Here is a 125,642-nt window from a genome sequence, read left to right on the forward strand (position 1 = left end):
GCTGGGATGATTAAGGTTTCATAAATTTGTACCAATTTTGACTAGGGTGTTCAGTTCAATTATCTAGTGTTTGATTTTGAGCAATTAATATACTTATACAAGCTGTGTGAAGTGATGGAACTATGTCCATATTCATCCATCATTGTTATCTCCAACACTTCCATTCCAGTAATATTATATGATTAAATTTCATTTGGTTTTTTTGGTGTGAAAGAAATAATTAGTAGGATGGAGCTCTCATCACATAAGTTCTGATTGTTCTTCTTTTCTGGATTTTATTGATATATTAGTCTTTAGAATGCAATTTTTTTTGGGGTCAAATACTAAATACCCCTGGGGTTTCATTCTTTTATTTTTTCTCTCCTAGGGTTTGATTTTTATCACAGGAGGTCCATGTGATTTTGATAATAAACCAAGTTAGTCTTCCGACCATTAATTGACTTAACGGAATTTCACGTGGACCAATCAAATGTTGACACGTGGCACCTACTTAATTTTATTTTATTTTTAAAAAATTAAAAATATATATATTTAAAAAAAAAAAAAAAAAAAAAATTGGGAGTGACTCTTGGCCATTTGGGGGTGGCTCTTGGTGCCCAAGGGGTGGCCGGAGCCTAGGGGGTGGCTGAAACCGAAACCACCCCTTAGGCTTCATGGGGGTGGCTTGAGTACCCACTGGGGGTGGGTTTCAGCCACCCCCTTGGAGCTGAGGGGGTGGCCGAAATCACTCCCAACCACCATTGGGGGTGGTTTCAGCCACCCCTAGTACCCATTAGGGGTGGGTTTCGACCACCCCCTTGGAGCTGAGCCACCCCCAATTTTTTTTTTTTTTAATACATTTTTTTTAATTTAAAAATTTTTTAAGTAAATGCCACATGTCAACATTTGATTGGTCCACTTAGAATTTCATTAAGTCAACTAACGGAGGACTAACTTGGTCTATTATCAAAATCGCATGGACCTCCTGTGATAAAAATCAAACCCTAAGAAAAAAAAAAAAAAGTAATGAAACCCCATAGGTGTTTAGTATTTAACCCTTATTTATTATTATTATTATTATTATTTATGAATAATAATTTATTGAAGAAGAAGAAAGATGCATGTACACAAAAAGTATACAAGAGAAGCAATTACCCTAATGGGGTTGAAAATCTAAAAAGTTAACAACATCTACAATACTATAGGAGGACATTTTCTTTTTAAGAGTACCCTGTATACTTGAGATACTCCTAAGGGCAAGTTTCATATGTCGTCTAACTCAAGTAGTGATGGATTTTTTTGCACCTTTAGCGCATTTGCTAGCATTCTTACTTTTGTCTCATTATTTAATTTTTTTTTTCTTACGAAATGTTAATGTAGGCTGCACAAAAGACTAATTAATCTCGTCTTGAATTATGAAACAAAATACTTTATGGAGCCATTAATATTTTGAAAAAAATACATGTTACCCTTTAAAGTTTGGAGTGATTTTCAATTCAACCTTCAATATTTTAATTTTTGCAATGCACTCCCAAATTTCTTGCAATTGGACCATTCCATCAGTCAAAGCCGTTTTGACTGACAGAATAGTGATCACGTGATCACTGATAATTTTTTTTTTTCCCAAAATACCCCCAACCCAACCTCTGATCTCTCTCTGTTGGATTCAAGCGGCTAGTGACGAGTCAGAGGATGCGCATGATTGTTTTTAGCGCTGCTTGACTTGTTCGAAACTTTTCTGTTTCTCCTCTCCATCTCATCATCGAACGTAACCCCGTGAAGAGGCTTTTCTGGGTTTTCGCACGGAGCAGCGGATCATGGAGGCGGATAGACCCTTTCTACCGAAACAAAATTTTAGATTCCCGACTGACCGTTGTTTTTGCTGGTGGCTCAATTTATTTTAATTATGATGCTGGCGGATCCAAGTGATCAGTTTGGGGATCCGTTTGAGAAATATATATTGGCTTTTGATATGGTGGAGGATCAATTTAGAAAGATCCTTTCTTCCTTGCAAAACTAATTGAATGTGGTGAGTTTTTGGGTTTGATAGCAAAAGGAACTGGGTTCCGATGACTTGCAGTACGACAAGTTGCAGATTTGGATATTGGAGGACTGCAATAATCAAAAGTGGGTTCATAAAAAAATTCTTTTTCCTTTTTATTGTATGAGGTTTAAGGACGTTCTTGCCTTCAACTTTAACACCGGCGCATCCTCTGCTTCTGTTGCTTCTGTTGTATGGTTCCCTAACTTCCCTTCACGGCATTATTTTTCTTCACTGAATTATCACCGATAATTTCCCAAATAAAAGCATATGAAATTCTTTAGTTTCTGTGTCTGATCCATTATCCGCCGATTATATCGCCGCTTGAATCCAACACAGAGAGAGGGACAGAGATCGGAGGTTGGGATGGGGGGATTTTGGGGAAGAAAAAAAAAAAAAAAAAAAAAAAACCAACAGCTGACTCTGTCACTCAAAACGGTTTTGACTAACTAAAAGGCCGAATTGTAAAAATTTGGCAGTTTAGAAGGTGTATTGTAAAAATTGAAACATTTGAGGTCAAATTAAAAATCACCCCAAACTTTGGGAGATCAAATGTAATTTTTCCTAATATTTTTCATATATTCTATGTAATGCTTATTTTTAGTTATTTATATTTCAAGTTATCCTTATAGTTCAATTACTAGTTTTGTTCTAGTGCTCCATTATATGATCATTATTTTGAATGATAATTGAATCAAAAACTGCTCTTACTTTTTTAAAATATAATGCAAGTTAATGAAAGTACGAAAATATAAGTTTTTCCGAGTTATTTTTCATTAGGCCAAATTTTCTAGAGTTGTTTTAGCACAGTAGAGAGTTGGCAAAGTTTCCTGTACTGGCAACCTGTCTGCAGTGACAACCCTCTAGTTTGTTTTTTCTTTATGGTGTTAATTTCTAGTAATTTAGTACCGAATAAATAGCGAGTTATTACTTGGGACAAAAGCTTCGGATTAGTTGTGTTGATATCAAGTGACAGGTTGATATCAAAGCTGAAAAGACTTATCCAACTTGAAATTTGGTCATAGGTGGTAGCAAAATTATTCATAATGGATATTATTTCATAATAAGTATATGAAGTTTTGTCTACAAAATTAAATATATTTATGCTACCTAGAATATTTTTGATGATCCCTTCCTCTTTTTCTGCGGATGTTTCTAATACAATTCAAATTTACATGTAGATTATTTACAAACAAAAATCTTCCGGCACTTAGTTTTTTCCCATGTTATAGCATGTACAAATGTGAAATACGTTAAGGATGTTCATGTAGCGTCATCTCCTACTCATATGTTCTAGCATGCGTCATTTCTTACTAATCCTTTTCTATCTTGTATCCTAAAATGTGAAGTCTTTGTACTAGTGGTTTGGGACACCCTGTCTTTGGGTCAAACCTTCTAACACAAATAAACCCTGCAAAGAAAAAACAAAAAAACAAAATTATTCAATACTTAATTATAATATAGAAAAATTCTTAATTTCATATGGTATCATCCGACAAATACTAGCCATTGTTAATACCTCTCCAAGTATGCAAAATCATGGTACTTATTTTCACTAGTTAAATTACTTTTACTCCACAGGCAATTACTTTTGTGTGTATGAGCATTTCACAAATTCTATAATTTCTTTGTTATTTTTGAAGCTATAAAGACTACTAAAAAAAAAAAATCGAAGACATTAATTTGACCCGTATATTATAGAGCTCTCTTTTTTGTAATCCTTGTTTACCTCTCAATGGTGCTGATGCAGAAATTGTTAGAAGAGGATGGTAATCTGGAAGTGCATAACTGCAAGAAAGAGAAGTTAAATTATCATTCAATGGATAGGGTTTCATCAAAACAAGTGTAATAAATAATTCTTGTAAAAAGTAAATAGAAAAAATTTATCGAACTTTTTTTTCTTATCAAATTCTTGGCCAAGATTTGGGAGAAAATCTGTATCAGCCATATTGTAGAATATAAATATATTGTACCGTTGTTTCCCCAACATTTTTTTCAATACCGGTTGTTTGATTGTAAGATTTAATTTTAATGGATGTTATCATAACATTTAAGGCGCATAATCATTATATTAAATGAGAAAATATCAACTTACAATTGGTGTTCTGTCCTTAAGACTAACACTCTTGAGTTTGGGCATGGGATGAAAGCAGATTCTGCAGTTAAAGCAACTAAAGTTCTTGATATAATGCCAACTTACAATTGGTGTTCTGTCCTTAAGACTAACACTCGAGTTAATTAGGCATGGGGATGGAAGCAGATTCTGCAATTAAAGCAACTAAAGTTCTTGACATATACAAATATTTGATTTCCTCCGATACCTTAAGTTTGTAAGTAAAAATTTTGCCTTGTAAAACTCTGTAAATAAAATTTTGCATTGTAACATTTTCACTATACATATTTATAAAAACTACAAGATATTTATACATAGTGAACCAAATATTATTTTCAAGAATTTACGTTGCAATCATTTTGTTGTGATCAAGTGGAACGCATTTCTTGTGTTTTTAAGCAAATGCATTTATTGTTTTTGTTAGATCATATCATACACGTTTTGAATGACGGCCAAAACTTTTGAATTGTACATAAATTACAAGAAGCTTATAACCATATGAATTAGGAAAACAAAAACCCATATAAATTATACTCTTTGTTTTATTTATGGGCAGTGGTTCCTAAAAGAAAACTTGACATAAAGAAAATTAAAGTAGAAAAGCGACACAAAATTTACATAGTTTAGTCCACACGTTCACAAGATAAAGCCTAAAGGGTACATTTTGCTCCTTTTTTTTTTTTTTTTTTTTTTGAATATACATTTTGCTCTTTTTGCTTGATGTTGTTACAATACAAAGACTCCAATTTATAAGAGGATTAGAGGTAAATAAGTATATTAATCAAATTTATTACTCCAATAAAAAAAAAATCAAATTTAATTACCCTCAAATCTGTTTACAATCGATGAAGCAAATCAATAAAATATCTAAAATCAAATTCCTTGATATATTCTAATTAGGGCTGGGCAACAGAGAGACACCCCGGATAAAAATCATTGTACGCAAATGCATTGTTTTGTTTTCTTCTTTGATGCAATTTGAAAATCAGAAACAGAACAATAGGAGAAGAAAATAAACTTAATACAACATAAAAATTCCTATGATTATAGGAGATTACAATAAATTACAATAAAATCTCTGAGATCAAATTCCCTAATTTATTCCAACAATTCCTCTCTTTTCTCTTGAACCTTGAACAAAATATTTGTGTACCTGATTATGCCTATTTTTGTATGATGATGAGGCTAGTGTCTAGACTATGGATACTTGCAAAACACATAAATTGGTGAGAGCTAGCAAGGGAGCCTGGGATGATTAAGGTTTCACAAATTTGTACCAATTGTGACTTAGGGTGTTCAGTTCAACTTCCTATTGTTTGATTTTGAGCAATTAGTCAAATTATACAAGTGTGAAGGGATGGAACTATGTCCATATATGTAAATAATTAACGTATTCAATATATATATATATATATATAGAGAGAGAGAGAGAGAGAGAGAGAGAGAGAGAGAGAGTATGTAGGAAATATATCATTAAGAAATAATCTACACTTTATTTGTTTCAAAATATATATATATATATTTTCTTCTAGTGTCGTAGTCCAAGCACAAACTTTATCATTATCTAATGCTCTGTTTGTTTCGCCGTAAAATGATAGTTAAAGGAAAATATTTCCCCGAAAATTCTTCTTTAATTTTCGAAAAATAGTTTACATTTTTGAAAACTGTAAACTATTTTTCGAATTTGAGCATCTCATTCTCAAATCGAGTACCCTGCCAAGACTCGCCCAAGACCCGGCCGGGGCTGGACCAGGACCCGTCGGGACTTAATCGGGACCCGACCGGACCTAACCGGAACCTCAGCAGGACTCACTCAGGACCCCACCAGGACTTGACCAGAACCTAACCGGACCTGCCCGAGACCCGACTGGACTTGCCTGGGACTCGCCTGGGACCTACCTAGGACCCCACCAGGACTTGACTAGGATTCGCCCGAGATCCAACCGAACTTGCCCTGGACCCCACCCGGACTCGCCCGTGACTTGTCTAGGACCTTGCTAAGACCCACCCAGGACCCTACTGAGACTTGATCAAGACCTAGCAGAAAACATTTTTCTGGAAAATGATTTTTTAGAAAACATTTTTCTATATTTGGCATGTACAGAAAATCAAGTTGGGTCTTGGTCGAGTCTTAGACATGGAAAATGTTTACAGCATAAAATATTTTCCAATATTTGAGGTGTACGGAAAATCATATTAAACTCTAAATTATGAAAATGTCCATGTCAGGTCTTGGGCGGGTCCCGGTGGGGTCTAGGCGGGGTGTGGGTGGGTCGTAGTGGGGTTCCTACGTGACTCGGTTAGGACACCTCTAAGACTTAGTCGAGACATTTTTGTAATTTATAGTTTAATATGATTTAAGAAATATATATATAAAAAAAAAAAAAAAAAATTGTGATTTTTCGTTTGTACCAAACGCCGTAAAATGTTTTCCGAGTAATCATTTTTTAGGAAAATATTTCTTTACGTCGAAAAAAACGAAGCCTTTGTTTCTTGGAAACCATCCATAACTTTTGAGGGAGGATAAAAGGGTGAAAGAGGCAAGAAAATATATCATTGTTCAACGTTGGTAAAATGCAAGAAAATTCTTCTAAAACAAAAACTCATTTTGATACAACTCCAAAGTTTAAAAACTCTTGTATTGAACTTTTAATTTCTTTCAATTATTTTATTTCGTTATGATTTTTTGTTAATTTTTTTCAAAATGTCCAAAATACCCCTTTTTATATAAAAAATAATTATAAATTATAAACATGTTACAAAAATATTGCAATTTTTTTTTAATAAAAAAATAAACGTCTGGATCCCTACAAATTTTTATTTTATTTGTTTATAATAATGAAATATGGGTTTTAGAAATTTTGACAAGACTTAAGAAAAAAAATTAACAAAATTAGATAATTAAAAAAAATTAAAGTTTAATAAACTTAATAGAAACAATTTTAAGAATACTTTTTAAAATGCGTGAAAATTTTGGAGGTTTACTTTGTATTTCACTTTAAGGGGTCTAATTCATTATGTTCAATTTGTTAATTTTACGGCTAACAGATATAGAATTTCTTTTCAGGTAAAGATAGGGAATGCCTAAGTACTAAAGATTGAATGCTTTCTTTAATTTAGGGATAAATGCAAAATTAGTCATTGTGATTGGCCTAAATTACAAATCACTTCATGTGCTATAACAAATCATTTATAGGTCTTTGTAGTTGGTTTAAATTACAAATTACTACATGTGATATAAAAAATAATTTATAGGTACTAAGAGTAGGCCAAAATAACAGTTTACTCCCTAAAATCAATTTCCGTTAAGTAACTTAACATAATCCATTACTTTGTCACATCATACTGCGACAGTAAATTAACCTAATCGCTTTTATCTCCAAAATTTTACTTTGTTCGTAACCCTCCTTCATTGTTATGTACGGGGTAAAATTTTAGAAAAATAAGAGATTTTTGTTAATTTACTGTAGCAGTATAACATGAAATGAGGGCTGATGTTTAATCTTAGCTAGCAAAGTGAAATATTTTGTTAAGTTCATTAATGAAAATTGATTTCAATGAGTAAACTGTTATTTTCACATACCTTGAGAACCTATAAATTATTTTTTATACAATATGAAATGATTTATAATTTAGGCCAATTACAGCAACCTATAAATTATTTTTTATAACACATGGAATAATTTGTAATTTAGGTGGACTAATTTTACATTTATGCCTTATTTAAAATAAAATAAAATAAAATAAAAATGGTTGTACATCTCTCTTCAGCTCTAGAGTCTAGACAATTGCCTTACCTGATACAATTGCTACATTGGTTATTTAGTACTTCTGTTTTTCATTTTTCGTGTATCATATCTCAGTTTGACACCATTTTGGTCAGTTGGACGTATTCTATCTTCGTATTATATGAACACCAGAAAATGAATTAAAACTGAACAAACAAAAAATACGAACTTTTTTATTTTTTTTATTTTTACTGTGTAACTCTGCCAACCAAGATTATCCATCATTGTTATCTCCTGAACACTTCCATTCCTGTAAATATTAAATGATTAAATTTCATGTGGTTTTTTTGGTGTGAAAGAAATAATTGAATCAGAAACTGCTCTAAATTTTTTTAAAATATAATGCAAGTTGATGAAAGTAGGAAAATATGAGTTTTTCGGATTTATTTTTCGCCAAATTTTTCAGAGTTGTTTTAGCACATAGAGAGCTGGCAAAGTTTCCTGTACAGGCAACCTGTCTGCAGTGACAACCCTTCATGTATGTGTTGACTATTTATTTTTTTTTTTTTTTTTTTTTTTTTTTTTTAATTCTCGGTGCAAATGTGAGTGGCAAAATTTTCTTAACACCCTTTATGCTAATTTCTAGATAGACAAAAGCTTAGTTCCTATTAGTTGGGTTGATAACAAGTGACAGGTTGATATCAAAGGTGAAAAGACTTATCCAACTTGAAATTTCGTCATAGCTAGTAGCAAAATTATTCATAGATATTATTTCATAATAAATATATGAAAGTTTTGTATACAAAATTAAATATATTTATACTCCCTAGATGATCCCTTGCTCTTTCACTGTGAATGTTTCTAATACAATTCAAATTTACATGTAGATCATGTACAAACAAGAATCTCCTGGCACTTAGTTTTTGACATGTTATAACATGTACAAATGTGACTGTTCATGTAGCGTTAACTCCTACTCATCTGTTCTTGCATGCATCATTTCCTACTAATCCTTTCCCATCTTGTATCCTAAAAGGTGAAGTCTTTGTACTAGTGGTTTGGGACACCCTGTCTTTCGGTCAAACCCTCTAACACAAATAAAACCTGCAAAAAAAAAAAAAATCAATGACTAATTATAATATAGAAAAATTCTTAATTTCATATCGTATCATCTTACAAATACTAGCCATTGTTAAATACTTCTCCAAGTATGCAAAACCATTGTACTTATTTCCACTAGTTAACTCCACAGGCAACTGTATAACCTCCACCTTAAGCACATTATTCTCAATGCCCTGCTCTCTTAACTACATCAGGTTTGGAAGGAAATATCTATTGGGGCAGGGATGAAGTACCATTAACTTATTTCTTTCAATAGTGCTTTCATAGCCAATAATTGATGTTTCAATCATGATTATAAATGCTGAGGGAAATAGTTTTTTCTTTTGTGTGTATGAGCATTTCACAAATTCCATAATTTCTTTGTTATTTTTGAAGCTATAAGGACAGATTTTGATAATTGAGTCATATAATACCTTCCCTAAAGCCGGTTCGAATTGCATCAGTTGATAATCCTGCTTTCACCCAAAAAGGAAAAAATTAATCTCTAAGACATTAATTTGACCCATATACTATAGAGCTCTCTTTTTTGTAATGCTTGTTTACCTCTAAATAGTGCTGATGTTGAAGATGCAAAGTATGCCGTTCGCCTTTCTAGATGCCATAGCCACTCCCTAGGAACATGGATAGGGTTTTGGCTAGACTCATCATCAGCAAATACCTGCAAGGGGTTTTACTATTTGTTATAGTGTAGGGACTTGAACTGAAATGCTCGTAGTTTTATAACATGTAAAACACTAAACATTCAAAGAAACAAAGAGGTTTTGAATAAATTCACCTCATTAACTTGAAAGTATGTTCCATTGAGAGGAAAACTCCCCTTGGTTGCTGTTCTACAGGGTATCTGCAAATGGATTGTTTTATGGGTCATTTCTTTTATATAATAGTCTACCTTTTGTAGAAATAGCAGTTAGGATGTGTTCATCGATTTCTTGTTTATACTCACCAAAATTGTTCCACGAATTATGTTAGAATTTTGTTCTCGAGTACTATTGCAGGAAAAACATTTTTCCTCATTACAAAGTTCTCCAAACTCGGAATTACATCGTTTCGTGGGCGGCTCAAATGAATTTGCAGTTTCACCTGTCATGGAACATTGCCCCAACTAATTTGATTAGCATACTAATGGAATCATAAAATATTATCTCTTGAGATTTTCATTAGTGTTTCAATGTAGAGAAATGGGAACATGTTATTTCAACTAATTTGATTAGCATGCCATATTGTGCTTTCTTTAGTTATGTTTTACCTGCATTCCATATGGCAAGAAGGTATGGGCATGGATCATCATCTTCTCGTTTGTCTAGCTGTAAATTCATATACAATGAAGATTAACTACATAGATGCTAATAGTAGTCCTTGCATAGAAGAAGGTGAGCTAACTTACCCCTGTTACTGTGAGAAGAGGATGGTAATCCGGAAGTGCATAGCTGCAAGAAAGAGAAGTTAAATCAGCATTCATTGGGTAGGGTGTCCCAATCCGGTTGTTTTCCCAACATTTTTTTCAAGACCGGTTGTTTGATTGTACCATTTAATTTGAATGGCTGTTATCGTAACATTTAAGGTGCATAAATATTGATATTGAATGGGAAAATGCCAACTTACACTAGGTGTTCAGTCCTTAAGCGACTAACACTCTTGAGTTTGGGCATCGGGATGGAAGCAGCTTCTGCAGTTAAAGCAACCAAAGCTCTTGACATATTATTGTCATGAATAACAACGTGATTCTCATCCAGATTCTGTAAATAGGCTTTGAACTTGTCAACGCCAAGTTTGATTGTAGGGATTTCATCAGGATCACGAAAAAAATCTTCAATTTCTGGCAGTTCTGTACATTCTGGCTCTGGTGATGGTGGCTCCTCAACGATAGGTTCAAAGTTCTTGGCTTGGCTTCCTGATCCTGGAAATGGGTTGGCCTCAAGAATAGATAGCGGTGTTCTGTTGGAAACCAGATTAAGTGTTTCACCTGTCATACTGTGAACCACTATACTTTTCTCTTCAGGTGCTGGTAGGGCAAGCGTTGCACTGCAACCAAAGCATAATTTTCTTTTAACATTTAATATTTCTATCTAGATATGCATCAGAGTTTTTTTTTTTTTTTTTCAAAAAATGTTGAGAGGCAATTATGTTCGAACCTTGCAAATGCACTTCCATAGTGTCTGCAATCTCCCTTCATTGGACAAGCATTGCAATTTGGATTTTTCTTTGTGCAGAAGACCTGAATGAATTTTGGAGCATGTGGTTAATTACCAATAAGCATATATTTCTTGTCAAAAATCTAAAGCAGGGAAGTCATTTTGATGCTTTAGTTACATATTTGCAAAAAAGTGTATAGTGTATATTATATATACCTTTCCAAAGGTTATCATTTGATAATGCAGTTCATACCTGTCGTAAATAATATAACATGTTAGTAAGAGTCAAAAAAACACACAGATATTGAAGATAAATAATTTGAAGGAGAACTTGGGGATTACAATGTTCCTTGGTCAAGTGTACATAGTCGGGGCCATAGATATTTCTGAACAGTATCCATCACTGGGTACCTGTGCAAAAACATCATAAGTTTAATCTTTGAATGAAAATATGTAAATGGTGTGGCTTGTTTCTATGTAATTCTTACTGTTCTAGAAGATGTATTTGGAGGTTTCCAGGCAATGGTTGGAGGGGGACCCATCCTAGACGCACTGATATCCGCCCAACATTTGTATCCACCTTATTAATTAAACAAAAAAAACATATCACATTTTGTGTGCATGAAAATGTAGCTGATAAATGATCAGTATGTTCAATGGAGTACTTACAGGGAAGGCAATATTCTGAAGGCATAAAAGCCGTACGCATTCCACACTCTTCAACCCCAGTCCATTTACTTCCAGAAGGTATTTCCTGCAGTATTGATTATTCAATTATCACTAAATTTGCAATTTCAGTGCAATTACTTAATGTCTGATATAATTTTTATGGGCTTACTTTGCTAAATCAGCTGGAACATTTCTTAACCATTCAAGGTCAATGCTTTTGTGTAGCTTAACCACTTTATTAAGGAAGTCCTGCAAAAGGCAGCACTTGAGTTTAACTATTATACCTTGAGAGCTATTCCTAGAATTTAGAATTCTTAATACAAATTATTTGTGTACCTGGATTCTTCCTGCAATGATGTTGTGCTGGCCACGTTCTTTGATCGCATCGGCAACATCTTTATGTTCTGCACACCTAACAGCCTCCCAATCCACAGAATCCATTTGATTGCTACCTCTTGGTTTGGCTGAGGAATAAGTTCTCCTTAGTTCATCCCAGTCAATTTCTTCCTCCACCTTTTTAATCTTCTTTTTTCCCCGAGTAGCAGCTGCCTTTGTCTCATCAAATGCCATGTCAGAAGAAAGTTTTTCTTCTTTTAGGTTTGTCTTTCTCCCTTTCCTCCCTTTCTTTTTCATGGTATTGGCATCATTGGCTGGTTGCATCTTTCTCTTCTGACTTTGTGCCTTTTCATCAACCGAGCTTTCATTTTCATGGCAGGCATGTGGGTTGGTTTCTATCCCACTTTCTTCTTGTGAATTGAACTCTGGATTTGTGGGGAAAAGTGGAAGTTCAAATGCATAAGCACCTTGGTGGTTAAGTTTGAGGTCATTTATAATGTCAGAGCATAGTAAACTAGTTTCTAAGCTCGGTCCTTCTGACATCTCTGTTAGGATCTCTGTTCCATTTTCCAATTCATAACTCATATCAGGTTGAGGTTCAGGTTCAGGTTCAGGTTCAGAAACAATGAACTCATTCCCTTTTGAATCATATGTTGTCCCGTTGCTTCCCACAGATTCTTGGCTTCCTCGGTGGTTACTTGAGGGGAACTTAGCGGCAAGTGACAAGAAGGCATTGCTGTAGAAAACAACACTTTTTAATTTGTATCAATGTGTATATAAACAACAACAAAAAAAAGCAAGTAATTTTGTTTAATTACCTTGAAAGGTGGTCGGCCACATTTTGAGTTAAAAAAACTCCAACCACAGAGTCGACAACTGAACCTTTCCATGGTGTGAAATGTCTATCCCCTGTAATTAGTATGTCACAAATGTTTTAGCTACTGTTTTTTAGCATGTAATAAATTATACGTTAATTATAGTTATCCTTGCAAATGGATTGTTTGGGACATTGTCAAGTATCTGGAAAATACCAAAAAAAAAAAAAAAAAAAAAAAAAAAAAATTTGAATATGTTAAATTACGAATTATCCCAAAAGCTTAAGCTTATAGGATTACTTTAACAGAATATACCTTGGATGTCATTCATGATGGCAATAAATGCGTTTACCCGTCCACCGAAAACATTTCTTTCTTCAGCCCACCATTTCTCCTTTTCCTCATTTGCTTTTGTTTCACCTTCACTAGATTTGTAATCCATTAACTGCTTCCAAACCATAATTGTCTCTGGATCAAGGTTGACTTTGGCCAGTACTCGTTGTTTCTTGATAGGGTTGAATGGTCCCTCATATGGAACTAAAGTGTGACTGCTGTTAAGATCATGTGCATTCTGATCTTGCTCCTCATAGTAGGGAACTAGTGTGCCACTGCTGGTAGGATCTTGTCCATTTTGGTCTTGTTCTTGATAGGGAACTACTATGCCATGCCCACTGTTATTAGGACCATTTGCAATCTGTTCTTGTTCCTCCAAGGAAACTACTGTGCCATGCCCACTGTTAGGACCATATGAATTTTGATCTTGCTCCAGGAGATGATTTTGTCCATCATCCGCAAGTTTCTCAACAAGGAAATTGATGCTTTCTTCCTGTTTACCTGAATCAAATACATGATGATTAGGAATCAATACTATCCAATAAGTAGTTTCTGGCAAATGGAATGTACCTCTGAGCTGAAAATCTGAATCCTTGGCTAGGCTTCCTTCACTTTTTCCAGCATAAAATTCTGAATTGACAAAAGCATCCTTCCAAGTTTCAGGTCCATGGGAAATCTCAAGCTTTTGTTCTTGCCTTCCACTTTGTAGTTGATTGCAGACTGGAAGTGCAGTTAAGTTGCTCCTTCTACGAGTGCACCCTTTGGATCTATTCTTCTTTTTTGTTTCAAGAATAGGCCATGGTGCAATTATCAAGTCAGCTGTGTTGTGCGGAGTGTGCATGTTGTGCCTAAGAGTGTACATGTTAGACTTCTTCTTTGTTCTCTTAGCTTCTGGTTGGCACAAAGACAAAATAATGGTGGCCATATTTTTCCTGCATCTTCTCCCGACCCTTCTTTTCTTCCATAACTGTGGAAAATTGGGTCCTATTCTTCTGCCAGTAGTGCAACATTGATCTACTTGGAATGATTGGTTAGGGTGTTCTTGCTTCTCTGTTATAATGTTAACTATTTCTCTATGATTGCTGCATTGAGAAGAATCAGGTTTTTCCATGTCATCTTGGGTGTCAAAAATTAAAGTCCGCTTAATGGAATTGTTTTTCTTTTTCTTAGCAGAAGCAGAAGCACGCTTTAGATTTGCAGGTTTAGGCGTTTTAGGTTTTGGAGTCTTTTTTGCTTTGCCTTCACTGACCACCTTAGGACAATATTTCTTCTTTTTTTGTCGTGACCTTTTGTTACCGTTCTCTGGTACAAGCATAGAAGTTGAACATGGCTGAGAGCCCTCTGCATTAATATCAAATGTCAAATTTCTGAATTATAATTCAGCAAGAAGTGAAAGGAATATTGAAAATCATTTTATTTTTTATTTTTAATTGAATAAGAAAATGGTTACAAGAGAGAATTCTTCACACTCCTGATCCGAACAGAAGATGAAGAAGGCGATGGTTCCCATGAGCGGTCGGCTCATTGGATAGACTAATTAGACGATTTATGATATTGATGCTTTAGAGGGAAAAAAAGAAAGAAAAAAAAATGAAAAGTTACATATTGACTAGAAACCTACTATTTAGCATACCCATGTCCTTAGGGAAGAATGACAAGACAATAAAAAATGACAATTCTCTATTGACTAAGTTAGTAGAGAAATAAAAAGTTATATTAATGGAAGTAATTTTGTATCAACCTAAAACTAACATATGGACTAAAATGATTTACGTTTGTGGACTTGACCAGGACCTGCTCGGGACCCGTCTGGGACTTGACCCCGCCTAGGACCTGACCCCGCCTAGGACCTGACCAGGATCTGTCCGGGACTTGACAGTGACTCGCCTAGGACTTGACCAGGATTCATCTAGTACCCGCATGGGACTTGACCGGGACCCTGCCGGGACTTGATTGGGACTCGCCCGGGATTTGCCCGAGAACCGCCCAAGACTTGACCGGGACCCTCCCTGGACCTGCCTAGGACTTGACCGAGACCCACTCAAGACCTGCCCGGGACCCGCCTATGACTCGCCTGAGACCCGCCTGGGACTTGCCCGAGATCCCGCTAGGACCCAACCGGACCTGCCCGAGACCTCGCCGGGACCTGCCCGGGACTTGACTAAGATCTGCCTAGGACCCACCTGAGACTTGACTTAGGAGTTTACTCAGACCCGACCGGACCCACACAGGACCCCGCCAAGACTTGCCCGGTACTCATCGAAAAATATTCTCGGTGGAAAACATTTTCTAGTATTTGGCATGTACGAAAAATCAAGCGGGTCCAGGTCGGGTCCCTGACATCTTCCTGGAAAACATTTTCAGTAGAAAACATTTTCCTAGAAATTATTTTTAGCAGAAAACATTTTCCGGTATTTGGTATATACTCAAAATCATATTAGACACTAAATTACAAAAATGTCCCTGTCAGGTCTTGGGTGGGTCCTGCCAAGGTTTCGAGCTGATTCCAACGGGTCCCAATAGGGTCTAGGCGGGGTTTGGGCAGGTCTCGAGTGAGTTGTAGTGGGTAAATTTCAGTTGTGAATAAAAATTACATTTTATAGGTTACTATGATTAAATAAAAATATAAAAAATATTTGTGATTTTCCATGCGCACGCCAAAAGCCAGAAAATGTTTTTATTATAAAACATTTTCCTGTAAAATGACTTCCCTGAAAATATTTTACAACAGAAAATATTTTACGCCGAAACAAATGTAGCCTAAGTTAGTGAATCAAAATAATATTTAGAATAAAGTACTTGTTTTTGCGCAAATTAAATTCTACGAAAAAGAAATTATAGCTAGCTCAACACAAAATATGTCATTCGTCAACGCCTTGCAACATAGATGAATTCTAAGAGTAGTGATTTTTAGCACACTGGTGTGCTTGAACAGTAAGCACGCTGGTGTTAAAATATTATTTTTTATTATTATTTTTACTGTTTAAATATTATTTTAATAATATTTTATAATATTTTAACACCGGCATGCTTCCTATTCAAGCACGCCGGTGTGCTAAAAATCACTATTCGAATTCTACATGTTTAAAAAAATAAAATAAAATAAAAGTTAAAGAGCAAGTAGCAATAAAAACGAGGGACCTAAATAAGAATATATATAAACTAAAAATTAAAATTATTAAAAATATATATTTTGTTTATATTTTGTTTAGGGAATCAGAGAATATAAAATCATAGAATCAGTTGTGGGAGATTCGGCGAGGAATTTAAGCTGGATTTTTTTAACAGAAGATGGCATTGATCCGAGATTTTGGAACAAGGCTTTTCAAGCCGAAGATGGTAAAGGTTAAGAAGTAGAGGCCTTATATATATATATATATATATATATAAACTAAAAAATTATTTAATTAATATTTTTAAAAAATCCAACTTAAATTCCTCGTCAAATCTCCCACAACTGATTCCATGATTTAATATTCTCTGATTCCCTAAACAAAATATAAACTAAAAATTAAAATTAAAATTATTTAATTAATGAAAATGTGATGCATGTGCTATATACATACAAATACACAGGCCAAGGTGGAGTTATTAAAGTCTCCAAAGGTATTTTGGTTGTCATGAAACGTATTCGGATTGGAAACTTGTATTTTAAATATATAAAATAAATAAATACCTTGGTGCAAAAAGTCTAAGCCTTGATCCGTTGATGCACATGTATTCTCCGTTACTTGTTCAGGAAGACAAGAATTCAAGTCTATGAATCCCACAATACCCTCACAATTCTGTTCCTTTTCCTTTGAAGAAGAAAACATGGACGACATCGCACTGGAAGCAACCTTGGGAGACAATTGTCTTTCAACGCAAACTCTCTCTGGCCTCGCCTCATTCGTCTTTGGGGGTGTTTCTGGAACCAACGACGACGACGACTCAACGTATTCTCCCATTGCAGCAACTTCTTCCCCTGAAACTGGTGCAATATTCTAGAATTAAAGAAAAACCAAAGTTGCAGCCAAAAATCTCTTGCTCTCTCTTGCTGTGTATTTGTAGTCGGTAGATCAATCAACGTATATATACTGAAAAGGAAGCTATATATATATAATTAAGTAAAAGTAGTTCAATCAGAGTTAAACTGCAGCTTTGGTACAGAGTAACCCTCCCCTTATAAATCTCTAATTACAATGAAGTACCCTTCCCCTTAAACCCCGTATAAACCTCTACCCTCATTGAATAGTGAATACCAAACTAATAGTATTCAATTTGGTTAATTTACCTACGTAACCAAATCTCCAATTTTACCCTTTTGCCCCCCAAAGGTTAGCTATGCACCGTGGTAAAATCCGGTTGAAATCCGGAGTTGCTGAGTGGACCAGGCCATGTCAGCCTATTTATTATATTAAAAAAAAAATTTATTTTGATAACATCACTTTATACTTCTGAATTATTACGTAATTTAGTAAGTTTTTCAAATTTTAAAATCTCTCAATTTGAATTTATGAACTTTTAATTGCAGTCAATTTAAACTCTCCTGTCAAATTTAGCCATTAACTTCTAACGGCAATACCTAAAAAGACCAAAATATTCCTGATTTTCTTATTTTTTTTATTTTTTATTTTTTTAATTTAGAATTAGGGGTAAATTTGAAATTTTATAAAAAAAAAAGTCAAGGGTATAAATGTTAAAAGTGAGACAATGACATTGTCTCACTTTTAACGTTTAAAATCTGACGGAAGAGTTCAAATTGACTGCATTTAAAAGTTTAGGGGTTCAAATTGAGAGGTTTTAAAATTTGAGAGCTTGTTAAATCGTGTGATAATTCAGAACCAAAGTTTTTTTTTTTTTTTTTTTTTTTTCATGGGCGTCAATTTTTCATTCCTATTTCCTTCCCCCAATTTTTTCTTTTCCCTCCCCACTTCACGTTCAGCCTCTGCCCATTACCACTGGCGCCGACCCCCTCCCTTCCCCCCATGCGACGCTTTTCCTCTCTCGGATTTTTCTCTCTTTCTTGTGCTTTTGGTATGTTGTTCAATTTTGTGGTAGTTTGCCCAATATAAAGCATCTGGTTTGTATAATTTGTTTAGCATTAATTTTTGGAAATACCTTAGAAATTACAAGTCTTAGGGTGCATTTGAAATTGCGATTTCGCAACAATAATCTATATTTTTAAAATATATCACAAAACGTTGTGAGTTGTGAGCGGTCAATTAGGTCTATACCATCACCTTCCATTGGATTTGGGCCTAAACTTAGGTCAGCTAGAGATAATTTGAGCGTTGTAAAAGCATTTTTCCGTTTCTTCTGTGTGTTTTTGGAAATTGCAGCTGCTTTTAAAACTAATCAACCTTAGATTGCTTCAAAAAGTCTGAACCACAATACTTCATATGGTTGCCATATGTAGAGAACACAATACTTCTTATTGCTTTATTTGCATTTATGCTGTTTTTTTTTTCTGCACTTGTGCATTTGTACACAAGTCATCTACAATTATATGATAAATGGATAAACTAATTTGAATTTTTCTCCTAAACAGATTGAAGTGTTCCAAAAGAATTGAAGGCAAAATTGTGTCCCAAGTTGCTGTTTTATTTGCTATTTTATCTTCACATCACTTATGATTATGCTAATAGCCAATGTTGACATTGGCGTACATGTTGTAATGCTAGCTTTTCCTCCATGATTTGGAGTTTCATTAACACTTGAAAGCATCACTATATTGGGTACATGTCAAATTTCTAATATCAAGATCATTATCAAATCTTTTTTTCTGTAGTATTTGGTGAAATACTCTCTGTCTCTCAGAACATATTTTGCTATTTCTGAGGTAGAAGATTACATTGTGACCACTTAGATGAGGAAAAAAAAATTGAAGAACCAAAGGAAATACGTTTCTTTTGATAAAATAATTAGAACCATACTGTCATTTGGATAGTTAAAGTGCATGCTTGCCTAACTGTAGGGCCATCAAAGACCCTTGTCCTAAATATAAGGTTGATACAAAAAGATGCTCCATTGCTGGGTATCTGTAATTGGTAGATCAATCAACGTATATATACCGAAGAGGAAGCTATAGTGAAGTAAAAGAAGTTAATCAGAGTTAAACTGCAGCTTTGCTACGAGTAACCATCCCCTTATAAATCTCTAATAACAACGAAGTACCTTTCCCCTTCCAGTATCTCCAGTAAAGGTTTTCATTTTAATTATTAAAAAATATAACTTTTTTTCATTTAGTTACTAGTTTTTCACTATAACATCTATTTTAATTATTTACTCTAATTAAATATTATTTTTTATCATTTCTTTTTATTCTCCCCATAAAAAGAGAGAGAAGGAGAGAGAAAAAATTAAAAAAATAGAAAGAAAAAGAAAATATAATAAAATATTACTTACAAGTTACCGTAGCAATTGTAGGTAAAACTTTTATTTTACAAGGATTGCTAAAGCAAGAAATAAGGCATAATAGCTAAATTTAGCTAAATAACTAGTTTACACTTTCTGCTAGAAATGTTTTTTTTTTTCTTCTAATAATCTGCTAGAAATGTTCTAAACCTCTACCCTCATTGATATAGAAATTGTTAGTCACGAGAAGATAATGGACGAAACCTATTATAGATTTCTCCCATGAGTCTGCTTAAGTAACCCCCTTCAACATCAAATAACGTTGAAGGTAGATTTACATCATCCTTTTCCAAAGATTTTTAGGTTAAACCGCCATCCGCTAATTCATAATATTCAAAAATATTGGAATATTAAGTGTATATATATTTTTTAAAATTGAAACTTGAAAAAGGATAAATATTTCAAAAGAAAGAGCACATTTTCTTGGACAATAGCTTATTTTGTTATTTGTTATATGCTTCATAATCCATGTGTCCTGTATCCTTGTGCTCGATTTTTTTTTTTTTTTCTTTCTTGTTTAGCACCTAATTGGATTTAGCTTAGATGTTTAAAAAAACAAAACAAAACTATATAGTATATGTATGTAATTTTTTTAATGGTTTAGATTTGATTATAGCAGTATCATTAGTAGTGGGAGCAAGATTTATTGCACTCACTATATACAATTTAGAAATCCTCAGCAACTACATTGTATTCACATACTCTTGTAGAAAGATACAACAAGAAAATTGACACAAATTTCTTACAAATCAATACTTAAAAATAACATCCTTAACATATTAAAAAAAAAAAAAAAAATCCAAATTTAAGTTGAATTTTGTAGCCAAGGCCCAATCAAGCCCATGTAGACCTCAAACCCATAAAACCCTCTATCTTCACACAGTGGGAGCTTGCAGCTGCCATTTGCTCTGAAACTATCGCTAAACGCTAGCTTGAACTGCCTCACCTTCCCACCTTATCTTCTTCTTCTTTTTCTTCTTCTTATACTTCTAACGCTCACAGACAGACCACAATGGCAGACGAAGACTCAGCCAGACCTACTGAATCAGAACAACAACAAGAAGAACTGGATGACCAACAAAATGAGCAAGACCCAGATGCAGAAAAGCTCTCCTCAGACGACTCCGACTCCGACTCCGAGTACGACTCTGATGAGTCCTACTTCACCGACTACTCCGACGAGGAGCCCCTCACTTACGCCCGTCTAGTGGGTGAGCCGCCCGCGTCGGAGAACACCCCGGAGATCAACTTCCGACGGTTCAGCCGGATCCTGGACAGCAGGTACTTGAAGAAGAAGGAGGAAGAGGAGGAACGGGGCGTTAAGGTACACGAGGACCTCTTCGACTTTCCCAAGGACCCAGAGAACTGGAAAGAGGAGGACCTGAAGGAGCTCTGGGCCGACGCTCCTCTCCCAATGACCAAGCCCGGCTGGGACCCCGTCTGGGCCGACGAGGACGACTGGGAGGTCGTCCAGGAGGAGGTAGATGCCGGCCGGGACCCCAACATTGCGCCATTCTATGTGCCGTATCGGAAGCCTTACCCGGCGATACCGGACAACCACCATGATATAGATAATCCCAAGGCAGTGATTGAGGAGTTGGATAGGATCGAGGAGTTTCTCAAATGGGTCAGCTACATTTTCGCCGATGGGAGCTCGTATGTGTTTGATTTTATGCGTTCCTCTTCTTCGTTCTTTGGAATTTGGTTTGTACACTGTATGTATAATGACGTTCGATGGGTGTGGTTAGTTTGTTTTTATGGTCTGCGTGACATTTCACGAACTGGGTTGTGTTGCATTTCTTCATATTCTTATTTTGTGAGTTTTTCTTTTTTCTGAATTTGGCGGTATTTGGTTTGTGTTGTATGGGAATTTGTTGGCTGTTTAGTTGTACACAGTAATAGCTCTAAAATTGCATAAGCTTTGGCCAATTTTGATTGACAAGGCATTGCTTTTGATTGGATAACGTTTTGTCTTAATGATTTTTGTGTCACATTTTTCAAGTGGCTGAGCTACGATTCTGATGGGAGAGCGAACTACTTATGCCATGATTCCGGTTGAATTATTTGACCTTTTATACATGGAAGATGGAAGATCTTTTGCGGCATTTCCTCGTTTCTTTGCAGTTGATCAAAATGAAATTTCTATCCTTCTCGTCTATCTTTATTCTATCTTTGCTATTGATTTTATTTTTCTCCCTAGTGCTTATTTTGCTAAAACTTCAATCCTTGTAATCTATCTGGTTTTATGGGCGTGTAAATTCTTAAACTTCGTTGCTATTTATCAACAGTTCAGTCAAAATATTATAATTTGGATGATTTCCTCACTTTTGGCATTATTGAGTTTATGATGACTATTGTATAGATAGAGTGGTTCTTTTGGATTTTGTTGTTCCGTGATGTTTTATTTGAGTTTGAGCTACGTACTATAGAATGGAACCGATTGCTTAGTTCATTTGAATGTCTACGAACCACTGGTGCTTTTTTGCTTTCCTTCCACCTCTTTCTTTAGTTCATGTAATATCTTATTATTTGGGTGATTTACAAGGTCTGTACAATATGGTTGCTTCTCATATAACTGAGTTGTTGAGATTAATTCTTCTCAATGGTATATAACGTGAGAGTTGTGCAGTTATTTGACACTTTCCCAGCTTCATCTTTATATATTTCTTATTACTTTAGATTACGCTCTTCTTTTCAAGGTATGAAGGCACAGTTTGGGATGACTTGGCTCATGGAAAAGGTGTATACGTTGCTGAACAGGGGCTGGTCAGGTATGTTTTTTTTTTTTTTTTTTGTTGATGAAGCTGGTCAGGTATGTTAGTTCTTCATAACCATGCTCTTATCAGGCATCTATATTTGTACTTTCTCCAGTAGGACTTGGGCTAAACAAAGCATTGCAACAATGTACAAAAAAAATCTCAAAGTTTGTTATGAAGTTTGAGAAAAATAAGAAATAAATGTTGATTAATCAACTGTGTGCTACTCAATTTTATTAATCAACATTTTTTTTTTACTTATCAAAAAAAAATGTTGACTAATAAAATTGAGTAGCACACAGTTGATGCATATGATACTCATAATGCCATTAAAGAGGTTATTATGTCAGTGTTTCATAGATTGAATATTGTTTTTTAATTTAGCAATTCGAATGAGAAAAGGAAAAGTTTTGTTGTGAATGAGGTGAAAATGCTTCTCTAACTTCAAGAACTTCAAGTGGTGAAGGCCTTGGTCTTGAGGGTTTGCTCCCTTCAAGGTCCAAGGTTCAACACCTCATGGGTGCAAACAATTCCTTGGGGCCACACCCCCTGGTGAAAAGCCAGTGATTTAACCAGTTCCGTGTAGGGAAACTTCCGAGGGTGCGGTGCACGGGACCGGGGTTTACTTTACAGGGGTGGGTTCGAAGGGCCCTGCCTTGGAGAGGTTCCCCGACATCAAAAAAAAAAAAAAAAAAAAGAACTACAAAAGAAAACTTTCAAATTTGAGGCTTTGCATAGAATATATCCAGATTTTTCCTTCTTGTTTTTTTTTAGTGGGGGGGGGGGGGGGGGGGGGGATGTTCTGAAGTATTTGGACTGTATGGTGGTGAAAACAATGATTCAAGCAAGACATATAGTTCGTTCTGTCATCCCTATTCTTTTTCCTTTTTTTGTCCAAAAAAAAATTCTTTCTTTCAGCCAAAACTATTAAAAGTGTCAACAACAGTCAGGAATTTTCATAATTATGCTGAAACTATGCCACTTTCAAGGTCCTTTTTATGTAAGTCTTGACTGGCAATACTTAATTGGTTTGCACTATCTAATTTACTTGCTACTTTAAACTAGGGTTCTGATACTGTATGAACTATAACCCTTTCCTCCACTTTTGGATTTATCAGCTAGTTAGAATATTGTTTTGTCAGCTTACAATATACTTTGGCTCTGATTTATGTTTTTTGAATTTCTTACGAGGCATTTCCTTATCATAGGTATGAAGGTGAATGGCTTCAAAACAACATGGAGGGTCATGGCGTTGTTGAAGTTGACATACCCGATATAGAGCCTGTCCCAGGTTCCAAGTATGTTTATGACTCTTAGCTATGTACCAATAAGGTCATATTGTATCTCAGCACTTAGAACCCAAATAACTGTTTCAAAAAATAAATAATTATGACTCAATTTCTAGGCTTGAAGCAAAGATGCGTGCTGAAGGGAAAATAATATCAAGGGATTATATGACCCCAGAGGACAAAGAATGGCTGGAGATGGATATTGAAGATAGTGTTCGTCTTGCAGACGGGGAGTATGAAATACCATTTTATGAAAGCGATGAGTGGATCAAACAATTTGGGAGGAAACCGTAAGTTTTACTGTTGAGCTCTCTGTTTCTTTCTCAACACCAATCATAGTGATTCTATCCTCCTCATATTTTATTTTTTGTCCAGCACGTTGTCCATTGTTTGAATGTTCTCACTCATTAATCATTTGTATCCCGATTCCCTTATGTTTCAATGTCAAAGAATTTATTAGGTAATTAGGATATAGTAATTTGATATAAGATTAATAGTCCCTAAGGATAGCTCAATCGGCTAAGGACTATGCCTCATAAATTGGAGGTTACTAATTCTAATCTTCCCTTCCCCCTCCCCTTAGGGACAAAAAGTTAGATGGTCTTAGTTCTATAGAACATGATACTGATGAAAGGAAGCCAAAGATGAAAATGAAATGGGAAGTTCCAAAGGAGTTGCCATTTCAAGGCTCCTAATTAGTATCTGAAAGACATGCTAAAAATTCAATTATTTTAACAGTAGGAAGTTTGTTTCTATGTTCATATGTTAGCTTGATACACTCATGATAAGGTAAAAGAAATTTGTGGTTGTGACTTTTGGAGACATCTTTGATGTGCATCTCGGCTCTGTTTGTGCCCATTCATGTACTTAAATTCATTTATGGCTCAAGGTCAGTGAATTATCACATTTTTATCTGAAACTCTGGTGCCAGAAAGAGACTAGTTCAAGGAAATCAATGATTCATGGTGTAGGTGCCAATTTGATTGGACTTTAGGTCCATCCATTGATTAGTATGATTTTCTTTGTTTTATCCTCCAACATTTAGCTCTTCATTGATGTTGAATTCATGCAAGGATAACTTTTTAGCTGAAGGCATCTTATGGGTTTATTGATGATTGTCTTCCTACCACAGGGAGAAGGGTCGATACCGCTACGCTGGTCAGTGGAAGCATGGAAGAATGCATGGATGTGGTGTTTATGACGTCAACGAGCGTACCATATACGTAGGTGGATGAAATATAAGCCATTATTTTTAGGGCTCAACTTAGTTGAATTCATTTCTTTTGTCTATGAAATTTATGATCATGGAGGGCTCAACTTCCACTGAGGATGCAAAATGAATCTCTGATGTGCATATTGTGAGATAGTATGAGGTCAAAAGATGCAACACTTCTTATCAACAGGAAGGCTGATGGGTCAATATATGCCTAGTCCTTAAATTATGTAAAACACCCGCATATGTTATATGTTACAATTCTCTTAATATGTATAAACTAAAAGCTGTTGTGAAGTATGCATGTTTAACAAATAATGTTATGCGTTTGTATGCGTGCAGGGTAGGTTCTACTTTGGGGAGCTATTGCAGGATTCTACTGGTTGTGATGAAGATGTTTGTGCGGTACTATATAAATTGTTATGATTCAATGTTATTGTAAGTATCCACAGCTGTTGAAGAAGATATGTCTCTTGTGCTTTGTTCTTTTCAGCTGCATTCGGGTATAGCAGAAGTAGCTGCTGCCAAGGCTCGGATGTTTGTTAACAAGCCTGATGGAAGTATGTCTTTTCAAAACTAGTTGTAATCATCTTTATACTGAAAATATTATGTCATGAAGTACAGTAATGGCTGTAAACTAGGGTGCTCAAATTCAATTTGTCAATTTAGTCACTGGTAATTGGATGGCCTATGAGTTTGATAAATTTGGATCAGAGACGATGTTACTGGGGTCATCATCTCGGTATTGGTTAAGATGCCAGTCATATATATATAGGTGCATATAAATGATGGACTGGGTTATGCATAAGAGGGGATACTAAGTTTCTTAGAACACTAGCAGCAACTTCCCTATTCAAATAACTTCACAATAGCTTCCCTTATCATTTCTCTATACCATTTAAATATTCTTTTAAATAAATGCTAGAAGAAAGACAGAGCCATTTAAATATTCTTTCAAATAAATGATAGAGGAAAGAGAGGAGAGAGAGCTTTTTTATATTAAAATAATGTTAAGGCACCGTAGTTCCCTTGGTTTAGGGGACACCAAGGGAGTCTATTGTAGGGATTTTTTTAGGAGTTTTTCCTAGTGCTTTATTAGTTTTCACTTTTCACTGGCTAAGGGATTCCTAGAAGAACTCCCACTTTTCCCATGTTTGTCGCATAAAGTAATTATTCTCCGAAGACATTTTGATTGATCACTTGGGCATCCCTTTAGTCATAAGTTTGAACATTGTTTATTATGTTGGATAATAGTCGGTCCTGCAAGGCTCCTAACTCCCGTTTTTGGCTCGTTTACCGTATGAAAGCATCTTGGCGCAAGAAGGGGGTGAAGTTGAGGACTACCAAGCTGGCGCGCAAGCCCAAGCCCAAGTCCAAGAGGGCTTCATTCTGGGCTTAAACACAGATCTTGGGTCCAAAGTGGATCCAGGTTAGGGTTGTGGTGTCTTGAGTTTATTCGCCTAGGTTTATGGTTCGCCAGAGGCCCCACCGGAGGATGTTCTGGCCCCCGCAATTTTTTTTGGCGCTTTCTGGCATGATGAGTCTGCTCCGGTGAGGTCAAAGCTGCCGGATGATGCCAGAGGTCACTTTTTGTTTTTGCCAAGGTTGGTGTTCTCGCTAGTAGTAGTCTATAATTCAATGGCAGCATGGCATCTCCCCTAGAACTCGCCGGTGATGACATCAGAATCCTCTTAGCACCCTTCATTGTTGGCTGTGGGTCCTTCGGTGTCTTTCGGTTTGATGGGCCTGCTCCGGCTTCTGATCCTTCCTCATTCTCTCTGGTAGGTCTGGCTTTCCAGAACCCACCAGTGCATCTTTCCCAAGCACTCTCAATCTCCTCAATGGTGCCTATGGTTGACGTTGCCATTTCCCCCACCAACGCGAGCACCGATTAGTTTTCAGAGTTGGTTTTGTCTTAGGGGTTGACGTTGCCATTTCCTTGTATGGGTAGGCAAGGTGTTGTTGTCGAATATGCTCTCTCTTCTACACTAACCGAACTCCCTTTGGTTGTGATTGCTAAGGGGGGTGAACAACAAGAGGGAGAGATGGGGAAAGGTGTTGCCCTGTGTCTCTTGGATGGGTTGGATGGGGCTGGGGACGGCGAGGTTGGAGAGGTCGGCGAATTTGTTTACTTTGAGATTGTACAATGTGCGAAGGAGATCACTCCTATTGTGGGGATCTCATGTGTGGGTCATGAGAAACAATTCTTGGCTCTCTTCACAGTTTTTGAAGAGGTACACTGTCATAAGGTTTTGGCTATTCCTTCTAAACATGGTACAAAAGGTAGTAGGGAGCTTAAAAATTCGGAATGATCCATAAACTTTGATGGAAGAGGTGATTGCTCCAGCCATGGTAAGGGCAAGAGGGTTCTTTCAGAACATCTGTTGAAGCCTAGCTTGCACTCCTGGGGTTCGTGAGAGGTTTGAATGATGGGAAGAATTGTGCTTTGCACAATGTGCAGTTTATGGGGGTGTCATCATAAGGGTGGTGGAAAGTGGGTGGGAGATTTCGTCTTGGCTGTATCTTGTAGTTTCGTTGTAATTTTCTCCTTCTAGGCTTTTGCGGGTCTCTTTGGCTGGGTTTTCCTTATTCTTTTTGCTTCTTTTTAGGTGTTTCTTTTATATACTAATTGTATACTTAGGGGCGCGTTATGCTTTTAATGATATTTGTCGATTACTTCTATAAAAAAATTATTATTTATGCTTTATGCAGATCTAGTCTATATCATGAAATTCATGCGAGAATTGTTTGTGTAGTATGTCTCTTTTGATTGTGAATTACATTTTGTTTTCCCTGCACAGTGGTTAGGGAAGAGAGGGGTCCATACAGTGATCCTCAACATCCATATTTCTATGAAGAAGAAGATGCGTGGATGGCACCAGGTTTCATTAACCAGTTCTATGAGGTAAGTCAAATACTATCTTTAATTTATTTTTAGATCAAGCAAGGAAACGAGAAATGAATATAATTTTGTGGCAGGTCCCTGATAACTGGAAAACATATATACAAGAGGTGGATCAGGAGAGGGAAATGTGGTTAAACTCCTTCTATAAAGCACCACTAAGACTACCTATGCCTGCTGAGCTTGAATACTGGTGGTCCAAAGGTATTAATTTCTTTTTTTTTTTTTTTAATAAGTAATTGAATTTTATTAAAAAGTGAAAGGACGTAACCCAAGTGTACTGGAAGTATATAAGAGATACACTTAAACTAGAAAAAGATCAAGAAAATCATTAAACCTAGTAATATGAAGGCACTCAAAGGCCTTTAGATCCACCACCGTGCTCGGCAATCCTCAAAACTATGATAACTTCTCTCTCCAAATACACCGCATTAAACAAGACAGGATTTCCTGTTTGCGGATGATCATTTCTCCCCCCCCCCCCCCCCCCCCCTTTCCAGAAGAACTATCTCTCTCCCCTTACAAGAATTTCCCTCCAAAAGAACTATCTCTCTTCTCTCTCCCCTTACAAGAATTTCCCTTTTTTATGGTGTGTTATGGTAAGAGGGCTATAAATGAACTCCACATTGTGATATTTTCCTTTTATAAGCAATATAAGTTTTTTCTTGCAATTCAACTACCAATAGTAGGCTACAATAGTTGGGTAGCCCTTCTTAAAAGGGTTAGTACATCGTTCAAAGTGTCTTTCCAACTTTTGTCTGGAGACTAAAAAAGAATAATTTTGGAAAAAATTCACATATTCTCCTCAAACTACTACTTAATTGATAATGTCCTCCGGAACTTTCATTTGAGACAACGTTCTCCCCCAAACTATCAAAAAGTGTCAGTCCCCCCAATGACGAAAATACCCTTCATAAAATATAAACTAAAAAAAAAAAACTAAAACAATTTATATATATATATAAATCAGGGTGTAGAAAAAAAATTTTCAAAAAAAAATTGTTTTTTTTTAAAAAAAATTTATTGGAGTATTTTTGTCTTCTTAAAAAAAATTAGGGTCATTTTTGCTTTTTTGCTAGCCTTAGGGGGAACTTTGTTATTTTTTTTGGTAGTTTGAGTGGGGTATGTAGACTTTTCTCTATAATTTTTTAGGGGAAAATGGGAGAGATTTTGTTCCATAGAAGAGAATTATTTGATTTTTTATTTAGATATTCTAAACAATACATGATACATGAAAGCAATTATCTTTAAGATTTGACTCCTAAGAGCAGATTAATCCTTTTGAATGTCTGAATTCATTCGATTTTATTTGGTAGTAATAAGGATTACAACAAAACAATTTTACTTGGTGATAGCAACAGAGAAGGTTCCATTAAAACATTTCTTTTTTCTAGTTCAAAGTACCTCAACTCTGTTGTTAGGTTTAGCCCTAAAGCTAAGTTATGAGAGATACCACCTGGCTACAAAGAGTGGTGGCTTGAAAAGGTTACTATCGACAAAGATGGATGGTGCTTTTCTTTGGCACAGTGATCAAAGTTGTTGTGCCCTTCAATTTCTTGCTGCTTTTAATGGAGTTGCATTTGGCTTTATTTTCTATCCATATTGTTTTTCCTATATCATTTGTTTCTTCCCTTAAGTTAGTGATGGTTGTTTGTTAGTAAGTATGCACTGCCCATTTTGCCCCTACTTCCAGTGTGTAGACAAACTGGGGGACAATGGGAAGAAAGGAAAAATGATTGAAAATTTTATTTTGCAATTGAACACAAAAAATATAGTGGTTTCGTAGTTCAAAATGATTCAAGAGAGAAAGGAAGAATGTAAGAAACTCGGCATTTGAGTGTGTGATTTGCTTTTGCTATGCTTTATATTCATTTTTGTTTTGGTATTTGTACTTCTTTGTCTTGTTTGGTTTAGTTTCCTAGTTCTCCTTTTCTGGATTAGTTGCTGCATATGACTAGATTTTCAGAAATATTTCTTTTTTTTTTTTTTATCCTTCTACTTTAATGGAAATTTATTCTAGATGTAACTTATGTTTGTTTGATCAGATGAGAGTCCGGAATTTGTTCTCGTCAATAAGGAGCCAGAGCCTGATCCTAAAGATCCCTCGAAGCTTATATATACTGAAGATCCCCTCATACTACACACACCAACCGGAAGGTTAATTAATTATGTTGAGGATGAGAAACATGGACTTCGCTTGTTTTGGCAGCCACCTCTGAAAGATGGGGAAGATGTTGACCCGGAGAAGGCCGAATTCCTACCCTTGGGCTTTGATGAGTTTTTTGGAAAAGAAGTGGTTGTGAAGAAAGAAGGCATATGGATGCGTATTGTATTGGCAGTGGAAAATGCATGCAAGCCATTGTTTGAAAAACTAGAGAAATGGACAGAAGAGAAGACGAAAGCTTGCAAGATGAAGATGGAGGTGATTGAAAAAGAACTTGAACTGATAGAGGCTGAATTGTGTCTGGAAGAGACCATCGAGGATATGGATGACGACTTGAAGATGAGAGAGAAAGAGGAGGAAAAGAAGGTGGAAATGGGTTTGGAGGAAGAAGATACTTCTGCTTTGGCCAACCAAGATGATGAGAGATCAGCAGTAGAAAAGGAGGCAGTAGAAGAGGAGGAAGAAGAAGAGGACGCAGTAGAAGAGGAGGAAGAAGAAGAAGAAGAGGAGGATGTTGAACCTTCAAGTTTTGGGTCAGTTACTGCAGATCAGGACACAGGAAGGAATGGCCAAAAAGGAAAGAAACCTGGAGAACCTCCATTTTCGACATCTTCATTGTCATTTGCTTCTAGTAGCCTTGTTTCAGGGGTGAGTTCTAACTTGTCATTTTATTATTTTCTACTATTAATTGCCAAATTATTCTAGAAAAAAAAAAAACAAAAAAAAAAAAAAAAACGAATAATGAATTTCTATATCATTTACTTTACTTTTTGATGGTTGGGTTTAGGAAAATGTAATGTTTAATGGGATTATTCATTCAATTATTATTTCTTTTACTCTTTTAATTCGAACTTAAAACTTTTTGTGTCTTAAATTATGACAGTTGCAATATGGACACACCCTCGATTGATCTATAATATTTGCTCTCCACTTTTGGAGTTCTCATATATTTATCAATTGGGTATCTGTTTGGAGATTGTAGTTAGTGTTTCATGATGTTGCGGTCGATTAATTAGTGTGATTTTAATGTTTTAGTTTACCTTCCTATTTTAGTCATCTGTTGGGAGAAACTATATTTTCCTGTTGGCTTTGCAGGTGCCATCGATGCTACAACAATCATTCCTATCATGGAAGGAGGCTAGATCAATGCTAAGGGCAGCTCCTCCCGCATGTGTTGAGGGCCCCAGTGGTCGCCTGAGAACAGTTGACTCAGTCAGTTTTCCCCTGGTGTTTAGCTCAAAAGGACGGTTGAGAGCCGCGCAAACACACGGGAAAGTCCAAGTTCGAAGCCACTTAAGTGGAAGGTTATCTCAGCTGCGTTCAATATCTCGAATTCTATCACATTCATCGGCTTCCGGGAACTCCAAAACAAGTCTAGCAGAGCCAAGAAGAAGCAGCTCTTGTTGGCTGCATAGAGCACCGGAGAGGGACTCAGACAGGATATTGTCTCTGCAGACACCAATGCATTATTTAGAACCATATAGAGAAACTATATGTGATATGCCCCTGTCTTTCCCCTGTTTAGCATTTTCTGGGAACTAAATGATATTGAAAGGGGTAAATTTTTTTATGGCCACATTTTGGCCTTTTATTCTGTGTGTACTTTATTAGCTTTTGCCTTGTCTAAAGTAAGAGAAATCAGAAAATGAAAACACTTTGGGTATTCAAATGTAATTTTCCTGTAATTCAAAGGCTGAGGCAGTGAGACTCTGCCTCGATGAATTTTTCTTTCTGTTTCCTTCCAAAGCCTCCTTCCTTGTCAGTGAAAATTGGAGCAAATGAACGGGTAAAAAAAAAGGACATGAATATTTAGATTAATGTTCTCCAGAGATAAGTAGAGCCAGCCAAGAATGAGTCCCCAGAAAGAAAGCAGTTTATTGATGAGAAATATTATTTAGTATATTGTTATATGACTGAGATGATATAACAGTGAAAATCAGTATTTTATATTTTTTTTACAGTAATGTTACATACTCAACTTTCATTTCGCTAAGCTGATGTGATAATGTTCATCAGTCTTTCCTTCGATCTTCATCATAAAAGTTCATCAGTCTTTCCTTCAATCTTCATCATAAAATAAAATAAAAAAATTAAGGGTTGATGAGCATTGTTACATCAGTCCAGTGAGATGAGGGTGAAATAGGGGTTGAGTTTTTAGAATTACTTTTCTTTTTATAAGCCTTTGTTGATTCTAATGTTGATTTTTACTATCACATTATTTTAGTTATATGATAGTTGTATATCAATTTACTCTTACCAAAAAAATTATAGTGGAATATGATCATAAAGCATAGATATTAAATTTTGTGTTTTACTAGAGAGCTTGTCTCTCTCCTTTCTCCAGAAACCAAAATTTTCTTTTCTCCCATCTCTTTTGAGTCTCTACTGAATATTGAGTAAGGAGGACCTCCTCCCTCTTCCTTCCCAATTTCTTCCTTTTTCCCCTTCTCTCATTTTCCTTTTCTTTTTTTTTTTTTTGGTCTATTCTCTTTTGTAAACTCACATTTAAACTACTATTTTTTATTTTACACTATCTTCCATTTTTGTGTTAAAATGGACCAAAATAGCTCACATCACTTTTTCGACTGGCATTCACTTTCAAAGGAAGTTAGAGGTTTGGACATATCAAGTAAAAATTGACACATTCTCTCATGTGACTTGCGTTCATTTTTAACACCAACAATGAGTGCAAAATGACAAACATATTGTTTTAGAGTGTATATATATATAAAGGTGTCTTTATAAAAAGAATATTGATGTAGAGTATTATGTTCTCTTTGTTTCTAGCCTTCTATAGCTCGGTTGACTCTCGGCACAAGGTTGCTCTTTAGTTAATTTTCTTGTTGTTTTACCACCAAGGTGATAGTCGAGTTGGTAAAATAGCAGGAGTTAAGTCCCCTCTTTTCTTTTTAGTGTTCGCGTGTTCGAATTCGCTTGCCGTAATAGTTACATGAACCAGATTCTTCTAAGAAGGAGTTTTATTGGCTTGCACTTTGGTAGAGTTGTGGTGACAGACTCACCTTCCTAGGCAGTAGATATGACTCAAACCGAACATTCCACAGCAGATGGAAACCCCAATGGTCACGTCCAAGGAAAAAAATTACATTAGTTGCCCTTTCCCAATCTTTTAATTAAAAAAAAAAAAAAAAAAATCTTCTTTTTGTTTTTGAGTTTTGGAGTTTGAACAAATACATAACAGAGTTTTGACTAATATTTATTTCTTTTGTTCTATTTTAAATTGTGTCTATCATATATTTTATATACAAAATAGGGTTTATTATTATTATTATTACATACTGCATAAAGATGACAAAAAATATATATATATATACATTTTAGCTTGGGCCCCTCAAAAATGAATTATTGACTTCCCCACGAATTTGAGCAGAGTGTATAATTTTTCTTTCAAAATATTATTAGCAAGGCAACTGAATTATTTGATTAAAAATTATATCAAAGTAGATGATTTGCTCCAAATCTTAAAAGGTCAATTATTTAAATTAAGAAAACGTTTGACCAAATTGGCAATTTTGTTCTTAATATAATAACAATTGGATCTGACTTACATACCGGCAGTATAAGCAACGGTCAAGATTAAATCTCAAAAAAAAAATTTCTTTTATTTTTTCTTCCTAATTAAAAGCTTTTTAAAATAGGTCATCTTTAAAATTGAATTTTAACAGTTGCACAACAACAACACATATATATATATATATATATATATATATATATAAGATGAAAGCTAGATCCATAACAATTAACAAGACTTGGATGCTTGTTTTGTTTTTTGGGATAGGTCTTCGAGTTCCAATAAGCCGACCCCCACAAAAGATGTTGCAGAAACGCTACACCGGTCCACAGGGAAAGGGTCACGTGGTGTACCATGTGCTTGTCGGTCACTTCACTCCAAATCACGCGTGATTGGATGCTTTTCATAACCCAAGAGAATATAATATGACTTCACTTCCTGACAAGAAACCTTTTTTTGTTCCGTTGTTTTTTGCATGCCTTCCAAACAGTGTGTATGTCCACTAGCAACAGCAAATGTGAAATTCTTAATTTTATATAAATTTTAGGGAAAAATCATATTAGTTCTTTTTAAGTTTTTATCTAATTTGAATTTAATCTTTTGAGTTTTTAATTTCAAATCATGTCTAATAAGACACGTATAGCATATGATAAATTGTTAATTTTGACGGTAAAGTAATAAATAATTACTTTTTTTTTTTTATTAACTACAACGCATTGTCACTTTGCTCTTATGAACTGACAAATATACTGTCTGACCCCATCAAACTATTATTTTGTGCCCAAAACTCCATTTCTATTAGTAAAAGCCATTAACTCAGACGGTCAATCTGTCACTTTGCTCTCATGAACTACAACATATTGTTACTTTGACCGTCTGAGTTAACGTCTTTGACTAACGGAACGAGAGTTTTGGGCACAAAATGGTAGTTTGATAGGGTGGGCAGTAAAGTTATCAGTTCATGAGGACAAAATGACAATGCATTGTAGTTCATGGAAGAAAGGTAATTACCCCTGTGATTTATTTTAAACTTGGATAAAACCTAAGAGCTTTATTCTTAAAATTGAAAACCTAAGGATTAAATTCAAATCAAATAAAAACCTAAAAACTAAATATGATTTTTTCCTAAATTTTATGACAGTACTCTTATAGCCTGTTTGGGATTGCGTTTGAAAAATAGAGCTTTAAGTCAAAACGATTTTGGGCAAAAACTTCATTTTTAAGATTTTGTCAAAAGTGCATTTTGACCATTTTTAGAGTCTGTTTGATATTGCATTTGAGAAATAGAGGTTTAAATCAAAAAGAGCTTTTAGGCAAAAGCTCTATTTTTAAGCTTTTGCTAAAAGTGTTTTTTGGCAATTTTTAAGCTTTTTAGACTCTTAAAAGAGCTTTTAATTTTTTTACCAAACAAATACTTTTTTCTTCAAACATACTTTTTTAGTGTTAAAAACACTTTTAAACCCCTCAAACACAATCACAAAAAGACCCTTAGAGCCTGTTTGAGATTACATTTGAAAAATAGAACTTTTAAGTCAAAAAGCGTGCAAAAGCTTCATTTTGAAGTTTTTGCCAAAAATGTATTTTGACCATTTTTAAGCTTTTTGGACCTTTAAAAGCGTTTTTAATTGTTTTACCAAACAAATATTTTTTTCTTCAAACGGACTTTTTAAGTGTTAAAAGCACTTTTAAACCTCTCAAACGTAATTTCAAATAGACACATCTTCTTTAAATGTAGAGAAAAATTTAAAAAAAAATTCGAAAGTCACATACGCCAAATAACTTATACCCTTCCCTAAATATTGGATAAGCTTATAGTACTGCCCAATATATTAGATATTACTTTAGCTATCATATGTATTATTTTAACGCACAATATTTTTTTTTCCACTTTTTTCATTAGCTAGAGACTGTATTGAGATTCATAAAAAAATGAAAAGGTCAGTAGAGAATTTGTCTTAATATCTATATATATATATAAGATAGATATTTGGATAAAAAAGTCATTTCATTCAATACAAAAGCTGTTTGAGATGAGAGTACTGATCTTCCGGCTCAAATTGTTCGGACAAGTGCCTACATCCTTATCCACCTCACACGCTCCACGACAAAAGTTTCAAAATTAAAACCCTCCAAAAACATGGCTAAACCAAATTAAAAATTAAAAACCCATAATTTGGCAAGAATTCAAGAACTCTTCCCATATAATCATAAAGTCAACAATGATCTTCTTCGGAACAACAATCTCCTCAGATATCCATCAAAACAACCTCAAATACATAGACACCATATAAGTATTTGCTTCTACGAATTTTTTCTGGTTTTTCTTTTTTTTTTGGTCTCATATATGTACATAGTCCTTAAGTCCTTATAGCCTTTCTGATATCTTCAAGCAGCACATGCTGGCAGCAAGCAGCTTGAAAAGAAACTCAACCCTCTCTTCTGCCAAAAGAACAAAAAAGCTAGGATTAATATACCATATATATAAATAAAGCTTGTGAGATTTTGAAACAATATATGGAAATAATCTTGCAAAATCATATCTTTTTTTTTTTAAGAGGGAGAAAAGGGATGGATTTTTCAGGCTCCAGTACCTTTTTACGTTTTGCATAAAGGAGCTCAGGTGAGATTTTGTACAAGTCCTCATCCACTGGCTTCGGTGTTGCCCTTTGCATTGGAGATGGACTAGGTGGATCCTCCACGCAACCCACCCAACTTTCTTTTTTCGCTTCCTTGTGATAAGAGTCACGGGCTTTGTTCTACAATTATCACCGACATCATCATCATTCTTCCTATTATACATACTCTACACAATAATTGTATATGTAATTTGCGAGACTTTTCTTGTTTCTTTTACATGTTCATCATGATATTATACCAACCAACCCTCTTCAATCATGATGGAAAGCATTGGGGTCCCATTAAAAGCACGAAAGTAGTTGGAAAAACTTAATGGTCTACTATCCTTTCATTTAGAGGAACATCTTTCTAGGAATTTTTCTTTCTTTTTCTGTTTTATCTTTAAGGGGTCGGGCGGAACGTCTTTTAATATATAATCATGCATGAAAAGTGAAGTGCATATGAAGAATTAGATGGGGTTGGATGCATCTTTTCCACACACCTAACTAGTAGTAGTGGCCAACATGATTTCAAAAGCAGATCATCCATGATTCCCTTCCACGCCAAAAGATTTGATCAAAAACATAAACATACACATGCTACTAAAAATCATCGTTTCTTTTCATGCAAAGCAAATTCACACCTTTTAATCAGAATTATAGGTCTAATTTTCATCTTTTTTTACAAGTGAGTTTCTCGATTTATTATGCTTACCCTTCTACGGGGAACGACGATCATGGCGGGTGTGACGACATCGTTCTCATACAAATCCCCAGCCACGTACAAATCACGCTCCTCAGAGTAGCTGTAACGCAGCAACCCGGCCTGCCTTGCTGTCTCAAAGCACTGCGTGAATGGCATGTCATCGTTCCAATCCCAGCTCCCAAACGCCGGAACACGACTCCTCTTACAGTAATCCTACTCACAATTAAACCACCACAAACAATACTTAGAAATGGTAAATTAACTTTTATTGTTGTTAATATAAAAGTAGAAAAAACTTATACCGTTCATACTCTTTCTTTGTAAAGCAAAATATTATACACAATAAAAAATGTAACCATAAAAAGTTTTGATGCGTGGACGTAAGACATAGTTCAAACCACTTTAATTCTCTGTCAAGCAGAAGATGAAGAAGAAGAGAGGAGGAGGAGGCTTACTTCCATTACGCTGGAGCTGTAGAGGTGTAAGAATGAACTGGGAGATTGACCTGAGCTTCAAGGGGTATAAAATGTGAAGTTTTTTTTTAGTTTCTTTCTTTGTTGATGGAGGTGAGCGTGGGGGGGTGGTGGGTATTTAAGAAGAGAAGGAAAGGAGGGGGAGAAGAGGAGAAGTGGAGGGGATGGGATGGGATCCAAAGCAAAAGACAGGTTCTATTTGCAAAAAAGAAAGCAAAACCAGATAACGAAATTTAACAGTAGGAGACAGAAGGACAAAGAGGTAAGGTCAGTGAGAGAGATAGGGATAATTCAGAGGAGGGTTGGCTTCTTTCAAAAAAATTTTCATCTTTTACTTTTTTCCAGGCTTTTGCTTTTCCCTGTTTGTCGCTGCACAGATGTATATTCAAAGGTAAATGCACGATAAAAGCCACAAAAGTAGTTGCCTCTTTATTGGGGTTTTCCCCAATCTCGAAGCAACGCCTTAATAATCTGCCTTTTTTAACCCCACACGCGTACCACAGAGAACTTTGTGCTCTGTGCCATGGCGGGGGTCTGTGTAGTAAATTAATTGGCATTTGACAAGTCATAAGAAAGGTCAACACTCTATCACCCAACACTCACCACTGGGTCGGCCGGGGTTCTGCAGTCTTTCCATACTTGCGTTCCACGCTCAAGAAAAGAATTCTTTTTTTTTTTTTTAATTTTTTTATAAATATACTATTGTCACCTCCTTTTGTAACGGCTTTTAGGGTTTTTTTTTTTTTTTTTTTCCTTCTCTTTTTAGCTAATTTTTTTTTTAAAAAAAAAATGTAATAACACTTCAAACTACTTTCAAACCCTACCTAATGGATAAGTATATTTATACAAAGTGTGGTCTTTATGTTCTCGATTCAAATTTTTATATGGTCATAAATTTCTTACAAGCTCATCTATCCTCTACAAGAAGTGTTAGGGAGTCAAATAAATGAACCCAAAAAAATTTTCGAATTGACGTTGTAAGGGTTTTTAAATTAAAAAAATGCAATTCTCTCTCCCTTATCTGCGACTCACAGTCTGCCACACCAGTTTGAAAATTTTTCTAGATTAATTTGTTTGGCTCCCTTTGATGAGAAGTGCTAGGGGGAATGCTTGACTTACAAACAAATTTTACAGAAAAACTTTTACAAACTAATCTGGCACAATATGATTAGGTTTTTCAAAATTTGAACTTATCTTATATCCAATCATGTTGTGCCAAATTAGTTTGTAAAAGTTTTTCTATAAAATTTATTTGTAAGCCTAGCACTCCCCGAAGTGGTAGAGAGCTAAAGAGTTGAACCTAAAAAAGTTTCTAAACTGACGTGGTATTTTAAGATTAGAGAGAGTGGCAAACAAGGTAGAGATAATTTTTTTTTTTTTTTTTTATTTGAAAACTCTTGCCACGTTAGTTTGAAATTTTTTTTGGATTCAACTTTTTGGCTTTCTAGCACTTCTTCCTTTAAATATGTGAGAAGGGAAATACATGTTTTTTTATTAATTTCTTAACGACCTCCACCATCTCATAGAACATATGGCGGTTGAATCCTGAGGAGTTGGATTGTTGGTCGGGACCTCCACCCCTCCTCTATAGTAGGGTGGATCACAGGACATAACCTCCATCACCTTATTGTATAGTTGTTTTCATTCCTGTCAGACTGATTTTAAGAAAGAATGAATGCAAAAGAGATGGAATGATTTTTTCTGTTATGGTGGAAATCCATGTCACTAAAAGTGCACTAAGAGTTGCATTGGTTCTCTTTTCATATCTTTCCTAAAAATCATTACTTTTCATGAAAATGATTTGGTCGGTTAATCACACTAGTTATGGTTGTGATCATCCCTACATCTATGAGAGGGTGGGCCAGGAAGTCACAACCTTCCCTCTTTCTGAACAAGGGGGTGGAGTGGCTGGGTAGTGGGTATCCCTACTCCACCCTCTCTATTAGAAGGTGGGTCATAAGTCCCAACTTCCACCTCATCAAACAGAGTGGATCCCATCCAACCTTTCTTTTGAGTATTTTAAGCGGTAGTGGTATTTTAGCCCCTTAAAATACATATTTGTTTTTTTAGTTACAAATTTTTCAATACAAACTTAAAGAAATTATCTATTCAACTATCTACTTTCTTTAAATATTATTTTTATTGAAAAAGACGGAAAAAGAAAAGAGGGAAAAGAAAGGAAGAAAGAAAAGAATAAGAAATCGCTTCAATGTGCTATAGTAACACTTTATATGTAAACGTTTAATGTAGCAAAGTTTTTACTTTGAAGCATTTGTTGAAGACTAAAAAAGGTTGATAATAGTTAAATATAATTTTTATCAGCCATTTAGAGCATTTGCTCGAGATGTTTAAGGAAAAAAACCCATACAATTAGTTGCAAATTTAAAATGCTATGCATTGATTTGAAATTTAGCATACGAGGAATGCTAGATACAATAATTTTATCCAACATTTATACCACAATGATGACGTAACAGCTTCAATCAACCTTTGATTTTGATTTTTTTCTTTTTTTTTTAACAAAGATTGATCCAATTGTTGTTTAAGGTTGCCGGATCATCATTGTAAAATAAATGTAATATCTAACATTAGGTGTACAAGATACACCAAAAAAGATCAAACTTTGTTACAAGGTTCTAACCATTTTAAGGAAAAGCCTTGCCCAAGGAAAAATCAAGGTATTTGGTCCTCTGTCATAAAGTTTCTAACCATTTTATTAGAGACTTGTAGCCTAAAAATCAATGGCAAAGCAAATGATACTTTTGTTGCAATCACATTTCGTAAAAAAATAAATAAATAAATATATTATACATTTTTAATAAGAACATGAAATGCTCTGGCAGAATTTCATTCACAAATATAAGAATATTGTATTTAAACCAATACACAATACAAAATAAAAGCAACACCAACGATAAATCATATCTATTTTTGAAACCATCTCTGCCAAGTAAAACAAATCGATATAAGATAAGGCATAGAAAGAATATATATATATATATATATATTCATGATTGAAAACAAACTTTACCTTAGAATATAATCCTCTCGGGTTTACATTGATTAGTTTATCTATAGAATGCAAGAAGTAGTTCCCTGCAAGAGGCCACGGATAATGAGGTGAGACCAAAAAAAATAAAATCAACTACAGCAATAAAGCACTATGCATGTCAACTTCCTACCTAAGTTCCCTTGAGAATCCTGAACTGATTTATAGAGATCTTGGATAATTTCTTCTCAAGGAGGCTGTGCAGAGAAAATTCTTCTGTACTTGGAAGCCACAACATGTGTCAATCAATTGAACCATTTAATACAACTAAGTTGTAAAAGGGAAGGAAAACTATCAGACCATACCTTTTCAAGATACTAAATTACTATGCTTTGATGCTTGCTTGGGCTGACAGCACTGAGAAACAATTCCAAGTTCTGTTTCACAGGCTTGTTTAATTTTCCCTGTGAACAGCAAGTAATCTTTTGAGCAAAAGAAACTGGTTCTCATCACAAAATCTGAATACCAATTAAATTACTCACCATATCAATAGCTGAAGCTCTTCTCCTGCCCGTGCAAATTCTTCAAACTTCACCACACACTTTTTCTGAATATCCATGAGAGACATCTCACTTGTTTGACTAGAATCAGCTGAACATATGGGAATCAAAGGGTCTGCGGTGAAATCCTGGAAAGATATTCAAAAGTATCCACAAAGTCAATTATTTAGATTCACAATAGGATCTGCACATCATGCAATCAAAAGTAATCATTTTATCATGAAGTCATACCATTCTTTTGATGTTGCACTTATAGATCAATAGGCCACAAAATATATTTTTGTCCACTCGCGTTGAGAAGTTCACGCATGTCCAAAATTCCACTCAACCACCATCGATCATTCTCTACAATATCAGCATCAAAAAGGATAGTCAAGCTTAAAATATCCTTATGGTTCCATTACCATTTTCAATAACCGTTCCCTTTAAGTACTTGCGAGCAGAGTGAGTTTGCAGAAAAATCACTTTTGATGCAACAAAACCACCTTCTAAAATAGTTTTTATTTTATACGTAATTAAAGAAATATCATTAAAAAAAGCGTAAGGCGCTCGTAAACATACAGGAAGTATACAAAAAGGACACTAAAAAAAAAAACAAAAACAAAAAAAACACCCGCAAAAACCCAACAAGAATCACCAAGAGCCCTATATTATATGCCTCTAGAGGAGGCTCTCTAAAATAGGAGAAGGCATTTAACAAAACTTCCCCACATTTATCTCTCAAAAATTTTGAAAATAATTTATAAAAATCACTTTCGACCGACGACATGCATATTACTGATCTTAAATTATGTTACTCTCTCAAGTCTTTTTTGAGTAAAAAGGTCCAAAGTAAGAGCATTCCTAGTGAACTAGCTATTCTTTATGCCGTAATAAATTAGCCCTCGTAACGTGCCCTTTATGCCCAATCCTCACCATCTGTACCCTCATAATCAACTACTTCTTCATTACTTACATTATGCCCAAACTTCCTCAGCAACATCATCAGTTACAATTTGACACCTCCTCATCTAACTTGTACCAATTAATAAGACATAATTCATATAGCCCATTGCATCCACCTAAGGTCCACATCAACCTCTCCCATGTCAAAAAACCTTCCCTCCAATATAACACATACATAGAATTTCAGCAACAACAAAAACAAACAAATTGAACTTTTAGTCATTGCAACAAACAAAGAGATTTTTGGGAAAAAGTTGCAAACAAAAGCAATGTACAATTACTGATGGTCAAGTAATTGAAAGAATGTATGGTGGACAATGATGGTCAAACGATACATTCTAAATAGTGTCCCTGGGAGACACTACTAAACTTAATCAACAAAGCTAATTGAAACCCACACATTTTGCTAAGGGCTTAGCAACAACCTGGTCCAAGTTGTTTTAGGTTGTAATGAAACTGCATAAGGGAGCAAATGTTTGATGATGGTTGACAGTAGAGCATATTCTGTTTCAAAATTTTGCTCCAATATCAAACTCCTCTACGATTTTCTCAATATGAAGGTATACCGAGTGTTCCAGTTTATATATATATATAAAAACTTGAGGGTGTCTAGGCTCTAGCACACATCACAAACATGCCACGAAATGTTCCTAAAAACAATATGCATCCTGTGACCATTTCAGTTGTCGATATCGAACAGAATTTTCTTGGGTAGTTCCAAGAAACAAACACATGTGGAAGAAGCCACATTTTGATGGTTCTTAAACAAAATCTATCTCATCTTGATGGTTCTTAATAGCAATAATATAGCCATAAAGATTTCAAAAGAGTTAAACAAAGACCTTTACCATTCTATGGAAGAGAGATCAATCTTTCAGTTAAAGTAAATCATAAAGCTATTCTAATAGTTTGTAAAATAAAAGAAGAAATATTATCCTTGACAGATTCTGGTGCCAATGATACTCATGTTATCTCCACAGCTTGACCCAAAGACCTGTAGATCAACTACCCACCAATGATTTCCCCCTTCCTCTCCTACCATTTTTTTTACAATTTTCACCTTAATAGGTACTCATGTTACCCACGTTGTGCTGTTTGTTGGGGGGTCTTTATCCACATCTTTGAGATTGTTAGGCTGATAGCATTACAAATTGCATAATCCTCGTTGACTCTCAACTTTTGAAACTACATAAGAATACTTTTAATATTCGCAAAAAAGGCACATGGATACAAAGCCAAACAAAATCATAGCATATCTCCAAAACATGGAAATCAAATTTTTCAAGAACATCAAACGACAGCCTAACAAACCCATCACATATCTCCAAAAAAAAATGCAAACTTGAGATAGATTCAAACAAGATAATCCCAATCAAACAGGTTAGAGGCCCACGATTCACAAACAAAAAAAAAAGGTCTAACGAACACAATATTCTCCAGTGCTTATTACAGGACTCGCTCATTTTTGGCAGCTGAGCCGAGAGTGAAAAATACATCAATAGTTGCTCTGTAGTTCAAATATACAGTTGAATGGGGGGTGTTTTAGGCTTATTACCTTATTGTGAGCGTGTCGGGCGCACGGCGACGTAGACATGTTATGTGCGTGTAGCAGAGGGCCGGGTTGTGGCCCAGAACCGTGGGTTTAACAGACAAGAGTTGGGGATTTTTTTTTCCTGGGTCGAATTCTGATTCTTGGCCCTTTCATATTTCTCTGAGAAACTTATTTTAATCCCTCAATACTTATATATCGGTTCAAAACTTTTATTCAACTTTAAAAATTTTACTATATTACAACCTTAAAAGTTAATTAACAACCTTAACTTTTATACCACGTGAAATAATTATTTATCCCAACAACTTAAGTTGATAAAAAAAAAAAAATTTTGAATTTTATTATTTAATTAATAATATAACATTTTTTTATCTTCAGGATGCAACTTCGGATATAAAGATGAAGCTTTGGAGTTGCAGAGAGAGCTTTGATTCAGCCCAAGGAAGATGGCTAAAAGTGTTGTAAGATTAATGCTACTGTCTAACAATGATTCTTCTAGCCACTTCTTTTCTCGAAATGAAGTGTCAACTTTTGATTAAAGATGACCCTTTTCTACATCTTCTCATCAAAACTAAATAAAGACATCATCCATGTTCATGTGGTAAAGTTGAAAGGAAAAAAAGAAAAAAACCTACATAGATGTTGAATGAATTGCTCTTTTCCTTCTGTATTGATTCTCAATGCAATAGGCTGTTTTGCAAACCAATGTGTATGTAACATTGGGTGTCATCTAATGTATGCAGAGAATAAGTTTTTCACTTCGTGCATATATGTCATGTCAAATGCTTTTCATCATGCAATTTAGAAGAATTAATGTTTCATTTTTTGCAGTAAATGCAATGGATTATGAGATTATCTTTGTGCATACATTTCATGTATATTTTGTGTTGATTCCTGGCCTCAACTTAAAAGTTCAATCTTGGGCTATGTTTCAATTAGACCACGAAAAGCATACATGTTTCAATTGGACCACGAAAAGCATACATGTTTCAATTGTTTGCTTGTGTAACCAAATCATGTAAAGAAGGTTTTATTTTGTTTTATTAGTGCTTTTTGGACTTCTTCAAAAAAAAAAAAAAAAAAAAAAGAACGAATGAACTTTTTCATTTTTAAATGAGTCAATCACTGGGCAATTTCACAGATTGTAAGAAGTTCTCAGTAGATAAAGACTCTTAGAAGTTTGATCATCCAGTCTTTTTTTTTTTCTTTTTTTTCCTAAGCAATACAAAGGGAAAAGGCTCAAGAAGAAGGCTCTTTGCCGCTCCTAATTCTAATAGATACAACTAGAGAGAATGAGTGGGAATTCCTCAAAAGAGAGTAGGAAGCGGCCCATTTAATTGCCAAATTATAGATGTTTTTATAGTGATGGGAATATAGTTTATAGAATTTTTTATTTTTTGTTTTAGTTTTTCAAATTTTATTAGAAGCGTTACACATCTATCTACTATTTATTTTTTGTGCAAATTCACCATTTAATATATGGAACCCATATGCGGTCCCAAAGATTTAGGAGAAGGATTCTCTCCAGTTGAATTGTTCCAATAGAGAGGAGCCGGTCCCTTCTAAATGAAGGGCAGAATTGTCAAAAAAATATTATAAAATAACAATTATGCCCTTCTAAATGAAGGAACTGGTTCTTTTTCAATTGAATTCAACCGGAGAGGATCCCTTACAAAAAATTCAATAGTAGCTTTGTCAATCTCTTGTACAAATTAAAGCAAAAGATGAATGAAACATATCTCCTTTTAATTATAATATTCTAATAAAATTTAGAAAATAGAAAATTATTTTAATAAACCGAAAATATCATTAAAAATAACTTTTTAGTCATAAACCTTAAAAAAATTAATTAATTAATTCGCTTTTGCCTCTCCAATACTACCATTAGGTGTTTGCAAGTGGGCCTTTCGTCATTAGAATTGAAGCAAACAGATAGAAGAACCAAAAAAACACTTAACATGTTTTTTTGACAAATCATGTGCAACATGGTTTAAAATAGCTAAACTTGGTGCTTAGTTAATGTACCAAAACAAATCATATTCCAAACGACACAAATTTCCTCTAAACTAGTTTGGGGAAAATTTCCTTCAACCTATTATAATAAGTGACAATTGTCATTCAATATTTTTGGGTTTCTAACAAATTCATATTTGGGTTCTTAAATTAGTAGAATAACAATAAATAACTCTTAAAATATTGAAGAAAACATGTAAGAAATAACACTTGTCATTTATTAGAGTATATTGAAGAAAATTTTCTTCGAAGCAGTTTAGAAGAAATTCCTGTCCATTCCGAAAACTCTGGCTAAAGATTGAATGGGTGCATGCATATGCACAATAGTTGAGTATTCCAATACCATTTGAGTTGTTTGCTTGAGTGAATGAGTAAGAGAGATGAATGAATGAATCGATAGAGATAGAGATAGAGGTGCACACAATAATGGAGGGGGAGGGTAATGAGTAATGATCATGAGGAAGCACATCCATGGCCATATGCTATTTTTACGCCACTTGCATGAAATATAGTACGATGATGGACATACACAACAAACATAACCCATATGAAGTAAAGTGGGTGAGTCCAAAAATGGTGTCAATTATAAGGGAAAGAGTGACTACGACATTTGCTCCTTGTTCTCACATGTTTTGCTTGACTCATCTACAGCCCAGCCCCCCACCTTGACCAATCATGCAAAACTAAAAAGCATCCATCCGGTGTAGGCTACACCCCACAATCTTAATATGTTGAACACTTCAAAAGGTGATAATATTGACAATAATTGTTTCGTTTAAGCTTCTAAGATAATAGGGATGACTTAACATGACATCAGATTTATTACTTTGATCGACAAACGAAACCCTACCCCGCGTACAACAAACCTCTCAAACTAGGTCTGTTGTCCTGAGTTCGAAGTTCTTCGAGCGTTAACTCCATCATTCACTTTTTATTTTAATTAAATATTTCACGTGTCGGGCCTCACTTAGGTTTACTTTGGTTAACCGCGGTCAAGATACTTATCTCCACTAATTTCTATATATATATATATATATATATCAAGAGACACATATCTTTTTATTAGATAAGTTTTATGAATTTACTATAAACTGATTTGTAACAAATTTTTGTTGGGTGTACACCTTCCCTACATACCCAAATAAATTTGACTCATTGGCTGATCCTATGGACTAGTCCAACTCAATGCAGGTGGGATCAGTTGTAAACCAAGTGGATCAAGTGCAAGTGGCTTTACTTGGGGATCACTGTCCCCCTACTTTAATTTGCTTGCTTCATTGATTTTGCTCTCAGACTATGATCAATACACATTACACCAGTTTGATGGCACAATTATGTAGTGCTTCTTGATATGCTTATTTTTTTTGGAAAATTATTTATGGTTAAAATTTAAACTGTACATGATTCTACAAGAATTATTATTATTATTTAAAAAAACATGTCAACATTGACTTATATATATACTCCATGATATAAACGTTAAGAATGACTAATTCTTATTGTCACGTCATTCCAATTATACAACAATTATCCATAAAAGTCTTACATATAATAATATTTATAATAATATTCAATGTACAAGAGTAAGAGTTTGAGTTTGAGTTTGAGTTTGACTATAATTACAACAAAGTTAAGAGATATTAATAAACAAGTGCTGAGCTGATTGAATAGTTGGCGTTGTTTGACTGTCTGAGCTGGCGTTGTTTGACTGTCTGAGCTGATTGAATAGTTGTCTGATCCATTAGAACCTACTTGGCTACTTGCGACCAAGGGTGGTGACTTGATGTACAATCTGAAAGTGATTTTCTGTATCAAAACTCTATATATGTAGAATACTTTTTGGAATGTCATGCAAATTAATATCTTGCATGTGCTACTTGCTGTTTAATATCTAATGTCATTATAGTATTAATTGAATTATTAGCTAGGGTTGGTTTGATTTAACGCTTCATAAAGTGTTGTCTCAGCCGATCCATTACTTATTGTTAAGAGTATATTTTATTATTTGATTACACTCCCTAATATTATTTTCATATTTGTATTATTCTTATTTACTATAATTTTCCTATAAATAAGAGATTGTTATATTGTAAATATTACCGAAGAAATAAATATAAGATGTGATCTTTTGGACTTTATCTTGTGGACGTATGTCATTGACGTAAAATTTTGTCAAATTAATGTTATCAATGCAAATGCGATACTTAGAAGAGAAGTATGTGGATTGTCGTGCATATATATTAGATCTGCTGGAACATCAATTTTCCAAAGAGACGTGGACAATTTATCTCAGTTATCTGCCTACTATATGTTTTATATATTTATATAATATTGTTTATTTATTCGAAGGCTGTCTTTCCCTTTGCTTGGAAGGGGAAATTGACGTTGTCAAATATTGGGCGGGCCATGGTTGCTCCAGGATGCGACAAAACGTGCTTAATTAATTAGCCGGATCATGGATGGTACTCAAAAATCAAAATGCCCATTAACAACTTAATCACCAATTTATAGTTGTTAATCTCGGTCTAGCAATTCACATTTTTATTCCCAATGCATTGTATGTAAACGAAAAAACAAAGATATACATTTATTTATTTATATATATGCGCAAGTTGATGAATGAGTGGGTCGATTGCGACAGAGATTCGATTTGTCCAACAAATGTTTGATATACTAATACTCAGCTGGAATTTTTATGACACAACGTCACCCATTCAACTCTGTGATTAGGAGTCGTGGTCCATGGACCGCTCAAGTGGCAGCATCTTCCCTTTTTGGTTTATTTGTGGTGGGGTATTTTTGTCATTTAATTTTTTAATATGACAAAAATATTTTTTCACTATAATTAACTATATATTTTACGGTTAAAAAAAAAAAAATTACTTCCAAAAGTTTCTAGGCTCGAGCTAAAGTTTTTTTTTTTTTTTTTTTCTTGAATTTTAATTTTCGGGGCAAAGTTTCTAGTTTAATTAGTTCAATAAATTTACATCTAAGGTCGAATTAAGATTGAGATTTCAAAATATGGGATTTAAAAATAGTAATTTGAAAGCGTGATTTTTAAAAACAGAGTTAAGAGTTTAGCAAAATCGTGATTTAACTTTTAAAATAGCAGTTTAGCCTTTAAAATTGTGTATTTTCAAAAAACATATCCTTACCTATTGCAATTTTTTTAAAACGTGATTTTAAACAATTTGTTTTCTTGTGATTTAGTTTAAAATTACACTTTTTTGTTTATAAAATCGCAATATTAAACGCTCGCTTGAATGCAAGAATGATGTTTTATCTTTTGGCAATTAGAATTAAATAATTAAATATAATTATTTTATCAATATTTCCAAGAAAATAAGCTAAGGTCAAATTGAGACAGATTTTACTGATGATCTATGTGCATGAGCAACATGCATAGAGTACCCAATATGTGCAAAACTTGAATAAATTAATTTAAATCTCAATAATTATTTTAATAATTTATCATTTATCACGTCAGTATTTGTTATATTTTTTTCATATTTTAAATGTAATAAATAATGGATATGGCAAACTCTAAATTATTTATTTTCAAAACTGTGATTGAGTATTGAGATTGAAAAAATACACTCGATAGAATATTCCATAAAGAATAGAGGATCTTTGTTCTAAGTTCTAACTCCTTTCCGCCACCCACCGCCCGCCCCCCTACGCTCTGATGTAGACCGCCTTAAAGCTACACTTTTTTCTTTTTCTTTTTTGCTTTTTTATCTTTTATTTTGTCTTCTCTAAAGAAAAACATCATCAAACAGTACAAACACAAAAAATGCTTAAAAATACAAACAAGTTTTCAGGTCGTTTAGAATTACGGTTTTAAAAATTGCGTTTTTAAAATCGCTATTTTTTAAAATTACAAAGGCGTTTGATAAAATATGTTTAAAAAGTTTTTATTTTTTTATTTTTATCAAATATGTGTTATGTAAAATCGTAACTCTGGTCTAAATTTGTCAATTTTCAAATAAACACCTTCTAACTGCTTGCATATATTTTATTATTTTTTCTTATTTTAGATTAAATGCTTTTTAAATCGTAATGTCAAACGCTTTACGTTTTGCGATATCTTTTAAAAATGTAGATTATTCTTACAAAACTATAATCCCAACACACCCGAATTCATATTTAAGGCACCTCAAAATACTTTTTCAAATGAAAAATAATAAATAAAAAACCTCTCAAAAAACATTAACAAAGTCTTAATAAAGGAGAGGAATGTAAATTAAGCACTTGACTTATAATTCTTTTAATATTTTTGGGTCAACTTGAGCCATAGACTATTGGCTATATACAAAGTTATGTTGCTGCCAATCGTAGGCTAATATTTATATCCTAGTTCCTTGAATGAATTTGTTTGAGTTTTTGTTTATGGGATATTATATTATTATATGGCTCCACCACCAGCACATCACCTATTTAATTAAAATTAATTGTTGTCATTATATACTAATTATGCAGTCACGACTGCTTTTCTCCCCATGTTTCATGTTTGTGACTAGACCACCATAGTGGCCTGCCTTTTGCAAAATCTTCTGAAGTTTTTATATTCACATCTTAAAAAGGCAGCAAAGTGGCTTGTTTTCTATATACTTAGTGAGAGTATATAGCACCACCACATGTGCATCAATTCCTCTAAGACAAATATTTCTATAGCAAACTTTAGAGAAAGCATATTAACATCTTTTATTTCAAATGGGTTCCCTGCTTTCTCAAATTTGTAACTAATGATTGTAAACCCTTATATATATATATATAGTACTAATTATACTTGAAAACATTTTTCCCAATAAAAAAGTCACAGCTTTTTAATATCTTATGATTTTCTTATATAATATACAAGCATTTTATGATATATATATATATATATATACCTTAAAATAGAGGCTTTAAAATGTGAGATTTTTTTTTTTTGTTTTTAATGAGGAGAACTTGGTACGCACGTCTCGCTAATTAATTAAAAGTGATACTATATCAACACACATGCAAATTATGAACATCTAAGCATTCTCATCCGACTAGCCAAAATAATATGAATGTTATTTTGACTACTTCGGATGCTAAACTAGGACCGAAAGAAACTTCATTTAGCTCAGTAAAATGCTGAATAAGTATTTAAATAGAATTGTAAAAATAGTATTTACAATATAGAGCTGATGTAAGTGTTTTTTTTTTAAAAAAAGTGAGTAACTAAAATTAAAAGAAAAAAAAAATCTTTAAAATAAAAAATAAATTTGCTGATCTTTTACACCAAATACTCCAAATCGACTCATCATCCTCAAACCAGAACCTTCGGCGGGAAGGTGATATTCCTGACATGTCCATCCACAGACTAAGAAATATCATCAATTATTACATGTAGAATATAGAAAAATTATTAAATACTTAGCTGTTAAAAATAAACAATAGTTTATGGGAGCACTTCCTCTTGTGTCATGTGACACTAGACGTGGTTACGTAGTTAAATTATTTTCTAAGTTTACCCCACCTTATGTTATATCATCCACCAAACCTTTCACATCAAATATTTTATTACAAAGTCAAAAATAGGTAGGTATTTCAGTTTCATCCTGCCTGCCACTGCCAGAATTCAAGGTGCAAAAAATCCTTTCTACCATTATAGTTCCCAAAAAGTAGAGAAATATTAATTAAATAAATAAAAAGGCGACTCATATGGTTGGTTAAACGTGGCAATTAACGAGTTGAGCCCGGCAAAACACGGAAAGGAGAAGAAAACAAATCCAAATTCCAAAAAGCTGGCCAACGGAGGTGCCTAAGAATGTTGGAATGGACCATTGCTTGACGCAAGACAAGTGGCTAGCCCATAGAGGAAACCAATCCCATATTTTGGACCAGCTATGAGATTAATAATTCCATCAATATTCACATGCTGAATTCATAGGGTCTCCCTCTCCTGATTTTTTATAATTTTTTTTTAAAAAAATTATAAGTTCTAAAAAATTTTTCACACCAATCTGAATGAAATATCTTTCAACTTATTTAAAATAATGTTGAGTATTTATAAACATTTAAAATGCACATTAAATTTTTAAAATTATTAATAACAATTTATTAACTTAAATTAATATTTTAAATCTAAAATAATTTGAAAAAAATTTATGTCCAACGCGAGAGAGGCTGTCCCATGGCGGGAATTCGGTAAAGCTCACATCCATGAACCACTCGTGTCCACTTGTTAAATCTGAATGACGCTGCAATAATTAACGTAGGACAAGAAACTTTAGCCCCCCTCTCGTGTCGATATAAAGGCCAAATCCAAGGGTCCCGGTGGGCGGAACGTCTTTGGCCCGGCTCTGGCTAAGCCTAGACGCCTAGACCCACCTCCACCTGCACAAATAACTCACAAATTGCGAATATATCCTCCACCAGATATATTCAACTTTCCTTAAATCATTTATGTATATATACTACTCAATTATTCAACCCCTTTTCTAACAATTTATTACGAGTAGCCACCGACACCTTGCGTCCTTCGCCTTAATATCATCAATAGATAGGATGACCATTGTTAAGAGATTCCAAGATGAAGTAGATCGTGTTATATATATATATATTTATATATGACTTATTTAATTAGATGGGTTAAATTTTTTAATTAAAATTTGTTAGTCTTAATCTAACTTATTTAATTAAATAAGTCAGACTCCTCAACTATAATCTTCTGATTTCGTATTGAGTTTATCGACTGCAGACTTTCTAATTAAAATCCAAGTATGAGATGCTACCTAACAAAAATTCATATAAGCTAAAGAACTATCAAAGATTTAATTATATTTCTCACCACAATCTCAAAGATTTTCTTATGCTACTAAAGAATAGTAAGTTAAAAGAACTATCAAGAAGAGTCAACGTTTTTACGAGACATTGGCTTCTTTTCTTTCTTTTTTATTTTTATTTTCTTATCCTTCTTAAATATAGTAAATCAACTTATTTTCCGATTGAATGTATAGTCTTGTGTTGTGTGACACTCTAATCTGTTTTAAACCATGCATGCCGTCAAAATTATAATAAAGTATTATTAAATTGCGTGTTAAAGTCGACATCTTTTGGTTGATTTTTTTTTTTTGTAGTAAATGAGTGTAAGTTCAATTCTTTACCTACTTTTAAATTAATTGTAAGATAATTAATTAACCTAATCTATGAAACTATATACCTAATCCAACTATATACCTAATCCAAGCCTAAATACAACTCATGATACTATTTCGTCGAAAAATTTGTTAGGGTGAAAGAATTCTCTGCTTCGAGTTGTAGAATATTAACATAGTTCTTTTCGGGCAGGAGAAATCACAACGCTCCACTCAAGACCGGAGAATACCACAATTTCACAAATACTTTTTATGATTCTTTTACAAACATGTTTCGTGTCATTTTCTTACACGTCTCTTGTCTTCTTAAAAAAAAATTAAAAAAAAAATTCACCGTTGAAACATTCAACGATGAATTTGCTAATTTCTTGTACAAAAATAGACAAGAAATAAACAAAAGTTAAAAACAAAACATTTCTCTTAATCCTAATAATAATGTCAACTTATAACCTCAAGTTTTTTTTTTTTTCTTTTTTGCAGGAACCAACCCAACTATTAATTAACATATCTCATCCTTATCCTGATTTTATACCTAATATTAGACTATTGTGGATTTTTTTTTTATTAGCTTTGATACATTTTCTTTATAGGTAATTATTTTATTTTAATTGTTTGTCTGTAATCAAAACATTAGGATTTACACTTCAGGGAAAAAAAAAAAAAAATCTTTAGGATTTAATTACCTTTTTTTTAGCCTGCCTCGCTCAATATATTTTTCTTATAAATAGACCATATAATACAATTTATTTCTCACATATTTTATTTTATTATATTATTTTAACAATTATCATTTGAATTACAAACACGGCTTTTGTTGCTTATCAAAGTTGATGTCATGTCCATATCATAACTTCACATTGGACAAATGATGATTACTTAATAATAGTAATATCTAATTATATATAATAATATCTTTGCACCAGATTTAGATCATACTGAAGAAATCACTTGCTGATGACTTTTAACTTAAATGATATTTTATGAGGTGAAGCTGAATTCTAGGTTCAAAACTACTCATCAATTATTCTAAACAAAATTCCTTATCTATTTACAATAAAGATTGTGAGTAATGCTAGGTACTATATTTTTATTCTCATAAAATTCTTCTAAAGCTGATGTCCCTTTTAAAATTACCATTAAATTTTAGATGAATCATACTTGAATTTTGATCCAAGGGTAATTTTGAAGAGCAAGGCTTAGGTGCGGTAGTTCAAAACTACCGCACCATGCTGTAGTCCAAAACTGCACCGTTTGGTGCAGTTTTGGGCAATAAACAAATAATTCTTTAAAAGAAAAAGAAAAAGAAAAAGATTTAAAAACTAAAAGTATTAAAAAAATAGAAGAGAAAAAAAAAAATGAAAGGGGTGGAGCCACCCCTTGGCCAAAATGAAAAATATTTTTAATTATTAGTTTTTTATATTTTTTAATTCTTAAATAATTGTTTGTTAAGAAAAATGAAAAATATTTTTAACCTATTTTTTCCCAGCCCAAAACTGCACCGTTTGGTTCAGTTTTGAATTTTTCCTTCTCAAAACTGCACCAAACGGTGCAGTTTTGGACTACTGCATGGTGCGGTAGTTTTGCACTACCGCACCTAAGCCTTGCCCAATTTTGAAAGCCACATCAACTTTAAAAAAATTTTAATAGAATAAAAAATGGTACCTAGAATTACTCAAAGATTATGGATTCACCTGGAATATTAAATCATCTCAAACATAGTGCCAAAGTTTTATTTGCCTACCTCGTATGCTTCAATTATTTGTTGCTTTTCTTTACCTTATTTGGCTGTTTATGCAGCTTACACGTGTCTTTTTTTTATTTTTCTCCACTTTCCAGTAAGAAAACATATCCAGAAATTAACATTAATCCCCAATATCGGCGAAAATTTAAGGTTTCAAAATATAATAATCAAATTTTAAAATATTATAAAAAATGTAAAACTATTTTTTATTATTTTAAATTTATTTTACTGGTTAGTAGTAACTTGTGCGATTTGCCAGAAGATCAGGAAAAAATTTAGGTGAACCCAGCACAAAGGTGTTTAGTTTTGACACGTGCCAAATGCGATGTATTATTAATCATAGATAGCCGCCTATTGAGAATGATAATTGCAACCGTTTCGCAACAGCACAAGCGAAACGCGGAGGACTACACCACAGTGATTCGTCCACGTGTACCAACACAATCACCATGGTAAAACTACCTAACTAGTGCGGCGCATTTTAGCACGAAGCAGTTACTGGAGCGAAACCTTACCCAAAAGCAATAATAAACTTAACGCAGACCACGCATGTGTTGGGTGAACGGGCACCAGTCGGTCTCCTGTCCTTCCATTGGATGGTTGACCACGAAAGTTGAAGCCTTGACCAAATATTCTTTCTCCGGAACCGGCTAGAACCCGTCGCGGCTTTAAAATCGTGCCCCAATTCCTAAAACACCCTTATCATCAGCTTCGTATAAAATCCTTTGGGGGGGGCTGCGGCTGGTTCCTCATCCGAACCGCTCTGGCCCCCAAGCGACTTTGCCCTTGGCCTTCCTGATTATTTACGGTTATACCGTTCAGGTTATGATAGCTGCCGGTGACCGGGAACCTGAGAGCCGAAGCTCTTCCCCAGCTCTCGGATTCCCTCGCCTCAGGTTCTTTCGATACCGGCGTTTGAGGTAGCCGGATAGACACAAGGTAAAAAGAAACACAAGAAAATTCCAATTTGGGCCATTTGTATTTGTTATTTACGTAGGATGCCGACTTCGAAGAGTCACCGGAGATTACCGGAGGAGAAGAATCGGAGGGGAAGACTAACTCACAAATCGTCGTCGTTTCACGGACAGAATACGGTTGCTATGGCAGCGGAGCTTCGGCGGCCGAAGACGCTGCCGGAATTGCTCTCCTCTAAGAACGTGGTGGGAACGACGTCGCCGGAGGGACGCCCAAAGCTGACGAAGTTGCTGCTGAACGTGACGATCCAGGGGAGCCTCGGGCCCGTACAGGTGGTGATGACGCCGGAATCGATGGTATCCGATCTGATCGCCACGGCTGTGCGGCTTTATGCGAAGGAAGGCCGCCGGCCAATCTTGCCGACCACCGACCCCTCCCTGTTCGACCTCCATTACTCGCAGTTCAGCTTAGAAAGTAAGACACACACATATCTCGATATATTAGCCGTCTGATTGCTTTAACGTAATCAGAACGAATCTGAATCGTAGATTTTAGTTCAATTCATGGTTTAAGAGCATTCCCAATATATTTTTTACATTTTTACTAAAAGCTCCTTTTTTTTTTCTTTTTTTTTTTAATAAATCTAAAACTAATAACTTTTCAAATACTTCCTACTTTCTATTATTTATTTTTTCTTATATTATTTTTTAAACATATACTTCTTCTATTTTTTATTTTATTTTTTTTAAATACACTACTGTGGTTCTGTGAGTGGTATAAATTATAATAGATGGTTTAAATAAAATATGCGTGGACACGTGTGCGGGTGATGATTGACGTTTGACGGTGTATGTTGGTTTGCTTGTTTTTGGTGTGGTGTTCCAGGCTTGGATAGGGAGGAGAATCTGATGGCACTGGGATCGAGGAACTTTTTCCTGTGCCCTAGAAAGCCTGCGGTGGACGGTGGCACAACGACGCCGTCTTCAACGTGTTCAAAACAGGCTGAGAACGCTTCCAAAAGCGGCGGCTTTGCTTGGCTCAAGTTCATGGATTTCTTGCTGTAGACTACTAGACTCTAGCTGGGTGGTGGCCTACTACCACATTCTTGTTCTTTAAAGTTTGGTCGGTTTGTAATTATGTCTGGTTTTTCTTTTTCTTTTTTCTTTTTAAGATTTTTTGAACATTTTCATAGCATGCAAAATTGCAATCCAATCATAAATCGATTAGAATATTGTACAGTTAAACTTGGTCCCATTCTATTTCTACCCGTTGTCCATCGCTAGTGGGGATAGGATTGATTGATTGGGATTTACACTTTTCACATCCTGTAATAATGCGAAGACAAACTTCAATTGCCTGCTCACTGTTTTATATTTCCTGTATATATATCTTTTAATAAAATTTATTATGTATTATAAAAAAAAAAAAATTACCAAACTTCAATTTTCTTGTTTCTACATATTCATTGTGTTTAATAATTGATATCTAATTATCTATAATCATAATTAATAAACATAACCCAATTTCTTTGCGCTTTCCAATCAAAGTAACTTTACAATCTAATAAAGTTAAGGATTAAATACTAAAAACCTCTTAGGGTTTGAACTCTTTACTTTTTGTCTTTATTAAAATTCTGTTCAAAACTTAATGGAACGTCATGTCAGCATCAATCAAATTACGCTACGCGTCATGTAATTAATTTTTCGATTTTTTTTTAAATATTAAAAAAATATTTCTTTTCAAAAAAAAAAAGAAAAAAAAATTAAAAATTTTGAGGGTTAATGAATAATAAGGCCATATGACCCATTTGGATAGTTTGATAAAGCCTAGATTCTTGGCAACAAAATGCTTTTGGAGGACATTGACAAGTATAATGAATTTTTTCCTTATCTCATAATTATAAACTCATCAAGTGTCATTAGCATAATAATTGTTGTGTTTACGCTACGCGTCATGTCAGCATCAATCAAATTACGCTACGCGTCATGTAATTAATTTTTTCGATTTTTTTTAAATATTAAAAAAATATTTCTTTTCAAAAAAAAAAAAGAAAAAAAAATTAAAAATTTTGAGGGTTAATGAATAATAAGGCCATATGACCCATTTGGATAGTTTGATAAAGCCTAGATTCTTGGCACCAAAATGCTTTTGGAGGACATTGACTAGTATAATGAATTTTTTCCTTATCTCATAATTATAAACTCATCAAGTGTCATTAGCATAATAATTGTTGTGTTTAATTCTTTATTGTTGTCAATTTCTATATATAGTCTTTATTTTATTTTATTTTATTTCTATTCAAAGTGGGAGAGGGAGAAAAGGGGAATAATTTCTATATATAGTCTGCCCAACAAACATATCACATTCTAAATTTCTAATCTATGGCACCCCTGACCCACGATCAAAGTGGATTGTAATACGTCCAATCCATAATACTCAGTGGAATGAGTCTTTAATTTATATTTTTGCCTAATCACACATCACTAAGAATTTGGAGAAGTCATTAGCATAATTTAATGACTTCATGTAAATTAACTTTGTAATAGTTTAGTTTATATTCTCCTGCTTTTTTATTATTATTATTATTATTATTATTTTTCCAGGGGACAGTGGTTCAGAAATCAGAACCTCTAACACAGACTAGCTCAACATGACTATAGCCCAAGTTAATGCAATATTATTGTTGTAATGATTTTGAGAAGAAAAAAGGAAAAAGTGGGTTGGCAAATAAGATTAGAGAAATTCTATAAACCATGATGTCACGTTACTAATCTGATACCATCAAATCCATCATTTGATTTGTTCTCGTTTCAAAAGGAGTAATGTTAGAAATCGCATTTTTATTTCACTACTATGTCACATACTCACCATGCTGATGTGGTAGAGTCCCAACTAATCCTTTAATCAATCATTGTTAAAAGAAAAAGAAAAAAGAAAAAAGAAAAAAGAAAAAAGAAAAAGAAAAAACCTTAGTTGGGATTGCCACATTAGCATTGCAATGATAATTTTATAATAAAAATATAATATTAGCATTACTCAAAAAATAAAAATAAAAAATAAAAAAATCAAAGACTAGTTGATAGTGTCATATTAGTAAAGTGGGATAAAAGTATAGTGTACAATATTTCTCAAAAGATTAAGGAAAAACTACACTTACCGCCCTGATATTTCATTTTTGCAATCATATTTTTAAGCTTTAAAAAGTGTCAAATTAAAATTATTATATTTCAAAAGTTTGGAATGTCAACCTTCCTATCAAAATCTAGCATTAAAACTTAACTCAAACGGATTTTGGAAACATACCTTGAATATGGGGTATTTTAAAATTTTCACTTCTTCCATTAGAATTTATTGTTAAATTTAGATAGAATAGTTAACCTAGCAAATTTCTGAAAGATGGTAACCATAAATTGACATTTCTTAAAGTTTAAGGATATGATTACAAAAGTAATGAAAGATATAAAAAAAACGTTTAAGGTTATGATTGCAAAAGTGATGAACAATCAGAAACACCAAGTGAAGTTTTCTCAAATATTAAGTAAACAATGAGCTCAATTGATTAGGCCAATGGTCTTTGTTCCCATAAGCAGGTTGATTCAAATGAGTCTCTAAAGGATAAATTGGTTTCTATGTAATTTGGCATACTTCAACAGTATGGCAATATGTTGTATTTTTAATTAAAGAGATTGTTTTGTTTACAAGATTAATATCTAATAGAAACTTATTTATATACAATTATCTTTAGGAGGTAATTCACTTAAACTCTTGTTCTTGCAAGAGTTTCTGTTTGATGAAAGGTAGGACATTGTCATTGTCTTTATCACAATCTGTTGTATGAAATTTATCTTATCCAATAGTTTCAGTTAACCATGTCCTTCGAACAAGGAAATGGTGTTTAGAACATCAATTTCCTTTTAATTGCAACAAATGTTTTGTCCCCCCTTCAATCTGCCGAGATCATAGCAATATTTTCTTTGCTTTATTTCTCAAATATGGATTGTGTTTGAGAAATAGAGTTTTTAAATCGAAAAGCACTTTTATCATAAGAGTTTTTTTTGGCTATTTTTAACCTTTTGGACCCTTAAAAACGCTTTTTCAATTTTTTTTTTACCAAATTGATATTTTTTTCTTTAAACGGACTTTTTGAGTGTTACATGCACTTTTAGACTTCTTAAACATACACTCAAACAGACCCTTATGTTTACATGCATTTTTTAAATGTTAAATGCATTTTTGGGCCCTCAAACGCAATTCCAAACGGTCCGTAAAAAAGAGAACACTCCGAAATTAATCCAAAACCATTGCATGTACGTCTGAAATGCCCGAAAAGCAGGTCCAGAGTCAGGCCCAGGCCCAAACCAGTGATACATTTGTCGGTTGTCGCGCATTAAAAACCCTAGGTCACGAAACGCCCATCGGCCAACGCCAACTCCTTTATAAGAGCCCATCAAACACTCTGATTTCCGCCTCTCCACATTCGCTCTCGCAGTCTCTCTCTCTCTAAACCCTCCCCAAACCCTAGCCTCATCGTCCCTCGCCTTCCAATCCATGGAGTTTTGGGGTAAGCAGCTCTCTTTCCTTCTCTCACTTCTTCTAACTCCATTATCATCATCCTTGTGTTAGTGTTAGGGTTTTTCTCTTCTAGTTCATACACCATAGTCAATCACGGAGTATCACTCTCTCATTCCTTATTCCCTCGTGATTTATTTTATTTTATTTTGAATCTGATAGCGATTTTCATCCTTTTGGTTTGTTTGTTCTTCTTGTGCGTTTATCCTCAGAGACGTGTTTGTATGTATGATATCTGTGTGTGTGTTCGATCTTTATAAAAATGGAAGAGCTTTTTTTCTCTACTTTTTTGAAACATGAGTGATGTCGTTCTGTTTGGTTTACTCGAAATGATAGAAAGTATATTGAGTATCTATGCTTCGTGCATGCTTGTTTCTTTTCCGTGTTGCGAAAAAAACATTCCCCGTCTTTTTTCTTCTGTCTTGGGATATTTTTTTTTTTTCTTTTACTGTAGTTTCAATGTGTCCTAGTTTGTTTTTGTTTCTGTATTTATAAGAGTCCTTGTTTACGTTTCTGCTATTTTAGTTTTTGCTGCCTGGAGTAACCTTTGTATGTTTGTTAATGTTGTGAAAATATTTTCTTGTGGTTTGGTTTGAAATGAAGTTGAAAAGTGTTTTGAGCGCGGCTTATATTTTAAAAAACGTTCTTTAGTGGCATTGGATAAACTTTTTGGAGTGTGCTGCAATTTAAAAAAAAAAAAGACTAAATATGTTTATTTTGAGAAAGCTGATTTCTTATATACAAAACTTAAAAAATGTTGTGAAATGGTGGATTTTTATTTTTTTTTTTGTCTTTTTAGTTGGGTAACTTGGGTTGAAAAAAGAGGGTGAAAGAGAATGTCAGCTGATGTTTTTACATGTCTGTTTTCTTTTGTTAGTTTTGTCCTTTGTCAAAACAGAAGCAGAGTAGTCCATATTTGGTAAAATTTTGTTTTCTGCCTTTTGATTTTGTACTCAAAACAAAAACATTAACCCACAGCACAAAACGTTTCTTAAAAACACATAATTTTCACCTTTATGTCATGTTAGAACACTTTTTCAAACTAAACAAAAAATCCTCTAATTCATGTAACAAAAATTTCCTCTGTCTGGGAAGGAATTGGGAAGAAGTGAGAATGAAATTGAAAAGCTCCACAAAGAATGAAGCAATGTTTGAGCTATGTGGTCTGTTTTGTTTGTTTTGTTTTTATTTGTTTCTTTAAACCACACATAATGATGAAGTCCTATGGTTGTTTCACTTTCTATTTGTGTCTTGCGTTTTACGATTGTGTCCTAGTGGGGTTCCTTACTCGGTCCCTCCCTCCCCAGCCATTTGGGGCTAGGCATTTTGATTTGCATCTTTTTGGTAACCTGCTTGCTCAGGTATCCTTTTCTGAACTGTTGTATTTTTTGGGTCCACTTCCTATGATAAATTGAATGGTCTTGTGAGTTTATCCTTATGCTTATGTACGAATATTTTCTTAAGATTATAGTTTTGATTTGGAGTTAGCTTTAGCAGCTATTTTTTCTGTCTCTTGGACTGCTAAATTTGTCACTCATGTTCCTTTTCAATAAATGCTTGAAATCTTGCTAGTGTATGTATTAAACACTGTTGATTGGGAATGGTTCTGTGGGAATCTTGTTACTTATTATTATGTCGACTGCAATATTGTCCATGCTTATGATGAAATTAAGCTCCTTCTCCGCCTGTAATTGTAACTTTTTAATATATACTTCAACTAAGTACTTTTTGTGAGTACTTTGTAGTCTAATAGACTGTTTAGTCACATCAATGGATAGGACATTAGACAGATGTTGAATAGTCTTTCTTTGTTAAGGTGTTGAAGTCAAGGCAGGACAGCCTCTGAAAGTAAAACCTGGCGATGATAAGCTCATACATCTTTCACAGGTAAGAATCATTGTACTTGTGCTATTGTTTGTGTTGGGTAACTTGCTATACGTTATCCAGTTACCTTCATATGTTTCGTAGTGTTTCAAATGCCACTTTTTTGTCCAGGCATCTCTGGGTGAGTCTAAGAACAAGGCAAATGACTCCGTTCCTCTGCACTTGAAGTTTGGTGATCAGAAGCTTGTCTTGGGAACTCTTTCACAAGAGAAATTTCCTCAGCTATCTTTTGATTTGGTTTTTGAGAAGGAGTTTGAGCTCTCTCACAACTGGAAACAAGGGAGTGTCTACTTTTGTGGTTACAGAGCTGATTCTCCTGATGAATATCCTTTACATTTTCCCTTTCTGTTCAGTAAATGATTCTTTATAGTACTAGAATTGGGAAGAAGTCATACCAACTGATTTGTTTCATCTCGTCTCTTTTCTTTTGCTTTAAATAGATTTTCGGTTTGTTGTGCTCAACACGGTTAAATATTGCTTTTATGTCTGTGTGATGGTAGTGGACTATGAGTCAAGTTGAAAAACTACCCATATACTAGCTTATTTATTCAAACGATTATCCTTTTGAATCTTATATTTTTCTTTCTGAATGAGTTTAATTCTCGCTAGGCTTGAGAAATCCCTGTGCATGTTTTTTCATATTTTTATCTAGTTTACATGTATTAATATTGCTTATATAATTTTCTCAAGAGAATAAAGTTGTTTAAGCTTGTAAATCAATAAATCATGCTCAGTCCTGTGCCTGTAGAATATTTTAGGTCTGGGGGCTCAACTATGTGCCTTTCTTTGATATGGTGATTATTTACGTGTAACCAGTGCTTGCTTACCACTTTTTCTATTCTGTTATTCCTTGACTTTCTGCTGCTGTCTTGTCCTGTGCCACGGAGGATCATGATGGTGAGTGTTACAATATGCTTCTTTCTTGCATTATTTCCAAATTCAGTTGTCTAATTTAGTATTTTAAAAACGTGTATAGAATTTGATACTGATTCAGAGGATGATGAGGAGATTTTGCCATTGAGCAACGCAGAGAATGGTGGGTGTTCCTGCATTTTAACTTTGTTAGTTGAACTTTATTTTGAAACTTCATCCCTTTCAGCCATTGACTATTAAAATTTTTCAGGCAAGGCTGACTCAACAATTGCAACTAAAAGTGCTTCTGTCAAGCCTGAATCTTCTGAAAAGTCAGTTAAACTTGTAGAACCAAGCAAAGATGATGAGGACGATGATTCTATTGATCAGGTATTCAGCTATGATTTTGTTTAACACATGCTTCCAATATTGATGTATATGAATATGAAAGAATCATATGTTCACTTAATTTTGTATTTGAATTTTTTTCCCTGTTGTTTTTGTCCCTTTATGTATTTGTCATATTCCCAAATTTGTGCCTAAATACAAAACCCTCGTATGTTTTTCTATATTTGTACTGTAACACCCATATGTTTTTCTATATTTGTACTGTAACCCCCATATGTTTTTCTATATTTGTATTGTGTATAAATATGAATTTGTCATACTCCCAAATTTGTGCCTAACAAGAGCCCCAAGATTTTTGGTGTAGGAAGCAAACTTCTTTCCACACATTAAAAGATGAAACTTTAGCTTCAGAGGTTCATAAGCTGCCGTAATTGCATTTTGTGATTGCTTTATTTTACATTAGGACTTAAGCAAGCTTAGAGAACGTATTCATCTTCTAACAACTTCAGCTTTGTGATAACATGGTTTATAATGGTTTGAAGAATCAATTGAAATATCTTGTACATCTGTCGATATCTGTCTTGTATGAAATACATCAATTAAAGTTGATTCTCTTGAACACTTCCAAACATCCTGGGCCTTTGAAGGTTGTGTTATCTGGTTTCTATCCATAGTCTCTCTCTCTCATCCCCCCCAATCCCCTTATGTTTGCTATTGAGACTATATAAACACTATTTTTCCATTTTCTGCCTGTTTTAATTGAAAACCATTTGAGCAGTATTTGAATTTGCATATCTTACGGTGGCAGGATATGGATGATGACAGTGATGATGAGGATGACAGTGATGATGACGATGAACTTGGTATTGAGAGTGATGATGACTCTGATGAGGAGCCTGAAGAAACCCCTAAGAAGGTATTAACTGCACGATCTTCTTGTCTTTATGAAAATTATGGACATTGGTATGGTTTTTTTAATTAATTTGACTTTACCATACTGTTATCTCTCAATTTTGTAGGCCGAAAAGGGCAAGAAGAGGACTTCTGACTCTGCCTTGAAAACACCTGTTCCTACCAAAAAGGCAAAACAGGCTACTCCTCAAAAGACAGGTGATCTTGATTTTTCTCTTCTAAGTTTTATCTGTATGCTTGTTTTACATTAAAGTTTTTAGTCAATTCTGTGTGTGGGTGCATTTGGCTGAATTTTTTTTGGAGAAAAGCTTTTTAGAATTCACTTTTTGACTTGATTTGATAATAAGCTGTTTTTACACGATGTAGATGGTAAGAAGGGTGTTCATACAGCAACTCCCCATCCTTCCAAGAACGCTGGCAAGACTGCTGGCAACAGTGAGCAATCCAAGGGTACTCCAAAATCTGGTGGCCAATTCGCTTGCAAATCCTGCATCAAGTATGTTTCTGAGACCACACTGAAAAGTGTTTCATATTGCAAATTCGCGGACTTAACATTATTTTTTTTATTTCTTTTTGGTGTTAGGACTTTCGGCTCGGAAGTTGGGCTTCAGTCTCACACAAAGGCAAAGCATAGTGCCAATTAGAACAACATTTGCTGGTGTAGCATGTTTCTGGATTCTTTCGTGAGATGGATGAATTATAGAGTTGAGTGTTATTAGATTTTTGAATAGTACACATGATAGGGGATCATCTAGTAGATTATCGTGTCTCTGGAGATTTCAATCGGTTTCGGAATTCATTCCTCCCGTAATTTGCTTCTTTCTTGAACCTTTTAAAGGAAGTGATTTTGTCGTTTATATATCTTCTTGTCCTACCTTATCTGCTTCTTTTATGTGTTGGGTTATAATACAATAATGAAACATGAAATATTCGTCTTATAATATTAAATTAAAATGCTATTTGAAATAAAAACCTATAAAGGTTCGTTTATTAAACACATTTGTTGTTGTAATAGGTAACTTGATCAAATATCATCAATCAATAACCATAATGTCTTTTCTGTGTTGTTGATCTGTTTCTATTGATATTACCGGCTACCTAAAATGTCATACCTGCTTTATAACATAGTAATGTTAGGTGTCTTAAAATTTTTTTAAAGGTGATATGGTTTTTAAAATTTCTATTGGATTAAAATTTTAAGTATAATTTATCTAAAATTTAATGGTAATTTTAAAAGTTGTATAAGTTTTTGGAGGATTTTAAAAGGATAAAAAGAAGATTTTCATATTGAATTCTCTTTCTTTAAAGTCTCGTCAACACCTTTCATAAAGAAACATTTCCCAAATAAAATTGCACATATATTTATATTATTTGTGAAAAAATATCCTAACAACCAAGCTGGTCAACCTGAATATTGGACTGGTGGGAATGAAAAGCTTCCAAACTGTTTCTTCCTGCAAGGACTTGATGATCTCCTTTTTGGTACATAGTTAAGAGGATAGTAATTAGGTTTTTCCAAGGCAAGCCGTCTTCAAGGATGCCCATCTGTAATTGTACTTAAAAGTTGATATCCAAAATCCTAGCGAACCTTCTCAAACCTCTCGTGCACAGAGAATTATCTGCTTTCATTCAAGGGCACGATAATTCCATCCTAGCCCTAGAAGGTTTTGTTACGCCATGAAGCATAAAAGGGCAAAGGAGGGTTAACGGCCTTGAATCCACCGACGCTTATCCCCAAACTCCTGAAAAACCCGGCAAAACAAGAGGGCAAAATGATCTTAAATTTTTTAAAACTTAAAAGACTATTTTGCCCTCCTATATTGTAGTAACCGTCCTCTCCACATCCCATTCCCTGAAAAACTACATGGCAGCAAGAAAACGGATTGGATCATTATTGGACCTTTTACTAGTTGTTGCATTTATTTAATTTTTAAATGGGCTGTGTACTATTTTATTTTGGATTTTATATTTGTTTTTTGTGGGCCTTTAGCCGAAGCCCAAGTAACACTACGGTTCAGGTTTAGCCTTTATTCTATTTACACGTACATTTCTATTTATATTAGCAGTTTTTAATGAATAATATTTTGAGACATGAATTTATCCTCTTCCGAGCTTCTCTCTTCTCTCCTTGTCTCCTCACTCTCTGAGTTTGTTCTGCATTACTCATCTTCAAAAAAGAGCTTTGTTGGGATAGCCCCCCCGCGCACCAAGAAGTCAATTTTACAAAATCCGCATACCCTTCAGCAAAAACAGCGACCCTTCCACCATTGCAGCCATCAACTCAATTCTCAACCTCCCCAAAGTTCCTCCCAAAACAAAATACCTCGGCCCTCCCCTCTTTATTCACTAAAATAACAACTTGGTCTTTGAAGATACCAAGGGAAAGATCCTCCAAAAAACCTCTAGTGGTAAAGCCAAGAACCCAAGCTGCTAGAACCACCCTTATTCAATCTGTTGCAGCAGCTATCCCTACCTTCAACATGTCAACCTTTCTTCTCCCTAAAACCCTCTGTTAAGAGATTGATACCCTTTCAAAGAGGCCCCGTTTGCCAACTGTGCAGAACGGCACTGTAGCTTTAATGGCACTGTTCCAGCTACAGTGCCATTCTGATGATGTGCAGCAAAATTTTCAGACTTTCAGCAAAAAGTCTACGCGATTTTCAAAAACTCAAATAATTCACTGTCACACACCCCAACATCCCAACAAGTAACCAAGGGATAACTAAGCTAACCATGTACTAACTCTACTTTGTCTTTCAACTAAAAAGAGAAAAAATTAACAACTTTTCTGCTGCAAAGAACTCTTCTCCCACATTTTTTCAACAAAATTTCTTCTTCCCCTCCTCTGTACGCCGACAGCTCATCTCAAATCATATTTTCTTCCCTAAACCCCATCCATTTTCCATTTTGTCATACACCCACAAAATATTTCTCTATTGACCCCTCTCTCCTCCGCGAGCGGGTATCAATGCAGTGCAAATTCTCTATTAATTATACTTTCGTGTTAACTTATAAAAAGAGTTTTTTTTGTTTAGGGTTTAGGGAAGAAAATATGATTTGAGATGGACTGTCGGCGTCCAGAAGATAAGAAGAAGAAATTTTGTTGAAAAAATGTGGGAGAAGAGTTCTTTGCAGAAGAAAAGTTGTTAATTTTTTCTCTTTTTTGTTGAAAGACAAAGTAGAGTTAGTACATGGTTAGCTTAGTTATCCCTTGGTTACTTGTTGGGATGTTGGGGTGTGTGACAGTGAATTATTTGAGTTGTTTTTGAAAATCACGAAGACGTTTTGTTGAAAGTTTGAAAATTTTGCTGCACATCATCAGAATGGCACTGTAGCTGGAACAGTGCCGTTCCAGCTACAGTGCCATTCCGCACTGTTGGCAAACGGGGCCAGAATTTTTGGTGGGGTTTCCAAAAATAAAAAAATAAAAAAATAAATTGTTCTCCCAAAGTCCCTTCTTGCCAATCTAGGATGAAAAATCCTAACTGATGAAGATCTTTGGGTCGATGCCCTAAAAAACAAATACCTCAAGAACTCCAATCTACTTGATGCCCCCTATCACCCTCAAGCTTCTTGGCTTTGGAAAAGCATCCTAAAAACTTCAAATCTTGTTAAAAAAAAAAAAAGGGAGTCTGTTTCACTATCTCCAAAGGTCAAAATCTCAACACATCTGAACTACGCCCTGGTTACCCACATTGCAAAGCTTCAAACCCACCCCAAACCCTAAAATCTCACAAGCCTTCCCACCCATCACATTTCTAACCTCATTGATGCAGATAGTAGATCATGGACAAGTGGCATCCTTAATTTACTGTTCAATCAAGATACTGTCCACAACATCCTCAAATTCACCTTCCTTCAAATCCATGCCCAGACACATTGACCTGAACCCCGTCCTCTACTGGTAAGTTCACAGTGAAATCAGCCCAAAAAGTGGACCCTATCACCCTCGATGCCTCCTGGAAATTTACCAGCCCTCTCCCCCCTACAAGAATGGAAAAACCAAACAATCTGATCCACAAAGCCATTAAGCCTGAAATCCCCACCCTCCTCAAACAAACCAAGCATACCTTCATCTTCGACAAGGAAGCTTGGGACAAAACATCAACTCAAAATGAGAACTGGTCTCCTCCCCCTGTTTGACATACCAAGGCTAACTATGATGTGGCTACCAGTCCATATTTATTCTTAGATGAAGCTGCAGCCATAAGCCATGACAAGGGAGAAATCCTCAAAGTGGAGGCCTCACATCTCCCTAGGTTGATGTGAATACTGGTGAAGCCAAAGTAGCCTCTCAAGGCAATTCTCTCCTCATTCTTGAAGGTGATTCTCAAATCGTGGTAATGGCAATCAACCACCCTGAATTCACTTCAGACTGGCACATCAAGTCAATCGTTTTGCTTCAGACCACAACCCCCCCCCCACCCCCTGCGGCTTTTTGATTGGGAAAAAAAAATCGGGCAACAAATAAAAAGACATGTTTCAAAGAGACTAAATGAAAACCCACCATTCATCAAAGGAGATCCAAAGTTGAACAATCACATACAACCGTACAAAGTGTAATAGTAAGTCTTCAACCACAAGTGATGTCAAGATCCAAAAGCTTAAACAAATCCAAAGTATCAAATTGACCAACAAAGCAGATTTTTTGCTGCAGTCATCCTGACCTGCAATTGACCAGAACACTATCAAACAATATTAAGACCTCACCTACGAATCTCAAACACTGACGATTTGGGCTGCAGGTGCTTTCTTTCTCATACAAACAGTAACCTGATAGATCCTGTAAACACATTCCTCTGCCGCTGCACCCAACAACCTGTACACAAATTTCATGGTAAGCTGCAGTTAAAATAATGGCTTGGTCCAGAGAAGCAGGGATGCCTGAACCTGCAAAACTTGATAACATATGTAAGATCGGAACTTTACTTGTAATTATATATTAACAAAAGATAAAAAGATAGTTCATAGAAAACAAAACCAAAGACAACCATCGAAATTTGATCGTTCCTCAGATGTGTGGGGGGTTTCACAGAGTCCCTGACTGTAAAATCATTCATGCATATGCCAAAACCACAAATCAAATAAAATTTTTATGCATACATGCACGTGTTGCACACTATTGGATTAGCCTCCCAACAAGAGTAAATCAACCAAAAAAAAAAAAAAACAAATTTCTCACAGATGTCCTTTTGAAGGTCTAAAACATTATTAAAATTGACAATGTCTTAGTAAAAACTCTATTTCCAAGAATTCTACCCGTTAGTAGTGATTGATGGGAGAAATTCCATATCATAAATCAAAGTTATTCTGCATAGGTGGTCAGTAGTCCTGCAATTCTAAATAAAGGGACTGAGTTCTAGTTACCAAGCAAGAAAAGAAAAAGGGGAGGAGATGGAACAGTTCAAAGGTCTCTTTACAAAACATGACAGCCATTAGTCTTCAAAGGGAAGGAGTGGAGCCATAAGGAAGATGGAAGCAAAGAGATGGTTAAAGGATTATATTTTAGTTCTTAGAATCCTATCCTGTAGTAAAGCATGCATCAAAGCAATACAGTCAAACAGTATGTATGCAGGTGAAAAGGCAGAAACACAGAAAAAAAAAAAAAAAATCACATTCCACATGAGAACTGTGGACCTGCACACCACCTGCACAGTGTAAAATGGGCTGTAAGCTATTTTCATTTAATTGGTGGTCCTTGCTGGAATTTAACTTTCTCCTAATGAAGCAAACAACAGAATATCAAAATCACAAAAAGAGAGGAAACGGACCAGGATACAACTAAAAAGATCAGTAATTATATCCCTGCTGTGGATGCTGCTGGGGCTGGTAGCCATAGTATGGATCTCCATTCTGCATATGCCCATTATAACCACTGTCATTATTTCCATCAGCATTAACCTTACTAGCCTTCTCTGGCTGTTGTTCCCTTTCCCTATTCCACTGCTCAATTTTGGCACGTCTCTCCGCACTGCCTTCCCTAACGGGGCTCCTGCTTCTTCCTCTCCTACGGCCAGGGCTTACGCTCTTGTGCCGCCGACTCCGACTCTCATGGTAATTATCCCTTTCATCGTACTTTCTGCCAGAACCACGCCCCCCATGAGAGCGCTCTTCATGGCTCCGATGCCTGTAGGGGCTCCTACTTCTGCTTCGACTCCGGCTGCGCCTTCGCTGGTACCTCCCAAACAATTGGCGCCTCAACTCCCTGACAAGAACAAATATACACAAATTCAGACAGAGAATACCACAGAACATAAAACATGATAACCATAAAAAGGACATTAGACCTGCTGATCCTTTTCAAGTGCATAAAATTGCAGTATCCACCACGATTGCACGTGTTCTCCTCGTACTGCCTACAGGTGGCTTCACGAAAGTCCGTCACCGGAGAAAAGTCGACAATGATGGGACGGCCTACAATTACAATTTTTGGGTTGTGATTCCAAACATCGAATACAAAGTGTTAAATCACTATTTATTTTAAAAACTTAAATCTTATAGAAAATCATGAATTTAATTATTTAATTAGTATTCTAACAATCTCCTTAAGCGTAAGCTCAAACTCCTACTCTGAAACTTAACACATGAAATATTTAGTTGAAATGAGAGGTCTCTCTACCACTGATTTAAATAATCATTTATCCCAAAAGCTTATTGTAAAATTAATCATTTAATTACTATTCTATAACAAAGGCTATACATAAGCGTCAAGCTTAAAAAAGGACTGTGCATCACATAAACAGAAACTCCGTAAGAAAATAATAGACATAGGACTATGAAACTATAGCCTGTCTTCGCCTAAGAGCTTAAAGATAAGTGTATGTTTGTTTCTGTATAAAATCTACACGCTTTAAAGAAGAAAGAATACTCAATCGAAGAAGTGTCCTATAAATTATAGACAATTCATCAACCAAAACGTGAATGGAAAATTGAAGAAAAAAGAAACTAACCAGCATAAAACCTTCCGGTGAGATTGCGAAGTGCATTGGCAGCGTGTTCCTCCTCTCTGAACTGGACGTAGACATTGCCGACCATGTGGTCTGCCAGGTTGTCACACACGTTCAGACTCTCCATCTCGCCGTACTTGCTGAGCTCCTCAAACAGGTCTTCGTAGAATTCCTAAACATTCCATGCCAAGCATTAGAAACAATCACATCAAGGAAACGATTAATTTGAGTGAGAGAGGGATAGGGAGAGAGGGGAGACCTCGAAGTGCCTCTGGATGGTGCGTGGGTCGATAGGCAGGCCCTGGGCGTCGACGCCGGGGGTTATCATGTCGGGGCGCTGGTACATGTTGGAGAGGAGGAGGGTGGGGCTGATGCTGGGCTTGGTGTGCAGGCGAGAGCAGCGATCGCCGTGCCTGCACGCCCCGATCTTGAAGTAGAACGGGCAGTTAACCCTGTCCTTCTCCGTCCCGAATATCGAAGCCAAGTGTTCCGCCATTATTACTCTCTCTCTCGGGGCGTCTGCTTCGATTTGGGTATGCTTGTCGTGTCGGAGGGGATAAGAGTTCCTGTTTTTCTTGTTTTTTAATGAATAATATGTGACCTTGTGGAAAGTTCGGCGGACATATTTTGTATATCTTATGTTTTAGAAGGAGCATCTCTTATCAACCAGCTGGTTTGCCCGAGAGGTTAAGGGGGAAGACTTAAGATCTTCTGCACATAAGTGCGCGTGGGTTCGAACCCCACAGCCAGCACTTTTAATTTTGTTCTTTTCTTTTTTTTGAAGAAAAGGAGCTAAATAAAAAGAAATCGAACCGTGCGTCTGCCGGGAGTCGAACCCGGGTCTATTGCTTGGAAGGCAATTATCCTAACCGTTGGACTACAAACGCTGATGTTTGCTACTCAACATATATAAATATAAAAATAATAATCCAAAAGAAATAGGAAATATAGCATTCAAAATTAAGGGGTAAATGCAGATACCAATACGGTTAGAGGTTTGCTACAACGCATTCCTTCACCCATCTCCCCACCATCTTGTCTCTTAAACATCTTGTTTTTTTTTTTTAAAAAGAAAAAAAATCAAAGAGAGAGGAGATGGTGGGAGATGGGCGGGAGAATGCAAAAAAGCATTTGCCATACGGTTATTATCTGCTATTTGCATATAAGACAATTGACCTTTTAGACATTGAAGTTGTAATTTTTGCTTCCAATACAGAGAGACATTTATTTTTTTGTTTAGTAAATAATCAAAGCACTAGCAATAAAACAAACAATCAAAACAGCTTGATTCTCAGGAAATAAAAACTAGATTACTAACAATACACATCAACCCGTGAATGTCCATATAGACTTAAAATTTCTCACTAAATACTATTATTCAAAGCACTCTTGCTAATCATTTTGTCACGAAATTTTCATCTCAACATTATTTAGCTTTCTGTGTCATCTATCTATAGTTGGCGAATAAAAAAACAAGAGATTACTAACAATACACATGTGAATATCCATATAGGCTTAAAATTGCTCAATAAATACTATTATTCAAAGAACTCTTGCTAATCATTTTGTCAAGAAATTTTCATTTCATACATTATTTAGTTTCCTGTGTCATCTATCTATAGTTGGTGAATGAAAAAACAAGAGATTATTAACAATACACATCAGCCTGTGAATGTCCATATTAACTTAAAATTACTCACTAGACACTATATTCAAAGCACACTTGCTAATCATTTTGCCACAAAATTTTCATCTCATACATTATTTAGTTTCATACGTTATCTATCTATAATTGGTGAAGGAAAAAATTATTTGAAAATAATAATAATAATAATAATAAATGAAGAACATATAAATAGGTTTTCATATTAAAATTACATTGCAACCTCCTCATATCCGCTACATCGCCTCCACCTCCCGAATTTGCCTTGGTTTTCAGATTTGGCTTTTTCAAAGCTAGATATGTCTGCCTCCGTCAACCATGCCTATTAACGCGCATCTCCACCCTCCTTGCTTCCAGTTGTTGCCTCTTACGCATCTGTCAGGTCTTCACGCGCCAGCACGTTCCTGCCATCTCGCTCCTCTTCCAACGCCTAGCAGCTTGAACTCAATGTAGTACCTACTAAACTGCATGACAAATAAATGTCCTACAAGTGAAAATGTAACAACTATGTAAGTTTACAACTTAGTAAGTAAACATCATATATGAATAAACCATGAAAATAAGGCCTAATGAAAGTCTCAAATGAATTCTCATGATACCATGCCCTTTGGAAGGGTTGAACGTAAATGCCGAGGGTCCATTTATAAAATAGAGTAATACTCATGATGCTTTGAAGCAATAAAAATATTTGAATTTAAAACATAACATTTTTGCACATCTTATTTACAATGTCACCATGATTATCATCTCATCATATCATATTCTCATTCTATAATTGGAGATTTTAAAACTGGGTATAGGACTAGCGATAAAACAACCAGGCCAATCAGTGGGCTTTGGTGGCATTATGTGTGGCCTAGACTGACATTAGATCTATTTACAAGCAGCTCAAGCCCAAACCCAAAGAGTATTAGTTGAGCCCAGGCCCAATCCACAAAAGGAAAAGATTTTAACTGAGCCCAGATCTATTAACAATTGGACTGCAATCTACGTGGAAAGAAAAAGTAGCATGGACTGGTACCGAAAAATGAAAATAACCTGCAATTTATTTATTATTTTTCTAATTGATAAGGAGAAAATGAGGGAATAATTCTCGAATTTAGGGATTATAATACAAAACAATTACCTTTCACATGGCTAATAATTTAAGCGCGTAATGTGAGAGACCCCATATAAAACTCATTTACTTAAATAAATATTAGAGAAAACTTTATTTTAGATTTCTGAACTACTATACGTTTTAAAAAGACTCTCCAAAATTTTAAAAACTCTCAATTTAACCCTTTAAGCTTTCAATTTGAGTCAATTGACCTTTCTTCGTCAGATTTAGCTGTTAAATTCTAACAGCAATACCTTAAAAGACTAAAATAACCCTCGATTTTTTTTTTTATAACTTTTTTTTTTTAAAAAAAATTAATTTGAAATTAAGGGCAAATTTAGAATTTTATAAAAAGACAGAGGTATAAACGTTATTCTGTCACTTTTAATGTTTAAAATCTGACGGAAGGGTGATCAATTGATTGAAATTGAAAGTTCAAGGATGCAAATTAAGAGTTTTTGAATTTTGAAAGGGTCTTTTCAAAACATAAAGTGAAGTTTCTCCTAAATATTAGATTGTCTGACCACCTGTCTAAACATGTGAATTTTATAGGAAAGTATTTCATATTACCTGTCTAAATTACTAAATTACTGCTAATTTAGTAACTTATCATAATTGAGTCTAACTTTTGTTATATGAAGTGAATTTTGTTCACATGGGGGTAATTTGTCAATTCGTCCCCTAATCTCCATCTTATCTTAAAATATTTAAGCATTCTCTACCATACATTACACGCTTAGGGAAAAAAAATGAAACAAAACATCAAAGATATCATTTATGGTTGGTGTCTAACTTGCACGTGGTGTGGCAAATATATATCCTCAAAAATACATTAAGTAATAGAGCCAAAACCATTTTGGTCCCGAAAATAATAAGTTTAAATCCAACATTTATGCTATTTGGCATGGAGGAAGCAAGTTGGGTGACAAACTTTTAATGTATGAGAGAAGCAGAGAATATTATAAAACAAATAGCCGAATATTTCATTGAAGAGCCGACCCCATTGTCTGGACTCTGCAGAGAAATGGGCCTCTATGCTTTTGCCCAAATTATTGTCGATGAACATAATCAAAACCTGACGTGTCAACGTCGGACTGGCTGATGCAATTCATTGGAAGAGAAGAGAAGACCCAACAATATACGGCGGCCATGTGAAAGGATCCCACAATTCCTCTGTGTGGGCTGGCGGCACGTGCCTCAGCCTGCGCGCGCGCGTGTAGAAATCAGCTAGATTTGCCGTATTGGGTGTAAGATCTTGCCACGTTTAAGTGAGGCGTTGTCGAACGTTGCTGTTACTGTCGGTCGTAAATCATGATGGGGGACCAAGACATTGGAAAAAAATCCAGGTAGCCTTAAACGACAGCGAAAATAACTGAAATTATTCGGATCGGATCCGTTTTTATCGAAGCTTTTACATAACGCGACAATTAAAATTCAATTTCACATGCATGTTAATGTTAAACACCAAAAATGGAATGGGAGTTGAAAACGACGTACGTACAGCTCATCCCTTACCCTACACACTCTGCAGCCACAAGAGTATCACGAGCTCATTTGATTATACAAGATTTCTGCATGTGCAATTCTTCAATTTTCCTGTATATATGTATGACGTGTTGGTGAAAATTAATCTTTATTATTATTATTTTTTATAAATTTTTGTTGTATGATAGTTGTGTGAGAACGAACTTAATATTATTATTCTAATTGAATTTGTTAGAGTTAGATTGAAAAGTATATCTACAAAATGAATTTAAAACTTGTCCCAAGCGGAAATATATGATTTTTTTTTTTTTTTAATCTGAACAAAGGGGAATATATATAATAAATTACAAAAGAAGGACAAAAAAAAAAAAAAAAAAAAAAAAAAAAGGAAGGATCCCACTCAATAGATTCTTTTTTGCCATCTTAATTGAAACGACCCGTTGATGCAACCAAACGAAGCTTGCAGTATTTATTTTTCCTGTTGGTTTGGTTGGAAGAGGATCTACCATGTGAATTATGTCAAACACCCATTACTTTCATGGTGGTTGCCAAATCTTATGTATTCATAAAAGCTAATTGAACAATATATATATAAAATGAGGGATATCAATTCATAATAATTAGCTATGAAAGACCCAACTGACCAACTAAATTTGTCAGTTGTCTAATCACCTATTTAAACATGTGAGTTTCATATAAAATCTTTAACGATCACGACTCGTTTAGAGATTTCAATTCATGTTCGAGTCTGTCCGATTGCAAACTCTCTCTATATATATATATTGTTTTATTCTAATGGTAGGTTGAATATTTTAATTTAACGATGTAAAAGGTTGATACAGTATTGTTAGGAACATTACAACTTTAATTACAAGATTTTTACTAATGAAAATTGATGTGACGTTCCATGTAATAATTAAATTACTTATTAAATTTTATTGGACCCATATTGTGCCTAGGGATGATAATACTTGGCAGTTGCTTTCCTCACTGAGCCCACTGTTTCTGTCATTATCTTTTTGTGAGAGGGCAATCAGAACAACTTGCTTTGGAAGTTTCCATAATCTATGGCAAGCATTATATAGTTGTATATTTATCTGAGGCCAATAATTGGTATCTTTCGAAATTTAGATTAAAAATGTCTTTGCCCTTCCCAATGGTCTATAGAAACTTTAACGTGCCATCTATTTTATTAGCTATAGTTAATATATTAATACAGTGCCTCCATTAGACATTATAATTCTACCCAACTCTCTCTCTCTCTCTCATAGGTTGAAGTAAAGAAAAAGGTTAGGAAAGATAATGACACTTGTAGTAGAAGCAATGCATAAACCTCAAGTAATCCATGTTACAGTTAACGTGACAAAATGGTAACAACAAAGAAGGGAAAAGGTGACATGGAATCATGAGACGTAATTGATGCCATCACAGCCATATATGATTGGGACAAAGCATGGAAAGATACATCAAACTGTTCCCCAATTCCCAGATCTGCTACCTTTTGGATATTTTATCAAGTGGATTTATCTGTTAAAATTAATTAACACATAAATCCACTTGAAATCCACTCATGAGAGCTTATGCTTAAAATTTGAAGGGTCGATGTAATCGAGTGAAGAATGTAAATTAAATGATTAAACTCATCGTTTTCTATCTGCTTAAAACTTTTTGAGATATGTGATGATCAATCAGTGGCAAAGGAAAACTGTTGCAAAAGCAGTAGATTCTGTACTCCTTATCTATGAATTTTGAAACATGTAGAACAAAAGCAGCACATGAAAGGCTTCACAATTACAAATACTTTGATTACAAGTTCATCCTTTTTGATTGATCAAATTATTCACCAAAACTAAGGAAAACTAACGAATAGGAAACCCAAAAGGGAAGAACAAAAATCTCACAATTACAATCTATTCAAACAAATTAAATAACATCATCTCCTTGCTGTCTAAACGATAGGCTGTTTCAGCTTTCTTCCTTGTACTTGGTTCTGTCGTATGATGTATTTTCCCAATAACATGAACACTTTCTCTCTGTTATTTTCCGAGATTACTCGAGCAATGGCGTGACAAATTCCGACGAAAGCATGGCAAGAACTTTTTTTGCCCAACATGACCAATGACCTCACCTTGAATATGTTGAAATATTACAAATTGCAAACAATGTTGCTCATGGAACCCGCCCCCCTCCCCCCTATATATAATTCGTTGCAGTTGAGAAAGATACGAAAATGGCATTAAAAACACTAAGATAATATGCCAATCTAATGAATATAACTTAGGCATACTGCCACTAAGAGCTGGGGATGATGGTGCCGACGTAGCCGAATCCTGCGATGAGGAAGCTTAAGGTTTGGAGGAAGAGGTATATAAAGTAGTTGTTCTTCCCGTGGACAAAGTCATAGCATCCACAGATGAATAGGAAAACTCCAAATCCCAGTTCCAATGTATGGATCCTGTTCACATTTTAACCAAGAAGAAGCAACAAAAAAAAATTGCACGTTAGGCAATATATATGCATACATCCTTCACCTTCACACACTCACAGTTGCATAACAAAGTCAAAAATTGGAATCTAACAATTGCAGAAAATAACAGAAATGCCCTCTTGGTTTTGTCCTCATGCCACTGACAACTAGTATTTTCTCAACCTTAAAGATTGTTTTAAAATTCTCAGTCCACTGTAAAGGCATGTGAGTCTCTCAACTCCTCCATTGCCATGTGCTTGCAGTAGACTTACCCAAAGTTTAGGTAGAGCAGGACCATTGTCCATTTACAACTGAAGCAAAAAAATAAAAAAAGGTTCCTACCAAAATGGAATCTCTAACTTACTTGCTCCTTGCTAATCTACTTATGCAAGGATTCTCAACCACTGTAATAAAGAAAACCAAACACAACCAATTATTTTTCTAGGACTTGTAGAAAATATTATTATTTCTCTCTGCCAGTGTTCATGTGTCTCAAAGCAACTAGATGGAAAGGGGAGAAGTACTACTAGTTTACCAAGACCTCCAACTTATTAATAATTGGATACTCCTAAATTTTATACACAACAATTATCATGCTGATGGTAGTCTATGCAGATAGAGTTAAGAGTATAAGCAAAAATTTACCTATCTGCAAATTTAGATCGTGGTCGTTTAGAAGGCGCTTTGGTATTTGTCTTGTTCTTGGAAGCGTCTCCTGATTTGCTTTTGAGAGCAGAATCTCCAAGTTTTTCAGTGACAACCCACTCATTGGCTCTCCCAGCTTCTAGCAGACCAATGAATGTTGCCTTGGTCCGGTGCAAAGACATCACATTCTCAAAAAGAATCCAGTAGAAAAGTAAGTGAATTGACCTGCAAGTTTGAGACTACCTAAGCAAATGGAATTCTTGCCCAGGCAAGGCAAATAAATATCCAAGAAAATGGAAGAGTAAAGGAAATTTATAAACTATAGCAGACCTTGGAGTTCCCACTGAATTAAGAATGGTGATGACGGAGGGAATATAGACAGCTCCCCAGATAGGAACATAAACTTCAGGAACCAAGATGGTCAGGGGAAGTACAACACAGTAAAACATGAAGGTGACCCAATGGGCTACAATCTTCCGAACGACGAAGAAACTGTAAATGACATATACTTTCTTCCACAGTGTTACTTTCTGCAGCAATATTTACAAACAAAATAACATTAGAACTTAGAAGCTCCGATAATTCAGGGAATAAGTTGATTGCCAACTAAAGTTCATAAATTCACTAGTCTCGTACAACTCTACAGCATATCTTAATAATAAACCAACCTTATTTCTAATGATTTCCATCACCATTTTCCTGAACAGATTAGAAGGACCACAAGACCACCGGTGCTGCTGGAAACGGAAGGCATTAAAAGTACTAGGAAGTTCACTTTTCACCTATCATATACATAATCAGTGATTTAGAAAATGCCATAATCCACATACATGTAAGTTATAAGTGAGATACATTAAACCCAGGGTTCCTATTTGTGACTTAGCTAAGGACAGACTAATGGAACAACTACTTCAACTTTGCCACACTCGATACCTGGAGGTCACCAAGGTACAAAAATTTCCAGCCCCTAAGACTAGCGCGGACAGCAAGATCCATATCCTCCACTGTTGTTCGGTCCTTCCAACCGCCTGCTTCATTGATAGCAGCAATTCTCCATACACCAGCAGTACCTTATTAATTCGTACATAAAAAATAATTCATTACTTCTATACGAAGCAAAGATTTGCACATATTTGAAAGGTTGTGGTGATGGTAATAATAGAACTAATCAGAAATAATTCTCTGAAAACTAGAAGTACATAAAAAGTTCTTCTCTATGTCTAATGATTTGCATATAGCTTCAAAAACACAGGTTTTTTGGCCTAGCAAATGCCTTGGGTATAAGTTTCATCGCTTGAGATTCTTCTAATGTAATTTGAATGCTAGAAATTGATTTTGTAGTACTTTACCATGTAACATTAACAATAAAGCAAGAAGACACTTCATAAGCAATCACTTTGAAAAATTGATATTGCTAATAATTGCGTTTTCTATATTTATTTCTTTTTAAAATCCTTATGTACTCATGGATTTGCAGTCAAAATTAACTTTCATTGCTTGGGCAAGTTAACAATGTGTGGGAACAATCATTGTGACTGATGGGTTGGACCCTACATTTAATTTTTTCCCCTGCTGATCATCATGACTTTGACTCATCCTTTTAAAATGACAAATCATATCAATGGTTTAAATTTGAATTAAATACCTTAATTTATAAGAAACAATGATGGTGAAAACTTTTCAACTAAAGTATTTTGGGAGAGTCATAATGCATATATTAAATCATAACAATGACGATGATGATGGCGACTGTTTATAACATCACTGCATACCCTGAAAATTGGACTAAATATATTAACAATCTTGTAGAGCTGGTGAAATTATCTTCACCTAAACTACTCACCAGTTCCAATGACCCTGACATGCCATTAATATATGTAGTTGTGTCCAATTAAGTTCCCTTCAGTTGTCAAACTTACCAGTTCTGTCTCATGTCAGCCAATGTCTAAGGTTTTGTTTTTTTTGTCAATTATTTTTACCCTTTTGAAGGCAGAATGGATTTAGTCTAGCTCGAGTGCATTGAATAATATTGATGTGGTGTAGCTAGTATGCATTGAACAAGTATAGCTAGGCTAATTCATATTGAATGGGTTTTGAACAAGCAAGATTAATTACCATTGAAACCAAAGAAGGCATGTGTTGAAGAACCAACTTCTTGCTCAACTGTGAAATGGTAATCCAATGACATCTCTTGCATCCTTGTCAGCAAGCACTCATCAGCATTCACTGCAAAACCATTCCAAAATCCATCACCAACTCAACCAAAACCAACCACGTTCTTAATTGAAAATTTTAATTTGAGTAATTTTATATAGTAAACTCATATACAATTGTCATACAAGGCAATAAAAATCAGCCATTTGTTTAACACTTTTTTTTGCAAGTGTTGCTCTAATGACTAATTTTTATTACTACGCCATCAATTATAATGGAGTTATAAAATAGCATTATGGTCCATATTCAAAATCTCAACCCAAATTTATCATCAAGAAGCATAGGCAAAGAGCAAAGTACTTGTACTTTTGTGCTTAAAACATTAAATAAAATGGAGAAAAACGTATTTACTTGTGGTACAAGTTTTGTTGTACATGACCAAAGCCACATGAATGTGTGATGCTAAGTAGGGTCAAAGCTGAATTAAACAAAGGGGAGCAACCAGGCACGGCCCCAGCCTCACGAATCCCCTGTGACTGATGAGCTGGAGACGTCCCATTCGATTCTAGACAATGCGATAAAAAGAAGGGAAATCCTCACATGAAGCAGAAGTGTAGAAACATTTACGATTTGTCCTCACGTGACTCAAATAAAAATATATGCCACGTCACGACGAGCACGAGGGAGGAGAGAGCTCCAAGAGTCCCAAGTGTCGGCAGCCAGACTGAGATTCACAGCTGGACCTCTGTTCCCGTCCACTTCCTGTCTTTCCTTTGACGGCCCACTTTCCGTTCAATTATTTAACAAAAAAAAAAAAAATTAATAAGGGCACGTGCCAAGTGGAAATGACCTATTTACCCCTCCAACTTTTTCACCGTACCTAAAAGCGTTGACCGTCTGATACCGTACAGTCCGGGTCGATGATTTAAGCCCACAAGGCAGTGAAAGCTACCATAGTTCCTCGTTTCCAACAAAATGACAAACCTACCCCGATTTCAGGCATCGTCCACGCCAGTGAATCCGAGGTAAAATGACGGTGACTCTCAGTCTAAGGCTAGGACACTTGCGTCATTTCAAGTACTACGAATTCGATTTCAAGAAGGTAAAAAAAACATTTCCAATTCAATGAAGTACGAAATCGAAAAAAACAATTAATGGGGGAGACATTTGTGTCGTAGAAAGTATAGATTGACTGTTCGAAAATATGGACACTAATTAATTTCCATTAAAAAATTGGGGAAATTAATAGATTGTAATAAGATTTCCCCAACTAATCACAGTTTTTGTCTGCAATTGTTTTGTGATGTACGGCCTAAACTTAACCAAATGTCAAAATCAGGAGGAGGGCTGCTACGTGGACCCATCCCCGCAATTGGTGGGTTCACTTTAAGGGACCCCACCACGCCATGCAGTCTGCAACAAGTCCCGCCGACGATAAGAGAGAGAGAGAGAGAGAGAAAATCCCAATTTTTTATTTTTTATTTTTGACAAAAACAATAAAAAAAGGAAGCAAGCAAAGACCACCGACAGTTTCGAAAAACAAACAATTAAGGATAATAATAGGGAAAATTAATGAGCGTAATTAGTGGGCAATGGGATTATATGTTTGTTAATTGTGGAGCTTACCAAATATCCAGCGCCCTTGAACCAAGGCAATCTGGGGGTTGTGGACCAAGAAGGGGATGGCTCGCCGGAGATAGTCCGGTTCAGGCCGGAAATCGGCGTCAAAAATGGCCACGTATTCGCAGTGTTTGACGTAGCTTCGCTTGAGCCCTTCTTTTAGAGCGCCGGCCTTGTAGCCCGTCCTGTTCTCTCTGATTTGGTACGTTATGTTGATGCCCTTGCTCGCCCATCTCTGGCATTCCGTCTCAACCATTTGCTGCATTATCACCATGCAATTCCAAAAATGAAACAAATTTCTTGTAGGAGAAACCAGATCAGGAATTTGATATTATGAACAAAAATATAAAAGTTAATGATGTTGGTTTTTGGAATTTGGGTATGTAAAGAAGACTGAAATCTGTTACAGAATACAGAGAAAATGCTGCGAAGTGAAGTAAAATCCAAAAGCTAAATACACCCAGATCAGCAAATGTAGAATTGGTTCATGCGAACAAACTTAGAAATAAATAAAAAATAAATAAAAAGAGTGATTTGATGGCTTTGACAATTAATGGAGAACCTTGACGGCAGGGTCAGTTGAATCATCGAGGACTTGGATCACGAGACGATCCGACGGCCATGAAAGACCGCATGCCGCTCCAATGGAGACCTTGTAAACCTGCACCAAACAACCATGAAAGACAAGACAAAAAGCATCAACCTTAGAACTTTCTCAGAAACCCAGAAAGAAATAAATACTACCAAAACGAAAACCGCAATGCTAAAGATCACAAAAAAACAAATCCACAGAGAGAGAGATACACAAAACCAACCTCTCTTTCATTGAACATTGGGATTTGGATGAGTACCACAGGGAAATTGGAGCTGCCCATTTCAAGGTCTTCTTGCAATGGCTCGAATTTGTAACGCTTTTCTGGTTTCTTCCAGAAGAGCTTAACGAGGATTATGACAATCCCCATGTAGACCCTCTCAATGAAGAGCATCAGCGACATGATCAAACAAGCGTAAACCCCAAGTCTCAGAATGGGCACTATCAATGGCGCTTTGACAAGCTCCCACATCATCCCAATTTGTCCTGCAAGCTCATCTCTCACCCCCTGAAATGTTCCCGGAAACAGAATCTTCTGTGAAATCTCAGCCATCTCTCACTCTCAAAACCCAAGATCTCTCTCTCTCTCTATCTCTCTATCTCTCTAATTTGGGTTTATAAATCCCCAAAATGTGGATTTACAATGATATGCAAACAAGAGTAGGTAGTACTAATCTCTATCTTCCCAGAAATAGTAAGTACAGAAAAAAAAATCTCAACTTTCTTCTCCCTGAGAGCCTCCTCTCTCACAAGCTCTGCCCGCCAATACTCACTGTTTCTTTCTATGAAATGAAGAGGAGACACAGCAGTATTGGGGCATTGTCGGAGAGAGAGAGAGAGAGAGATGAGCAATGGGATGGACAGACACACACAGAGAGACAGAGAAAGAGAGGTGCTTTTATAGTCAGTTCTGGTGCTATTCTATTTTCCTTTTGGCAATATTTTATTTCTTTCTTCGTTAAGATTTTTGGAATTTAATGACTTTTTCTCATCATCATTTTTTTTTTTTTTTCCTCTTAAAAATATTTGGAAGCCTTTTAAATAAACAACAGTTTTTGCTACATTACTAGTAGCTATAAAAAGCATGTGATGGGCATAATTGTAATTTCATAAACATGAAATTATATCAGTGGACCAAGCATGTTGCATGTGAATGAAGTGGCATCTTCTGGGTATGGGTAAGTACTAAGAAGCCGTAGCAGAATGGAATCTGGAGTTTGCCAATTTCAGAAATCCACCACTAATTGCTTGATTATAAGTGCATCTGTCAAGAGGGCCTGAAGGGAAAAAAAAAAAAATTCTCTTTTTTTTTTTCTCCCTTCAGGTAAGAGAATTATGGAATTAAATTTTATATATTTAATAATGTATATGTTATTCCGATATTTAAAAATAAATAAAAATTATAAAAAAAAAGAAAGACGAGTAAACACGGTGAAAATGAGAGACAGAAGGATGAGAGAAGAGAAGAAAAGAAAGAAAGCAAGAAATTGAAAATGGATTTTGAGATTTGATTCTTGGATTACAAGATGTGTATTTATACCCAAAAAATTAGGAGACAAATCCCGTGTTTACATCAATTCCATTAACGTGAGTGACTCTAAATAGAATGAATTCCATGTTTGGCTGATGTTCTTGTTGGCATTCAATTGCTTTCTTCGAGAGTTTTAATTTTAGAAGCCATGAGTTTCGTAATTCTTCTCCAGTAAAAAGTTGTTGCCCAAACCTACATCCTAGAATGGAAATGTTTGGACTTTTTCCAATTCATTCCTCCAGAAGGTCCATAGCAACTCCTTTTTTTTCTTTTTTTTCTTTTTTAATTGCTAACAAATTACACAATGACTATTAGAAAAGTTTACAAACAAACAAGAGTAATGTTATATAACATGTTTTTATTTAAAAATTATTGAAAAAAACGGTTGATTTATTGATTAATTAGAACTGTCGTATCATTATAAGATAACTATAAGATAAAAATACGGTGGACCATTACTCAACAAACAATTCTGTTTAATTTGATTTTTTTAGTGATAAAAATGCAGATTTTAACAATGGTTAATTCAATTGCCTTTCTCTAACCCAAATTAACCGTTAAATCTTCAAATGGGTAGTTAACTATAGACCATTTTCAAAGATGTATTTGAGGTCATTTCTTCACTATCCTAGGGTTTGGATAAGAAAAAAAAAAAAAAAAAAAAAAGTGCTTGGAGTTTATATGTATATTAAAAAATAAAATAAAAAATTATCTTCCTTATTAAAAAAAGAAAAAAAGAACAATAACTTCTGCTAAGCATGTCACTTCCCTCTGTTTTTACCTATTTTTCATGCAATTCAAAATAGAAGGGTACTTCTTTCACAGCAAGTACAAATATATGAGGAATAAGATTATAGTATTTATTTAATAGTCAAAATTTGAAGTTAATATTTGACGGTTTACATAATGTCAATATTAATACGTGTAACGTGTTTTTTGTTTTGTTGTTATTGGGGCAGAGATACGGGTATATTTTTTTTTTGGTTACTAAACAAGTGTAACAGCTTAAAACCTTTTTTTAGTAGCAAAGGTTTTTGGCAAAGTTCTATAAACGAAAAAAAGCTCTATTATCCACGACAATCCCAAATAGGCGTGTTAAAAATCGGTGGAGGAAAAAGGGCGATAAATATTGAGAAATGATTGGTGTCAATATTTTGCCCATATTTCTCTCATATCATATTGATTAGATTTGTGAACTTATATGGACCTCATATAAGTTATGATTAACCCTACAAATCTAATGATTGATCTATTAAATTTGTAAAAGAATATGAGAAAAATATTAACAAATTATTGACACCAATTATTTCTTATAAATATTTTACCAATCATATAAATACATAATCAAGGCATCTTGCATTTATTGGGAATTAGGGTTTAATGAAGTTGAATAACTACCTAGATAAACTGTCCATTAAATAAGTGAAAAAAAAGGACAGAAATTTCCTCTAAACCAGTCGAAAGGAAATATCCTCCAACTCATTTAAAAAGCACATTAAATTCTTAACGTCATTAATAGCAGTTTACTAACTTTGACTAAATTTCATATCCCTTTTAAATGTTTATAAACGCATGGCATGAGCTGGAGAATATTTTCTGAAGACTCATTTGAAGGAAATTTCTGTCAAAAAAAAAAAAAAAAAAATTGGGTTGATAGCGAAACTTTTATACCATGAAATTGTTTATAGATAAAAAAATAAAAATAAAAAATAAAAATAAAAATAAAAACTGTGTGGTTTGTGGTCTATTCTATGATGGGGCAGAAAAAAATAAAAAAAATAAAAGAATAATAAAAAAGGGGAAGCTCACGTATATTACATTCAATCACTCCGCGCATGGTGGCATGTCTTAGGTTGCGGTATTCCCGGAGGCCGGAGATGTTGTCTCTAATATTACAATTAAGTCAAAAGTGGTGGACTCAATGTTTTGTGGCGGATGTTTAGATTTTGATCTTATTTTATAACTTATTATTTAATATAGGGAAGTATAAATTCGGTAAATAATGAAACCATAAACTTGGATGTGACGAAACTTTCACTATTTAATTTGAAAACATTTGTTGAGGTTTGAGAACCTTTACTTAGTAAAATACCTAAAAAAATTCTAGAGAATCTTGGTCGTAACAATAAAATGTGTGGTTTAGCTAGAGTTTTTCAATTCTTACGGTTGAATCACTTATCTTTTTCCCACAAAGATAAAATGGTTAATCTATTGTTTGATATTGTGCGATTTTCAACTAAATTTATAAAAATGAATTATTTGAAAATTCGCTTTTAAAAAATTACGATTTGAAAATATAGAAAAATCGCTCACGAGGGGGGTGAAAATTGTAGGCTCTCTTAAGAGTCAAGACCGATCTAGTTATAAATTAACATGAGCTTCATAGAGGACTCTAGTGATACCCAAGCTAATAACCCCAAGAATTTTTCATGGCGAGATTTGAAATTGAGATTCAACCTTTAAGTGTCACCCAAATGCCGCTAGACTACACCCTGCGTTTGAGATTAAGATTTCACAAGAATAATTTTTGTTTTTCAAAGATATCGCAAAACATAAAGCGTTTGACATTACGACTTAAAAAACACTTAATCTAGAATAGAAAAAAAAAAAAAAAAAAAAAGTGATTTTTATAAGCAGACTATGAGTGCTTATTTGAAAAAGCTCGAATTTAAACCAAAATCACGATTTTGCATAGCAAATATTTGATAAAAAAGTACTTTTTGACATATTTTATCAAATGCTTTTACAATTTAAAAATGTAATGATTTCAAAAACGTAATTTTTAAAGCCACAATTAATGAAACCTTAAACGAAACCGTAGTATAGTAACCAATTTCGAGTACTTAACACATTACATAAGATAAAAGGGGAGCAACATGGGGCTGGTAGCAAAGAATCACGAAGGGAGGGTGATGGCCACTTTCTGTGCAAACACACCTTGCTTACGAGATCCTGCATCAGAGGAGGCACTGGGTATGCGGCAAGCAGTGGAGTTAGGCATTAAGATGGGGTGGCCAAAAATAATACTGGAAGGAATGTGCTTGAAGTCATCCAACATTTGCGAAATAAGGGCAGCTGGTGGGGATCGTATGGATCAGTAGTGGATGATGCAAAACTGAGTCTAGATGGATTTTCGGATTGGAAGGTGGAGCATATTTCCCGAGGTGGCGCATAGAATTGCAAAGCTAGGTTTATCCTTATAGTGAAAGCATTTGTGGGTGGAAGATTATCACCCGTGTATTAACCATATGTATTGGCTGATCAGCTTTCTGTTTAATAAAGGAGAAGCGAGATGTTTTCAAAAATAAATAAATGTGGTGCCATTTGCATGTCTTATAAGCAATGACCCCCAACAAACCTCCAATATATATATATATATATATATATATAGAGAGAGAGAGAGAGGGAGGGAATGGAGAGAGATTCCTAGAATCTGTAGTGATGGCAACTTTCCAGGATTTGAGTGCTCTATCCACTAGCTTGCTACTTCTTAATAGTTATGCCAAAAAGAGAAATGTTGGATGAATCAAAATTAATCATTTTGTTTTGATCCTCAAAAATGGTTATCTTTTTCAAAATTAAGTCAGATTTGATTGAGTCCATCAACTTTTTTTTATTTATATAAAATAGATTTCATTAAGATCTATTATATGCGTGATAGGGTGTTTGGAATAATAAAATTTAGAAATAATTTAAGAATATTGGACGTTTGGTTTACTTCCACTTTAGAGCCAATTTGAGATTGCGTTTGATAAACCTAAAAGTACTTTTAATACTCAAAAATTTCGTTTGAAGAAAAAAGTACTCGTTTGGTAAAAAAATTAAAAGTGCTTTTAAGAGTTCAAAAACCTTGAAAATGGCCAAAACCTACTTTTGGTAAAAGCTTAAAAATAAAGCTTTTGCTTAAAAGTTCTTTTTGACTTAAAAACTCTATTTCTCAAACGAAATCTTAAACATACTTTTCTTCAAACGGACTTTTTGAGTGTTAAAAGCACTTTTAGGTCTTTCAAATGCAATCTCAAACATACTCTTAGTAATGGAGATGAGCTAAACACACAATTTTTATTTTTTATTTTGACTAATATATATATTTCGGCTTAAAAATTGAGCTAGGTCCTTATTAAAGTTAACTCGGCCCATTACTTATTTTTAGCCCTTGCAACAAAAAGTTTCGTACCCTATTAGATTTATGATTTGAGAGATAACATTGTATTGAAGCTCGGTGTTTGTTTCGATATAAAATATTTTTTTTTATATCTTGGCATTTCGTTGTTTGTATGAAAATTGTTAGAATGGCGGCCGAAACGGCAAGCGACCTCCGATGGCAGCAGCTTCTAGCAAACTCCAGTGGTAGTTGCCAGCAACCTCTAGTGACCTCCAACGATGGTGGAGAATAAATTGTGAGAGAAAGTGTGCGTGAGAAGGAAAAGCTTAAACTCGAAAAATGGTTTACGAAAACAAAAATATAGAAACTATTTACTCTGCTTAAATGACTTTTTTGTAGTAAACCGAAAATGTTTTCATTTTGATAAGGTTTCTCGGTCGTACCAAACACAACAAAACTTTTTTCCCGAAAATGTTTTACGTCGAAAAAAACAAAGCCCAAAAGTGCAATAATATTCGAAGGAATATAATTCTAGAAAACCAAAATTTAATAAAGAATCCTGGCTTTTTTTTTTCTTTTTTTTTTTGAGAGGAGTTCTGCCATTTAAGAAACATGTAAGAATTATATTTAAAAATACAATCATAAACAATGCTGATTCAATCTCAGAGTCATATTTTACCATTTTGCCCTTTGAATATCTTTTGGTATTTTTTTTTTTTTTAAAAAAAAAGAACAAAAAAAATAAATAAAATAAAACAAAACAAAAGACAGCTTGCTGTGTGAATTGGCACAAACTAGAGCAGTATTTTTGGAATATATCTTTACAGAAATTGGCATATTCTCTTCCTACAATCATATAATATTGTGTGCAAAGTACAAATTAACCTTATAAACTAAACTTCTATTTCAGGAATTACACTCTAAATTTTACTGTCACCATTAAAATATACGGTAGTTTTTCATGTTGACCTTATTGGTAAGTCCACTACAATGTCCACACTCCAGCATCCGCATCCTGCAGGATTATTATTTTCATCTTTCTCGGTTTCTTAACTCATATATTATTTTATGTATTTTATTTTGTTAAATAATTATCATTTAAATTCTTTTAAGGATTAAATGAGAGTTGATGATATTGACATTTAAATTCTTTTTTTTTTTTTTTCATACATATTTTACACTGCTTTTGATATTCAACACAGTTGAAGTGGCTGTTGAATTTTTATATATATATATATATAAAAGAAGAAAAAGAACAAACTCCAGGCGTGTTTTAAGCGTGGAGCCCTGTGTCAACTTTCTTGGCTAAGGGATTTTGACTCTAATAAGGGGATCTCCCTTTAGATTTTATTTCTCTAAATAAATAAATAGAGGGAAAATAAAATAAAATTGTTGCTCTTGTTTTTTTTTTTTTTTTTGACAAGTCTGCACAAGAGGGGAAGGGGGATTCGAACTAGTGACCTCCACTTCATTAGTCGTGGTCCCAGCCGATTGTTGCACTTGTTTTTCTGGAGTTAAGATCTCCTCCAATTGAGGAAAAATTAGACATTCTCCAACTGTTAATCGTGACCCTTCATTTTAAATCCAATGATCTATAAAATGACAACTGCTTTTGTATAACCGAGACATTAAATGCTGGATTTTGTTTTATCGAGGTTTAAATGATTTTATAGACCAATATATTTAAAATAAAGAGTCACGATTAACAATTGGAGAATCTCTAATTTCTCTCCCAATTAGAGGAGATCGGGATCCGTTTTTCTAATGCTTTTGCTCTCATATTTTTCTTTCAATTAATAAATAATCTCATGTCAGAGGTAAAAAAAAAATATGTAAAGCTCATTTTTCCCATTTAAAACGTTTTTTTTTTTTTTTTTTTTCTCCTCAAAACCCTAATTTGGTACCAAAATTTTGACCCTGGAGTCTTCTAATCACGTTGACCACATACAACCCTTACCAACCATTCCAATCCTGCTAAAGAAACCTTGGATCTAAGGGACATGTCTGTCATTATCTCAACTTTCTGCTTCTTCCTTTTCCCCCCCATTAATTGGTTATAAATAATTAAGATATTTTCAACGTTTGCAACGATAAATGTTTCCATGATTAGCGCCAATGTGAATAAATCCAATACTGATTTCGTCCCAAGTGACTGGTGAGACGTCAAGCCCAGAAGAAAAGAAAAAAAAAATGATGGTGAGAGTTTGGGACTTCACTGAACTTATGGTTTGTGCGTGACATTTCCGAGATAACAGATAGTCCACATTCCATGACTAGCTGCACACTTTGAGGCTGATCTTCGGTGGGTGAAAATCAAATTTGAGCAATTATACGGGCCAAACCGGAATTTCTTGAAATTTTCTGTCCGAATTTTATAGAATTTGAGTAGAAAACAAAGAGAGGGGATTTGGGAGGGGGATTCGAACTAGTGAGCTCCACTTTATTAGGCGTGACCGATTAAGGTACATTTTGGGGACTAACTATATATGTGAAACTTAACCTGACCCATTTAAGTATAATGGTGAAGTTCCTTAACCTTAACCCTCTAATTTTGTATTGGATTCGTGTCAGATTCGTGGGTCATGTCAAAAATTATGTCCAGTGTCTGGTTCGAATCGTATAGGGATATAAAATTATATATGTTAACCATAACCCAATCTATTTAATTAAATGAATTAGACTCATTAACCTGAATCTTTTGGATTCGTGTTAGGTTTACATGTCATGTAAAAAATTGTCAGTTGACACCCCTCATCTCTCATTCCCTACCCGAATTTAAGAGAAATTCGACATAGGAATTCCAGAGAATCTAAATCCATACATGCATGCCATTTTCCAATTCTTGAGTAATCACAAATATTACTCTAACAATGGATAGAGATCACCGATCCTAACAATAAATAAAAGAGAGTAGTTACTATAGGGTTTACCTACCCAAATATGTGGTTGGGTAAACTTCGGACCCGTGAGCGACGTATGAGCGGTGCACCGGCATGACATTTGGTCTAAGCATGATTTTAGTATTAATGAGTCATAGAAGGCAAACAATTAGGGCAAAAAGAAAAAGGGCATATTTCGGTTATTTCCTATTAAGAGTGTCGGTAGAGAGAGGGGTAGGGGGAATAATCCATGGCCTTTTTTGGCTGCTTCTTCCGAATTCTTCCAAGGCTGAATTGGGGAAGGTGATAGTGTGCCAAAAAGTGACGCATTGGTGACCTACCACATTTTGATGAGAGTGGCTCCTGGAACCTACCTCTTCTTTATTTTCATTTTTTTCAGAAAATGTTAGGAAAATACTTGGCAAAAATATGCGGTAAGAGAAAAAAAGAAGAAGCATCTATCTTTTTGGCCGAAAAAGAAAAGGCATTGCCCATAAATTATTTTTTATAAAAATAAATAAATAAATATTGCATGTGTTTATTATTATTATTATACTACGACGACAATTCAAGGCAAATAAGATCCCGTTTGGGAGTGTGATTTTAAAAATTGCATTTTTGAAATCGCCGTCTAGTAAAATATGTTAAAATCGCGCAGGATTTTTTCATGATTTTAAAATTTGCGTTTTTAAAATCCCAATCCCAAATACTCTAAAATTACGATTTGATTTAAAAACACAAATTATTTCTTTAAAAACGCATTCTCAAACGGACTCTAAATATGTATAAATAAGATTATAAATGGTGGTGGTGAAGCTTCAACCAACGACTTTTTTTATGACCTTTACTTTTCCGACACTTTGCTTCCCCTACCGACAATGCTTCATTATTCAATCTTTGGATTTTTTTTTGTGTTTGTATTTTGTGAGATTTTTCCTTATTTTTAAATTAAACAACATGGACAAAACTCTAAGAGGCGAAGGAAACTTCTTTGGTCAAGTTATAATCTGATAAAAGACCCACTAATAATGTTGTTTTTATTAATTTTTTATTTTTATTTTTTTGTCATTTATCATAGAGCCTTTGATTGATCTAAAAATAGAAGTACAAGAACACTAGGCTACGGGCTAGTGGGCTACCCTTCTCCATAGATCACCTTTGATTTGATGAAATCTCTTTTGAGAAAGCCTTTTTTTTTTTTTTTTTTTTTTTTTTTTTTCCTTCACTCTTTTTCTCTTTTGTTTTTGTCACACTTCCCAGCTTGTATGCTTTATATGCTTTATGACATATGAGTGCTTCTACTTTTATTTCCATTGACAAAGCAAGGTACCTTGATTTTAAACCTCCCTTAATCCCTTAATTTGACTTGTACTGAATATCTCCCAACTCCTTTGATGTGGTATTTCCTCCAATCATTTTTCTTTTTTTTTGCTCTTTTTCTTCTTGTGATTGCACTTTTCTCAATGTTTCAATAACATTTTCTTTTTCCTCTAAATGAAGATCTTTACCAGACAATTTTTCTTTTCGTACTGTATACGTAAAGCATATATCTCCCCATATAGCTACAAGAAGCTTAAGAAAACCACTCTCCATCCCCACTAGTAAAGTAATATGTTTTAGAAAAATGCTATGTTTTTAACTCCATGACGTAACAGTGAAAGTCATTGTTAACCCGTCTAAAATCTAATAACGGAGATAAAATTTACCATTAATATATCACCTGTGAAATTCACCATTGAATTTTGAATGGACTAATCTGTATATTGATATATCAACAATAATTTTTGTTACTGCATCAAAGGAGTAAGCATTTGAAAGTGCATAGTAGCATTTTGATCGCCACTAAAAGGAGAAGTTGCACTAATATCTTTGGAGAATGAACCTTGATCATTCCCTTTTCCAAAGACAAAGACTAAGATTCAAAGGGTACTGCCTATTTGAAAAGGATTGGTCAAAGGCTTGTCTCAGCATCAAAGGATGTAAAATAGTTTCAGGCAAAGTAGTAGAAGCCGACATGCATGCAAGTGAGATCCCATCGACTTTCACATTGATAATTTAAGCACAACTTTAATGCGACATTGAAATATTCCTTTTATACAAGTAACTCAATTCTTCTTCAATGGATGCAAATCTATGAAGAACATAAGGCACAGAGAAATGTTTGGAATGCCACATTTTACTACAAAAGAATTATAACCCCGATGTGTCATGCCACCCACTTCTCAAATCAAACATTTTATCTACAATAATTTTCTAGTTATGAGAGCCCGTATAATATGTTGGCCACTAATTTCTCACGTTACAAACATATTCAGGATGAAGGCATTTCTAAAGTCAAAGTTTCATAAGCCAACAATTTTTCTCAAGCTCAAGACATAGGAAGAGATCCCACTCACCATTTCAAGACTTTGGAATTCATTGCTACTCCAGCATTATCTTCAACAAGCTTCTGCAGTGGCCCTAGTCTCAGGCTCCAATATCTTAAGCGGCCGCAAAGAAGAAGAGGCAAACAATCTATCACAATGTGTCATAAACACTATATATTATTGCCTTTGCTTGATCACTTCAGATTAGGTTCTTTGAACAGATGAGAAGCTTGAAATGCCATTTCTTTGGCTATGAAGTCTAAGGTTGTTTCGGACAAAAACAAGATCTTCTACTCTCTCCACTCCTAACCTGTTGGATGCTTCTCGACATGGAAAATCATCATCTTGGAGTATCTCTTCACACATTCCAACACTTGAAACCTGACTCAGAACTTTCATGGCTAGTGTCTGTAAGTGGGGTGTTTCAAAGCCGAAATTCTCCCACCAAGCAACGGGATCCATTTTGCCTCTACAGTCCACAGCATCTTCCTCTCCTAAGGGTCCTTCTAATCTCCAGTAAGAGCTAAGCTGCTCTCTAAGAACCCTTCTTGCTGCGCTGTCACCCTCATATCTTTCTAGAGTGGCTTTCCATCCCCGCATTACAGTTCTATCCTTTGTTTGACCTTTCCCAAAATATTTAGGATTAAGTATATAGCCTGCAGCATGAAGAGGAGAAAATAACACATCCCATCTGTTCTCTATCAACTCTTCCAGTTGATTCAATGCACTTTCATCAATTCCATTGCTTCTCACAGCTTCAAGAGCCTGAACCCGCCAATCATAAACATCACCCATGACAGATCGATCTATATTAAGTATAGCAAGGAACCTTAAGAAAGGCTCACATAACTGCAAGAATAAATGAGCCCTGCTCCAGAAATCATCCCCTGAAATGGCAGCCTCGATACTTGCAATGTCCTCCGGAATACAAAGCTTCCATTGCTTCCAGTCGTCACTAACAACTACGTGTTGAAGTGATTGCTTTAGCTGAAGAACCCTCTGGACAATGCCATAGGATGGCAAAAACTTAGTAGAAACTGGATCATAGGTCCCCTTCAAATTTTGAGTCAAGATACCTGGAGAAGACCGCTGATATGCCATGATAAATTGCTCAATTTCCTTAGCACACGAGCAAACAGATTTAATCCAATCCAATTCAGCTATTTCTTCCATTAGCATGCAGATAGAATGTGATGCACAAGAAGACCAGAATATGTGAGGGAACTTTGACAATATAAGGGATTCAGAATATTTACAGGCTTGGCCTAGATGTGAGATTATCTGAAAAACATTTGTGGGCCCAATTTCCACAATTAAATCACTAAGAACACCTGTGAACACATTGTCCACCCCATCAGTAACATCTATTATATCCATTGCTTTCAAAAACATTAGTCCCCTTGGACTAGAGACAAATATATCAATCCGGAAGCACCCCAGCGAACCATCTAAGCAGCCAACACACAGTAATGTGCATCCTGTGTGAGGCCAGGACTCCCTAACTAGAGCCACAGATTTTTCAATCCTTGCTTTCTCTTTACTTAAAAAAGAAACAGACAATTCATCTTTTGTTGGGGGTTCATAACCAGGGCCAAAAGCACTAATCGCTTTTGTCATTTCAAGAAAGTAAGGAGAGCTGACAACTTTGATATTCAATCCATTGGCATAGAAAGATCTTGCTACAATGTCATCTACATCTTCTTTGGTGACACAGGTAAGACTTGGTCGCGAAGTCCGATCAACATCTCCTATGGTGGTGACACAGGTATGACTTGGTCGTGAAATCCAAATGTGCTTGCCAGGCTTCCCACTTTCAGAAGTCCTTTTCTCTTTCCGAGCAAGGCGCTCTTCCTTCCGGGCAAGGCGCTCTTCCTTCCGAGCAAGGCGCTCTTCCTCTAAGATCTGAAATGCTTCCCTCAAAGACCTGTCTATTGCTGGGCAGCTTTTGACCCCAACACCAGTAAACCCAAGAAGGTGTGCTCTAACACGTGAATAAGATCCATTATATCGTAGATTACAGTGGTTGCATTTCCACTTTTTCGTGCCGCTTCCCTTGTCAAACCCACCAAACACACTGACATGTTTCCATGCCCACTTATCAGATTCCGATGGCATACTTTTACCCCCAGAAAACTGCATACCACGAAAAGGCGTTAAGAAAAGAAGGAACATATGGATATGTTAAAATAAGAGAACACCAAGCTGCAATGTTGTACTTAGATCTTCCCATTAAACACATTGCTCATATTACCAATCTTGCTATAAACCTAATGCTGCAAACTCCTTAAGACGTTCCTATCAAAATAAAGAACAAGGCAGATAACCATAGCCATGAAGGTAAAGGAGTTTGGTGCCTACACTTTGACTTTTCACAGAAAATCTAAACAATTTCAAAATACAAGAAAAGAAATGCGAAGTCTAAAACTTGATAACTTAGTTAATAGGAAGGCTGTGAAAAGGTTCTAAGAAACTCTCTTTCCCATTAGACATTTTGAGTTAGCATGAATCAGCCAACTCATACATGACTAAAGCTGAATTTCTAGGCCATAACTACAGTTGGACACAATGTATATCTTCTATATGCCTCTACTCCTACAAAAACAGAGATTTGCTTCTGTTGACCTTGGGATTCCTTGGTACTTGATTTCTAAGGATTTTCATTTAATCAGATATATATAAATCCAAAAGCGGTGATGTGTTATAAAACAATTGTTATTCTTATACTATTCATCCAAATCAAAGGAGCTGATATCAATTGCTGACTCCTCCTCCTCCTCTATGCATTTCTTCTCCTATTAATTAAAATTCATATAATTTACTTATAATACAAATAACAATTATAATAACTGCAAATATTGGTGGTTACACAGCATGGACAATAGCAACAGCTAGAAATACTAATGAAAACTCAACTCACCTAAGCCTTGATCCAAGTAGTCAGGTTGAGTCCATGAATCCCTCATCAACTAGTTGGGTAGAGACATTGATTTAAAAATAATAATATTGGACAGGATACTACATCATACCATCATTGTTATTGTGAATTTAGAAGTTGTGTCCTCTACCAACTGGATAGACTAGATAGCACCATATAAGCTATTGTCATAGTATTCTACACAAAGTTTGCCAAATGCTTTGATCTAAACGCAAGATGCAAGATAACAGCATGCTGCACACATTCTATAACTGGCAGAAAGTTGTAACTTTTTTTTTTTTTGGTAGTGGGGCTGATGCCCTTAAAGATAGTATTATCAGGTGCAGCTCAGTTTAAGAAACTCTAAGAAGAAAATGAAAACAACATAATCAAGAAACAAAATGCCTCAGAATTAAGTTCTGTTTTCTGTACACCAATTATTGTATTTACTAGCCAAAAATCAAATGCTCTTTGTGCTTCTCAATTTTGTGGCATTTAAGTTTATACAAGCATCTTTGAGCAAGGTGAATCGTATGGTCATTCAGGATTTTCAACCAATACCATTGGTTGTTACCATCTATAACTTGTGCACATCCAAGAAACATTATACAAAGAATTTCTATCTCCACCCTTCTAAGTTGTTTTTGCTATAGGGTGGGCTACTTATTTCCCCAAATCTATTTTTTTTCTGTAAGCCTGTAATAAATGCTACCTGCCCTTTCTTTCACTAAATACTATCTGCCCTTAACACAGTACAACTCAATCCAACTCAAGGCCTTATTCCCAGTTTCTTAAATTGACAGTTTTTTTTTTTTAAAAAAATATATATATATGAATGAGATTTCTATTCAACAAACAATACTTTTTACAAACTCTTCAGCAAATCATCCGAACCGCTTGATACTTCTTCAAAGTATCAAACACCATTCTCTACTACAAAGCATGACCGGCTCATTGGCTAGGCTAGTTAGGCGGCTGCCTAAGACTCCAATTAGCAATAGTATAATTAAGTTTTGTTTAACAAAAAAATATTTTAAGACCCCAATTATAGTAAAATGGTTAGTCAATGCTCTTTAATTAAGGCTCAAATATAGTAAAAAATACAATTAAAAAAATTAAAACAAAAAAAAGATTGAATTCCAACATATTGAGACTTAATAGGGAAAAAGAAAAATGAATTAATGGGTGCTCTAAAGCAGAAAGTAATTTTGCATGAAGGTAAAACTAACATATTGACTAAGTTCATTTATTAACATAATGTTTAAGAATAAAGAAAATTTAGTTTTAAGCAAATTAAATTATATATAAACGGAATTATATGCAGCTCAACGCAAAATATGTCACTCATGAAACTAAATGTCTTGCGGTAGAGATGAATTTTACATGTTGTTTGGAAAAAAATTAAGAGCAAGAAGCAATAAAAATGATTTTTAAATAAAAAAAATTTAATACTATTTATTTAATATTTAAATATAAACAAATGTCTCGCTTAAATTTGTCGCCTTAGACCTTAAAATCTATTGAGACAACCCTGCTACAAAGTTTCCCCCCATATACACCAAAAGAACTAAACAACTAAACAACAATAGAGCAGAAAGAAAACGACACACAAGCATCTTATCAACAATTAACAAATCAAAAACGATACAACACAAGATCAACTATCCAGCAGCTCGCTTATTCTGCAGCAATCCCATCAAATTTCCATATACGCATCTTCAACTATATTAGAATTTCCTCATTTATACCCCAACTTCTACATACTCCTACATTTTCTGCAGTCCTTCAAAACTACCCTTTTCCCAGAATTTTTTATTTTACTTCCCAATTTTATTTTTTATTTTTTTTATTTTTTTGTGTAGAATCTGTTCCTCTGTTTTTGGCTGGTTCCCGTGCTTAATTTCATTTCTTTTTTTCCACACTAATTTGACAGTTGAGCCCTAGATAAAGCCATATCCTTCATTAGATCCCAAGCAATCGAGTCTTTTCTCCCCACCTTGACAGGCATTATATTTTATGCCCTCGATTTTCTTACACCCACATCCATAAGCCTCTTGCACAATTCATATGGTTTAACCGAGTTAGATCACTAGTGCCACCTTTGTCAATTCATATTTCCATCGTACTTCTTCCGATGTCGTCAATCATCTATGTTAACATCCTCATTTCCACTACATACATTTCTTGAACCCAAAATTCTAAATCACAAAGCATAGTTAGCATTCTAAAAATTTCTTCTCAACTACAGAAGTAGCATGCAAATGCAGTGGCACAAATCTTCCACTAATAAATAGTTTTCAGCCTTTCAATTCAAACCCACTACTTCTTAGCAAACCCTTCTTCTTTTTCTTAATCATACTGAAAAATGCAGTACTCCATTGCTCTATTCACCTGAGTTGTTGGATATTGAAAAAAAAAAAAAAACCATAGCAAAAGCCAAAAATTACCAAACAGAACCTTAAATATGTCAATTTTGAATATTCCACTAATAGCAAAGGATGTGATATTTCTAAATATTAGATTGAAGTTCATAGGATCCAAGGGATGCTATCAATGGAAATCAGAAAATCAACAGAAAAACAAAAGAGAGAATCCTATCAGAAGAACAGTTGGAAAAGAGATAATTCGTTTACCTAGAAGTGAATTTTTGCTTGGGTTGAATCGTATTTTACCGAAACCAGCGTTTCTTTTTGATGGGTTTCTGAGGATGTTTCTTTCTCATGAAACTCGAAACACTATTTACGGGAAGGCGAGGAGAATGCCCGTTTCTTGGGCTTCCGTTTCTTTCCACCCTTTTCCGTGCCCTAGAGAGTGTTTGTTTACACGGTTATGTTATGCCGAACCGGGAGTGGGGGAAGCGCATACTAGAAATGGTCTGCTCATGTCCGTGTGGGCTAGGTGAATCATTGCCGCGCCAAATATGAATAAAAATTTGCTACAAATTAATTTGTAAAAATCTCGTTTGTAGGAATCTCATCGTAGGAGATTCCTACAAACTATTTTTTCTTTTTTGACATGTTCGCATAAGAGGGGGAGGGAGATTCGAACTAGTGACCTCCACTTTATTAGACGTGGTCCTAGCCGATTGAGCCACCTCTTAAAAATAGGAGATTCCTACATACTAGTTTGAGTGACATGTTTAAAAACACTTGGCAGTTGATGAGATGATAATTTTTGCACCGGATCTGAGTGCTATTTGTGACCAACACAATCACCAATAAAGTATGGTCATAAGTTGAGGGTATCCCTAGGTTGAGTGAAGACACACTGGGTCATGCTAGATCGACCAACTAATGGATATTGTGTTATGTCCAACGTCTATGGCATTAGGGTTATATTAAAAGTCCTATGAAAAGTATAAATTTCACTGTAAGAAGGTTAATGGTACTAATATGCCATATGAAAGATTATTATGACTTAATTTTACTTACTTTCTGCTTTTATAATGATCATGATTTCTTTGCATAGTATCTAGGGTAAATATTTTCTCTAGATAAACGACTTAAGTAATTACATTTTATTTACTATTTATAATTGTCATATTTTATGGTTGAGAAATTGGACTCACTGCTTGGATTGCCCTTTACTGATTTTCTACTTACTAAGTCATCGACTTACTGCATTTTCTTTCCACCGGTTTTATAGATTAGCTGGCGATAGAGTCCATTGGTTCAAATAGGAGGATCAGGGTATAGTGACATAAATTCGAAGTCCCAAGGTGATGTCATATAAATGTGAAGATAATAGTGTTATACAACTTTTTTTTTTTTTTTTTGAAAGAAATACATTCCAATTTCATTGATAATAATCACGAACATAAAACTCTTACATCGCAAGAGTACAAAGCCCTGGAATTGCAAATTATAGCCGAAGCTATAAGGATACAATATCATCTAAAGCCTCCGCTAACTTATGACTAGTTTTCAGTTGAAATAACAAATCTGCATAAGACAGACGCAATTCAATGCATAGGTAGCGCAAATTCCTCCTAGACCCAAAAGCCAGGATGAAGTTCACGTCCACAACTCGAAGGTTTGGACTAAAATTCACATCCACGACCTAAAAGATCTGGACCAAAGTTCAGTTCACATCCAAGCAGGCAGATCGAGTGGCTAAGCCTTATTACAAAACAGAAGCAAGAAAACCTAAATAAAACGTGGGCGAACCAAAGAGGCAGGGTCTTATTACAAGAAAATAACATGAATGAAATGCATACAGGGAAAAAACATGAACAAAGACAATACGAGGAAAATAAAACAAACGGGAACAGGCACATGCAATGTGGATGCCGATTGTGCACTCGTCGGAAACCGACACCAGAAGGGAATGATGGAAGCTTTACGCGGTGGGGACGCGGAAAAAGCCCAAAACAGTGGACGGAGGGTGGCGAAACCAATCGCCAGCTGGTCGGAAAACCATCGCAGCAGGGGACGTTGAAGCTCATTGCTAGAGGGGAAGCTCATCGCTGGAGGGGCACGAGGAAAGACCCAGCATCGGACGGTGGACGGCAGAGCGGGCGGAGGAGATCGGCGGTAAACACAAAACAAAACTGGGGGGAGTTTAAAAAAAACCCCCCAAAATCAGCACCCACACCGAGTGGCACACAAGCAAGGCTACAATAACATCACACCAAAAACACAGCAAAAAAAAGAAAGGAAATGAGCAGAAAACAACTAGAGAGCCCCTCCAAGGACAAAAGCGGAACAAAGAGGAAGGGGCTGCAGAGAAAGGGTAGGGAGGAGGCAACCTAGGCCAGAGACATCAAGTAAACTACTGGCACCCGGTGCAAGGGCAGGCGAGGGGGAGGAGGGAGGCAACAAACGGCCATCCCTCCTCCCCTCACCATGGGAGAGGGGGCTTACCTGAGGCTGCAGCGCTAGAGAAAAAGTGAGAAAACCCTAGCTCGTGTTATACAACTTATACTTTCAAGTAAAAGGTTTTACCTGTAAATGATTAGTGTGTTTAGAATCTGTGGTTATATACTAATCATAGTACCTAACAAAATAAAAAAGAGAAATATATATATATCAAGTTGTTTTACAATTAAATGATGTAAGGGCATTACAAAAAGTTAAGTGTTAGAAAGTCATACACATAAAAAATTAAAAAATAAAAAAAAATAAAAAAAAAAACACAGAATTTTACAGTGTGTACCTTTCCTTTAGAACGGACAAACAAAATTTTTTTGTAAGTGTTCTATATTGTATAGTAATGCCTTTTACGTTCATTATTGAAATGACACAAATAGTAGTTTTTTATTACCAGATCATATACCCGCAACCTAAATATTGTTTGAGAGAGAAAGACAAGAAAGAAGGAGAAAGGTCCTCAATGAAATGGAGAGGAGCCCGTTCCTAATTATTCAATAAGGGCACTATTGAATTTTCTAGGTATCATATCGAGCTTCATTTCTTTAAAAAAAAAAAAAAAAAATTCAGCAAAAAGAGAAAAAAAGAAGTGTATTCATGAAAGCTTATCTAGCTCTCACGAAAAATGATTTTCTCTAGTTCACTCCTTTCAATGTAAGAAATATATTCCCTAACGTTCGATTGTTTATATCACAACAAACAAAATTATTAAAAAAAATAATATTTTTTAAAACAATTTTGCCCTTGTGATACAAAGGACCGGATCCTAGCTCCCACAAGGTTACCAATTAAATGCATAGAGAAATTTTTTTAGTTTTGGTTTTTAATACTAGGGAGCTAGATCAATGTCTTCAAGAGAACTAAGTTAATTAGAAAAGAAAGAAAAAAAAAAAAAAAAAAACAAAACAAAAGAGAGAACGAAGTTAAATGAAATTCTTTTAGATAGCATGATGGTGTACTATGCAGAACATTGGTTTAGTAATCACATGTAAATCCAAGGTTTATTATAATCTGTCAACCAATGAATTTTTTTGGTTTCAAATAATCATTAATCTATTAATCTTGACTTTATAAATATTATAGGGAAAAATATAAAAAAGTCTTCCAAACTAGCAGATGTTTTTTAAAGAGCCCCACGATCACGATATTCAAAATGTATTAAAGTAGCCCATCAAATTACCAATGTGGGTAAAAATTGCCACATATTTTTTTTGTATATTCCTATAATACTCTTATTCTTTTAAAAACTAAAATAAAAAAGTAAATTTTTAAAATAAAATAAAAGGAAAGGGGTGGCTGCCAGTTGAGCAGACCACATGATTTGATTTTGCATTTATTTATATTTTTTATACTGCACAAGCGATTTGTAATTTAAACTAATTACAATGGCTAATTTTTTATTTATTCGCCTCATGTGTGTGTGTGTGTGTTTTTTTTTTCTTTTAAAAATAGTTTAATTTATTTTATTAATTTTTTTATTTAGTTTTTAACTGAATGGAGGTATATATAGATATATGGCCTTTTTAACACATTTTAGTAGTTTGATGGGCTACTTAAGCACATTTTGAACATCATAGAACTCTTTAAAAAACGGTTGTTAGTTTGGAGTTTATATATATATATATATATATATATATATATATATATATATATATTTTCCAATATTATAATATAATGTTATTCTTTACACTCATTTTACTTTTAAGTGACTATTAATCACTTAAAAAAATTAAAATACACCACATAAGCCAATGTTACTCTTATTATAATATTAGTAACACCAACAATAATAGAAAAGGTGCCTAAATCAAATTCTGTAAATCATGTGCTCCACGGATTTGTCCCAACAAGTTTCGAACGGTCCGCCACTTATTAGAAGCATGTGAATTATATAAAAACTCTCTCCCATTTTATTTATCCAAATAACACAAATAATTATTGGAAATCCAGACACGTGCTACACGAGTCACACGACTCATATATGTCACATATGACACCTCACGTTCCCACATTATATGGTTCAAAAGTAATGAATTCAGGCAGTGGATTCTGCATTGTCTTGTCTAGTACTTATCGTGGATTTCCCATAAAAAAAGAAAGTCATCATAGAAAAAGTGACTAATTGCTCAATTTCACAGTTAATTTGGAAAATTCAGAAATCCAGTTATCATGGATTATGCAGATATTCTTATTTAAATTCGATTATATATGTTGAGGCCCAAATTGAATGGATTGATTGTAAAGTCGTTATATAAACATATGTTAAGTCCTATATTGAATTATTTAATTATGAATTGTATAGATTTCGATAATGTAAATTTTTTTCAAGGAGTTTTAATAATGATTAATTATTTTTTTAGTTTTTCCTAATCAAAAAAGGCAGGTGAATAGCTCCCCAACCTACCCACCCCCCACCCAAAAAATAAAAAATCGGGGTAACTGCACTTTAGACCCCTGAATTACCACTCGATTTGAAAAACTCCACTCAAACTTCGAAACCTCTCAATTTGAACCCTTGAACTTTCTATTGCAGTCAATTTGAACCATTCCGTCAGATTTTAAACGTTAAAAGTGAAACAATGACGTTTATACCCTTGCCTTTTTTTTTTTTTTTTTTAATTTCAAATTAAAAATTTTAAAAAATATATTATATAAAAAAAAAATCACAAAAGGTGACACGGTTGGGCCACCTTGTGACTTTTTTTTGTTTTTTTTTAATAAAAAGAAAATTAAAGGGTAATTTTGTCTTTTTAAGGGTTTTAACGGCAAAAATTGACAAAGGGGGTTCAAATGATTGTAATTGAAAGTTTAGGGGTCTAAATTGAGATGTTTTGAAGTTTGGTAAGGTTTTTCAAATCGGATGGTAATTTATGGGCCTAAAGTGAAGTTATGCCTAAAAAATAAAAACCCCAAAAAACAAATTACAGTTCCATATTTTCTCCAAGCTGACCTAATTTTATAAATATACAAAATTTTATGCCTAAATTACTGTAACCGGTAGCTTTAGGCATTACTGTAACCGAAAAGTAATAGTGTTAGAAATGAGTTTAATTTGGGCCTAACTCAACTCAAAAGTTAGCTCAAGAGTTGAGGTTTCCCCTCACCCTTATAAATGGCCCATCTCCTTAATACCCAAGCATTGTGGGACTTCCAACACGCTCTCTCACGTGTGGCGGGAGGACATTCAAGCTAACACGTGCAGGAATTGGAGACAGTGGGCCACAGCCAATTGGGCGAGGCTCTGATACCATGTAAAATATAGAAAAAGTGATGCAAGTTTTGTAAAGAGAAGAAGAAGAAAGGGAAGAAGAAGAGAACACAAAGAACTACATCTTTATTCAATGATTTCCATTGTTACAAGAGAAGATAATATATAGACTAATGAAGGAAAACCCATTCCATAAATCATAGAGTAAAATATGGAGTAAGCATGAAACGTGGGGAGGGAATCACGGGATTGTAGATTAGTGGGATATGCTTGATTTGTTCATATTTTATCTTTTAACACTCTCCCGCAAACTGATGATAAGAACTTCCTTCAATTTGGTAAACAAAAAGGCAATTGGTAGTGAGTTGGATGAATCTCGCCATAAACCACTAGAGGCGGTTGGATTTCGCAGCAAAAATACCAAGGGGCGGTCGGATCTCATTGCAAATTACCAAGGGATGGTTGGATTTCGCCGCAAATACCAAGAGGCAGTTGAATCTCGCCACAAAACCACTAATGGGCGGTTAGATTATTTCACCACAAAATACCAAAAACTTTAAGGCTACCCGCCGAGACTTTGGAAACACCTTTTGTTGCAATAAGAACACCTTTTTTTACACCATCATTTGGGCACAATTGAACCTCCCCCCCCCCCCCCCTCTTTTTCATGGAATACAACTCATCAAAGAAATTCTGCACTGCTAGTCACATGGGCTACCCCTCTCGTTGTCCTTCGTGTGAGAAGAAAAGAGAGGTGATAGGATTTATAGGAAGTCCATCACAAGAAAAATAAAAAAGAAGGTTTCTCCAAGCCAAAACACTAAAAATAAAAAAGATTTCGTGTGGGAGAAGAAGGAGCTGATGGAGGAGCGGTGCGCCACTTAATGGACAGTGCTGGCGCCGAATGTGGAGGACTAAAAACAAAGATAAGAAAGAGGCGTTAGCCAACAAGCTCTCATACCATGTTAGAAATAGGTTTTGGACTTAACTTAAAAGTTAATTCAAGAGTTAGAGGTTTTTTTCACCTTTATAAATGGTCAATCTCCTTAATACCGAACCAACGTCGAACTTTCAACCAAAAAAAAAAAAAATAGTTCATTTCTTCCTACAGAAGGTGCCTATTTACTCTAGGTAGGGCACAACCCATTACTGAAATTCAGACAGCTTAGTAAGATCCACAAGGTTCTTTCTTTGGGGACCCCGATACTACAGCACCATTTAAGTCCAACACATACCCCCATTACTATGAAGTCCCACCATGGGACCCAAGATCATTTTCCAAGTAAATAAATAAGTGGGCCAAGGCCCATATTGCGTGTCCAGCTTTAAAATATCGTACTTTGAATTGAATGTTAAGGTGGCCTCTCTTCTTCTTTTCTTCTTCTTCACAAAAAGAGTCAAAGAAAATGGGCATCAATCGGTTGACTCTATTGCGTGTGCTCTAATTACTATTATATATATATATATTACCTCAATAATTTGTTTCTGATCCAACCTTTGCGCTTCCTCTCTGTCTCTGACTCTCTGTTTATCTTTGCGTGAGAGACAGAGATGGGTGCGTTGCGACCAAGCTCCATAGCTAATGAAGGAAACGATGCACAAATCCATGAAGATGCACACCATGATGATCAGAAGGACCTTGATGCTGGTGCTCTCTTTGTTCTTAAATCCAAAGGTGATCATTTCTTTTCTTTTCTTTTTCTTTTTTGCCCTTTTCAAATGCAAGCGGTTTGTCATCCTCATTCATCTCTTTTGTCTTTTTCATCACCCTTGTCGTCATCTTAGTTCTTCATTTATTCTCATTCCTACTTATAAATCATTTAATATTAAATATTAAATAGATGAAAATGAAGAGGATCTTAAATCTTAATCCCTCTTTGATCAATGGGTTATTAATTATTATTTTTATTTTTTGGTTGTAAAAAAAAAAAAAAATAGGATCATGGGTGCACAGTGGATACCATTTGACAACTTCAATAGTTGCTCCACCTCTGCTGAGTCTTCCATATGCTTTTGCCTTCCTTGGATGGGCGGGTGGAATTCTTTGCCTCGTCATCGGAGGCCTCGTCACTTTCTATTCATACAACTTAATCTCTCTGGTTCTTGAACACCATGCTCAGCTGGGTCATCGCCACCTCCGCTTCAGAGACATGGCTCATGATATCTTGGGTAACACTAACACCCCTTTTCTTACTTCTTGCTTACTTTCCTCTTCCATATTTTCTTACTCTGTCTTTTTTATTTATTTATTTTTTAAAAGAATTGATTATCACGTACAGAGCTAATTTCTTGGGTTAAAAATTAATTTTCTTACATTTAACTGTATATATTGTACTATATTATTTAAAATATTTAAATCATTTTCAAACATATTTATTGTAGAACTTGTACCCTTCCCTATTAAACCTAACCCGATTAGGATCCTCTACCATTTTAATTAAAGAAATAATAGAATTTTAAATTGCGTAATTTTAATTGTTCTTAAGAAAAATGCTACATATTAATATTGTGGTATATTTCAGTTGAAAATTACGTATATTTTCATAGGTTCTTGCTTTCTATATTATAAAAAAGCTTTGAGCAAAAATTCGACTTTTGATTTTATAAAAAAGAAGTTTCTTTACAAAAGTAAAAATGAAGTCTTTTGAAACAAATTTTTTTTCGGTTACCTTTATAACATGCTACGTTTTTAATAGATAGCAAACGTTTCAGTAACTAAAAATGACATAAAGTCATAAATTATATAAGAAAAATGTTATACATCTCAAATTTTTTTTCTCAAAAGTTGGTTTATAAATGATGTGTCATCATTTTATGAATTGGCAACACTTTCTAAAATAATAAATCTCATGAGATTGTGACACATTATTTGAGAACTAACTTTTAGAATAAAAATTTAGTATGTGTACAAATTATAAAAAAAAAAAAAAAATCGAGAATTCTGAACCAATCCCTACACGTCATGTGTGATGATAAGGTGACGCGTAACTCCACGCGCTTAATTAGGAGACATGTAAATGAACTGTCGCAGTATGGTGCTTTTTTCCACGCTTAAAACGAAAGGTCAGAAAGATATTCTTGGATTCCCATGATTTTGTTAGATTTCTTATAAAGTTCTGACCCTGAATTTTTAATAAGGTAAAGTCGAGTTAACTCCTTAAACTATCACATTAATAATAATTTACTTTTTAAATTATTAATTACTATAATTTATTTTCTAAACTACCAAAACAATGACAATGTACTCTCCAATACTAACAAAATAATGAAATTATCCTTATAAAATTTTCAATAAGACAAAAATATCCTTAATTTTTTTTTAAAAAAATTGAAATTTAGTATTTTTATTTTTATTTTAGTAAGAGTAATTTCATTATTTTTTAAAAAAATTGGAATATATTGTCATTGTTTTAGTAATTTAAGAGGTAAATTGTGGCTATTGATAATTTGGGGAGTAAATTGTCATTGAAAATGGGGTTAAATGGACTTTACCCTTTTTAATAAGTTTAGTTATTATTTTTAATTTAAATTAATACAATATAATCACGTAAAACCAAAGAAAATCTCTCAAAATAAAAAAAAAATAAAAAGAAGAAGAAGAAGATATTTTTGGCCTAATACGTTAAGAATCTCTTATCTATCTCTGATTTGTCCCCTAAGCTTTTCATTTTCAAAGAAGTGATGCATTACACCACGACAGCCTACATTAAGTTGAAAATTCGACCACGTGTTCCTCGATTACGGAAATTAAAAAATTAAAAAAAAATCCCTTTACGCCAACTCTTTTTTTGCTTGACTTTTCTCTTTTGAACAAATTCAATGCATATCCACAAATTTTTTATTTGTGGATTGATATTTTCAGTAATTTAAATTACTAATAATAATTTAGACAATAATTATAAAAGATTTTATATAAAATTTACCTTTCAAATTTATACAAATTGATGATTGCCCATTGTAAATTTGTAATACCGGACTTGGATTTCCACAATCCAATTGTAGGGAATTGCCTACAAGTAGTCTGAACGTCGGATCAGGATTTTGTACAATTTCTTTAAAATTGTAGATTCTCAAATGATGTAATTTATGAATTTTATGAATCGTTGCTTGAAAAATGCTATCTATTAAGGTTTTGTTTGGGATTGTATTTAATGGGCTTAAAAATGCTTTTAGCACTCAAAAGTCTATTTGAAGAAAAAAATACTTGTTTGATAAAAAAATTAAAAGCACTTATAAGGGTCCAAAAAGCTTAAAAATAGCCAAAACTCACTTTTGGAAAAAGTTTAAAAATGAAGTATTTGCACAAAAACACTTTTTGGCTTAAGAGCTCTATTTCTCAAACGCAATTCCAAACAGGCTCTAAAAATGTGTTATGTTGTTGAGGTAATCCAAAAGATTTTTTTCCTCCCAAAATGCTTCATTTTCACTTTTGTAGATACGCTTCTTCTTCGTAAATCAAAAGATTATTTTCGGTTCAAAGCTATTTTACAACATAAATAGCAATAATTTGATGAAAATATACTGAATTCTTAACTGTAACATACCACATTTTTAAGGGGTACCATTTTTTGAGCATTTTGATACTTAAAAATGGTCAAAATTACGTAATTTAAAATTTTATTTTTTTTAAAAAAATTGTAAAAGATCCTAATATGAACGTACATTGTTGCCAAGAAAATTAAGATAAAGTGCAAGACTCTTAATTAATGGAGTGGTAAAGGCTTGCAGCATTAACCCAATGAATATGGCAGGACCCAGATGGGGCAGGTATTATGTAGGCCCAATTCAGTTCATGGTCTGCTATGGTGCTGTTGTTGCTTCTACACTTCTAGGAGGACAATGCATGAAGGTTAAATTCCTACTCTTTTCTTACATTATTGGCTGAGGTTGGGGGGTGATAATAGCTAATTAAGACCATTTATATTCCTTTTTTCTTTTTTTCTTTTTTTTTATTTGCAGGCAATTTACTTACTAACCAACCCGGATGGAACTATGAAGTTATATGAATTTGTGATCATATTTGGGTGCTTTATGTTGATTTTAGCTCAAATCCCATCATTTCACTCGCTGAGGCACATCAATTTGGTGTCATTGGTTCTCTGCCTGGCCTATAGTGCCTGTGCCACCGGTGGTTCCGTTTCTATCGGTAAATATTATTCATCTGAAAGTAGACAGATTAGAATCTCCAACAATTAATTGTTCAAATTGTTATCAATTTGTGCAGCACATTGTGAGAGAGCCCACATCCGCTCAATTAAAATGTTAGGTTGTCTCGCCACTTACTTGGGCAGTTGGGTCTCATTTTGACTTTCTCACATGTGTTGCCCAAATTACTATAAATCTTGATTCAAAGTAGGCACATACGGATGGCCCAGATGGGGATCCACAACAATTTAAGTAACTATTGTGATATAAGATTTCATAATGCGGAATATATACATAAGCAATGTGGAACAAACTCACATATTCTCTAACATGTGAGAGAGTCTATATGAAACCCATTTGCTTGAATAGGTGCTCAAAATTTATTTAAACAAGTGAATCTCATATAGACTCTCTCACCTTGGTTGTCAAGAATCTCAATATGGCAATTCCACACAAGAAACACATTAGAAAAGTTGATTAAAATTTACTAAAAAGCATGGATTAATTTTATCAGGATCTTCCTCCAAGGGGCCAGAGAAGGACTATTCCCTAGAGGGCAATACTGAAGATCGCATATTTGGGGTCTTCAATGCCATCGCCATCATTGCCACAACATATGGCAACGGAATTATTCCTGAAATTCAGGTTTGAAGTAATTCAATCTTGGTTTTCACATTCTTAATTTAAATTCAAGTGCAATTGAAGGAGCAAGAATGAGAGTTTTTTTTTTGTTTGTTTGTTTGTTGGGGTATATAGGCAACGCTAGCACCACCAGTGAAGGGGAAGATGTTCAAGGGACTGTGTGTTTGTTATACAGTAGCCACGGTGACTTTCTTCAGCGTAGCCATCTCTGGGTATTGGGCATTTGGTAACCAAGCCGAGGGCCTCATCCTCACCAACTTCTTGGTCAATGGCAAAGCTTTGGTCCCCAAATGGTTCATTTTGATGACCAACATCTTCACCATTCTCCAGCTTTCTGCTGTCGGGGTGGTGAGCACATCTCTCTCTATATATATAATTTATAAAAAGACAAATTTACCCTTTAGATTATTATTTTTTTATTAAAAAAAAGGAAAGAAAATGAGTAGCGAGTTGGGTGACCCACGACCTGGCCGTAGGTCATTCAAAGCGATTTGTTTTCTTTCTTTTTTTTTTTTAAAAAAAAAAAAAAAAAAAGAAGAAGAGGAAACTTTACTTACCCTTAAATTGTATGTCACCTGTTTTATAATGTCTTTTATAAAGTTCAAAACCTTTCAATTTTGTGTATTGACTTAATTTTTTTTTAATGTCCCCCCTCTATTAAAATTTTTCGTTAAATTCTAAACAAATTGGGTATTTTGGGAATTTTATTGGGATTTAACGAAAAATTCTAATCGGAGGAAGACATTGACAAAAATTAAAAGTTTGATACACTAAATTGAAATAAATTGAACTTTATCGGAGGAAGACATTGACAAAAATTAAAAGTTTGATACACTAAATTGAAATAAATTGAACTTTAGTGGAAACATTGTAAAAGTGATGACAATTCAAATGGGTTTACTGTCACCCTTCATGGAGAACACTAAAATGTTTTTAATTTTTGGGAAATTTTCACTTAAAAGGGGCTAATAATTAGAAAACTGATATTGAGAGTTTTGATAATTCAAAGTTACGGTAAAAGACCCTCAACAGTTTGGGAGGGGAAAATTTTGCACCAATACTTAAAACGACATGGTTTTGCACAGGTATACTTGCAGCCCACAAATGAAGTGCTTGAAAGCACACTCGCTGACCCGAGAAAGACCGAGTTCTCGGCCCGAAACGCCATCCCAAGGCTAATTGCCCGGTCACTATCGGTAGTGATAGCAACAACAATAGCCGCAATGCTTCCATTTTTTGGGGACATCAATGCTGTCATCGGAGCATTTGGTTTTATGCCGCTTGACTTTATATTGCCGGTGGTGTTCTTCAACTTGACATTTAAACCGTCAAAGCGGAGCCCCATTTTCTGGTTGAACGTTACTATTGCAGTTGTTTTTTCGACATTGGGGGTTATTGCGGGGATTGCCGCTGTTAGACAAATTAGCCTTGATGCCCAAAACTATCGGTTATTTGCTAATGTATGAAGTAGGGACAGGTATCGGTGTCGGTAGGGGCATTTTCGCCTACCGATTCGTAAAAGTCGGTTAATTAAATGACTTCATAGCGACAAGAAATAGTTTCGACTTTTTCGGTTATTCGGTTAGTCAGTAAATAAGTGGCCGATCAAGTCTGTTAATTGTCGGTTATAAATTTTTATATTAAGAATTATCAATTTTCTTGTAACCTACAGAATCAGAATATGCTATATAAATAAAAAGAAAAAGTAAATTCATGGAACATGGACCAAAATAATAACCACAAATCAGCTGGACAATTAACCGGTAAATTAGAGAAAGGTAAGCGTAGTTCCATATTTAATTTTTCTTTAGCATATTATTTGTCTGAAACTTTTTACATCTAAAACTCAAGTTTTTTTTTTTTGGTACTAAAAAGTTAAATTTAAATATCATATTTGTAATTCTCATTAAGACAAGATATGGGAGAATTGACAATTACCACTTAAAATAGAAATTGAAACTCTAATATTTCATGGAAATTGAAATGTTCATAGGAATCTTAGTTCTCAAGAATCTCGTCAAACACTACCCAAATTTTCATGAATTTTCAAAAATCAAGAACTCGTATCCTAAAGTCTCAAGTATGGACACACCTTAAGTTTCATAACTAACATGCCGATACACACACAAAAAAAAAAAATCTAAAAATTTGAGTGGGGGGAATTGCCCTCCATTGGTGATTTTTAAGCAAGGAGTAAAGCAAATAGGATCCGCTTCGATATAAAACTAGAAAAAATAGTAAATCCCAGATATAGTTCATTGGAAAGTATAGTATGCACCTTCAATGAGAAGTAAGCAAAGCTGCTTTCAATTTCAGCTTCTGTCTAAACCACACTAATATAAGACCTAACAGATCAAATAAATTTGTCATTGTCATGAGAGAGAGACCTTAATATCTAAGGAGAGAAACTGGGGTCGATGTCAGGGAATGTTCTGAACTGTTGTGGGGCAACCAGACCAAAGCTATATGGAGGAAAAGGGTTCATGTTTTGATTCAAAGCAAAGAAATCAGATCCTCCATGGACTGGTGGTTCCAAGAATGTAGATGTCGGTGTAGTGCAATTATCATCACCATCAGTAATATCAGAAATATGACTGGGAACTCTAATCGAATCCGAAACACAAGGAATACCGGCAGCCGTGGAGGACTCAGATGAGGGCCTCCTTTCGATTTTCTTACTGATGTTTTGCTTAAAACTGCCAACAATGAGCTGATAAATCAAGAGAACCCAAAATAAGTCTGACAGTAATTATCAAGCTAACAATGTAAGGGCTTGAAGTTACAAGCAAGCACAATTTTTATTTGTTGGAATCTATTTTGGTGGTACTCAATAAGGGATTATGATCTTTCTTTTGATTCTAATAAAGTGACCCTAACTGATCCACATTTGTAGCCTTTTGGTCACTTAAGGAATCCCTTGAAGGAATCCCAATCTTAAAAATATTAGAAAAGCAAGGCCTAGCTTACTTGTATGGGTTCGGCCGCAATCAGTGCACCTACGACAACACCACCAAAAACATTGCCATTAGGTTTGGCCAATGAGATTCTTAACATGCCATTTATGCGACGTATACCACCCGTTTCAGAAAATGTATATGATCCAGATAAGCGCAAAATCTCAAAGCGACCCTGCATGAAAGAACAAACAAAAACCTTTAAATTTCTAATTTCTTATGTATGAATTAGAACCTACAAATTCATTTTCCGCATGGCACCAAAGTGGACCTAAAGGATTCAAATATTCAAAATGATGGTTGTTAAACATATGAATTATCAATTCCCTTTCGAGATTTTTAGTTTGTCAATCATAACATGCATCCTTCAACGCCATGCCTGTTGGAGGGTTTTCACTAACACAAAGAACATTTTCATCCAAATGGTAACAGTGACACAACTTAAATGCACTAATTTGATTGAAACTTCATTGGACTAGGCAGTCTTGATAATTTATAGTAACCATGTTCTTGGCAAATGTAGACAGCAACTGACAAAGAGAAAACTCAGACAACAAATATAAAAGAGTAGGCAAGGACACAACAATACCTGAATACCAGATACCAGAATGCAGTAATCATGTTGTCGACTGTATACTTATATTCCTTTTCTTTTTTTCCTTTGGTGGGGTGGGGGGTTGAATGAATTGTGTTAACCGTATTCAAAATATTGTACGTAGCAAATTCTATATGGCAATCTTTTTGTCGTGATGGAATCCCTCTTTCCCAATCATGGCATTTATCAGGAACATGTCCCACAGAGACTGGTTTACCCAAAGATGCGGGTGGTATCATCTAGGAAGTAGTCTTCCAAAATAAACGGAAAGAGAGAAATAATTACATACAAAATGTGTGTATATATATAATCTAGAGAGACAGAGAGAGATGTATGTATCTGCATGCCTGCATGTGTGTTGGTTGTGTGCATATTTATATACGTAAGCATGTGTATTTTTGTGTCTACAGACTGACAAATAGTACAAACTCCTTAACTGCTATTCACATGCTCATAAAATTCAGCAGAAGCTAATTTCGGGGTCTTAATAGACAGATAATTTTTTTTTTTCTCTACTTCTTTAAGAAAGAAGGGGTAGAGTGGCGGTGGACTTTTCCATTTCTACCCAACATCACCAACAAATTACTAAAATGAAAAATAGACTACCATATAGGATGTTGTCTATAAAACTAGTAAAACAAATAGGTAAGATATCTTTATGAAACGCATGAAATCCAAAAATACTAGCCATCCAACAAGTCCTGAAAAAGAAAAAATGAGGGGAACAGGAATGATAAAAGAAGATTCACAGTACATCATATTTCATAGTACCACCGCAAGGACCAGGTTCGTGAATTACAACACTGCAGAGCACACCAGTAGCAGAAAGAATACTAACTCCCAGAGGACCCTGAGAAAGTGATGATATTCTACTAGCGATATCCTGCAAATGAAAACACATAATGTCTTAATGTACCATTAAGAGAATAGACAATATGCCAAGTAAGAAACTATAATATGAAATGACCAAGAAAATTCTCTCACATCCATCTAATATTACCTCACCGGGGTTTACAATGATTACATGAGGGGTTATATTTCCTCCTAATGTGTCTGCAGCAAAGTTACCTGCATTAAAAGGAATTCACATGTGAAAAACAAATAAATCTATTTGATAAAAATATATCTTACCAAAACAATTATACCTAATAAATTGAACACCAATGGGAAAGCTAAATGCCATTTTACAACAGCTTATGTTACAAGCCTTTGGCTATGAGAAATGCTACATGAACTTCCTATGTTGCAGTGGAAAGCTGACGTGGCAACTATCACCTTAGAGAGTAAGCACTTGTGGGTATAAAAGAGGAGGTTTGTGTAGCATTTCTCTTTAGCTATTGCTTAAGAAAAATGCTCTTAAGCTTTATCTACTCTTGGTCCAGTCTTGCCAATTGTTGTTCCGTTACTTTCTTTTTTCACTCTCATGAGGGTGTTTCATCCAGATAAGCTGCATATTTTCCTTCTCTATATTAACTGGAATTGCATACTTCCCTTGAAAAGCTATGATATTAATTTCCCACCATAATTATTTTTAATTCTTTTCCAAGCGTGATGATTCTTCTTCAAGACTAGCAATCTGCTATTTGAGCAGAGTAATTCCCAGTTAGAAGCAATCTCAGAATCATTTATCTCAATTTCTGATCTGGATCAACCGTATTCAGCCATATTCTTTCTAAGAAACTCACTTAGAAGTCAAAAGGTTTTTTACAACTTATCCACTCTTGGTTGAGTCTCAGCAACCACTGTTCCATCACCTTTTTTTTTTCAATTCAAGATCAGGATATTTTCTATTTCTTCCACTAATACTAAATTTTCAGAATTTGCCGCCTAAAAAGTAATTTATGCCTAAAATGAAAAGCAAACAAGTTAATTTGACGGAATGAAAAGCAAAAAATGAGAAGACAAAGAAGGCCACAACAGATCAGTGGATGGAGGCAATTTGATTGAAAAACGAATTGAGGGGAATTTTCATCAGCATCATCTCCTTGATCAACTTGGAAAAGTTCCCCGAGGTTGAGAGTCTTAAAAGGTTTTGATAAGTGATAACTTGAGTTTCATTGATAAAGTAAACTGAAAACCTTTAGGCTAAGTTTGGTATACTGGAATGATGATTCCTTAGGAATAGGAATGGGTATTAACAGGAATTCAAGAAGCTCGAGTTGAATGATCTTTTGTTTGTTTATAACATAAGAATGACCAAATTTTTTTAACTAAAATTGAATCGTATTTTGCTCAAATTTTCTAAAAAACCCTAGCTTTAAAAATTATTTTCCAAAAAGAGTCTTTATTTTTTTAGGAAAAAAAAAGAATTTCCAAATATGTGATTGACCACTCCCAACAAATGCTCAAATGCTTTGAGGGTGGTGCAACCCCCCATAGCGCATGAGGGTGACCGTGGCCACCCATGAGCAATGGAGGTGGTCATGGCCACCCATGATGCTCATTGGGAGAAGTCACTCCACCTATAATTGGCACCGATGGTGGTGACAGAAGGAATTTTTTTAAAATTTTTTTTACTTTTTACATCACATCAATCACTTTTTATTATTATTCAAATAAAAAAATCACTACAAAACAAAAAATTTTCATTTTTTTCATAGCAAACATTCTTATTTTTTCACTTTTTTTAAAAAAAACATTCTTACATTTTTTGTTACAGTACCAAACCAAAACCCTTCAACAAACACACCCTCTAATTATGCACCTGTGTGGAATGGTTTTAGGTTTGGGGGAATGGTTATTCTTGACAGGAATGGTTATTCTTGCTCCAATGGTTTGTTAAGAATGCCAAATCAACTTTGTGACTTGTGAGATAGGTGTGAAATAGAAATATGGTATTTAACAAATAATCTTGAAAATTACCTTTTTATCCTATAACTAACAAATTAGGAAAGATTGATAGTCCCAACCAACTTATGGACTAAATGTGGTATATATCTTCACTTATTTATCATCCATGGGTCTGTTTCATTGTGCTTAACTTTAAGTACACTCTATTAATAAAAGAGTTATCAGAGGTTTTACAAAACCAGAAAAATTCAAGATTATTTTACAAACCCAGAAAAATTCAAGATTATTTTACCCAAATAGGAGAGTCAAGAAACCCAAGAAACTCTGAAAAGATAATCAAAACGAAGCGCAACAAGAAACTCACCCAACGAAGCCGATGACTCCCTTCTACCAGAATCTCGAGGCCCTATTGGGGCCCGCTTGTACAGATTCTCAGGCATTGAAGGCGAAAGGCCCACTATGTCCCCATCGACCTTGTTCTTCCTAGGCCGTCCCCTGTTCTTCTTCACTGCACCTTCCAAGCCCGTTGGGCCGGACGACCCTCCTCCTGGGCCCACCACCACGACGGGCCTAGCTCTCTCTGCGCCCAAGCCCGGGCATTCAACCTCAGGCACCACCGCACCGTTCATGTTCTCCATGGACCAAGAAAACCAAGAGAATTCTCAAAGAAAATGACAAAAAAGGTTAAACAGAGAGAGAGAGAGCGACAGAATTTGGCTCTGACAGAGACGAAGAAAGAGTACGTCCAGTGCAAAAGGCAGCAGCAGAAGAGAAAATCTTTTTTGTCGATTCAACCAGTGGGACAGTACGTATTTTATACAGGGACTGTTGTTTTCTCGTGTCCCAAGAATACCCTTTTGACAATTTCTGAAAATTTGACTTGGATTTGAGGAAAAACAAAAAGTGGGTGATTTAAGAATGAGTAATACTAAGTATCATCTTATTATCCTCTTAAAATCTTTCTAAAGTTAATATGACTTTTAAAATCACCATTAAATTTTAGATGAAACATACTTGAATTTTGATCCAATGGTGATTTTGAAAGCCACATCAACTTTGAGTGAACTTTAAGAAAATTTTAAGAGGATACAAAAATCGTACCTAGCATTACTTTTTAGGAATACTCTCCAGTTCAAATTAAAACACTCATTCATTATAACTAACTGGATACTCTCCAGTTCAAATTAAATGGAGAGAATCCTAATTCGAGTGGAGTGTGATAAGCTCAAAAAAAAAAAAAAAAAAAAAAGCTTGGGAAGAGATAGATTTCCATTCAAATTCTATTTTTTTTTATTATTTAAGGAACTGGCTGTTTAATAAGAATGCAAGTTTGATATTGACATTGTAATACAGTCTCTGTATTTAAGAGTTACACAATAAAAATTATTATTAAATGAACTAACAAAATAGGTGTTATACATTATTCTTTCAACCATCTTTCATGTGTGTTTTACACAAATTTAAAGATAGATTCACTCATTTATTATACGGAAATGGTTGAGGTAAGGATTTTTATCATTTCTGAAATAACATATAAGAATACATGTTGCATTTGATGATTTTTACGACCACGTCATGTGATAAATTTGCAAAAAAGAGGGACGGGAGATAAATGTGCATCACTTCTATAGTTAATAATATTTTAATATTGAAGGGATTTTATTTCCGTTGAGATTGGAAGATATGTATTATATTGAGATTTGATTTTGAAATTTGAAATTATAGGATTCGTTTACTGGAAAATACGGGGCATATTTTTGTTGTTATCAAGTATCAATTATGATTCGTTGTTTGTTAATCACAAAAACAATTTTTATCTTTATCTAACATCAGAATATTAAAAAAAAAATCAAAATCAAAATCTCCAAAATACTATTTTATAAGAAACATAGGCGATCAATTCCATTAAAAAAAAGGAAAGCATAAGAAAAAACGAATATAAGTTCAAATTATAAGTACGTCCTCAAACTTACACCTAAATTGCAATATTCCCTCAAATTTTAAAAAGTTGCAATTAACACCACAAACTCCCCAACCCTTTCACGTAAGCCTCTGTCAATAGAATTTTCTGTTAACGTGGAGAAAAATTGACAATTCGCACCTGAAATAGAAATAGAAATTCTAATATTTCATAGGAATCTTTTTAAATTCTCAAGAATTCGTCAAACGAATAACCTAATTTTCACCAATTTTCAAAAATCAAGATAATGAGTACGATAGTGAGTATTATTCACTCATCAAATCAAATGAATAAAAAATAATATAAATTTTCTCTCTCCTTCTATATTATTTGAAAAAGTTAAAAAATATATATATAAATAAGTATTTAAAAAAGAATATTGAGATGGAATAGTGAAAGTTGATAGTTAAAATAATGAGGCTACTGGGAGTGTTAGCCTCACCAAAATCATTTTTTTATTATTTTGGTGAGACAATTTAATAAAAGTAGCTTAAATCTTCACTTTTCAAACTTACTACTTTTAAATAATAATAATAATAGTGAAGGGACAGTACTTACCCAATATAAAAAATACTGTTTATTAACCAAATAAAAAAAGAAAATCAAATTTTGGGCATGCTTCATCATTTCCTAAAATAATTGTGTGGGGGAATTGGAGATCTTTCAGTTCGAAGATAGCAACATAGAACTACAAAAATGAGTAAATCCCAGATGTAGTTCATTGGAAAATATAGGTATTCATCTTCAACTGCCACAAATGCGAAGTTAGAAAGCTGCTTTCAATTCTAATCAATGGAATCATCTGCTCCTCCATGGGCTGCTTCCAAGGATGTAGATGTAGGTGCTGTGCAGGTATCATCATCATCACCACAAGTCATTTTAGAAATATTAACACCGGGAACTCCTCCCAGATTGGAAAAAGGAGGAATATTTCTGGCAGCCGCGAAGAAATACTGCCTTAAACCGCCAACCATTACCTGAAAAAATCAAGAGAACCCATTAAATAAGGCAATTTTCAAGCTAACAATGTACATGAAGAATATCTTAAAAACATTACAAACATTAGAAAAGCAAGCAAGGGCTAGCTTACTTGTATGGGTACGGCCGCAATCAGTACACGCGCGACACCGCCAAAAACTTCGCCATTAGGCTTCGCCAATGTGATCTTTAACTGGCCATCTACATCACCCCTTCCGGTTCCGGATGATTAATATGCTCCGGTTAGGCGCAAAATCTCAAAGCGACCCTGCATGAAAGAGCAAACAAAACCCTTTAAATTTCTAATTTCTTATATATGAATTGGAACCAAACGGTAACAGTCACACTAAAATGATTTATTGTAACCATGTTCTTGACAAATATAGACAGTAACATGTTGGAGACACAGAATAAATTCAGACGACATAACAATATCACACTACTCTCACACCATGTTGGTAAAATGTCTAACCTCAAATACCAGGGCTACTAAACTCACCTAACCCCCAGGGTTTGAAGAATTGATGCCTAAAACTCACTGACTAAAAAAAATGAAAAGCAAAAGAAGGAAACCTTGTTGAGAAGACAGAGAAGACCACAACAAATCAGTGGATGGAAAAGTTCCCCAGGGTAAAGAGTCTTAAAAGGTTATGATAAGTGATAACTTGAGTTTCATTGATTTAGAACACTAAAAAACCTTAAGGTTAGGTTTGGTACACAAGAATGATGATTCCTTAGGAATAGAAATGTGTATTACTAGGAATATAAGAAGCTGGAATTGAATGACCATTCCTATTCTTTTGTTTGTTGACAACATAGGAATGTCAAATTTTTTAATTGGAATTGAATCATATTTTGTTCAAATTTCCTAAAATGCATTAGCTTTCAAAATTATTTCCTAGAAAAGTCTTCGTTTTTTAGGCAAGCCAAACTAACAAAAGCTTTGAGGGTGGTACGAACAATCGGGCGCAGGGTGGCCGAGACCACCCCCAATGCTTAATAAAATCTCTCTTGAATCCTACATACCAATGCCTTTAATGAATATCAAATATTTTTTTTTTTTTTTTTTTTTTTTTTTTTTTTTTTTTTTTTTTTTTTTGAATATCAAATATTATAATGGCCTTAAATTGCTTATTGCCATCATATGCTAGTGGTTTATAAAATTTTCATTATTCCATACCAATGCTATTGAAATTGAAATATATAAGTGAACAAATTCAATAAAATATTTGAGACTTAAATCAGAAGAAGCAAAATTTGTTCCATTCACTTGACCCAACAATTACTAAGTGAAGCAATGAAAAACCCTAGAAGATATTAAACTAATAAAGTGTTATAAGTTGTATACGTCGTTAAGCGAAATACTTATTTGGCACTTCCGTCCACTTTTTTGATGAAAATCTATGTCACTTCACTTAAAATAACGACATGCGACTCTCATGTCATATAACCAAATCAGAATATCCTATAACGTAGTTGTATATCACACGCGGAACTAATATTTTTAGTGCTAGGTGGAGTGTAGAAAATAATTAAAAATTACTAACTCCAAATAAAAAAACTCAAAATCGATTCGAACCCATTTATCAAATTTATCCTCAAATTGATTGAATTTGAACCATAGTTTTACTATTTTCCGTAAATCACATGAATTGATCCTTCGGAGCTATGTTTTCGATTTATCTTTTTCAAATGGACCGATTATGTAATGCTAGCTTGTGTTTTTTCGTCATCTTTCCAAAATCGCAAGAATTTCCGTAAGCAATTCCGGCGTTAACAACATGTTGACTGGCTGTGGCAAAGCTAACGTTCGTTATGCTTTTATTAGGGCTGGCAATTTTAACATGACCCGCGAACCCGACACGAAGTTAACAGGTATTGGGTTTGGGCTTATCGGGTTCGGGTCTTAATCGGGTCTACTCGATTAAGACACGATTAAATTCGTGTCTGGCAGGTCCACGGGTCGACCCGCCAGACACGTTTAATAAATGGGTCTGGCGAGTCAGTCGGGTCTGACGGGTCAATCGGGTATGGCGGGTTTGACGGGTCTCGAGTGACCCGCCTGACCCATCTAATTTTTTTTTTTTCAAAAAAAAAAAAACTATTTCTCAGTTCTAACTAAGTTAACCCTAACACTTACTGACTCACTCACGGCTTCACTTCACTCTTCACTTCACTAGCCTATTCCTTACTTTTCTGTTACTTTTTTTTTATGTGGGTCTATATATTAAAACATTATCTATATATTGAAACATTCTCTTTTAAAACGTTTTATTCTTCTTGGACGGTTAGGATAAATTTGACTAGTTCTTTGGCCCAAGAGATCCCTTTATTAAATTATTTTTTTCAATTTTGATTAAGGGTTTTTTTTAGTGGGTCGAGTCGGGTCGGGTTACCTATTTAGCGCGCGAGTCGTGTCCGGTCCTGTCTACCCGATATGACCCGGTTATGCTAAGCGGGTCGTGTCGGGTTACCCGGATATTTTTCGTGTTATAATCGTGTCAGACCCGATAACCCGTTTAGCTAAACGGGTCGTGTTCATGTCTCGGGTAATCGGGTCGCGGGTCTTAACGGGTCCTAATCGTGTTTACCCGATTACCCATTTTGCCACCCCTAGCTTTTATCATTGCTTAATTTGTTTTGGGTAAGAAAAAAGAAATGCTAATTTAGCCATTTTTCTCCTCCGCGGTGTTGAAGTTGTTGGCGCTTGTGATAAGAGTAAAAATGCTGTTACGGCTAAAACCGCTAACCGCTTAAGTGGGCGGTTAACTGACAGTTAGCGGTTAATAATCATAATAACCGTTAACCACAATTTTTATAAAAAAAAATTAAAAATTAAAAATTAAAAAATTAAAAGAAAAAACCAAAACGACGTCGTTTTCTATGGTAATACGATAATACTCGATTACATACGACATCGTTTCTAGATTTTTATACATTTTTATATATATATTTAAACATAAAAACGTCGTATTCATGTATTTTTTTTTTATATATATAAATATAGGATAATGTTAAAGACACAACTTTTTTCTTATTTTTTAATTTAAAAAATAACAAAATAAAAAAAATTCTGAAGCAATAATATTTTTTTTGGTCCTTCTTTTATTTGGTATTTTTTTTAAAAAAAAAAAATTGTATTTTTCTTCATAATAATGACCTTTTTTTTTTATATATTCAATATTATTTTTGTTGTTATCAAGTATCAATTACAATGATAATGACGTTGTTTGTTAATCTTTCCATCGAAGGTTAAGCACAAAACAATTTTTATCTTTATCTAATATATATATATATATATATATATATATATAATAAGTTCTTGAGTTAACCCGCTAAAATTAAAATATTCCTAAGTTTTTTTTTTTTTTTTTTTTTTTTTTTCGAAAATTTACTTCTAAGGTCAATCGAAATGCCAATAAAATCCTTATCATTGGATTTTTGTAACGTCCGTTATTCCCAATCAAAATGTACCGTTTTGCTACGTCAGCATAATAATTTTTATTAATTTAATTTAAAAATTAAATTAAAAAAAATAATTTAAAAAAAAAAAAAAAAAAAAAAAAAAAAAAAGTTGAGGGGGTGGATAGCAGTGGGACTGCCACCCCCTATGAGGTGGCCGCAAGCCACCCCCGGGGTGGGCAAGGGGTGGTTTGCCCACCCCAGGGGGTTTGGGGTGGCCTGCAGGCCATCCCAAACAGGCCACCCCTAGCCACCCCAAGCCCCCTGGGGTGGGTAGCCCACGCTTGGGGTGGCATGCGGCCACCCCATTGGGGTTGGGGGGTGGCCAGGGGTGGCAGCCCCATCGTTGGCCACCCCTTCAACTTATTTATTTATTTATTTTTATTTAATTTTAAAATTAAATTAATAAAAAATTATTATGCTAACATGACAAAACAATGCGTTTTGATTGAGACTAACAAACATTACCAAAATCTAACGGTAGGAATTTTATTGGTATTTCGATTAACCTAGGAAGTAAATTTCTAAAAAAAAAAAAAAAAAAAAAAAAAAAAAAAAAAAAAAAAAAAACCTTAGGGATATTTTAATTTTGGCGGGTTGACTTAAGGACTTATTATACATTTACTATATATATAGGCAGTTGGCAGTTAACGGACGGTTAATAACCGCCCTCCTTTTCAGCCCTTCCAGTGAGTTCCTAGCCTTCCTGCTCGTCGTCCACACTTCCGTCCAGGTACCTCTTATTTGGACTTGACAAAAAAAAAACCCAATAACGATGTCGTTTTATACCCCCAATATCGGTTCTTATCAGGTATATCGAAAACCGATAAGCAAAATTTTGTTCCGATTACCGAATCTATATACAAATCCTAACCGATTACCGGCCGACGACGGTCGGTAATCGCGCGGTTAATCTGCCCACCCCTACCTACTAGTGAGTTCCCAGCCTTCCCACTCGCCATCCAGGCTTCCGTCCAGGTACCTCCTATTTGGACTTGACAAAAAATAAAACCCAAACTCTGATGCTCTCAAGTTCATAAAAACAAGTATTATTATCAGTACGATAGAAAACAAAAGAGAAAACTTCTATTTTTCTTGAGAAAAGTGAATATTTCTTTGACATGATTTGAAAAGGGAAGAAAACAAAGACAAATGGTAAGAACATGGAGAATAAAACTAACAACAGTACATCAAGCGTGAAAGTATTTATTCCATTCATCTCTTCTGTTTGTTAATTCAAAAGTCATTTCTAAATTCCCTCAAAGTTTTAACAACTAACATGCAGATCACGCACCATAACAAAAACAAACAAAAACAAACAAAAAAAGCCTCAAATTTTGAATATACTTCATCATTTCCTAAAAAAATTGTGTGGGGGAATTGGTGATCTTTCAGTTCGAAGTTAGCAATATAGAACTACAAAAAGCAGTAAATCCCAGATGTACTTCATTGGAAAGTATAGGTATTCATCTTCAACTGCCACCAATGCCAAGTTAGAAAGCTGCTTTCAATTTCTCCAGTCAGAATCTGTGTATTTGTCATTGTCGTGAGAGAGAGAGAGCCTGCAGATGTATTTATCCAAATTATCATCATCACCACCAGTCAGCCTCTGTGTCAGCCTCTGTCTATTGATCATCATGATCACCACCAGTCATTTTAGAAATATGAACACCGGGAACTCCTCCCAAATCGGCTCCTCCATGGACTGCTTCCAAGGATGTAGATGTAGGTGCTATGCAGGTATCATCATCACCACCAGTCATTTTAGAAATATGAACACCGGGAACTCCTCCCAAATCGGCTCCTCCATGGGCTGCTTCCAAGGATGTAGATGCCGGTGCTGTGCAGGTATCATCATCACCATCAGTCATTTTAGAAATATGAGCACCGGGAACTCCTCCCAATTTGGGAACACGAGGAATTCTGGCTGCAGCCGCGTTGGAATTTTGCCTAAAACTGCCAACAGTGAGCTGAACCCATAATAATTAGGCAATTTTCAAGCTAACAATGTCAATCTTAAAAACATTAGAAAAGCAAGCAAGGGCTAGCTTACTTGTATGGGAGTGGCCGCAATCAGTGTACCCGCTACACCAGCAAAAACTTCGCCATTAGGCTTCGCCAATGTGATAATTAACCTGCCGTCTATGCGATGTACATCACCGCTTTCGTTTTCAGATGATGAATATGATCCGGTTAAGTGCAAAATCTCAAAGGGACCCTGCATGAAAGAGCAAACAAAACCCTTTAAATTTCTAATTTCATATAAATGAGTTGGAACCAAATGGTAACAGTGACACTAAAATGATTGAAGGTAAATTCTCCAGTAACCATGTTCTTGAATCTTGACAAATGTAACTGGAGAATTTATAGTAATAAGTTGACAAATCTTGACAAATATATGTAGTAAAAAAAAAAAAAAAAAAAAAACTAGCCACCCAGCAAGTCAAGAAAAAGAAAAAAATTAATTAGGGAAAAAGGAATGATAAAAGAAGATTCAAACGTACATCATATTGTCTAACAGAACCAGAAGGATCAAAATGGCGAATTATAACACTGGAGAGCACACCAGTAGCAGAAATAATAAAAACTGACCGAGGACCCTGAAAACATAACGCTATCCTTCTAACGATATCCTGCAAATGACATAAAAAGTCTTAATGTACCATTAATAGAATAGAAAATATGCCAAGCAAATTCTCTCACATCCATCTAATATTACCTCATTGATCTTGACAATGAGTACATGAAGGGTGAAATCTCTACCTGCTGTGGCTCCAGCATAGTCACCTGCATGCATAAAAAGTTCATGTGTGAAACAACTAAACCTATAAAAATATATTACTCTTTAACTAGTA

The 125,642-nt window shown here is 34.7% G+C and overlaps 10 protein-coding genes, 1 long non-coding RNA gene and 2 other non-coding genes across 14 annotated transcripts; 5 read left to right on the forward strand and 8 right to left on the reverse strand.

Moving 5' to 3' along the window:
* Positions 1–8,867: 8,867 nt before the first annotated feature.
* LOC132178052 (DNA glycosylase/AP lyase ROS1-like) lies at positions 8,868–17,215 on the reverse strand. The gene is made up of 17 exons (XM_088518710.1): positions 16,945–17,215; positions 13,251–14,609; positions 12,939–13,029; positions 12,121–12,856; positions 11,954–12,033; positions 11,785–11,869; positions 11,604–11,695; positions 11,458–11,526; positions 11,332–11,368; positions 11,116–11,198; positions 10,586–11,005; positions 10,377–10,410; positions 10,230–10,287; positions 9,927–10,063; positions 9,759–9,824; positions 9,527–9,641; positions 8,868–8,965 (listed from the first exon to the last, which is right to left on the reverse strand). Exons 1-17 carry the CDS (start codon positions 17,213–17,215, stop codon positions 8,868–8,870), a joined length of 3,831 nt encoding a protein of 1,276 aa, XP_088374836.1.
* Positions 17,216–20,538: 3,323 nt separating this feature from the next.
* Positions 20,539–31,720, forward strand: EMB1211 (MORN (Membrane Occupation and Recognition Nexus) repeat-containing protein). The gene is made up of 11 exons (XM_059574343.2): positions 20,539–21,320; positions 22,364–22,435; positions 23,629–23,718; positions 23,826–23,999; positions 24,842–24,932; positions 25,265–25,327; positions 25,416–25,482; positions 27,724–27,827; positions 27,902–28,028; positions 29,870–30,636; positions 31,084–31,720. Exons 1-11 carry the CDS (start codon positions 20,677–20,679, stop codon positions 31,528–31,530), a joined length of 2,646 nt encoding a protein of 881 aa, XP_059430326.2. The 5' UTR covers positions 20,539–20,676; the 3' UTR covers positions 31,531–31,720.
* A 3,783-nt stretch (positions 31,721–35,503) lies between these two features.
* On the reverse strand, positions 35,504–37,620 carry LOC132164066 (pathogenic type III effector avirulence factor Avr AvrRpt-cleavage: cleavage site protein). The gene is made up of 4 exons (XM_059574476.2): positions 37,294–37,620; positions 36,848–37,051; positions 36,109–36,273; positions 35,504–35,956 (listed from the first exon to the last, which is right to left on the reverse strand). The coding sequence occupies exons 1-4, from the start codon at positions 37,297–37,299 to the stop codon at positions 35,903–35,905; spliced, it is 429 nt and encodes a 142-aa protein (XP_059430459.2). The 5' UTR covers positions 37,300–37,620; the 3' UTR covers positions 35,504–35,902.
* Positions 37,621–40,342: 2,722 nt separating this feature from the next.
* On the reverse strand, positions 40,343–40,767 carry LOC132164797 (uncharacterized). Its single transcript, XR_009438416.2, has 3 exons — positions 40,666–40,767; positions 40,494–40,576; positions 40,343–40,407 (listed from the first exon to the last, which is right to left on the reverse strand). It is a non-coding gene; the product is annotated as an uncharacterized LOC132164797 (long non-coding RNA).
* A 14,203-nt stretch (positions 40,768–54,970) lies between these two features.
* On the forward strand, positions 54,971–56,516 carry LOC132163942 (uncharacterized protein At4g22758). Its single transcript, XM_059574325.2, has 2 exons — positions 54,971–55,627; positions 56,039–56,516. Exons 1-2 carry the CDS (start codon positions 55,237–55,239, stop codon positions 56,215–56,217), a joined length of 570 nt encoding a protein of 189 aa, XP_059430308.2. The 5' UTR covers positions 54,971–55,236; the 3' UTR covers positions 56,218–56,516.
* A 3,082-nt stretch (positions 56,517–59,598) lies between these two features.
* HD2B (histone deacetylase 2B) lies at positions 59,599–64,575 on the forward strand. The gene is made up of 10 exons (XM_059574616.2): positions 59,599–59,714; positions 61,539–61,609; positions 61,718–61,929; positions 62,490–62,503; positions 62,583–62,642; positions 62,730–62,848; positions 63,615–63,722; positions 63,826–63,916; positions 64,085–64,214; positions 64,302–64,575. Exons 1-10 carry the CDS (start codon positions 59,702–59,704, stop codon positions 64,360–64,362), a joined length of 879 nt encoding a protein of 292 aa, XP_059430599.1. The 5' UTR covers positions 59,599–59,701; the 3' UTR covers positions 64,363–64,575.
* Positions 64,576–68,210: 3,635 nt separating this feature from the next.
* On the reverse strand, positions 68,211–71,222 carry LOC132164545 (splicing factor U2af small subunit B). 2 transcript variants are annotated; one of them, XM_059575078.2, is made up of 5 exons: positions 70,925–71,222; positions 70,669–70,837; positions 70,006–70,132; positions 69,490–69,923; positions 68,211–68,537 (listed from the first exon to the last, which is right to left on the reverse strand). In XM_059575078.2, the coding sequence occupies exons 1-4, from the start codon at positions 71,159–71,161 to the stop codon at positions 69,509–69,511; spliced, it is 948 nt and encodes a 315-aa protein (XP_059431061.2). In that variant the 5' UTR covers positions 71,162–71,222; the 3' UTR covers positions 68,211–68,537; positions 69,490–69,508. The 2 variants fall into 2 exon arrangements, with proteins under 2 accessions (XP_059431061.2, XP_059431059.2); XM_059575076.2 differs by having other exon boundaries at positions 68,211–69,366.
* A 112-nt stretch (positions 71,223–71,334) lies between these two features.
* On the forward strand, positions 71,335–71,417 carry TRNAL-UAA (transfer RNA leucine (anticodon UAA)). Its single transcript has one exon. It is a non-coding gene; the product is annotated as a tRNA-Leu (tRNA).
* A 63-nt stretch (positions 71,418–71,480) lies between these two features.
* On the reverse strand, positions 71,481–71,552 carry TRNAG-UCC (transfer RNA glycine (anticodon UCC)). Its single transcript has one exon. It is a non-coding gene; the product is annotated as a tRNA-Gly (tRNA).
* A 5,125-nt stretch (positions 71,553–76,677) lies between these two features.
* CSLA02 (cellulose synthase-like A02) lies at positions 76,678–83,272 on the reverse strand. Its single transcript, XM_059573755.2, has 9 exons — positions 82,614–83,272; positions 82,361–82,459; positions 81,805–82,057; positions 80,140–80,250; positions 78,958–79,094; positions 78,693–78,806; positions 78,355–78,554; positions 78,025–78,249; positions 76,678–77,367 (listed from the first exon to the last, which is right to left on the reverse strand). Exons 1-9 carry the CDS (start codon positions 82,941–82,943, stop codon positions 77,205–77,207), a joined length of 1,632 nt encoding a protein of 543 aa, XP_059429738.1. The 5' UTR covers positions 82,944–83,272; the 3' UTR covers positions 76,678–77,204.
* Positions 83,273–92,930: 9,658 nt separating this feature from the next.
* On the reverse strand, positions 92,931–98,990 carry LOC132164551 (uncharacterized). Its single transcript, XM_059575084.2, has 2 exons — positions 98,819–98,990; positions 92,931–95,404 (listed from the first exon to the last, which is right to left on the reverse strand). Exon 2 carries the CDS (start codon positions 95,384–95,386, stop codon positions 93,476–93,478), a length of 1,911 nt encoding a protein of 636 aa, XP_059431067.2. The 5' UTR covers positions 95,387–95,404; positions 98,819–98,990; the 3' UTR covers positions 92,931–93,475.
* Positions 98,991–105,648: 6,658 nt separating this feature from the next.
* Positions 105,649–111,751, forward strand: LOC132163865 (Transmembrane amino acid transporter family protein). Its single transcript, XM_059574246.2, has 7 exons — positions 105,649–105,936; positions 106,200–106,430; positions 109,013–109,110; positions 109,221–109,407; positions 109,921–110,051; positions 110,163–110,396; positions 111,134–111,751. The coding sequence occupies exons 1-7, from the start codon at positions 105,813–105,815 to the stop codon at positions 111,512–111,514; spliced, it is 1,386 nt and encodes a 461-aa protein (XP_059430229.2). The 5' UTR covers positions 105,649–105,812; the 3' UTR covers positions 111,515–111,751.
* A 692-nt stretch (positions 111,752–112,443) lies between these two features.
* LOC132162804 (AT-hook motif nuclear-localized protein 1-like) lies at positions 112,444–117,025 on the reverse strand. The gene is made up of 5 exons (XM_059573033.2): positions 116,752–117,025; positions 114,598–114,665; positions 114,352–114,480; positions 113,016–113,177; positions 112,444–112,758 (listed from the first exon to the last, which is right to left on the reverse strand). The coding sequence occupies exons 1-5, from the start codon at positions 117,023–117,025 to the stop codon at positions 112,444–112,446; spliced, it is 948 nt and encodes a 315-aa protein (XP_059429016.2).
* Positions 117,026–125,642: the final 8,617 nt, after the last annotated feature.

Source organism: Corylus avellana, chromosome 8, assembly GCF_965113065.1.
Source record: "Corylus avellana chromosome 8, dhCorAvel1.hap1.2, whole genome shotgun sequence".
Taxonomy (NCBI): domain Eukaryota; kingdom Viridiplantae; phylum Streptophyta; class Magnoliopsida; order Fagales; family Betulaceae; genus Corylus; species Corylus avellana.

What these genes read in the sequence shown, in the direction of transcription:
- CSLA02 (XM_059573755.2), bottom strand. Translation starts at nt 82,943, where the DNA reads ATGGCTGAGATTTCACAGAAGATTCTGTTTCCGGGAACATTTCAGGGG. An exon ending in TCAAGGGCGCTGGATATTTG is followed by an intron (nt 80,251 to 81,804) that starts GTAAGCTCCACA and finishes ATGGTTTTGCAG; the next exon opens with TGAATGCTGATGAGTGCTTG. An exon ending in TGGAAATCATTAGAAATAAG is followed by an intron (nt 78,555 to 78,692) that starts GTTGGTTTATTA and finishes ATATTGCTGCAG; the next exon opens with AAAGTAACACTGTGGAAGAA.
- LOC132164545 (XM_059575078.2), bottom strand. Translation starts at nt 71,161, where the DNA reads ATGGCGGAACACTTGGCTTCGATATTCGGGACGGAGAAGGACAGGGTT. An exon ending in CACCGGAAGGTTTTATGCTG is followed by an intron (nt 70,133 to 70,668) that starts GTTAGTTTCTTT and finishes TTGTAATTGTAG; the next exon opens with GCCGTCCCATCATTGTCGAC. An exon ending in CACTTGAAAAGGATCAGCAG is followed by an intron (nt 69,924 to 70,005) that starts GTCTAATGTCCT and finishes TGTTCTTGTCAG; the next exon opens with GGAGTTGAGGCGCCAATTGT.
- LOC132164551 (XM_059575084.2), bottom strand. Translation starts at nt 95,386, where the DNA reads ATGCCATCGGAATCTGATAAGTGGGCATGGAAACATGTCAGTGTGTTT.
- EMB1211 (XM_059574343.2), top strand. Translation starts at nt 20,677, where the DNA reads ATGGCAGACGAAGACTCAGCCAGACCTACTGAATCAGAACAACAACAA. An exon ending in GCTGAACAGGGGCTGGTCAG is followed by an intron (nt 22,436 to 23,628) that starts GTATGTTTTTTT and finishes TCCTTATCATAG; the next exon opens with GTATGAAGGTGAATGGCTTC. An exon ending in GTGATGAAGATGTTTGTGCG is followed by an intron (nt 25,328 to 25,415) that starts GTACTATATAAA and finishes TGTTCTTTTCAG; the next exon opens with CTGCATTCGGGTATAGCAGA.
- LOC132178052 (XM_088518710.1), bottom strand. Translation starts at nt 17,215, where the DNA reads ATGGGAGAATACGTTGAGTCGTCGTCGTCGTTGGTTCCAGAAACACCC. An exon ending in CATCATGAATGACATCCAAG is followed by an intron (nt 13,030 to 13,250) that starts GTATATTCTGTT and finishes TACTAATTACAG; the next exon opens with GGGATAGACATTTCACACCA. An exon ending in AACATCAGCACTATTTAGAG is followed by an intron (nt 8,966 to 9,526) that starts GTAAACAAGCAT and finishes TTTTTTTTGCAG; the next exon opens with GTTTTATTTGTGTTAGAGGG.
- LOC132163865 (XM_059574246.2), top strand. Translation starts at nt 105,813, where the DNA reads ATGGGTGCGTTGCGACCAAGCTCCATAGCTAATGAAGGAAACGATGCA. An exon ending in GAATTATTCCTGAAATTCAG is followed by an intron (nt 110,052 to 110,162) that starts GTTTGAAGTAAT and finishes TGGGGTATATAG; the next exon opens with GCAACGCTAGCACCACCAGT. An exon ending in AGCTTTCTGCTGTCGGGGTG is followed by an intron (nt 110,397 to 111,133) that starts GTGAGCACATCT and finishes GGTTTTGCACAG; the next exon opens with GTATACTTGCAGCCCACAAA.
- LOC132164066 (XM_059574476.2), bottom strand. An exon ending in TCGTCGTTCCCCGTAGAAGG is followed by an intron (nt 36,274 to 36,847) that starts GTAAGCATAATA and finishes TGATAATTGTAG; the next exon opens with AACAAAGCCCGTGACTCTTA. An exon ending in TTTATGCAAAACGTAAAAAG is followed by an intron (nt 35,957 to 36,108) that starts GTACTGGAGCCT and finishes TTCTTTTGGCAG; the next exon opens with AAGAGAGGGTTGAGTTTCTT.
- HD2B (XM_059574616.2), top strand. An exon ending in ACGATGATTCTATTGATCAG is followed by an intron (nt 62,849 to 63,614) that starts GTATTCAGCTAT and finishes TTACGGTGGCAG; the next exon opens with GATATGGATGATGACAGTGA. An exon ending in CTGAAGAAACCCCTAAGAAG is followed by an intron (nt 63,723 to 63,825) that starts GTATTAACTGCA and finishes TCAATTTTGTAG; the next exon opens with GCCGAAAAGGGCAAGAAGAG.
- LOC132162804 (XM_059573033.2), bottom strand. Translation starts at nt 117,025, where the DNA reads ATGGAGAACATGAACGGTGCGGTGGTGCCTGAGGTTGAATGCCCGGGC. An exon ending in TCATTGTAAACCCCGGTGAG is followed by an intron (nt 114,481 to 114,597) that starts GTAATATTAGAT and finishes TTTCATTTGCAG; the next exon opens with GATATCGCTAGTAGAATATC. An exon ending in GTGGTACTATGAAATATGAT is followed by an intron (nt 113,178 to 114,351) that starts GTACTGTGAATC and finishes TCTTTCATGCAG; the next exon opens with GGTCGCTTTGAGATTTTGCG.
- LOC132163942 (XM_059574325.2), top strand. Translation starts at nt 55,237, where the DNA reads ATGCCGACTTCGAAGAGTCACCGGAGATTACCGGAGGAGAAGAATCGG. An exon ending in CTCGCAGTTCAGCTTAGAAA is followed by an intron (nt 55,628 to 56,038) that starts GTAAGACACACA and finishes GTGGTGTTCCAG; the next exon opens with GCTTGGATAGGGAGGAGAAT.